Here is a 123,056-nt window from a genome sequence, read left to right on the forward strand (position 1 = left end):
ACACGTGTGTCAAAAGTAATAGCTGGTAAGTCAACTAGATGCATTGTGTACTGAGATCGTTTAGTTGTGGTTATCTTCACAGCCGCTCAGACATTACAGCTTAATTAGAGCACTTTTGAATCTCTCTTCCCTTTGTCAGTTGGTCCGGGTCGAGAACAGGAGGAACTGCGGAGGAAGGTGGAGAACGGAGTGAAAGAGCTGTGGTATTTTATTCGCAGCGAGATACAGAAGCTGAGTCACGGCGACCCGTCAGACAGACAGAAACACAGTGAGGCGCTGCTGCAGGACCTGGGTCATCAACAGAGGTCAGATACGTACATTATAAACACGCCATCACTCACAATGCTCTTTTATTGCTCAGGGGACATGGAGGTGTCATTCAAGACTTGTCTTTAATTCTTTATAGGAGAAATTCAAATAGATACAAATGAGACATGAAGTTTGACATGAGGTATTGAACTCTAAAATTAGACGCATTTGAGAACTAGGAGACTTTATTTGCTTTCATTTAACTGTATTATTGTCAATATTTTGGCAAATAGTTAAATTACATTAAAGTACATTTTGTATAAAGAACATGAAGCCTGTTTTTCAAAGTATTATTGGCAAGAGCACAATTTTAATTATTTGTAATAATTTTGTATATAATAATATATAATTTTATATATAACATTTATAATATAAAATGTATATATAATATAAATTTGTATATAGTAGATAATATATAATTAATTCATCATTTTTATCATGAGTATTTATTGTATTGCCTTTAATTAAAAAAACATGTTATTATTATTACTATTATATATATATATATTATAGATTGATAATGTAAAATAATGCATACTACAAATAATGCAAATAATAATTAAAAAGTAAAAGTAATAAAGTAAAAGAATATTATTTAAAATATTTTTTACATATGTTTTTATATTTTAAACTTTTTATATTTTTATAAATATATTTTAAATGATAAACATTATAACTGTCTTTAATCAACAAGGCTGTTGTTATTTGATTAAAAAATACTGGGAAAAAACATAATATTGCAAAATATTATTACAATTTAAAATAACTGTTTTCTTTTTAAATATTTGTTTCTAGAGTAATGATGCTAAAAATTCAGCTTTGATCACAGGAATAATTTTTGTAGCTGCCTTTATTTGATTAAAAATACAGTAAAAATAGTAATATTGTGAAATATTTTTACCATTTCATATAACTGTTTTCTATGTTAATATATTTTAAAATATAATTTATTTCTGTGATCAAAGCAGAATTTTCAGCAACATTACTCCAGGCTTTAGTGTCACATGATCCTTCAGAAATCATTCTAATATGCTGATTTGCTGCTCAGTAAACATTTCTGATTATTATCAATGTTGAAAACAGTTGTGCTGCTTCATATTTTTGAGAAAAGATATATAATTAATTGTCAAATGCAAAAAAAATCTTAATGTTCCTACAGCACTTTATTTTTGCATTCTTCTGAAATATGAGTTGAGCATGTCTTCAACGACTTTAATAACATTCAGGATTGTTTTGTCGAGTTGAGGATGATGAAGAATTGACGTGCGTCTCTAGTTTCATCATTATGAAGCAGCTCCAGACACTAATAGCGTCATAATAGAAATATAGCAGCACTTAATTTTAAGTTATCACCCGCTAGACTAATTACGGACGGAGACGCTGTCAATATCTCATTATCTTGGTGTCTGTGAGACGCTCCATCAGCACATTCACACCTGTTTTTCCGTTTCGACAAAGAGAATCGTTCGATACACATTTAACGCGGTGCTGTTTTCCAGCGAAAGGCTCCCTGAGGAGTCTCTCATTGATGAAGCAATAATTAAACTCCTCATAAACTCAGCATATGCTCATCTGTTTGAGTTAGCAAATGACGGTTTAACAGAACTCATTACTGGTCTCTAAAACTCAATTGTGCTTTGGCCTTTTTGAGATTTTACTGGATTTATTAAAGGAATAGTAAAAATGAAGTCATCAATTACTCATTCCAAGTCTGTATTACTTTACTTCTTGAGTGAAACACTAAGGGAGAAGTTGGGCTGAATGTTCACGCTGCTCTTTTCCTCATTTCACATTAAAATGCTGCAAAAGGCTGAATGGAAGGATGCAGAACTTTCTCTTCCTTTTTCTCTCTCTGGCGGTGAATATAGTGTAATTGTAAACAACTGGTAATTACAGCCAAATCAGAGCAATAATCAGATTTCAGAGGTGCCTATTCAATCCCACAATCCTCACTGGAGGCTGAAGAGCACACAAATCAATTTTGGATGATATTATGATTTATTATGGTATTTATTCAGTTTGGTTTGAATGAATTGAATTGTTAACTCGTTTCAAAATGATGCCTCAAGCTGCTTAATATTTTCATGGACTTATTTATGTTTTTATTGATTTTACTGATTCCGAGAAATCCACACCATGCTGGAGGTACTTAAAATAAATATACTTCAAATAAATATATTAGGTGAAAAGTTTGGTTACTATAAAACAGTAAAATATGTTAATATAAAAAGTAACCAGTTCCTAGCCAGCGCTGGTAATCGGTGTATTGTCAGCTGATAAAGGAGGATGTTTGACTTGTTTCCTGTGTGTTTCTGTCAGAACCATCATGACAGATCTGCACGATCTTAGTCAGGCGGACGGAGCAGGAGACTGGAGAGAGAAGGAGGCCAGAGATCTTTCCAACCTGGTGCAGAACAGGATCTCCTTCCTGCAGGTACAGAAAAACCTTTCGTCCTGCTCTGTAAAAAACAATTAGTCAACTTATAATAATTTGTTACCTGGCTGCCTTAAAATTTTAAGTTCAGTCAACTTTAAATGTGAAGTTGTACTAAGTGATGTTTGAGTTGATTCAACTTAAAATTTTAAGGCAGCTAGGTAACTTACCTAGCATTTAAGTTTAACAAACCAAATTTGTTGTTTAATCAACTCAAATATCTAAGTTGTCGCTTAGTACAACTTAACATTTCAAGTTGACTGAACTTCAAATTTTAAGGCAGCTGGGTAACAAATTATTTTAAGTTGACTCAACAAATTGTTTTTTGTTTGTTTTTTTACAGTGTGCTGTTACTGCTTTGAAAATACAGTAAATACTGTAAAATTGTGAAATATTATTACAATTCAAAATAACTGTTTTCTATTTAAATATATGTCAAAATATAATTTATTCCTGTGATGCAAAGCTGAATTTTCAGCATCCTTATTCCAGTCTGTAGTTTTACATGATCTTCGTTGATTTGGTGCTTAATTATTAATAATGATTCTTCTTATTATCAATGTTGAAAATCGTTTTTGCTGCTTAATATTTAATGGAAACATTCATTAATGATACGTTTTTCCTCTCTCACTTTGTGCTTCAGAAATGAATTAAGTAATCAAATCATATGGTTTGTTGAGAGGAAATCTTTTGTCTAACTATAAAAAAATCAACAAATCTTAATTGTCTAATAAAAAAATACTGTGAACTATTTCATTCAGTACTGAAAACAGTCAATAAAAAGTTTTTTTTCCCCCCAATACACTCATAAAAATAAAAGTGCTTTTTTACAGCGATGCCATAGAAGAACCATTTTTGGTTCCACAAACAACCAATCAGTCAAGGATTCTTTAAAGAACCATCTCTTTCTTACCTTTTTATAATCTGAAGAACCTTCTTTTGCCACAAATGACCTTTTGTGAAACGGAAAGGTTCTTCAGATGTTAAAGGTTCTTTATGAAACCATTTAAACAAAAAAGGTTCTTCTATGGCATCATGAAGCACCTTTATTTTTAAGAGTGTACCAGTACTGTTACTGTTAATATGGGTTGATTCAAAAGAAAATCTGTGAGAAAAAAAATTGTAGAAAAACAACTGTCTTTTTTTTTTTTTTTTGCCAGTGAATTATTCGTTAAGTTTTTGGACATTTACTTTAAATATAAAATATGGGTAAAACACTTCTTTTCAAAAATTTTTAACTTTTTTTTTTTTTTTTTTTTTTTTTTTTTCAATTTTACATAAATATCTATGTACATTTTATATCTTCTGATTTAATAGTGCATGTGATCACTTAATAAAGTACCAGCACTCTCCTCTACAAGACTTGTTGATTTGGGAAATTGTACATACCTGGAGCACAAACTAATCAAGTTATTGGCTTTAGAGTTGAATTTTGAATACTTAACCCAAATTATGAGCAAGAGCAATAAAGATGTTTGTCTCTGCAAACAGCACTAATGAAATATCTTTTCTGGTATGTTTCCCTCTGTACAACCGTCCCTCTCCAGGACTGTTTCTTTCTTCCCTCCTTTCTCTTTATACTGAGATCTATGACTTTATGCCAGTCTAATCACACTAAAAGCCTGGTAAAAGGAAATATTGATGCCGTTTGTGAGTTTGCTTTTCTTTACAAACTGCCACTAATGAAAATCACAGCGCAAGATCAAGTGAAGTCAGTCTTTTGTTGATTTATTTAACCATTTTCATCTATAAATTTAAAGTTATGTCGCAAAAACTTTTGGGATATTTTGAATCTCAACTCAAATGCCTTGATCGTGCATAATTTGTTTTCTGCAATGAAGTTGCTTGTCAAATAAATCCAAAAGGATCCCACTTTGTTTAACAAAACAACATATAGCTGCTCATTACAGATGGTACCTGTGGTGTAATTAGCCAGTTTAAGCTGGTTTAACTGGTCTCGCAGTTTGTTCAAACTGGTTTTCAGTTGGTTTAGATGGTAATTCATGAGTTAGCCTCACTAAATTAATTTAGCAATTTATTTGACATAGAAGACTTCTGTAACACAATACATGTTTTTGCTGGGTTTTTTTTTTTAGTAATTTAATTTAATTATTTTATTTTGTTTTGTTTTTATTTTATCATAATTTCTTATTAAATATCTTACTGAATTTATTTAATGTTATTTTAATTAGTCTGGTTATCATTCAGTACCATGGTATATATCAAATTCTATCTTATCACAGATTTTCATGCCATCACTATGCCAGAGTACTTTATTTTTATTTTATTTTTGAATTTATTTATTTATTTTTGAATTTTATTTTATTGAATCTGAATTTATTAAATATTTAATTGAATTTATTTAAAATTAATTAGTGGATCTGGCTGTCATTCAATCTCTTATCACTGATTTCCATATTATTACTATATTGTAGAACCACCAAATTTTTATTCAATTTTTTTTTATGCTCAGGCAGCACTTTGAGGGCTTTTTGAGATGAGAGTGCTTCATCTGCTGCCATAGCAAACTCTCTGCCAACACTATTGAATTTGGATTAAGAGTAAAATCTATATAGCCTTCAAAAATCCCCCAGACAAATACACCGACGTGAAAGAGCCGCCAGACAATTCGATTATCGTAACTCATTTCCTCTAATGGCACAATAAAAATGAAAAAGTCTTTCTGAGAGGAAATATAGACCGGTAAATTCTTCCCATGCTGGACTCACTGAATCACTTTATTTCTCACAAATATCTATCTTGAAAACCATAATTAATGCCTAAATAACTGCAGTTATTGTTAGTACTATATTTGCGACCTTGATTGATTGATTGATTTCTTACTGACCCCTAACTTTTTGTTGTTGTTGTTTAAAAAAAAAAGTTATTTTGTTTTATTTTATTTTATTTTGGTTTTGTTTTGATAATGCTGAGTGTATAATGTTTTGTTTTATTTTATTTTATTTTTCTAAATAAAATTTCTTATTAAATATCTTATTGAATTAATTTAATGTTATTTTAATCAGTTATCTTTAGTACCATGATATATATCAAATACTATCTTATCACAGATTTCCATACCATTTGTGTACCATGTGTACAATGGTAATGGTACATTTTTTTTATTTTATTTTTTATAGTTGAAGCACCTTTTTTGTTTTGTTTTCATAATGCTAAATGTGTATTTCATTTTATTTTATTTTATTGTTAAAGCACCTTTTTTGGATTTGTTTTGTTTTGATAATGCTGAGTGTATAATGTTTTATTTTACTTTATCTTATTTTATTTTATTTTTATTGTTGAAGCACCCTTTTTTGTTGTTGTTGTTTTTTTTGATAATGCTGAATGTATAATGTTTATTTTATTTTATTTATAGTTGAAGCACCTTATTTTTTGTTTTGTTTTGTATGATATTGCTGAGTGTATTTTATTTTATTTTATTGTTGAAGCACCTTATTTTTTGTTTTGTTTTGATAATGCTGAGTGTATAATGTTTTATTTTATTTTATCTTATTTTATTTTATTTTATTTTTATTGTTGAAGCACCTTTTTTCTTTTCTTTTTTGATAATCCTGAGTGTATAATGTTTATTATTTTATTTTATTTTATTGTTGAAGCACCTTATTCACCCTATAGATAAACCACTAACTAAAATAACTGATCTAATACATCCAGTCAGCATCTCATAGAGGTCTTTAAATCTCACCATGTGAATCTCCAAACGGCTACCTGTGTTTCTCTGTCTCTGTTTCTTTGAGCTTACATGCAGTGAATGTGATTTCACAATGAAGTCAGACAGCTCTCACTAGGGACAATGAACTTGAATGAGATTGTTGCATAAAACCTGAATGCTTTCGCTGGAAACATGCATTGCATCCTGGTAAAGGGACTGTAGGAAAACAGCCTTGTGAAGTTCAGCATTCGTTTTAGAGTATTTCAGTTCAGTGTGCACTACTATATTGCTATATTGGTACAAATTCATTTAATCTAAAATGCAGTCCTAATTGTAATTGCATATGTCATTTGTGCATCAGAACCCGCAGGACTGCAGTAAAGCCCGTAAACTGGTGTGTAACATCAATAAGGGCTGTGGATACGGCTGTCAGCTTCATCACGTGGTTTACTGCTTCATGATCGCTTACGGCACACAGAGAGTCCTGATCCTTGAGTCCCACAACTGGCGTTATGCTCCGAAAGGCTGGGAGACGGTCTTCCGGCCCGTCAGCGACACCTGTACGGATCGATCCGGAGCCACAACCGGACACTGGTCAGGTGAGCATCAATCCTACTGTAGATGTTCAGTGTGAGCGGATCTTAACCTAAAAATGCAATGCTCTGAATATTTCTTTCTGTCTTATACCAATTGTAATATGTAATTTTTATTTATTTATTTATTTACTTATAGTTTAGTTTAGTTTTAGTCAACTGTAATAACTCTGGTAGGTCAAATTGACTAAATTTAAAGTTAAATTATAGTTACATTTATAGTGTTTTACTGTTGGTTCTACAGTTTGAATTGAATAAATATATTATTTAAATGAGTTGAAATATAAACTACCGTTCAAAAGTCTCTTTTGCTCACTAAGGCTCTATTTATTTGATTAAATATACAAAAGGGTAATATTGTGAAAAATTATTACCAATTACATAAAGTTTTTTTCTACTTGAAAATTTATAAAAATGTAATTTATTCTTGTGATGCAAAGCTGAATTTTCAGCAGCATTACTCCAGTCTTCAATGTTGAAAACAGTTGAGCTTCATATTTTTTGTGGAAAGCAATTTTTCTCAAAAGTGCAAAAGAACAGGATTTATTCGTTTATATTAAAATAAACATTTCGTTACATTATAAATGGCACTTTTGGTTAATTTAATGCATCCTTGTTCAATAAAAGTATTAATTTCTTTAAAAATCCTTTGAAAGGTAAGTCATTGTATTAATTTGCTTAATTTACTACATAATCTAAATAGTAATTGTTTAATCTAGAAACCATTTTTCATGAATTTCCAGCAAAACAAACATGACTGTTTTTTGCTTTCTTTATAATTAATTTCAATGCATTTTTAAAATTACTTGTGATCTGCACTCTTAAAAATAAAGGTGCTTTATGCCATAGAAGAACCTTTTTTGTGGTTCCGTAAAGAACCTTTACCATCTGAAGAACCTTTCTGTTTCACAAAAGGTTCTTTGTGGCAGAAGAAGGTTCTTCAGATTATAAAATGGTAAGAAAGAGATGGTTCTTTAAAGAACGTTTCACTGAATGGATCTTTGTGGAACCAAAAATGGTTCTTCTATGGCATCGCTGTGAAGAACCTTTTAAAGCACCTTTATTTTTTAAGTGTAATTGTAGTTTTTATTCTTATTTTGTGCCACTTAAGCACCACTATGTATGAAATATGCTATATTATAAGTTACTCCAGGCTTGTATTTTTAATTTGTGCATCAGCATTTTCTTCTGTAAAACTTAGTTCTGTGAACTGGAGTCCACTTCTCTAAAGCTCTTAATGCTAAATGGACAAAGTGTGAAGCTCTAGTACAAGACGGATATTTAAGTGTAATGAGGACATGTGAAAATTTCCTCTCTTCTTTGTGTCCTAATTATTACAGGCGAGGATCTGTTGAGGGAATAGATTATCTGAGGATTCTCCTCAAAACCCATTCCAGCCGCCAGAAAAAAAGGCGTAAAGAAGAGCTGTGAGTGCTCTTACATAAGCCTGGGAACGGCTTGGGAGTTTTTTTTTTTTTTTCTTAAATATTTCATGCTTTAGCTAATTAAAATTTCAAGCATACTCCGATCACATGTGCACTTGCTGGTGGAAAGGCCGTAGAGCAGCCGCCGCCGGGCCGCTGTTGTTGTGTGCTAATTGTTAGGGAGAGTATTAATGAGCTGCTTGTCAGTTGGTTTGCGGTCGGGAACGTCAAAGCTGTGTTCTGCTGCTGTAACGCTCGTAATTAGGAGACCCGCTGTAACTTGTTTTTTAACAAACGATTAAAACAAAGCCGCTGTTTCTATGCAACACGTACAGGCTCGGTTAATTTGTGGTTTGTGTGTTTCTAAACTCGGTTCAAGTTCTCGTGGGTTAATTTAGAACCATTTCATTCCTCTAATAAAGGTGTGACAGAAGAAAGTGTGAGAGGAAAGTTCTGCCAAAAACGAACATAGTGTCATGTTGTTTTAAACTTTATTTGTTCTGCATAACACAATAAGAAATGTTTAACAATATTCACACTGATATTTCCTGAAAAATTAAAGTGAATATGAAAAGATTCGGTACAAAAAAGCACCATAAAAGAGTCATAGAAGTGCCTAGAAGTGGTCCATATGATTTTTGAGCTCATATTTTAAATTTATATGAGGAACATACTATAATTTGTACGTTATAAACAAACTTGAATAATCTTTGAAAGCTGAAAATAATGAATTTTGGGTTTGTTTGTCATACAAAGCTATCTGGCTTTAAAAGACTGTATTAAAACTAATGGTTTAAAGCTTATGGACTAAAATTAAAATATATTTGCAATCTTTAATGCACTTTTGGAGGCTTCCATCCCTATTCACTTTCATTGTTTGAAAAATGGCAGCATTAACAAGTCTTTCAAACCTATTTCTGCTATTTTCTGTAAAATTGCAAGTTGTGCAAAAAACTTAAGTCATATTTGAGAAATGAAAATAATGACTTTTAGGTGTGTTTGTTGCACAAAAGCTGTGTAGAAACAATTTTCACAAATAATTCTGAAAAATTGGCAAACAATGTTTTGCCAATTAAATGTAGAACTGAATTAAATGTGAATGTGAATTAAATGTGAAATGAATGTGAATTAAATGTGAAATTTTAAAGTAGAAAGAAATAATAGCAAAAAAAGATGTGTAATTTTTGCATTTTGCATTTTTTGCATTTTTTTGTAATTTTTTGCATTTTTTTGTAAAATATACTGTAAATTTTTTGTAAAATATACTGTAAAAGTAATCAAATAGATTTTAAAATAAGTAAATAAAATATAACATTTTTTTATGTACAACTTTGATAAATCATATTTTATAGTGTATAGACAACAAATATTGTACAAGCTTATTGACTGAAATTTTTAATGCATTTTGACTATATAAAATTCTTAACTGCATTAAATTCTTCAACATTTCTTTTGAGTTTCATGATAAAAACATCAAACAGGTTTGGTACAACATGACAGAAAAATTTAATTAAAGCCATTAATAAATAAATAAAAATGTTACCTAAAATAATATGAACACTGAAAAAAATTAAACAAAAGAAACTGAAATAAAATATAAAATATAAAAACCTTTATTTCAGCTTTTATTTCTCATTTTCAAACTTTTATTTCTCATTTTAATTTTGTTAACTTGCTTAACTTGCTGAACTAAATTGACTAAAACTTAAACTAAAATAAAAATGAATAAATATTACATAGACATATTTAAAAAAAACTTAAAGTGGCAAGCACACAGGAAATTTACTAAAAATTTAACTAAAATAAAAACTTAAAGCACAAAATATAAAATATATATGTATATATTTTGTATATATATATAAACATATTCAAACTATTAATAAAAACTATAATGATACTAAAATAACACTGCAGCCTGAGGGTGAATAAATGTGAGCTCTCCCTTTAAAAACTGTTTATCTGCTAAATAAACATCCACAGCTCCTGCTGCTCCAGCTCTTTCTCTTGGCCTGTGTCTTTTTGTCTCTCTGTGTTTCTCTGGAGGGTGTTTGTGAAAGGACTGCGGGTAAGTGACCTGTTTAATCTGACGTGTCCAGACTTCTGCCCCGAGACCAGAGCCAGTCATTCCGGCACCAGGGAGAGGTGGTTTGTTTGCGTGCGAGCGCTGAAACGGGTCACCTTGGCACTCGAAAACCCGGCGACTTTTGAAGAAACTCGCCTGCGGAACGCTTTGGGAATATTTCTGCAGATCAAAGTCTCTCTGGTTTCCTCTCGCCGTCGTCCTCTCGCGCTCTCGTCCTTCCTCTGCCCCGCACAACGCAAACGGCACCATTAAATCTAATCAGACTTTATTTCTCAGGGGTGACTTTGTATCGTCACACATAAAGATTGCAACGCTTTAATGCAGTTAAACGCTACAGGAGACATATGCATCAAACATTTATGAGAAACCTGTGACAGGTTGAACGTTTATTTACAGTTGGTGCATGAAAATACATTGAGATTCAGTAAACTCAAGCTGGAAGTGTAGTATTTTTTTTTTATCTAAGATACATTTACTTGAGAAGCAAAATGACAATATTTAGTCTTGTTTTCTGAAAGATGAAGTTATGTGAGTTTATGATTAAAACAAGAAAGAAATCTGGCAGTGAGGTCAAAAAATAAACTTAATACAAAGGGGAAACAAGATTATTTTTCTGACCCCTTTGGCAGATACTTTTTCTTGTTTTAATCAAAAATGTATATTTTTGTCTTGATTTTTCAGTAAAAATATCTTATGTTCCTATGTCATATACACTAACTTAAGACTTAAAATTACTGTTGTCTATTAGATATTAAATGTTGTTTTTTGAAAAATCTACCATAATTACATGAGCTTAAAACAAGAAAAAAAATGTCTCTTAGTGTGGTAAAATAAAATAAAATCAGTCGTAAAACTGGATTTTGCTGACTAACAAATATTTTTCCTGCTTAGTTTAGACATATTTGAAAGAAAATATGAAGTAATATCTTAAGTCATTTTGCTTAAGTAAATTTATCTTCATTTAAGGATATTTATATATTTGTACAAAATATATATCTTAACAATATTGAATCAAGATATTTTTACTTTTTTATATTTTTACTTTACAGAAATAAAATGACTGTTATGTTTCTTAGTTTTTATGTCATGTCAAATCTTACCAAAATTAAATGACTTTTTGCTTAAAACATGAAAAAATATCTCTCAGTGTGGTTAAAAAAATAATGAATTAAACAAAAAACTGAATTTAATGGTAAAACCAGATCATCACTTAATTTTGACAGAAGATATTAAGTCTTGTTCCTGAAAAATCTATCAAAATTAAGTGAGTTTATGGTTTAAACAAGAAAAAATATCTTTCATTAAAATAAATAGTTTTCATGTTTTATACAAAACTTGCTTAGTTTTGATAAATGCATGTTGATTTAAGAATATTTTGATATTTGTACTGGAAAACAAGACTTTTTTTTTTGTTGTTTAAAATTCTTATAAAATGCTATAAACTATAAACAGCCTACAGTTACTGGCTAATAAACTATATCACATGGCAGAAGAATTGAGTACAAAAGCATGTTTGTGACTCTATATTTCATCATTTAGCAGCAGTAGTGGTGTTGTTTTCAGCACACAGGTGCACGCAGACAGATCCTGATAAGAGTGAGCAATTGTCTTCAGGTGCGGCTGCTGCCGCCTTGTTAAAAAACATGAGTTTTCTCATGCAAATTGGACATTTTCTTTGTTTTCACCTCGGCTAGATGCATTGCGAATTGGTTGTGCTTTAAAAGGTGGTTTGTTGTTTGTATTAGACATTTGCATGCATCTTGAAATGGTGATAAATGGGTTGAGTGAGCAGTGCCAGGTTGAGCTACTTGATGCTAATGCTGCGGCTCTCGTCCAAGTTCTGTTGAGCTTTCTACCTTGAAAGCATCATTGGCGATGCAGCGTTCCACATAGTAGGCAGCTAAATGCTTTGTTTTGGCCATTTTGGCAGCGCTGCATGTATCTGCAATCCCGGGATGAATTGTGATCAGCTCAGTATATTATTCAACAAAGGTTTGATGCACAAAAAAAAGTGTCATCCGATTAAAAATAAACCGTTTCACAAAGTATGTATCATTTCACCCAGTGTTCTTTCACCCTGCTGGCAAAATGAACATGTCATCATTTACTCGCCCATGTATGAAAGCCTGTTTCTGCCATGGAATAAAAAAATACAAAGGTAATTGACTTTTGTCTTGTCTCACAATTCTGACCTTTATTTCACAATTCTGAGCTGGTTTTCTCAGTACTGTGAGAGATAAAGTCAAAATTTAGAGTTATGAGAATAATGAGATAAGAAGTCGGTTATCTTTTTTTCTGTGGTGGATTGGGGGAGAAAATGCAAAACTGTTTTATTTTGAAAAACTGAATTCTTAATTTATATCTCACAGTTCTTAATTTTTGGTCAGAATTGCAAGATATAAACTGAAATGAAAGTAAATGTTGACAGATTCTGTCCCAAAATGACAAAAAACACCATGAAAGTGTCATAGAAGTGCATAAAAGTGGTCTATATGATTTGTGTGCTGCTTTCCAAATGTTTACATGTCTATTTTACATCTGATAGGAAAAGTCCTATAGACTTTCAAGATGTAAATGCAGATTCATTCAGTTTGTTTGCTGGGTTATACAAGGTGCTTGAATTTGACTTTTTTTTTAAAGGCCTGGAAAACCCTTGAAAATAGCAGTATTCACGAAGAGGTACTTGAAAAGTGCTTGAATTATTTAAAGACAATGTAGCTATGAAATAAAGTGTTTAATTTTTTATTCACGCAAAATTCAACAGTTTAAAAAACATTATACTTTTTCCTTGTCTCAGTTAATGTCATAAAACTAGCAAGCCAAGCCAGCAGTAGTACTGACATGTAAGCATGGTTGAAGAGGAACAGATGAACCGAATGAATTGAGTGAGTCATTTATGCTGGAACCACTCCGCTTGATTTAAACTCGTGACTTCAATCTTTTATTTCATAAAAAGATGTATAGTGATGGGTGAAAAGGATCTTTTCGAAACTCTGAATCAGTCGGACCAATGTGTCGCAAAATGATTCACTGTTTCGAAGTGCTCCAATCGGATCGCGTTTCGCGAATCACTTGATTCAGATCTAAACTTCGAATCGCGCATCGCAAATCATTTGATTAATATCGGGACTTTGGAGTAGGTTCGTGAATCATTTGACTTGGATCAGATTCACTGTTTCGAAGTTCTCCAATCAGATCACCTTTTGCGAATCATTTGATTCAGATCCGAACTTTGAATCGTGCATCGCAAATCATATGATTTAGATCAGGGCTTAGAAGTACGTTCGCAAATCATTTGACTTTGATAGGAACTTTGCGTATCTTGAAGCATACAATGAAATTTAATTTTGTACATATTAGACTGTGTTTTATAGATGTCTACACCTACCCCTTACAATAATGCGAAAATAGTAATTATTGTTACACAGTGTGACAAAATTTATGCTATGTTGTGCGCATTCCCAGTATCCAGCTGTCTTCCTTCTAGCCTATCATTTCACATTTTGAATCGCGACCCACGTTCCAAGTCTGCACCTGAAATAAGGGTTCGCGAATCATTATTCTGATGGCGACTTTGGTGCATGGAGTGCGATTCATTTGATTCAGATCGGAAATTCAAAGTAGGTTTGTGAATCTTTTGGTTCAGATCAGAACTTCGGAGCATTGATTGTAAATAATTTGATTCAGATCTGGGGCCTCATTTATAAAGACTTGCGTAGAAACCATCCTTGATTTTATCTAAGAACTTTTCTGATTTGATCGTAAGAGCGATTCAGAGAAAACGAATGTACCACGAAATCCATGCGTACGCCAGTCATTCGGTTATAAATCACAAATGATCGTGGAATTGTGTGCAGCTGAATGTTCCGCCGTCGAAACGCCCCTGCTTAATTAATTAACATATAAAATGAGCTCATTCCTAAAGCAAAAACTCTGTGACAATGGCAAGTAAAAAGGAGCGCAAGAAATCAAATTATAGTGAGGCTGAACTATCTGCAATACCAGGCATTACCACAAGGAAACGGTCGTACGCCAAGCTGGAATCTGACGTGGAGATAAGTACTTTTCCACGTCAAAGACGGTTTTTATAAAACTGTACTTTGACGTGGATTTGATCGTACGAACACTCTAAGATCAAATCAGTGCGTAAGAAAGTTTTATAAATGAGGCCCCTGGACTTCGCGTGCGTATGGTGAATAATTACTTTCAGATCAGGATTTCGGAGTGGGGTCACAAATGAAAGTTGAAAGTTTATTTGCACATTTAACATTTAAAATACAACTTTACAAATCCAATAAAAGAAGAAGATGAAAATACTGTGCAGGAGAGAGTGAGAAGACCCTAAAGTCTTATAAAACCACCTCCCCAAAATCCCATTAAATAGACATAAAGTTGCATGATCAAACAAGACAATACAATCACACATCAATCATTTAAATATAACAAATTAACAAGATAAACTTATTTACATGTTAACATTATTTTCAGCTCTCTTTTGAAAGAGTTTAGAGTGGTTTTAGTCTTTAAAGCGGGGTCTAAATGATTCCAGAGTGAAGGCCGTCTGTATTTCAGTGTAGATTGATTGGCCGTAGTTCTACAAAAGGGAAGATAAAAGTCTTTGCAGCGCCTTGTGGAGTAAGCATGAACATCTGAAGAATACATGAAAAAGTTATTAAAAGCTCTGGGCATAGTATTTGTCATATTCACATACTTGTACATAAAGATATTTATGCAATAGATGTTAACATTAAATATAGTCAAAATGTTATATTTTATGAAAAGCGGAGCAGATGATGACAATCTATTTGATTTACTCATAATTCTTAAGAATTTCTTTTGTAATAATAAAATCTTATTTAGATATGTTTGGCATGTTGCACCCCAAACAATATTACAGTACAGAATGTGGGGATGGATTAAACTATAATATAATGTTTTCATACATGAAATATCAATTAAAGAGCGAACTCTACTCAATATACCAACAGATTTCATTATTTTTCTACAAACATGTTGAATATGATATTTCCAGGCAAAGGTTTAAAACATGTTGCATAATTGAATTAACAGTTATAATGTTGCTATATTGTGCTTCTCTACAGGTGAGGCTCACGACCGGGACGTTCAGGTGGTGGAGTTGCCCATTGTGGACAGTCTTCACCCCAGACCTCCATACCTCCCGCTCGCTATCCCAGAAGACCTTGCACCCCGACTGCAGCGCCTCCACGGCGACCCGTCCGTCTGGTGGGTGTCTCAGTTCGTCAAGTACCTGGTCCGTCCTCAGGCCTGGCTGGAGAAGGAGATCCAGGACACCTGTGTCAAACTAGGCTTTAAACACCCCATCATTGGGTGGGTATATCTCTCGTCTTATTTGGCTTCTCACATTTCTTTCTTTCCATCTGTCTCCGTGTGTGTGTGTGTGTGTGTGTGTGTGTGTGTGTGTGTGTGTGTGTTTTTATCTTTGCCTGTGGCGGATGCGTCTCGGTGGGTGTTACGCTGATAAAACACTGCGAGATAAAGATGACACACGATAACGAGAATGAACATGACTCACAATCACGATGAAATTAATGAGAATAAATGAGAATGAAATGATTGCAGCCCCATAGGAAGCACCATTGTCTCTTGACAGCACTGTGAAATGTAATAACCCAAATAATATAATAGAGTAAATCTATAGTGAAGCATAGAGATCAGCTGAAGAGAGAGATAGACACATATTAATGTGTTTGGTGAGTAAGTACTTGATTTCTGCTGCTTTTAGCTCCTGCTTCTAAAACGTTTCATTTTGGTGCTAAGCTCTGAGACCACCAAATATGTAATATAGATAAGTAAAAATGACTTTAATTTACATATTTTCATGGTTAAGACTACATAAGTATGGCGCTAGCAAGACCAAGGTCATGGGTTTGTTTCCCAGGGAATGCATGAACTGATACAATTCCCAACTTGAATGCAATTTATTTTTGGGTTTGATAAATGCATAAATGCTGTATGTATAATGCATTTAGCAAACCAAAAAATAAATGCATAATGTGCATAAATAATTTTTATCACTTTATTTAAGTGCATAAATGTTTTTTATGCATTTAAGTGCATTTAGCAGATGCTTTTATCATTTCATCAGTTTATGCATTCCCTGGGAATCGAACCCATGACCTTGGCGTTGCTAGAATTGTGCTATAATGTTTGAACTACAGGTTAATATAGGATTTCCACTGAGGCAACAAATAGAGCATGCAAAGCATGTTGAGCTGTTCACACTTAACTAAAATACAAATGAGAAAAATCGACATGGCTACTACAAAGTGCATTGAAGAAAAATGAAATAACCTCTCAGATAACAAATGAGGGGGTAATCCCAATTGTTTCTATAGATTGAAGCAGATAAATCCAGTTTGTGTCTCTGTCTCACAGCGTCCATGTCAGACGGACAGATAAAGTCGGGACAGAGGCTGCGTTTCACCCCATAGAGGAGTACATGGTCCATGTGGAGGAACAGTTCCAGTACATGGCTCAACGGGGCCATGTGGATAAAAAACGAGTGTATTTGGCCACCGATGACCCCTCGCTGTTACAGGAGGCAAAAACCAAGTGAGTTATGAGTCCTTGAAAGGTCATGAAAAAAGTTGGTTTTGAAAAAGTTCAGGATGGGAGACAAACAACAAAACAACGGCTACTGATCCAGTAGGCTTTATTTCGCTCTCTTGGAGTGAAAAGTATGGAAGGTTTCCACAGATGCCCTCTGCAGTTCATCACTGCATGCAGCAAAATGAAACATTTTGCATGAATTTATACGCTTACATTACATTACAAATACACATATATATATCTAATGCACAAGGTTTAAAATCTCATTGCCAAGGTCAAAGTGGAAAATTAAAATAGTTGGGCAAAAAACTTTTTTCCTATAATTAAAATGATGAATGTTTACTTTGTCTTCCATTATGTGCTTGTAAAAAAATATGGTTTCATGTTTCAAACCCCTTTAGAGTTCACGGCCTCTTCTAATATTTAAATGTATTTTGCGTGTGTTTTTCAGGTACACAGACTATGAGTTCATCAGTGATAACTCCATCTCCTGGTCAGCGAGTTTACATAACCGATACACAGAGAATTCACTCAGAGGCGTCATCCTGGACATCCACTTCCTGTCTCAGACTGACTTCCTGGTTTGCACCTTCTCCTCACAGGTACATCAATAATTGTTTATTTTATCAGTAACATTTTACACAATAAGGTTTCATTTGTTAACATTAAGTACACTAGTAAACATGAACAAACAAACAATATTTCTACAGCATTGTTACTCTAGATGTTACTTTCAACATTAACTAATACATTTTTTGAATTATAAGCTGTTTCTAATAACATCAGTTCAGCTAACATGAACAAACAATGAAGAATTGTATTTGCATTAACTAACATTAAGAAAAATAGTAAATGTTTTGAGTTTAGCAATAAAACATTAAAGTGATTATATTAAGTTGTTAAACATTGATACTGTGTTATTTCAGTATCCTTGAGATATTATTGTAGTTTTTATAAAAATTTTAAGTCATAATTTTTATATATATTCTTATAATGTTTTCTTAATTTGTGTTCAAGTTTTAGTAATGTTGTTTTCTTTTTAGTTTTAGTAGATTTTGTGTGTGTGTATATAAAACTGAAATTAAAAAAAATGATGCAAAATGATGCAAAATGTTATATGTAACTATAAAGAGTTTATATGTATATAGAATTAAATATAACTATAAATATAAATATGTATAGACAACTATTATTATAATATATACATGTACGTGTATGTATTTATATATACATTATTAATATACTCAGTACTCACACATATATTATGTAAAAACAAACTTTTATTTTGGATGTGATTAATCACGATTAATCATTTGACAGCCCTAATTTTTTTTTTTTTTTTTCAGTTTTAGTTTATTTCAGTACATCAAGTTAAAAATAAGATAAAATAAGAAATGTTGCCTTGTTTAATGGATTTTAATGTAATTTTTTGTTTTATTTAACCATAATAACCCTGCATTGAGGCACATTAGAGTAATGCACATTGCAGATAAAATATGCTTTATTATTATTAAAATAATGTCAAAATGCAAAAAGAGTTAATGGTCTTGAAACAGGCCTCATGTCCATTTATAAAGATTATAAAGATAAAAGAACATTTTGTCATTTTAAATCATTGTTTTGTAATTGCAGCAATGGTAGACCATTAATTACTAACACAGCAATATAATTAATAAATGCTGTAAAAATGACATGACATGCATACAAAAATAAAATTGCGTTTAAAAATGAATCAGTTGTTCCCTCATTGTAGCAAATCATGGCCACAAATTTAATTAAAAACCAAGGGAATGAAATAAAAAAAAATGGCCATGATTAACTAAAATGAGAGAGAGAATTGTTTTATACCTTTTCTTTTATTCTTATATACTATACTTTATAACTTTAGATATACTTTTTTATATCTTCTTATATTTTTTGTTCCTCCAACAAATGGGCCTTCATACATATTAGCTAATGCATTAACTTAATTTTGTGACTTGTTCTTGTGTTTTTATCAGGTGTGTCGTGTTGCGTATGAAATCATGCAGACTCTTCATCCGGACGCCTCGGCTTTCTTTCGCTCTTTGGATGACATCTACTACTTTGGTGGACAGAACGCGCACAACCAAATCGCCATCTACCCACATCAGGCGCACACAGCAGAGGACATCCCGCTAGAGCCCGGAGACGTCATCGGAGTGGCCGGAAACCACTGGGACGGCTACTCAAAAGGGGTCAACCGCAAACTGGGACGCACCGGCCTCTATCCGTCCTATAAAGTCAAAGAGAAGATTGAGACGGTGAAGTATCCCACTTACCCCGAAGCAGACAAGCTGCTGAGCTTATAGAACAAACACACATTAATAATTAACGCACGGACGGCTGAACTTGCCATGCACTGGGTAACAAACACTCTAAGACGTGTGTATCTGTGTGAGAGTATTTATAGGATGGACGCACCTTTTAGGTTTGTATAAATTGCATAAGGATCTCATAAACTGCTGTGGACATCAAGAGCCATTCAAACGGCACTCAGATCAGCAGAAGCTAATGATTTGAAAAAAAAAAAAAAAACATTTTTTTAATTGTTTTAATGTTTTTTTAAATATTCTCTTGCCTTTTTTGTCACTTTCTCTGTCCTCGAACTGGAGTGAGTCTCACAGAGGCTGTCAAGCATAATTTTAGGTCACATTTCACCCATAGAATCAACAGGAAAAGTAAGAAATTATATTGTGCATTAAGAAAATGAAGCCTATTTGAATATTTTGCATTGACATTTATTTTCATAAAGTACAAAAAAAGGTCTGCACTCAAAAATTGTTTTTATTTATTTAAAGCAGGGGATAAAACCTAATACAGTTTCAGAATATTTTCGTAAAAGTGCATGTGTTATTTTTAACATATTTATTTTATTTATTTATTTATTTAATGTTAGGTTTATATGATTATATTAAGAAAAAAGGTTTTTTGATTTTTTTATACTGCCTTTTTCTTATATTTATTTATTTAGAATTTATTTTTTATAATTTTCTATACATTAAAATGTGTAATTATGTAAATTGCTGAGATAATTTGCTTAATTATTATTAAATTAATGTCAAAATACAAAAAAGGTCCTAAAACAGGCTTAATGCGCTTCATGCAAAATGTAATTTCTTATTTCTTTCTTTTGATTAAGTGGTGAAATCTGATTCTTGCCTGTCAGACTTCAGTCATCACGCTGTGCTCTTAAGTTCTTTATCTGTCTTCAGTCTGTATGTGTGTGTTAATGTGTGTTCGCAAAGATTGTTTGTGCGATTATTTATTGTGCATCCAAAGTGGTGCCTCAAATGAAAGGAAAAAGCATTGCAGAACTTTAATATATATAAAAAAGGAATTATTAAATAGGTGGAACTTCACAGTTTACCATCATGATAAATTACTCATTGTTAGTGAGCCCTGAAGCATTTGAACATTTTACAAATTAACTTAAATTTTAAAGAATAATTTAAAGCATTAGATTTATAGTCTAATATTAGATGTTATTATTCATAAACATGATCTCAGAGATTCATAAGTATTGTTATGTAAAGTGCTCTAGTACAAATTTTTACGATTGCAGATAACATATATTACAACATTAACGTAAATGTTTTCATGCATGAGCTGATAAAATGTAACATTGAATGCAATGCAAGTTGCTTTGGATAAAAATGCATTAATTTAACATAACTTTAGTTAAAAGGTACACATTTCAAATGTACTTCACATACAAATACCTATGAAAACTAATGAGATCACTCTAGATTTAAAAGGTTACAAAGTGGAATTAATTGAATCATTTTTGGTTTAATGTTCATTAAGCATCTTTTCTTTGATAGTGAGACTATAAACCCCAGGACTTAATTGTGTTTTTGAATCATATGGAGAAATGGATGTGATTGAAATTTCACAGTAGGTTTAAGGCGTTTGTTGTTGTGTTTGAAAATGACAAGATGCTCTTTAGAAATGGTTTCCAAATGAAGCTGAATGCAAATCCAACAACACTTCTTTCAGCTTTCATTGTTTCTTTTATTGAGATGATTTGTATGTTTATTTGCTGCTTTCGACTCTGACATGAACTCGGAGTTTAACTTTCTTTTGTGATGAAGACAAATAATGTTTGTGATCTGCGAGACATTTTTCGGTAACGCTTTATAATAACGTTCAGTTGTAAGTCATTTATAAGTGGTTAGTTAATGATAAACTAATGATTGGCAAAACATTCATAAATGTTTAATAAGTGATATGCTAACAATTTGTGTAATTGTTGTTAATTCATTTACAAGTTATTTACAAGTAATTAGTTAATGAGTAACTACTCATTTACAAAACATCACTATGCATTCATAAATGATTAATAAGTGATATGTTAGTATTTTTATCTATGTTTTGTAGATTAAGTTATAAATCATTTACAAGTGATTAGGTAATGATGAACTAATAATTTACAAAACATGATTATACGTTCACAAATGATGATTAAGTAATATGCTGACAATTTACAAATCTGTCGTAATTTATCTTAAAAAAATAGCATATCATGAAATAATCAAACAGATCCTTAGTAAGTGGCTAATACGTTACTAGTTAATATATTATTTGTCACGTAAAAATAATTAAAATATCAATCATTTACATTTTTATCCTTCACTGAAGATGGCATCATGAATAAATCATTTACAAATCTTTCTGCATCCCCTAATCTAAAGTGTAAACAATTCATCAGTTGTAAATGTTTTACTCATTTTTCAAAGGTCTTTCACCCAGTGTGTATACCCACCTGATACCCACACAATCTGGAACCGGCAGGTTTGTAAAACATTTACAACTGATGAGTAGTTTACACTTTAGATTAGGGGATGCAGAAAGTGTTGTAAATGATTTATTCATTATTTATTCATCAACAGCTTTTGAATACTTTGAAGTTCGTACTGCAATGTAAGGGCTGCCTGGTGAGGGTTTCTCTGGCAAACATGAGCTGTGTCCCAAATGACACACTATACACTCTGCACTTATTCACTATGTACTTATGCACTAATGCACTTTGCACCATGTAGTGTATGAATTATATAAGGTTATTTAGTATTTTATAACGCCCTAAACAAACTTTCACAAGAATCTCGTTTTTTTTTTCATATCAACTTCAAACTTATTTAGATGTAAGACTTCAAATTGATATCAAATTTAGGATAAAACCTGTTATGTACAATATGTATTTAAAAATTGTACAGTGTATTCTCTTTACAGTAAAGTTTTCTTTAAAAAGAGACTTACCTTAGCTCCAAAGTGTTCATGAATTACAATTTAAGTTTGGATAAACTTAAAAAATGGGGGTGACAGTTAAGGGGTTAACTAGTAATTTTTAACCATTTAAGGATCTGTTTGATTATTTCGTGATATGCCATTTTTCAGATAATTTATGACAGATGGGTAAATTGTTAGCATAGTACTTACAATAAAATGAACATATTACTTATTCATAATTTATAAACACATAGTCATGTTTTGTAAATAATTAGTTCATCATTAACTAATTACTTGTAAATTAATTTGTAAATGACTTGTTAATGAATTAACAAAACATACACAAATTGTTAGCATATCACTTAATAATCATTTGTGAATGCTTTGTAAATGATTATTTCATCATTAACTGATCACTTATAAAAGACTTACAACTGAACGTTATTATAAAGTGTTACCCATTTTTCACTTGTTTTGTTTTAGGGTTTTGTCTTATATAAACCCACTGATCAATTAAAGTGGAGAAATCTGAATGGCTGTTGTGTTCCTTCAGACGGTTGTGCGTCTGCAGGCTTTTACACTGCATTCATCAACGGTTCATTTCATCAAAGTTCAGGTTTAATGCGCCTGCATGACATGAATCCCTCAGAACGGTGCTTCGTGACCGATCTTTAGAAGGTAACTCTTTTCTAACCTGTTTGTTTCATTTAATTGTGCAACTTCTATGCATTTTCTATATATCCTGTGCTCGGGCCATTCAATATGTACAAGAGTTTGTTTCTTCATCAGATTTGGAGAAATGTAGCATTCCATCACTTGCTCACCACTGGAATCCTCTGCAGTGAATGGGTGCCGTCAGAATGAGTGTCCAAACAGCTGATAAAAATATCACAATAATCCACAAATATAATATAAACAGTGCTTGATATGTGCATATTTCTCTCCAAATTTAGACAAGACCACTTTATAATTGTAGAATGTAATATTATGGACTATGGACTTGTGTTTTAGCCGATAAATTTGTTTCTTACAAACACACAGCTTTCGGCTTTACAAGATGTTATTTGATGGACTGGAGTGGTGTGGATTACTTGTGGATTATTGTGATGTTTTTATCAGCTGTTTAGACTTTCATTCTGACGGCACCCATTGAGGGTGCAGAGGATCCATTGCTGAGCAAGTGATGCAATGCTACATTTCTCCAAATCTGATGAAGAAACAAACGCATCTACATCTTAGATGACCTGAGGGTGAGTAAAGTTTCAGCAAATGTACATTTTTGGGTGAACTATTCCACTAATACATTTTTTCATTTCCAGTGCCTTGTTTCCAGGTTCCATTGTCTTATAATTCATCCTAGGTTTACTTGCTCATGGTGTTTTTATTGGATTATGACTTTGCACAGAGTTGGTAACTGATTCTGTCACGGCAGTCTCATGTTATGTTTTCAAACAGTTCTATGGACTTCACTGCATTTATTTTACTGTAAACATGTTATTATTCGATTTTACGCTCATCACAGATGCTTTCCACAGAGCTTAGCCTGAATTGAACTTGGAAAAATCCTTGAAAAAGCACTCATGCAGTGATTAAACGAGCGATAAACCCTCACGTTTCTCTCTGTTATCTGAGGGCACTTCGATTATAAGCCACTTAATGTGAGTGTGCTGCCCTGTGACCTTTTTGTTCTGAACAGACCTTAGTTCGGTTAATTATTCTGTTAATTGGCCACCAGTCCCTAGAGTCTAGTGTTCAGATTTATTTTTGTCTATGTCGCTCCTTCCGTTTTTTTTTTTTAGAGCCTGAGCTGTTTCAGCATTATGAGAGACAGTCTAAAGAATCCGAGCTGATCAGAGAGTTTAGAGCTGACAGATGCTCTTTACAGTATTACAGGAAAAGTTCATGCAACAATTCTGTCATCATTTACTAATCCTCATATTGCAAATCCATATGATTTTCCTTCTTACATCGAGCACAAAAGAAGATGTAAGGCAGAATATTCACGCAGCTGTTTTCCATTCAGTAAAAGTGTATCAATTTATTTTATCGATCTGTTGACAATATGCATTCATATACACAGTTGAAGTCAAAGGTTTATTTAGACCTTGCAGAATTTGCAAAATCTGTTAAATGTTTACTCAAATAAGAGGGATCATACAAAATGCTATTATTTTTAATGTATTACTAACCTTTAAGCAAGATATTTCACAAGATAAGATAAAAAAAAAAATAGCTGAATTTATAAAAATGACCCTGCTCAAAAGTTTACATACACCTGAATGATCCACAGCTGTTTTTTTGTTGTTGTTTAGTGATAGTTATTCTTGTGTCCCTTGTTTGTCCTGAACAGTTAAACTGCCTGCTGTTCTTCAGAAAAGTCCCTTAGGTCACACAAATTCTTTGGTTTTACAGCATTTTGTTTTCATTTAGTACTGCCCTTTAAAAGCTACTGAAGAAAAAAGAAGTTTTTCCTTCTGACACATAAGTGAGCGTTCAGCTGTGAATCATTCAGGGAACAACATGGTATTAAAGGAGTAGTTCACTTTCAGAACAAAAATTTACAGCTAATGTACTCCCCCCCCCCCTTGTCATCCAAAATGTTCATGTCTTTCTTTCTTCAGTCGTATAAGGAAATTATGTTTTTTGAGGAAAACATTTAAGGATTTCTCTCCATATAATGGACTTCTATGGTGCCCCCGAGTTTGAACTTCCAAAATGCAGTTTAAATGCAGCTTCAAAGGGCTCTAAATGATCCCAGCCGAGGAAGAAGGGTCTTATCTAGCGAAACAATCGGTTATTTTCTAAAAACATTTACAATTTAAATACTTTTTAATCTCTACACAGAGTACACACAGAGCTAGACAAGACGAGCATTTGAGGTTAAAAAGTATATCAATTGTAATTTTTTTTTAGAAAATAACAGATTGTTTTGCTGGATAAGACCCTTCTTTCCTCGGCTGTGATCGTTTAGAGCCATTTGAAGTTGCATTTTGGAAGTTCAAACTCAGGGGCACCATAGAAGTCCATTATATGGAGGCAAATCCTGAAATGTTTTCCTCAAAAAACACCATTTCTTTATGACTGACGAAAGAAAGACATGAAAATCTTGCATCACAAGGGGGTGAGTACATTATTTTTAAATTCTTGTTCTGAAAGTGAACTACTCCTTTAATAATTAACTGTATGTAAACTTTTGAACAGGCTCATTTTTAGTAATTAAACTGTTATTTTCTCTTGTGGACTATATGTAAACGTCTTTTATGTGAAATATCTTATTCAGGTCAGTACTAAATAAAAAATAACATGCATTTTGTATGATCACTTTTCTTTTTTTATTTTGGTTTATTTGGAACCATAATTTTAACCAAACTAAAATGTAATAAATAAAAAAAAAAACATTTTTATCAGCTTTCATTAAAGGAGTACAATGAAGTCACATATTCATTTATTTTTCATGTATATGTGTCAGCATTAAACTACATTATTAAACAGCAATATTAAGGTCATTTTAACATATAAACAATACCACACAGTAAACATTTATTTTATTATTAATAGTGAATTAGACAAGTTATGCATTAAATAAGAGTTTAGAATTGATTCAGTTCAATTTTATTCACATAATGAATCAACTGATTAATGTACAAGAGATCTGAGAGAAAAATTAACTTTTGTGGTCAATAGAAGAAAATTCAGGCATGTTTGTAATGACACGAAGGTGAATAAAAATGACACTTCATTTTTTGGTCAACTGTAAACACAAATAACTGTTGTGTGTCTTTGACTAAACAGTACATTTGAAATGACGCTAGAACTCAGATGTTTAATTGATACGCTGGTTAAGCACCCTGTGATTTGCCAGTAATTGCTAGATTACATAAACCTAAACTGTTAGAATGGATTTGTGAAATCTAGGTTCTCTGGCCGTTTCCTCTCCCTGGAGTGTGTTTGAGCACTGCTAAAGGTTTGCTGTCAGCTCGCCGTGAGCGCGCTGTGATGACCATTAGCACGCAGCTGCGGTCCGCGCGAGATAACCGCTGATTTAGAGCTCCCGTCTTATCTGCGGCGCGCGCGCGCACGCGTCCCGCTCAAAGCCATCTGTCTGCGTCCACAGCCTTTGATAAAACTGCAGGCGTGTGCATGTTGCCGCAGCATATTTATGCGCTTTCCAGATGTCTGTGTTTACTGAAAACCCGTTTGGAATCCCATTAGATTGTTTCACGGCACGTTTAACAGATCAAAATCAGGTGTTAAGTGAGTTTAATGTTCTAGATCAGGATTAAAGGACTAAAAATTAGCATTTACTCCATCATGTCACTTGTTTCTGTCATGGGATAAAAATACATTTAAAAAAGGTAAATGCGACCTTTTATCTCCTAGTTGTGACTTTTTTTTAGCAGTTTTGAGTTTGTATCTCACAATTCTGACTTTGTTGGATACAACTCTAGTGACAAATAAATATACTAAAATGTATTTAAAATACATTCATTTCATGCCACTTATACTACAAATATATTTCCATACTACGTACTTAATAAAAATACCATGCAATTGTACTTTTAGTTTACTAAACTGGTATATTAAGGCTGCTAAATTGGAACAATTAATTGCGTACTTAAAGGGATAGTTCACCCAAAAATGAAAATTTGATGTTTATCTGCTTACCCCCAAGATGTAGGTTACTTTGTTTCCTCAGAAAAACCGGTGCAGTCTGCCAGCCTTATCATGGACATGGATGGGCACCAACCCTTTAAAAGTAAACAAAAACATGCAGGAACCGTATCTGGGTTGTGGCCAAAACTGGTACTGCAATCACTTTCAAAATACTGTAGAAGTTACAATTTTGTAACAATTACCTTTTGTATGTTTATTCCATTGCAGAAACAGGCTTCCATACAAACCCATATGACTTCAAGCTAGTTGTAGCAAATGTAGAAAACTATTTTGAAGTACTTGACAGAATCTGTCAGACAGTAAACTTGAGCTTTAACATCTTTCCAAAAATGCTGCAACAGCAAACTTGAAAGTGTGTGGAGTTCTTCAAACTTTAAAAAGTATGTTCTTTACACACACACACACACACACACACACACACATACACGGAAAGTGTGGATGTCAAACAGCAGACGGTCCCCAGACGACCCAGAGTGCTTCAGGCTCCGGCTTTGTTTTCATCAGCAGGTAATCACACTGTTGTTGTTTGACAGCTTAATGGCTTTGAGAAGAGTTAAAGGGCTGCAGACGTCCACTGCACAACTACAAAAATCATTCCAGCGACAATCTGACTTTCACTGATACACTTTGAAAAATAAAGGTTCTTTATTGGCATCAATGGATCCATAAAGAACATCCATGGAAACTTTCCATTCTACGAAAGGTTCTATAAATTTGAAAAATGTTCTTCAAAAAATAATAACCGAATTCTTTCCCAAGATGCTTCATCTATTAAAAAAAACTGTTTGGAACTTTTTTCAGCCTATTATTTTTATTGTTATCATTTTATTATTGTAGGTTTAGACACATGAATGCTGTTTATTTTACTATTTTCCACATTTATAATAGTATTTTATTTTATTGTTAGGAGTCATGGAAACTTAGTATTTTTGACCAGCACATGTTGTTTTTTTTTTTGATGATTCCAGTTCAGCTCAATCTAAACTTTCACCAAACAGCTTCAAAAGGTGCATCATGCTTTTTACTTAGCACTGAATGAGAAAAATAAAAAGCACCTCAGATCAAGCCGAATGATCAGATAATTGTGAAAATGGCACTACTGAAAGCAGTGTATGTTCAGAATAAATCCAAAGCACTGCTGTCTCTTTAGACTTTATTATTTTCTCTGCCTTTTAGGTTCATTTCGATTATTTTGTATCTAGCACAAACTCTTTGTGGGGTAAATTTTAAATGTGACTTAATTTGACTGAGCTTTAAAACTCCTTTCATGTCCTTAATGTGCGAACCAACAAAACTGAGACAACAAAGCCAAGAACTGGAAGTGTGAATAGAAAGGCCTGACATTAACTAGCAAAACTGGAGGCCTGTAAAACTTTCCATCTAGTAGCAATGACATAGCCTATTGTCTGCTAGTTAAAAAAAAAAAAAAAAGCATTGTGCAATTTACAGAGAGCTCAGCTAAAACAGCAAAGCATTTTGGGCTCATTATGAGATAATGAGAAGAGAAAAAGGTTGTGTTTGGTTCTCATTAGCATTCGGTTGATTATTAGATGTTTTTATTTATATTCGTTTGCTTCATATGAAATGGCCTGTCAGTTTCAGCTCATTCTAGGTAATGGCTAAAATGCTTTATTATGAGTCAAAATGTGATTGATTTGCTTCAGCAGTGTTCTCGCAATTGGATACTAATAGAAAAATCCAATTTTCCAATGAAACTTAGATTTCACAGCTCATTTTAAAGGTCACGTTATTGCTAAATTGGAAATTGTGAAACTGTACAGTCAGAAATAAAGCCTTGTGTTTAATAAATGCATGCATTTATTAAATGACAAATGGACAGCAGTAAGTGACTGTGTTAAGTTATATAGATAGTTATTGTGTGTGTGTGTGTGTGTGTGTGTGTGTGTGTGTGTGTGTGTGTGTGTGTGTGTGTGTGTGTGTGTGTGTGTGTGTGTGTGTGTGTGTGTGTGTGTGTGTGTGTGTGTGTGTGTGTGTGTGTGTGTGTGTGTGTGTGTGTGTGTGTACCTGGTATTCATCACGTTATGGGGACCAAATGGACTACTATCCCCACAAGGATAGTAATACCAGTAAAATTTGACCTTGTGGGGACATTTCTTAGGTCCCCATGAGGAAACAGGCTTATAAATCATGCACAATTAGTTTTTTTTTTGAGGAAGTAAAGGTGTGCACAATCTCCTGTGAGGGCTAGGTTTAGGTGTAGGGTAGGTGTAGGGCCATAGAAAATACGGTTTGTACGGTATATGAAAACCATTACGCCTATGGAATGTCCCCATAAAACATGTAAACCCAACATGTGTGTGTGTGTGTGTGTGTGTGTGTGTGTGTGTGTGTGTGTGTGTGTGTGTGTGTGTGTGTGTGTGTGTGTGTGTGTGTGTGTGTGTGTGTGTGTACATATATTAGTAAACTGTTTATAATGTATTTTTGTTTTTGTAGTTTATTGTCAGTTTTAGATATTTTAGTATTTCAAGTTTCAAGAAAATAAGAAATACCCCAATTTATTTTTACATTTTCATTTTCTGTGCAAAATAAAAACATTTATAGCTTTTTTTAGATCAGGGTTTTGAAATATGACCTGGACATGTTTCTTGAGATTCAGCCTAACAGGGTCTCTTGGTACCAGTCATTAGATTTGATGTACCGTCTGGTTGTTCTTCGCAACCTGTTCAAGGTAAAAAATGTCATAACAACGTGTTTCCCGAGCCCCGCGAGGATCCCAGGGGTCTGCGGTCCAGATGCAGAGAGACACGTGGGCTGATGGGGACCGTCTTGATTAATATTCCTCTGAAGACTCAATGAACCTTTAAAGAGATGCAACAAAGACAGATTATCTACATGGGCATCTGTGTGTGAGAGAGAGACGCAAGCAGGAATAGAGATGTTCCCCAGGAGATAAACGCATGGATGCACCTTGAATTATTTAGTGTCCTAAAAGAGACTTGAGAAATGTTTCACTGTTGAGTTGCATTAGATGCAGCGCCACTCCAAAAAGGGTTTTCTAATAATGTGGGGGAAATCTTTTTGAGTTGTTATGTAAAGTGTGTAGTCTGGGTGGAATACTGTTGCGGTTTGTGAGTTTTTGATATAAAGTGATTTTCTGTGATATAAAGTGATATTCCTTCATTTATGAGACTGTAAATAATTTTTTTAAGTGGTAAATAAAGATTATTAGAGTATGTTTTACAAGAAAATATTATTTTACCAAATATTTTCCTTGCTGTTTTCTTGCAATTCAGAGATTACTTCTTGCAATTCTGTTTTTTTTTTTGTTTTTTTGTTTTTTTTGGTTTCTGTAACAGAATAAATAAAGAAAAAAGATAAATTGTGACTTTTTTTCTCACAATTCTATCTTTTTTATATACCTTCCAATTTTGAGTTTATATCTTTCAATTCAGAATAAAATAAGAGTCAGATTTGTGAGATATAAAACTGAGGGGAAAAAAAGCATGAATTTTGATTTCAAATATAAGATAAAATAAGATAAAAAGGCTTTTTTTCTGGAAATTCCGAGTTTACATCTTACTATTCTGTTTTTTGGTTTCCAGAACAAACTAAATAAAAAAATTCCAAATGTAATTATAACTAACAATTGCGAGTTTATAGCTCTTAATTTTTTGAGTTAATATCTCACAATTCAGAATCATGAAAAAAAAAGTCAGAAATGTGAGATAAAAGGTCAGTATTGTAAAATAAAAAGTCACAATTATCATTTTTGTGTTCTGTGGTGGAAACAGGCTTTCATAGAAATGTACAAATTTGAATTTACAACTTTGAAAAACTTTGACATTGAGTTTGGCATACAATAAAGTACGCGAGTAGACATATTTGGATGAAGAGTCTGTTAAATGTGCTCAGCTCCTTCCTTCTGTATATTTTCTCGCTCGTTTTATTGTTTGCCAGGTGAAGATGATTAGGGTTCGTTGTTTGTTCAAATAATGACTCAACTGCTCCGTGCACTCACGATTCAACAAGTTTCTCTTTTCAACATATGTGGCTCCATCTGTCACTTTACAAAATCTACTGTAGCTGTCAGAATATATCTTGGTGTTTGTTCCTCTCTCTCCCTATATATGTCTGTGCTCACTCGCCCGGTCTCTATCGCATTCTTTAGCTCTTTTATTTTATCAGGTTTTTACTGTCGTGTTGATATCTGCTGAGCTGGCGGAGTGTCTCTAAGTGCTGATACAGGCCTTCCTCTTATGTAAACTGCTGACTTTACTGAGTTTCCTCAGTCCCAGTGGTGTCTGATGTGAGTGTGTGTGTGTGTGTGTGTGTGTGTGTGTGTGTGTGTGTGTGTGTGTGTGTGTGTGTGTGTGTGTGTGTGTGTGTGAGATCGAGCCGTATGTGTGTCTCAAACAGACTTGACTATCAAATGAGCCAATGCACATGAAAGAAAGTACAATGATAGAGGTCTTCTGGCTGAAGGAAAAGCACATGTTGAACATATGCTGGCCTTAATGAAGGTAAAATAATAGACTTTTGAGCCAAGTCACATAGAGTCCTGCCAGGATTATATCATTTGTAGGCCAAAACCTATAAATGAGTTGAATTGTAGCATTTTTGGTTCCATTGTGCAAAAGTCAAATGACTTTTTGGTTTATTCTATCTCATAAAATACATCAGTAATATCTCCTTGTGATTTTTAACAGTTTTTACTTGCTAACAGGTGTCTAAATGGGACTATAAAGGTTGTCTGGGACATTAAACATAATCACTCACAAGAGGTAAACTCACTAGTGCGCTTTTATACTTTATAATTGCACTCTTGCAACTCTAACCATAACTCAAACTTTTAGGGAATTTTTTTTTTAAATAAACTGTGACCATCCAGAGTTTTTGTTTTCATGCACCAAGTACCTTGAAAATCCAGAATTTAATTCAGTGACTAATTCTGCTTTCAGAAATGACTAGTTTATTATTTTCTCTTGTAGTATAGTCCACAAGAGAAAATAATAGTTGAATTTATAAAAATGAACCCGTTCAAAAATTTACATCCCCTTCATTCTTAATACTTTGTTCTTATCTGAATGATCCACAGCTGTGTTTTTTTTGTTTAGTGACAGTTGTTCATGAGTCTCTTGTTTGTCCTGAACAGGTAAACTGCCAGCTGTTCTTCAGAAAAATCCTTTAGGTCCCACAAATTCTTTGGTTTTTCAGCATTTTTGTGTATTTGAACCCTTTCCAACAATGACTGTATGATTTTGAAATCCATCTGAAGGACTTACATGCAACTATTACAGAAGTTTCAAATGCTCACTGATGCTCCAGAAGGAAAAGCCATGCATTAGAAAACTTTTGAACAGAATGGAGATGTGTACATTTTTCTTATTTTGCCTATTTTGTCATATGTTTCCATTTAGTACTGCCCTTCATAGGCTACAGAAGATACTTAAATGTTTCCCTGAAGACAAAATAAGTTACATTTACCCTGATCTTCAAATTTTAAAAAAGTTATCCCCCCCCCCCCCCTCCAGCTCTTAATGCATGTTTTTTTTCCTTCTGGAGCATCAGTGAGCATTTGAACCTTCTGTAATAGTTGCACATGAGTCCTTCAGTTGTCCTCAGTGTGAAAAGTTGGATCTCAAAATCATACAATAATCAACATTTTGCAGATTGTGAAAGGGGGGTGTAAACTTTTGACCTCAACTGTAAATATACTGTACAATTCTGAAAGGAAAAGTCAAAACTCTGAAAAGTTTCAGCTGAGAAGAATATAGTCAGAATTGAGAGAAGTTGCAATTACCTTTTTTTATTCCATGGTGGAAAAAAAACAACTGCAAGGTATAAACTCAAAATTCAGGAAAAAAAAAATCAACTGAAAGATATAAAATTAGAATTTCGAAATGGGAAATCTGAATTGTGAGGAAAAAAGTCAGAATTCTCAGTTTATATCTCTATATTCTAAGGAGAAGTCAGAATTACTTTTTAATGTATTTATTTTTTATTCTATGGCAGAAGCAGCTTACAGCGGGTTTCAGCTTTTTAGTTGTACAGAAATTGTGAAAAATATGAAGCTGCATGGTCTTACAAGTTAAATATCACAGCCCTGCATCATGAAAATATAATAATATTACCTAAATTGATTATGCAATAACTTTACATCATCTACAGTTTTTTTTTTTCTTAATTAAACTAAACTTTTGACGTTTGACTTCATTAAAGCTGATATATATATTGAACAAATAACCTGAATCATAGGAAGACAGGAATCATATCTTTGTGGCGGTTTAAGTGAGTCACCTTCCAAATGGTTGTCAAAAGCAGAAACGCATCATATCTTGGGAAAAAGTGTGACATGCTTAAGCAAAACAGACAACTAAAATTAGTAAGAAACAAGTATTTAGCAAATATGATGGATGGCGGTGTTATCGAGACAATCTCAAAAGTATAACTTTTTCCAGTGAAGTACATACATCAAGGGAATAGAAGTATGCAAACTGGGAGACAGACATAGTTTTGACATTCAGCTCAGAAGAACCATCACTCGACAGTACGCTGCTGTCTTCTTGTCTAAAACAGACCACCAGAAAGAAAAGATGTGAATTTTTGATCCAAGCTCAGAATGTTTCGCACATAATCTTCAAGTTCCTCGTGAAGGGATTTGGGATGGAGCTGCATTACTTTCAGACAGGATTGTCATTCATGAGTTGGACTTTGATGTTCTGATGAGGTCTACTGAAAATGAGAAGCATTTGAGGACGGATAAAGTCTAATCTCCAGCTCAAAACTGAGTGCAAATAAACCGCTCTGGCCACTCACTGTTTACAGAGGAAGTACATCATAGATCGCATTATTATTTCTCCTTACCTCTGACATTAAAGGACAGATGCAGGTGGACATGAAGATCAAAGCTTCACCGCTCCAGATCCGATTGAGTCAGAATGACTTGCTATTGGAGCTCAAAGTGAGGCCATGTGAAAGCATCAATGTGAGAGAGACAGAAAAAACAAGGGCTGTACTCTGGTCAATAGTATTTGTTGTGTAAAATGACATTTTATTGTATTGTTGTTCATTTATGCTTTTTAAAATGTTTAAATCTTGAAACACTAATAAATATGAACAATCTGCATGTTGTATCTAAAGTCAGAAAAGTTTTTGTGATTGGTAATTTATTAAAATGCACACCTTTTGGGGTAAATACCACTTTATCTATTTACTTTTTAAAGAAATTAATAGTTTTATTAGTTTAGGAACGACACATTAATTTGATCAAAAGTGGCTGTAAAGACATTTATAATGTTGCAAAAGATTTATTTATTTATTTATTTTTTACTTTCTATTTATTAAGAATCCCTAAAAATAAAATGTCACTCTTTCCACAAAAATATTAGGCAGCACAACTGTTTCCAACATTGATAATAATCAGAAAAAATATTGAGCAGCAAATCAGCATATTAGAATGATTTCTGAAGGATCATGTGACACTGAAATCTGGAGTAATGATGCTGAATATTCAGCTTTAATCAAAGGAATACATTAAATTTTAAAATAATAGTTATTTTAAATGGTAATAATATTTCACAATTTTTAATGTATTTTTAACAAAATAAAAATAAAAATGAAAATACTTTCAAAAACATTTTAAAAATCTTATCGGCCCCAAACATTTGAATGGTAGAGTCAGTGTATATAAAACTTAATCAAGCATTTTGTCAATGTAAATAAACATTTGCCTTTTTAAAAGATCAAAGACGTTGAAAAAAACCTTAAAAGGAATCAAAGTAACATAGGCCTATTTGTTTACTTAGCAACATGTCAAGAAAATGCAGATGAAGGTTATATAAAATCATACAACTGATATGAAAGATGGTAAGCAAGTAAATACATCAATAAAAAACGTCATAATTTTTCTTTTATGTTGTTTTTGGACTAACTACCAAAGTCCAAATTTATAAATGTACGCAATTATAAAGAATCCTGCAAGGAATCTTCAGTGCTTCTCCCAGCCTTAATGATGTCACGTAAGAGGCATTAGAGCGCAGAGCTTCAGGTCAGAGCGATCGGACACCTTTGAGTGCCTGTTCCGATCCATCCATCAGCCGGCACACGCGCTCTGATCCATCACTCACTGCGGACGGGAAAATCAGAGCTGCGAGAGATTGCTGGGAGACTTCCCATCTCCTATTCGAAATGATTTCTGGTTTATGTCTAATAAATCTCAATTACTAGCACCGCCTCCTCGCACCGCGCGCGCTACAGAGGCCCAGAGAACGGAGGAGCGGCCGCGAGCGCGGGGAAACGGCAGGAAGCGGCAAACGATCTCCAATCACAGATGGAGGATTGATAGCGCGCTGGGAGCCTCTGGAAGGGCGACAGCATTGATTATGACTCCGAGCGCGGCGCGGCACAAGAACAATGTAATCACAGCACAACCTCGAACCGAGAGACTGTCACACACGATAGATGATGCCAAACTCGGCCAAACCCAAAGACTTGTGTGCGTAAAGGAGCATATCTGCATGAGTGACACGTCTACTGGCTAACAATTAGAGATGTCGATTGTAAAAGTAAGTAGTTCTGCTCTAGCCAGTGCGTTACTCCAATGATGAAGTGACGAATTCAATAAATTTTCAATTCAAATATAGTCAAAGTAGGTAATGCATTCTGGGAAATGAAGTCCACAAAAGTCTAATATAAAAGGCCTATCCACCTTATTTGTGACCCTGGACCACAAAACCAGTCATAAGAGTCATTTTTTTAAAATTGAGATTTATACATAATCTAAAAGCTGAATAAATAGTCTAAGCTTTCCATTTTATGGTTGTTTGGTTTTTTAGGATAGAGGACAACATTTGAAAATCAGGAATCTGAGGGTGCAAAAAATATTTTTTTTGAGGAAATCCCTTTTAAAGTTCTTTACAAAATGTCTTCATGGAACATGATCTTTACTATACTATACTATATCCTAATGATTTTTGGTATTAAAATCGATAATTTCGACCCATACACTGTATTAATAACTATTGCTACAAATATACATGTGCTACTTACGACTGGTTTTGTGGTCCAGGGTCACATTTATCCCCTATATGTAAATTTGATGGGTTTGGTTTCTGGTCTCATAGGCATCAAGCTATTTTTAGATACAAAACAGCTGGTTTTGCTGCTTGATATTGCAAATTCATTCATCTTAACTTATTGTTTTAATATATTATTTTATTATAAACACACTGATTTGTAGTGAAAACAGTTTTGGTTCTGGTTATTTCCCTATAGAGAGTTTCCACTCATGATTTGGTCAGTTAAACCAATATTCGGATGTAAACAACAGCATGGCTTGCAGGGTTAATGTACTACTGAATACTTTGTTCTGCTTATTTTTACTGTCTAAACCACAGAAAAAACATGTGGAAGCTACTAAATCAGATAGAGAAGGACTTAGTAAGCTGAAAAGGGCACAATATTTTCACAAACTAAATTTAATAGGTGGTAAAGATACATACAAGTAGTATTATTCAAGATTATTAGCCGAATATTTCACCTACCTGACCGGAAATGATTAGAACAAACATGAATGTTGTCAAGACAATCCTGGTTCAAATTGGCCAACTACAAATGCCTTTTGTTCCTCAGACAGTTTTTTCCGCTCGTCTTTTGGCAGTCTAAAAGACTCCAAATGTTTTTCCTGTTCCAACCGATTAATACAGCCCAAAACATGACAATAACTGACATTTTCAGCAACAATAATCAGCAAAAAAAATGCGAGTTTCATTCGGTTCAGTGGCATTGTTTACGTTCAGAGCCACCATTATGGCTGATTGATGAGACATCGTGAAAACACTCTATAGAGGCTAATGAACCGGAAGTCTCGTCCATAGGCTTACTTCAGTGTTGAAAAATAAGGTGGATATATCTTTAAACTTAAGGGCTTTTGTAATGTTTTCTCATGTATTTTTGGCTACACACACAAATGAATAAAATAAAAATATTAATAAAATATTCATATTTAATATTTTAAGTTTTACTTACATTTCATCATGTATTTTATATTATTTTCTGTCAGCAACATTTTATATTTTTACCATTTGGGTTTTAAGAATTTTAAACAAGAGATTGCATTGACTGTTCTAGTTTAAATTTACAGTCATATTTAATTGAATTTCAGTTCATTGGAATTCTACTTTCTTGCATTCCATTCCTATTCAAATTGTAATTTTGCTTCCTGTTTGTTACCTCAAGTCAGTTCTGAATGATGCACAACCTGCTGAGTAAATGATGAAATACTGTAATTTTTATCTTAGTTTTGGGGAGAGTACTGGAATCCTCTAAAATAGATTAAATATGACACAAGACTGATGATTTAGGTCATGACATTTTGGTAGTGTAGTGTAGGTTGGCGATAGCGGTGTTTCCTTAGGAGCGTGTGGTAGGATGTTGCGGTACATGCAGTCAGAGGTCTGAAATGATGAACACACTGCAAAATGAAAACTAACACTGTAGCTCCTGGCCTCCAGTGGCTTATTGCTTTATTTTTAACACAAATGCATTGGGGGGTGAATCTTCCGACCACAAAGAGAGGAGAAAATTCACTATCAATTTTTTTCACTATCAAAAACTAGTATGACCATCCATCTTGAGGAATGATGCTGGATGCTCTGGAGACGGTGCAGTTAAAATAGGAGAAAAGTTGGCTATAGCTTACATTTAACTGATGCATCTGCAAATAATTCTCCTGTCATAAGACATCGTTCATTGGGCGTTAAACAATTTTTTTTCTCTTTTCCTGGTGGCTGAGAAAAATCCCACAGACTTGAAGGAGGGTCCCGAGCCATTTCTAGAGATGTGATGTGAGTCTAAAAGACTCTTTCAACTTCTAACTAACACTTCATTTGCTTCTGATCGTACCAGCGCGTGTAAAATATTCAACATGCCGCAGCTCTTCAGATCACTAGGAACATCATAATTTGTCCATCTTCACTTGCCAGCTGTGTATATTTCTACAGTAAATGTGATTTCCCTTGCACACACTGTTAGAATGATACACTTCCATCTTTCCATGTCAATCCTTGGATTTTTATTTTAAAGATGTTCTGCTTGCAGACGGTCAGAAGAAGGGTGTCATGGGATTTGCATTTTCGTCCCCTGATGCTTTCCAGAAAGGCTTCTTATTTTATTATGCAAGCTCAAGTCTTGTAATAAATAAAACAAAACTCCCATCAGGGAGTTTATGATCATGGGAATATACAAAGCAGAGAGCTTCAGCTCACATTCAGCTCATTTGAATAAAGGTAAAAAGTGCAAAGAATGTCAGAATGTCTCTGTTAATTGGGCAAGAAGCCGTTTCTGTTTGCCTGAGCTCTGCTACAAACACTTTCACTGCCACAGGATGAAGAATAGTGTTTAAATAAGTTATTTTGGGTGCTTTGCAAAGAAGTAGAAAAACATTGTTTGTTTCTTTATGTGATTCACCAGCATGAGCAACAGCAGGAACTGAAACATACTGTACTGAATTCACTATTTAAAAATGAAGTGAATATCTTTAATCATGTCAATTCCAACTCTGTTCCTAAATAAATTTAAAAAAATTAGTAAAATAGAATCAATCAAATTCAAACTTAATTCCTTATATTTTAAATAAATGTGACAAACAGGATGCAGAATAGTAATTCAAACTTGAATTTAAAGAAGCAGAAGTAATGATTTAAGAAAGTAGAGGTAAGAATGTCATTTAAATAAAGTATAATTTTTAATGAAGTAATTAATTTCATTTTACAGCATTAATAAACGATGTCATCTCAATTGTATACATAGCTATAGAAGTCATTTTGAATAAATAACTTAATATTTGAGATATATTCTTGGCTGAAAAACATATCTTTATTTGAGATTAGAATTTAAATTAATTCTTAATTTAAATTAAACAAGGGCTTGCATTGGCATTTCTAGTTGAAATTTAAGGTCATTCAATTAATTTAAATTCTGCTTCCTTGCATTAAGGGACTAATTCTGCTTCCTGTTTGCTACCTGATTTAATTCAAGAAAATACATTTAATTTTATAGTATAAATTAAAGGTGTTATATAAAGTTTTACATATCAGCAAAGAACTATTAGCTGTGTAAATTTACTGTATAGTGTAATGACATTTTAGGATTTTTTTTTTTTTTTTTTTTTGGCAGCCAGGATGGCTGGGGCGTGTTTGTTAATGTCTGTGAGCCCCGCCCTTTAAAACTGTTGCTCCTCCTCGTATTTATATTGAGACCACGCCCATATCACTCTGTAAAAACAAGATGGCGGAGCGCAGTACAGAGCGAACTTCCACATGCCATATTTGTATATTAGCATAATACTTACCTTCTCAATTGACATTGTTTAAAAAACAAAGGTGTCTCAGTTTAGTTATACTGTATATCCCGTTTTCCTAATCTGTTGCACGAAGGGGCGTGGGCGAACGGTGGGCGGAGCGGAGGTGTGGCCGAAACGCACGTTTGTTTTTGTCTGAGATGCGACATCCAGTGGTTGAAAAAAAGTATATAGCACCTTTAACCATAAACACAAACGTTTACAACTCGGCATATTCTTCTTCTATGGTTATTTTTTAATCTTTTAACTTAATACTGTAATGGAAGTGTTTGCACAGAATCTTGCTCAGCATGTAGTTGGTCAAACGCCATGATTTTAGCTATCTGTATAACATCACTTCTTGTTCAAAGGCACGGACTTTTAAAGAAAACTTCAGCGCCCCCCTGCGTGTCTGAGGTGTGTTACCTATTACCGCCACAGCAGTGCGTGACTACAAGTTGCAGGTATGTGAAATGCAACCTTGTGCTTACGATGATATATAGGCCTAGGTAAACATTCACATGTGTTTTTGGAAACTTAAACGGACACGTGTCAAAACAGATTAATGTGATTTTACTGAGCGCTTGACAAATGCTGTAAAAAGGCAGAGCTGGAGAGAAAGTCTGAAAGAACGATATCTGTGAGTCAGAAGGAGAGATGAAGATGACGCTTAAGGAGGTCAGAAAATGAAAATGACATCAGAATAGAGAACAAGAGCTCTCAGAGTGGTGCAAACAACGGAGAGTGGGTCAAAGAAGTCATTTCTCTTGAAGAAAGCCCAGAGGAACATGTAATTGCTCAGAGATTGCTCTACACAGTTCTATGTATGATGCATTCAGTATAAAAGCATGAGGTGTTTCTCCTAAAATTCCCTAGTAGAATTAAAAATAGACTGAAATGTTAAAATGGCATATATTATTAAGAGTATGGAGCTATAAAATGAATATAGAATGAAAATACAACATAGAATTAGAGAATTTGATTTCATATTGAGATCTCTGACTTTTCATCTTGGCTTAAGATCTTTTCTGAAAGTCTAGAGAAGAAATGTGAGACTACTGGAGTCTTTTTCTCAGGGCAAACATCTAAATCAGAAGTCTCCATTATGCCTTATTTGTTGCCATATGAAATTGTATGTGCTTTAACTGTTGCTTTACATCGTTTCTTATTAAAACCTAACAATAGCATGAGACGAGGGTCGACAGATTTTGTTTTTGTCTTGTGTAATTTGACTTGATGCAGATCAAAATCTCCTTCCAGTCCCCTGCAGCACTACAGATAATGACCGAACTCATATCCTCATCCTCCATCTATCTGCACATCTGTCCATTGTCATTAATGTCATGATGAGGCGCGTGTGTTTGTCTTTGTCTTTGTTTGGCAGGATTTCCCCTGTATGAGTGCATTCAGATGGAAGACGAGTGCTTCGTCTCGGTCTCAGCTGGCTTGTGTTCTTCTGTAAATTGGATTAATTGAAGAAATGAGATGTTGTCTCATCCTGCACTGCTGCCCTTTCATCTTATTGGCCATTAATGGAGTTCTCCTCCTCGCACACACTCGCGGCGTGCGCTTCATTTGAGGAAAGCTTTATCGGGTTCGCTGTCAAAAACAACACAGCATGAACAAATATAAAGAGATTACGGCGTGTTTAATGCATCTGAAAACAGCATTTGGTCTGAATGAATTCAGCAAAGTCAGAGGGTGTGTTAGGATTCTGGTCGAGGTTGAATGGCTCTACTTTAAGGTGTAATTAAAATATTCACAACAAAATGAAATGATATGTGACCCTGGACCACAAAACCAGCCACAAGTAGCATAGGTATATTTGTAGCAATAGCCAAAAATACATTGTATATGTCAAAATTATAAAAAATTGTATACATTTTTTATACATTTTTCTTTTATGCCATAATGCCAAAAATCATTAGGGTATAAATTAAAGAGCATGTTCCATTAGGACATTTTGTAAATTTCCTACTATTAATATGTTAAAACGTAAGTTTTGATTAGTAATATGCATTGCTAAGAACTTCATTTGCACAACTTTAAAGGCGATTTTCTCAATATTTAGATTTTTTCATATATCAATGGAAAGCTTATTCATCAGTTAAATCTCAGTTTCTCAGTTTGTGGTCCAGGGTCACATATGAAGTCTGTTGTCAGTTAAAGGACCGTTTGTCCAAAAATGAAAATCTGTCTTCATACTTAACCTCATGTCATTCCAAACCTGCAGTTTTTGCCTTGGTTTGTATATGCTTACTGTAAAAATATGTTCAAAACCTCTGCTTTTATTATTCACAAAATAAAGAAATGCAGATTGAAGGACATGAAGGTAAATGGACTAAAGAGTAAATAATGGCATCTTTATATTTCTGGGTGAGCTATCACTTGAAGGCTCCAAAAGATCAAATCAAGCTTATTTTAAAACCTAAACCTAGTTTATTGGATACCTGACAAACCAGGACAGACAATAACAATGTTAAAGTGATCATTTAAAATAAATCTTTGAAGGGTTGGTTTACCCAAAAAATGAAAACTGTGTCATCATTTATTAACCCTGCACTTGTTCCAAACCTGTATGAGTTTCTTTCTTCTACTGAATGCAAAAGAAGTTATTTTAAAGAATGTTGGTAACCAAACAGTTGACGGTAGCCATCGACTTCCACAGTATTTTATTCCACACTATGGCACTCAATGGCTACCGTCAACTGTTTAGTGAACATCGGTGAAAGAAGAAACTCATATTTGAGGATGAGTAAATAATGACAGAATTTTCATTTTTGGTTAAACTATTCCTTTAATCAAAACTAACAGATTTGCAAATTCAACATGTCAAGTGACTAAATAAACAGCGGAAATATCACAGATGAAAAATAGTAGAAACAGTTTTCACATGCTAAAACAGCCACCATAACCCGCTTCAAACTGACCTGTGTGAGTTCTGCTTTTGGCCCTGCTGCTGTTTTATTAACAGGTCTGAATGGTTTTTCACACATATGTGTCTCCTCTTGTCTTTTGAATTATGTTCATGGCTCAGGGGATGTTTTTACAGCAAGGACGCACCACTTTTTGCTGCTTAGCTGGAATAAATTATAACACTTTGTCTGAATCCTCCGGCTGAAAGCCCATTAATCTTAGCCGGGGTGACGTGTGAAGCCACGGGCCCTTCCAGCAGATTATTTGCAATTACCAGCAGGTCATGATGCACTTCTGCTTCCAGCAGTGACTGATAATAAAACATCAGGCATATGCTGACACCTGCTGGACGATATAGAGAATACAGCCAATACAGCCTGGAGAAATGCCTATTTTACAGTATCTATCTATCTATCTATCTATCTATCTATCTATCTATCTATCTATCTGTCTATCTGTCTATCTGTCTATCTAGTCTGTCTGTCTGTCTGTCTGTCTGTCTGTCTATCTATCTTGCACTAGACACCTGCTCAATGTATAGTATGTCTACAGATGGAGATAAATATATGCATTCTATAAAATTTATTCTATTATGTCATACCACCCAGCAGATTTCCATGATTTCATTGCCTGGTAAATCTAACCAGGACAGTTTTCATATTGACACATTGTCACATGGAACCACATGCTGATGATGTTCTCTGTGTGTGTGTGTGTGTGTGTGTGTGTGTGTGTGTGTGTGTGTGTGTGTGTGTGTGTGTGTGTGTGTGTGTGTGTGTGTGTGTGTGTGTGTGTGTGTGTGTGTTGGGATGTTCTGCATCACTATCACTCACACAAGTGTTTATTAATTATTGATCTGAGCGTGCTGTGCTCTTGTGATGGCACGCTTCCCTCTAAAGCGCATTGCAGCAGCGCAGTAGAGGACAGGACAGACCAGAGAGGTGTTTTACTGGAGAAACGGGTTAGAAACTGGGGCAGAAAAATAGAAATGTCCTCCAGAGAGCAGAGCGGCCTGAGCACGGCTAGCTCACTTCTACTTCAGCTTACACTATTACAGTAAAAAAGGATAGATATATATTTTGCACAAAAGACTTTCTTCCAAGAGAGTAATAATGTGTCCGTTTCTATTTTCTGGTTTATTGCTGTTCGTCCTTATCCGCTCCAATCCAGATTTTATCATGTGCTTTGTAAAACTGGGTGATACGGATCCTCTGTTTTTTGTACTTAATCTGAAGATAAAAAGCAGTTATGTCATGAAAAAGTCACTGTTTGAAGGCCATTCACTTTATTTTAAATTAATTTTATTTCATATAAAATAAAATAAAGGTCTACTTTTTTTATATGAAACTTCATATATGCATGACTAATATAGCAGTCTTAAGAAACATTTGAACACTTTTGTCACCTGACTGTCTTGATATGCATGAGATATATCTACATTTTTTATTTAGCAGGTGTTTTTAAGTAGATGTCAGTTCCTTCAAGAATCACACTGGTGCTAGGCAAATATTTTAGTTGATGCACATGACATTTAAACATTTTTAAGTGTCTTAACTATCCAAAAACTTTTTGGGCTCATTATGTTATGTAAAGAAGATGGAAACAGTCAGATTTGTCCCTGTTTAGTGCCATTGCAGGTTTTGGTGTTTGATAAATGTGTAAAAGCTCAACCTTGGATCTTCTCAAGGATTTCAACTCATCTGATCTGAGAAGCAGGCACAAAAGCAGTGGAGGAGAAAGCAGAAGAGGAAAAAGGACATGAAGAAAGGCTTTTAGGAAGAGGAGAGCAGAGTGTGCAGAAATGCACTGGCGCAGCAGGGACGCTCAGGGGCCTCAGGGGGCCCCACTGAAGGGCTCTTAACATGCAGCAGGCATATTTCTGAATGCAGAACAACCTTATCATGGCACACAGGTCATGTGAAGTGTGTGTGTGCATATTTATGTGTTGTATATGTGTTCTTGCCGGCTTTCTTTAAGTAAAAGGGTTGAATGTCATTCATGATAAAAATTCTAATTCAGTTCAAGGTAGCAAAAACATAAAGAGCTGTAATTAAAGTTATATAAATATCATATATATATATATATATATATATATATATATATATATATATATATAACTTTGTTTTTATATTTTTATATTTATTTAATAAAATGCACTTCATAATTTGTTTGTATTATATGTATTTTGTTCAGAAATATTTCAAAAAAATCTGAAATATATTTTTATATATATTTGTATATTCATTAAATGAAATGTATGATTTTTTTCTAAAGGCCTAGTGTGTGTATTCTGTTATTTGGTTAGAAATATTATAAAACAAATCACAAATGCTTTTAATATACACATATAAAACTTATTATTTTTAATAATATATTTCATTCTATTTAACATATTTCATTCTTTTTAAATTGGACCATGGTGTAACAGCACTTAATTTCCCAGAATGCTCTGTTTTCTCCTTAGAGTCAAACAGCATAGTCTAAAATCAAAGTGATGCCATATGATTAAATCTGATGCTGGTTAGTTGTTTTGACTGTACAGAAATGAACTTAGATAAAATGTTTAGTAAGTTAGGCAATGTATCAGATGTAATCAGTCAAAACTTTCTAATGTAATTATTTATGTTTATGTATGTGTGTTGGAATAAAGTAACTGTGACTGTGTTCAATGTCTTTTAATTGCAATTCAGTAATTTTCTCTTCCGGTCATTCCAGCTTCCTACGTTGTGGTCAGTTTAATTCAAACTAATGAACTGAAAGGAGACAGTTCTTAAATTAGAATTTTGCCCAACCCTAATAAGTAATTCTATTCTCTCTCTTTCCTTGTGCATCAAGCAGAATCCCATCATTTGTCTCTGTAAGACACTTTCTCATTAGTCATCTCACTGTCTCTCTCTGTATCTCTGCTCTCATTGCAGTAAGTCTGTCATCAAAGTGCAGCACACATCTCACAGCAGCAACAACAGCTCTGTCTGCTGCACACACTAACCACTGCAACACAAAATTCTTCAAGAAGAGATATGTATGATAGCTGTGTGACGAACACAGTGACATTTGTCAGTATTCACTGATAATCTTGCCTTTGCGGTATGGTAGCTTCCGCATATTACATGCAACAGACAGAGGTGTCATTGACATTAAAGGAATAGTTCACCCAGAAATAAGAGTTTGCTGAAAATGTACTCCCCCTCAGGCCATCCAACATGTAGATGAGTTTGTTTCTTTATCAAATTTGCAGAAATGTAGCATCACTTGCTCACAAATGGATCCTCGGCAGTGAATGGGTGCCGTCAGAGTGAGAGTCCAAACAGCTGATCAAAACATCACAATAATCCACACCACTTCAGTTTATCAATTAACATCTTGCCAACCCCAAAGCTGAGCGTTTGTAAGAAACAAATCCATCATTAAGACGTTTTTAATTTCAAACCGTTGCTTTTGAACAAAATCCATAATCCAAGAGTCCATAATCCATAATAACTAATCAAAATCCACACAGATATTTGTTTAGATTTGATTAAGCTTTTGAAAGACATTAATTCATATGGATTACTTGTGGATTGTGATGTTTTTATTAGCTGTTTGAACTCTCATTCTGACGGCACCCATTCACTGCAGAGGATTCGTTGGTGAGCAAATGAAGTGGTTTCTCAAATTTGTTCCTATTAAGAAACAAACTCGTCTACATCTTGGATGGCCTGATGGTGAGTACATTTTAAGCAAGTTTCAATTTTTGGGTGAAATATTCCTTGGAATAACTGGAATATAGCAGTCAATACATATGGACTAATTCATGACATTTTTTTGCTCAGCTTCATATTCTTTAAATAAAAAGAGCTGTGTGAATTCTTCCTGACACATCTTTCAAATCTTTGAAACTGGGTTGGGGATTTCTAGTTCCCAGCATGCTTTGCATGGAATTGAATGAAGAGAGTAAATATGGAGATTAAGTGGGATTTTATGTGTTTTTGAGAAAACAGAGACATATTAGTGTTTGTGTTCTGATATAGTATTTGATATATTATTTATATAGATTTAAAAGTGTTTCTGTTGTGTTATTAGTTTTAAGGGTTACCATTATGGTGAAGAGTGGAGCGTTTGTTTAGGGTTCAGGAACGATGGCTGAAAAGATCTTATTATTGAACTCCAGAACGATTTACAATTAAAATTACAGCTGAAATCTTATTTTTAGTTTTGTACGTTTGTGTCAGCACTTTCAGATTACTTGTTGTTAAATATGGTTACATGTGCTCTTGCCCACTAATAGTTAGCTCAGCTGCTGGGCCACTTTGATATGTGGTGGCTTTAATATGTTTTAGGATACTCATACACAAAGTTTTTCATTTAATGCTATAAAACCCATTTTCCAGTGCATGGAACCACTATTCACAGTCAAATGAGCCAAAGGATTATGTTTTTGTGTTCAGCGAAAGAAGGAAAGTCACACGAGTTTGGAGCGGCATGAGGGTAAGTAAACGATTTTTTTGGACTTGAATGGTTTGCCGCGGCTCAGATTCTCTGGCCGTGAGCGTTTGAACAGCAGAGCTGCTGTAATTCTGCTGAAGTTACACTTTTACTGCTGAGTAGAAACTTCACCTCATCTAAAGCTCTGATCCTCTCTCATGACCTTATTAGAACTGCAGAAGGGATTCACTGACTGTGTGCGTGTTGTGATGCTCGTCATCAATGCATCGCATTAAAATTTGATGCTAATACATCCTGCGCATGGGAGTGAATGTGAAAGAGATGATGAGTTTGCTGACGTTAATTGAACTCTGTGTGTGAGATTCTCCTCCAGCTAGCTTCTCCTGCTTGTTACACTATTGCCAAGAAGTTCTGTGTTGATTCTAGGTGGTTGGCGAACATTGTCTGAACAAGTCTGATCATTTAGAAAAGCATAATTTGAGGTAGCGTTCATGTTCAGCATGCTGAAGTGGTTTGTTCAAATCACTTTTGCAATGATTTATCAACAGTAAGAAATCAATTCCTCAGGGGGATTGAATTTGTCAACAGCACCACCTTCTGATAAAAAGGTACATTTTTAATTAAATTTTAAAATGTTTAAATTAAATTTAATTAAATGCTCTGTAACGCTTAATCCCATATTTATTTCTACAAAAAGGGTAAATTTTTTCAATAATTCAGCACAAGGCTTCTTAATTTGGGTTTATAATGGTTCTACATAGGTGTTTGTTTGGTTTTGCAATTGCTCATGCTTTAAATACAAATATGTAGGTGCATCAGAAAGCTTTTAATAACTTTTGATAATCATTTTCTCGAGACTTATCCAACTTATCAAGTCATGTAGGCCTACCTGATAAACATCCTCTGTTTAAACATCAGTAGTTGATCACATCTATAAATGTCTTTATATATCTCAAAGTAAGTATTTGCACTTCAAGTTATCAATTTTGATGGACAAAAATATTCAAGCAGACTGAATTTATCCTATGAAAGTTATAGGAAGACATTCAAAATTGTATGTTTTTGACATTATTTAACATGGCAAAACATATAGTAGTACTTGAAACCACTAATGCAGTGAATTTAAAAAAACATTCAAAAAATCTACTGAGATGCCAGTTTTTCTATTGTGAATTGAGTTACTATAGATACCGCATGCTTTAAATGTAATGTTTAACCCTATAAAGGCCACTATACCAATTTTGATAGGCCTCTAAATGATTAACACGATCAAAAACTTGCTGAAAAGCATGTTGCATGCAATCTACTACATGTCTTCTGTCATCTGAATGGTAGTTTATACTATTTTAGCAATTAAAATCTTAAAATTTCTGAAACAGCTTAGCTTTAAAATAATTGTATCGCATTACATTATACGTTTTGATAATCAAACTAAGCTTTTAAACCTCACCTAATATTAATGAGAAAGTGATGTATCTGCTCCATTACAAGCATCAGAATGTCATCACTTTTTGTCCATATAAATATCTTCATCTTTTTTTCTGAATGAGTCTCTAGTATTGCGTGACTGTCTCTATTAGTCATCTCTTCCACTCTGCTGGATTCTCTCTCCGACAGCGCCGTACCTCAGTCTGATCCCCCGCGGCGGCTCCACATGATGAAGACAGCCACGCAAAGGGTCATCGTGAGGCACCCAAAAATAAACCGGAAAAGTCAAATGTAGACTGACCAGTGCGGCATCTGCAACTGGGTTTTTAGAAATGATACAAGCATGAGGTTGTTTTTTCTATCGTAAGGGCCATCAGTATATCATACTAGATCATATTAACTCTATAAATTCTACAGTGTCATATTTGATATGTTAATTTCTAAGGCACAATCTACTACATTCCTTTTGAGGAATGTTTATTTGTTCATCTCTCACTCAGCATTATATTGCATTGCATTATATATTTTGATCATCAAACTAAGCTTTTAAATCTTAACGTTTTAAGACATATTATCTGAGATAAAGAGTGAAGACTAATATTTATATCAATTTATGTAAGTATCTACTATATGTTAAACATTCTGATTGACTTACATCACAGCTATGAGAATTTCACCACTTTTTGTTCATATAAATGTCAGCATTTGCATCAAATTGCATATTTTTGCTCAGTTTGAGTCTCTCAACAATATTGAGCTATTTTTCTTCGACATTTTCACTATATGAGCCAGTCTGGGAAAAAAAAGGGAAGTTCCAGAACAAAATTTAAAAAATGTACTCACCCCCTTTTCTTTCAAGATGTTAATGTCTGTCTTTTTTTTTCAGTCTTTAAGAAACTATGCTTTTTGAGGAAAACATTTCAGGATTTTTCTCCATATAGTGGACTTCCAAAATGCAGTTTAAATGCGGCTTCAAACGATCCCAAATACGGTTCTAAACGATCCCAGCTGAGAAAGAAGGGTCTTATCGTCAAAAATGATCGGTTATTATTTTTTAAAATTACAATATATATACTTTTTAACCTCAAATGCTCATCTTGTCTCGCTCTGTCTGAACTCAGTTTTTTCAGTTAGAGTATGTCGAAAAACTCCCATCTAATTTTCTCCCTCAACTTCAAAATCGCCCTACATCGCTGTTTTACCTTTTTTGTTAAGTGAGTTTAATCTTCTTTACATGTTCACTTTGCAAACACTGGGTTGGTACTTCTACAGCGATGTAGGATGATTTTGAAATTATTTTTGAAGTTGAGGTAGAAAATAAGATTCTTAAGTTTTTTTTGCGAATGGAGTTGCGCAGAAGTTGATTTCTCGGGAGTTTGATCAAATCACTAACCCTAGTATTGGATTCAAATACAATTTAAAACATAATCAACATTATAAAAGAAAAAGATTTTGCAGTGATTTTGAGATGTATTTCTCAAAGTAGTATGCATTAGACCAAACATAATTGAAGCACGCTAAAGATCCTCAGGCGGTTTGCAGGAGATCATTCGGTGAGCTGTACGTGACTCATGATTGGAGCATCAATGTTGGGCCGCTTGTTTAATGAACTGATGCCTAATGTGCTCTTCTCTTGTCTTTTTGTTTCCTGGCATCGCTGCATAACCTTTCATGTGTTCATTTTGGGGTTATGTGATCTAATGTTGTTTAGATTTACTCTAGGATGGAGGCTAGATCTCTACTTATATTCTCCTAATAAGAATATAAGTAACTTTCATGTAAAAATGTAAGTAATTCAACTACCAATTGGTTATTTCCAATTTGTAGTAGGCCTTTAATATCCAAATTTCCTTTTAGTTTTGATAACACATTCTTAAAGTACTTTTTTATTTCATAAAATATCCTACAATTTATTAATCAAGTCAAAGTTTATTAATAGAGCTTTTTTTTACACAAAGTTGATTTAAAGTTATTATATATTATATATTTTTAAATAAAAATTCACATGTAATTCAATACATCTGCATAATGCATTTATCTGTATGTTACCTATTCGTGAGAAATGTGTTGTTTAGTCTTCCATATAATTTATTCTCTTTTGTTTCTACTAATTTAAATAGTTTTTTTATATATATTGTATTATTGTCTGCCTTTACTATCTGTATCCCAAGTCTTTTGCAAGTGTTGCTTTTAATTAATGATTTACTTCCCAGTGGGAATTTCTATTTTGTCATTATGTTTCAAAGGTTTTTTATTTATTTATTTTTTTTGCTTTCTTGCCTCTCTGGTCTCGCCTGGTTTCTTCTGATCTGGTCTGGTTTATACTTCGTCCCGTTTCGTTCCGTCAGCATGTGAATAAATATGAGCGATTGTATTATTAGCAGCAGTTCTACCGTATCTGAGTATAAAATCTGTAGGTTTAACGCGCCTTAAATCAATTACACGGCTGAACAAAATGGCCTGTGGTGATTTGACGTTGCACGTCATTCCTTCCTGTTTGCTCAGCGAATGCAAATAACGCTGCTGTACAGTACATAGTATGAATTTGCAACTTAAAACCGGTCTGAGCGGGAAAGTTTAACTAAACGCTCGTCCTCCCGCAGACTCGTCCTGCAGATGTAATGCGACACCGCTGACCAGCGCGCGGCCCGGCGCGAGTCGGATTAATTCGGAACAGAACGCGCGAGAGAATCAGATGTAATGGATTTGATTCTCTCTTCCTCCAGGCCATTTTCTGTGCTGGTGGAAAATGAGAACGAAATGGATCTTTCTCAACTCAGTATGCTGGATCGTCTTTGACGCTAGTGACTAATATAACCAGAGAGTCTCTGTTGATGTCCATCAAAATCTCATCAGCCTCCTTTGCATAACTTATATTTCATATTGCAAATATTTACTTAATATTAGATATGTCATATCCTTTGAACATTCCCACACACAGCATGCAGTGTCTATATTAAATCTAAAGCATTCTAAATTGTTTTTTTTTAATGCCGCGAAACTATACAGTTTTCAATTTCAATTTAATAGGGGTTTAATAATTTTATCGTGCTTAATTTTAGTCAAAAGCATGCTTTTGAGTGTTTTCCTACAACTTTAATTGGAAAATTATGTTCAGAAGTATTTATGGTGGATTGTGTTTAACGCTGGTTATTAATATAATCAGAGTTTGCGTTTATGTTAACTGTTTATGTCCATCAATTCACGATCAGTTAGAAACACAGAAGAATGGTTCATCTTTTTGCAATGATTGGATCTGTCATAACAAATCAATTCAGTGTATTAAAGATCCCATATTGTACACATTTCTGGAGGTTTATTTTAGTTGTTGATGTCCTTAAGAATATATATTTGCGGTATAAGTGCCAAAATCCATCTCAATATATTTTTACAGCTCCTTTTTTAGGAGCTCTGTCAAAAACAGGTCGATTTTGGCCCATCTAATTAATATTCATGAGTCTCTCTTCTGATTGGCCTGTTGTTTTCTGAGTGACGCACAGCCAGGCCAATCACAGGTAACTACGGTCATGTATCGTTGTAGCCGAACCCAGAGCCATAGAGAAAGAGAATTGCGACACGCTCCGCCGCGCGGTCACGTGGTTCGTGGAGCGCCCAATAGTTCCAAACAACTCCGCGCTGTCAATGTGTTTGAATGGGTTTAAGTAGGATAGACAGCAGTTTTACTATATTTGCAGCAATTTCGAGTAATTATTAACACATAATGTGCATTGATTGTGTATTGATAACTTCTCTGAATACGCTTTACAATCGCATTTTATTCTGGGCAGTGATAAAGATACATAATTAATATGTTCTCATACTTTTTGGCAGTCAAATGTGACCAAACACCTTAAGTGTAACTTTTATTCAATTAAATAATTGTAATATATAGTTTTTGTACTAAATAATATGTGCAATAATGATCCTGAACATTTAAAAGATAACATTTTCTAATATAGTATTTATATTACAGTTAGTGTGATATTTAAGGTAAAATACATTTGAATGTGTATTTGGACATGATCAAACACTCTCTTTTTTATATGTTTTGATTTAACGATTTAATGTTAAATAAGAAAAAAAGTAATTTATTCGTGTTATTTTATGATATTCAAATATACAACATAACTGAATATTATAAAAGGCAAGCAAAAATGGCATTTGACATAATAGAAAAGATGAAAATAGTGTTTAAAAAACACTAGGCAACGAATTGCATTCAGTATACATTTTTTTTATCGTATTTCTTGAATGCAGTCTTTACTGAAACTCATTCAATCTCCCACAATGAGAGAAAGATTGCAGAAAGACTAAAAACGTAAAAATATGACAATTAGTATCTGGTTATGGTCGCTATTATGGTGTTTCTCACGTTATCTAACTGCATTTACAGTATAACTGTTTATTTTTTAACGATAAACATTAACTACAACACACTTTATAAAATACCACTACTGGCCAATTTTCCGAGAGGTCAACTGATGCGTTAAAATGTAAAAAAAAAAATGCAGTAATTTCTTCAATTTACCAGCGACAGTGCTTGAGAAACGCTGAAATGAATGGGCTTCAATGGAGGAGCTATTGGTTGTTTGGAACTATTGGCCGCTCCATGACACGCTTTACTTCCGCATTCCTCAGTTCCTATGGAAGCCTATGGGAGTGTCGTAACTCTGTTTCTCTATGGCTCTGGCCGAACCCAGAGCCATAGAGAGAGCCTAGCCTGCTGATACTCAAGATATTTCAGAATGATCATTAATGTTTTTTTCTTTTTCAAACACCAAATGCAGTAAGCTACATAACTGTTGCTTTAGTAAAGCCCATTTCATAATGCGCGCTGATTCTGGAAAATTAAGGGAATGAGCACTGTGTGAACAAAAGCCAGAGCCATAAAGGCAGTTTTGTAGTGATGATGCGCGTTACCCTGCGACTCTTCACGACAAAAAAATATGTGCAAAGTGGAATGAAGCGGCGATCAGGCAGAGCCAGCTCCTCACTATCAGCGCTGAAGCACAGTTTGTTCAGGTTAGTTTCAGTTTAGTGAAACGTACGCGTTGCATTACATCTCACATCCAAACGTCACATCTTTATGGGTTGTGTGTAAAGCACGCACAGATTCCGGAAAACAACTGTGAATGAACCAAATCAAACAACTCCGGAACAAATCATGGGACACATTATCCGTGGACCGTGTATTTACCGGAATCGCTGTGTGAAAGAGGCTGAAGTTGACGTGCCAGTGGTCTCTTATATTCACGTTGTTCTGAAGCCTGTGCAATGATGTAGTTTCGACATCTATAGAGGGTTTTCTAGATTAGTTTCCGTGTTGTTGTTGCTTAGCAATGTTATGGACACGATATTGTCTGGGTTTGACAAAAGGAGGGTGGGACGTGATTGGTGTTCAGGGTGGTGACTGAAGGCGGTGACTGAGTAGATCGGACGTCACATCTTTACGGAAGTCACAGCAGCTCGTGAAAATGATCAGCTACTTTAAGCAGGCTGTGTGCAGTTTACTGTGGATTGACTGTTTTGAAACTCATATGGTAGTTACATAGCCCCTAGACCTCAGTTATCATGAAAAAAGCCAGGAAATTTCGATTTTGACAAAATGGGACCTTTAAATCTACCTGCTAGAGCCCCCTGCTGGTAATACTTAACACTGCAGGAACACAACATTATGTGCAAATGATGTTCAGTCAAGAGAGAAATACAGGTGTTTTTGTCGCCTGGAATTGATGTGTCTTTTTTATATATATTGTGTGTGTGTGTGTGTGTGTGTGTGTGTGTGTGTGTGTGTGTGTGTGTGTGTGTGTGTGTGTGTGTGTGTGTGTGTGTGTGTGTGTGTGTAAAAGTGTGTGTAAAAGTGTGTGTAAAAGTGTGTGTAAAAGTGTGTGTAAAAGTGTGTGTAACGCAAACTAGTTTGTGTGGAAAGATTATGCTCCAAACTGGATTGTAATGAAAAGCCAGAGGTTTTGTGAGTGGGACGTTGCTGTTTCATTAAGTCTGTGATAAACCCATGTTTTTGTGAGGGGAATATATCCGATAACGTTTATTCCTTTAGGAGATCAACACTGAATACACTAGATTAGATAAAAAATATTCAGACAAATATCACCATGCTATATGCTTACTACTTTGAATCAATTTTCGATTACTTTTAATTCTGACATTTATCAAAAATACAGTAAAAACAGTAAGAATAACAAATATTATTACAAATAAAAATAGTTGTTTTCAGCAACATTATTCCAGTCTTAAGTGTCACATGATCCTTCAGAAATCATTCTAATATGCTGATTTGCTGCTCAAGAAACATTATTTAATTATTTATTCATTAAGCTGCATATTATCATTTTGTAAACCATGATACACTACTAAGTAAGCAAGCATATGGCAAGTAAGATTTTTAATAAGATGCTGTTTTTTTAACTTTCTGTTTATCAAAGAACCTATAAAAAATTGTATCATGATTTCCACAAAAATATGAAGCAGAACAACTGTTTTTAGCATATTTTATATATTATATATGCATACGCAGTCACTAAGGAGTTTCTGTGAATTCTTTGCGTTCATGCAAGTTCTCCATAAAATTGTCAGCATTTTAGGTGCAGCCTCCAGTCTGTATGCCTGATGTACTTGATTTGCTTTATGATCAGACAGAAGTGTTATGCAAGAGAAGGTTCAGAGATGCAGAACTGAAATAATGAGGCTGGTGCTCGTCTTCCCACTTTGAATGCTCCACATACATGCTACCTATGAATGACTGCTGAAAAAATCCCACTGAATGATGGACCTGAACCATTTAGAACACCTTAGAAATACCAATGCAATGTGTTAATAGCTTAGAAAATGTGTATTTTCTCACAGTTTCTCAATAGAGTGTTGCATTGATACATATCTTTGTCTTCATACTTTACACTTTCCCAATGCTTAAATGTGCTCATAAATAATGAGTCTTGACACAGGAAGAAGAGATTTGCTCTCTTTCTTTCCATGAGAATAAACAAGAAGAATTACACACCACAGAAGCGTGATGTGGCGCTATAAATAGAAACGTGGCTTCTGCTTCAGGCTGTGATTGTATTTGCACAGGTCAGGGCTGCTATCATCTGCAGAAGGAAGGTTCAAAATCGGAGACTTCCTGTGTTTCAAAGCAAATAAATCAAAAAAATGCCAGACATAAGAAAGGTTGCGACCCGAGCGGTGATTGACACGTCATTGTTCTGAGATGTTCTGTGAGTCCAGGAAAGGAATCGATGGAGCTCTTCATGAGTTAATGTAGAAAAGCCCACACATGCATTAGTGTGGCATCCAGCCAGACTACAGGTGTGTGTGTGTGTGTGTGTGTGTGTGTGTGTGTGTGTGTGTGTGTGTGTGTGTGTGTGTGTGTGTGTGTGTGTGTGTGTGTGTGTGTGTGTGTGTGCGGCCCCCGCATTATGATCCAGTGATGGCGTCCATGCGCTCATGAGAGCCAGTGATTCATTTCTACTGTAATAGACATGAGTTTCTTGTTAATATCTCTGAGATCATTTAAACTGTATTAGGTCTGTGTGTCTTAAAGAGGGTTCTCTGAGATAACAAATGTTTTGAGATATGGTGAATAGAATTGATCAGAACTTTTATTGATCTCTGGGTGGGGAAATTGGTTAGCAAAATGGTTAACATTAGAGCAATAAGACACTTATTGTATTGTAAAGTCAGCATTTTCGTTTCGGTCATCTTAAAAGTATAAAGACTCATTGAGATCAGAGATTTACTTGTTTTCTTGTTGATGATCTGATTGGTCAGGTTTCAAGAGCCAATGATAAGCATACAACACAAACAAGCTCAAGAGTTTTATATAGAGAAAGGAAACCAAAAGGAATAACTTTGTGAATCTGATACAGATTATCATTGTGGTATGCATTATATTATCATTATAATATGAGTTAAGTCTGGAATAAAAGAAATACAAGTCTGGTTTGGGGTTGAGTAATATAATATAATATAATATAATATAATATAATATAATATAATATAATATAAAAACTTACAAATAAATACAAATAAAAATACAGTAAAAATAATAATATTGTGAAATATTATTACAGTTTTAAACAACTGACTTCTATTTGAATATATTGTAATTTATCATTTATTTTTGTGATGCAAAGCTAAATCATCTTTACTACAGTCTTCAGTGTCACATGATCTTTCGGAAATCTCGTTAATATGCTGATTTGTTGCTCAGGAAACATTTTTGATTATTATTGTCAATGTTGAGAATAGTTGTGCTCCTTTTTATTATTTGATTATCAAAGTTGAAAATCACAGGATTTATTTGAAATACAAATCTTTCGTAACATTATAAATGTCTTTACTGTCACTTTTGATTAATTTAATACTTATTTGCTGAATTTATACGACGACAGTTTATATATAATATATTTAAAAATAAATTGTATTTCACATAATTACACGGTTTCTTACATAAACTTTGTAAAAAATATAAACCTAAAATCTAAAGACCTTTGTTTGTTCGCAGATTTCCTAGTGAGATATTATGAGCGCTGAATCTTCGCTCTGCTGCTCTCGCCTGCGCGCTTCCCTCATTCCCCTCCAGAGTTCGATGCGCTCGGCTCTCGGCTCTGCCTGGAGTTCTCAGTGCGGCGACAGCGGTGCTGAATATGGCGACAGACGGGATGATTTTAACAAACCACGACCACCAAATCCGGGTCGGCGTCTTGACAGGTAAAGGCCAGAATCCTTAAAGTCATCCTGGGGTTTATTTTGGGGTTAAGCGGCTGCGTATTTCCAGCTGTTTGCCAGCGGTGCCTCTCCTCCCCAAGTGTGTGTGTGTGTGTGTATGTGTGTGTGTGTGTGTGCGTGCATGTGTGCGTTTGTGTGTTTCTCTGCTGGCCAGCGGTGATTTAAAGCCTTTTTCCCTCTTTGCCAGGGATTAATTTACCTGCCAAATCTCTTGCACGAAAAAATAGCCCAGCTTCGGCTAATGTGTATCTGTTGTATTATAATGACATTTCACCGAAAGGTATAGTTTTATTCTGCGGAATTATACATTTTCGTTTGTTAAACCTTTAAAAATAGCTAAACGTTTACGCCGTAGCGTTTCGTGAGCACATTTAATCCAGTAAGTGTTGTATTATTTGAGAAGCACCCGGCCATAAAGACATCGGTGATAGAGATGAGATTTACTGTCAGAGACAGTGGATGCAGTGGGCTCATATTAGTGAGGATGGCTGTGAATCGTGGGCAGAATGCTGGTTTCCTCTCTGCATGACAGTCTTGTTAATGCAAACATGCCTTCGCCGGTCATTTCCATTCGTGCTTCATGTTTTTCAGCGATGCTGGTTTATAACGAATTAAATGTTCGAGCAAAGGTTGTATAATATGCGATTAATTCCCATCCTCTTTCAAAAATGGAAGAAAATCAAATGCAGAATCGAGTTACTGAACGATGGTATTTTGTGCTTGAAATCATCTAAATTGGCAGGATAATACAGCTTTATGCAGAGGGAAAAAAAACTGAAGGCCATGGATTTTCGTGTGATGTGATTGGTGATAACCCTCTCATGGAAATCCGCTGGTGAAGGTGGTAATGTGCAAAGATGGAGAGAGAGAGGAGCTCCATCCAGCTCTGAGGGAAACCCCGCTTCACCTCCCCCCTCCTCACTGCTGTAGAGCGGGGAAACCAGCAGCAGCGGCGGCGGCGCTGTCCATGGTTCTGAATTACAGCGGCCGCTCGGTGAGCGCTGTCCGCGGTGCTGATTTGCTGCGGCCACTCGAAGACCGCTGTCCGCGGTGCTGAATTGCTGCGGCCGCTCGATGAGCGCTATCCGCGGTTCTGTAATGTTGCGGCCGCTCCGTAATCGCTGTCTTCGGAGCTGAATTGCGTTTAGCGCTATACATTGTGCTGAAATATAAGCGACAGTCGCTTCACAATGGGGTATTTGCGTATATGTTCTGGTTTATCATTTAATAGATGTTTTAGTTAGGGCAGGAAACACAGAAGGGGGACACATACCCCCAGTATTAGATCAACGGCTTGGGATTGATTCATAAATTATTTGATTTGGTCCCCAAATTTGATGAAAGCTTTGTTTTTAACAGTACATTAATGACAGGGGATGTCCCATGGGAGTAACCTGAGGATATGTAGTCTGCTCAGTTGCACAATGCATCAAACCTTGTTGGGCTTGAACCTACAACCTATTGGTTAACCAAGCCAGATGTTTAATCAGTTGTCTAGAGAAAATGTACAGAGTAGTATAAGGGCTACTGGGGTATTTGTCTTACATGTTATGCTCTGTCATTTATTAGACTCTTTAATTCAGCATAACCAGACATTAAAGAGGACATTGCCCAAGTATACAGATTAGTGGCCTTTTCAGTAGCTGATTCCAAAAAATATTACATTCAGTCCCTATATGTGTTTTATTCTAAGTAACTATAGCAATAAAAGGTAACTATAAGAAAGCCCCTATTAAGTATATAGAGGAAACAATTTCAGTAGCAAAATGAATTATACCTTGCTGGGTTTAAACATTTAACCATTTAGTAAATAAGAATTTATTTTGTATGGGAACAGGCCTGCTTTTGTACTGACCTGCATTGTTCAGATTTATCAGATACATCAGTACATTTATTACAGATTCAGTCACTATGGTGTGACGTGAGTCCTGCACAAGGGCACAATAGTGACAGTTCATAGATCACTTCTTGTGGGGCTTGGACATACAGCCTTTTGGTTACCAAGCCAGATGATCAACTACTGGATTGCAGGGCAAACAGTGATACTGGGGTATTGCCCTGCATTGTTCTATACAGCTTGGCAATTTATCAGATGCTTTTATCAGTGCACTTTACTAGGACAGTCCCCCTGGAGTAACCTCAGGTTAAATTATCCTGCTCAGTGGCTCAATGGTGATAGTTCATGACTTGCTCCTTTAACCACTAGGCTACAGCACCGCTGGTGTGTTGGCCTGCATTATTTTGTCATATGCTTTAATGTGATTACCATGTCAGCATCGATATCCAACACCCTCGAAACCTCTAGTGTATGTCACCACACATTGTCAGTTAAGCAAATACAAGCCAGCAGATACATACACGAACACGCAGTTGCCACGCTTGTCATGCATCAGATTACTTTTGTGACCTCCTCTATTCAGGGATGACATTTGAACAGGAAGCTCGCCAATATTTGTCTTGGTAGCAAATCTACCATTTCCACTTCTACTAGTGACCCTCTCTCTCTTCCTCTGTATCACTGAAGGCCTGTGTGTTGAGGGAAATGAAGACAGGAAGGTAAAAAGAAAGAGGAGAGAGATATCACAGTCTGTGTGTGTCATCTGACCTTTCAGAAATCTCTCTCTCCTTGCTGTTGCTCTTCCCCGTGTGCAGGTGTGGGATTTTACGTTGTTGAAAAGTGATTTCCTTCCGTATCTCTATCTTGCCAGTCACCTCTGAGACTCTCACTTACAAGCCGTTGAAGTATCTGTATTATCAACCACGTAAAGATAAATGTGTTCAGTGATCAGAGCTGATAGTGTTGACCTTTGACATCAGTCCATGTTGTTACTTCAGTCTTGTGTGCCTGTGCTTGACTAATCATCCAATGACGGAAGGCCCTGTCCACATCTGCTCCATCTTCTCCGATGACAGCAGGGTCATGTGACCAGACCTGTCCCCTTCTCTGGGGTTGAGAGGAGCTTTGGTTGGCATAGCAACACTGTGGAGGTTTTAGGAACATGACAAGCATACAGCGACTCCAAGATGTAGGGTGGGGTCATAGTGTGACACCCGGACACGATACAGATATGATACAGTCGGAACCGTTCAACTTTCTTTCACTTGGATTGCCTATTTAAGTTTCTGTTCAGTGTTTTTAACAACACCGGTTCCATAAAGAGTTTGATTTGTTGAAATCATGTAACACATGAAAAACTAATTTACTGGAGACAAACAGAAACTAGCATGTCATTGGTTAAGAGATTTGTCATGCTGCAATTACAGATCACATGATTTACAGATCCAACCGAAAAAGGTTCTAGTTTCTTATGTGTAGTTTAGGTTCATGTTTTAGTAACTGTTGGGTTTTGAAATATTTAGTTCCACCCCCTTTTCAGCACTATGTCTTCGAATGGCTTCTGTTTTAGCATCCTCACCTTGGTGAGTACTGACCTAAAAATAAACCCGATCTGACCTTGAGAAGGACCGCCATCTTCCTGTCACTTCTACAAAACATGAGTTACTATTAAGGCGACCACGGAAAGTAGTTCAGCTCAGACAACCTTTTAACTGATCAGTGGTTCACACTGGTTTTGTCTGTAAATGCTCATTGAAATATTTTTGAGGGAACTCATATTTACTTGATTTCATCTTCTTTTCCAATCATTAATGGTGATTGATAGTCAATGGTAATGTAGAATGAATTTGAACTGAGGTAGCAAACAGGATGCAGAAGTACTGTTTGAATTTGAATGTAAAGAAGTAGAATTAAAGTTCATTTAAATTAATTTAATGTAATTTTAGTATCTTTTAAATGCTATTGTAGTTTTTATTATTTTTAATTAGTTTTTATATTTTCTGTTGTCATTTTAATGTGAAAGTTTTAGTAATTTCATTGTTTTTATTTTTAATATTAGCGTGCGCGTGCGTGTGCGTGTGTGTGGCCAATAAAGTTTTTTAATTTTAGTTTCAGTTTTAGGTAACAACTATACACCTGGTCATTTTTAACAGTTTAACTCTGACAGCTTTGAATGTTTTTGCTAAAAGTCTTGTTTGAAAGATTTAAACAAAGTTTAAAAAGCCTTGAAGTTTGATGGTTTATACGAACGATAGATAGATAGATAGATAGATAGATAGATAGATAGATAGATAGATAGATAGATAGATAGATAGATAGATAGATAGATAGATAGATAGATAGATAGATAGATAGATAGATAGATAGATAGATAGATAGATAGATGACATCTATGGAAATTTGTACTTGGTTTATGTATTTCATCATATTTAATAACTTAATTGTTGTGCATCAAGGTCAAAGAACACATTTTTTCCTAGAATTAATCACTCACATTACATTTCTTCGAATTGTAGTTGAGTAAAGTCCAATCCAAACATACACTCATAAATTAAAAGTGAACAGATTCTTCAATTCTACATTTTTCACAATCCTGTAAAGCAATTGGACTTATCATTTTCACCCGCCGGACGCTAAAATGGGTGATAAATCCTTGTGACAGTGACAGAGCACTTCTGCTTTAGTTTGACACAGCGCTGTCATTATAGTCATTATATAAAATGCATTACTTTTAACTTGTCACGCTGTTTGTACGCCTCATTAGTAAAGTGCAGCGTATTGTTGCCTAATTGTTGTTATCCGTTAAAGCACAACTAAAACTCTGTGTGCGTGTAAATTGACCTGGTAGTGATCAGAGATTGCAAGCCAGACGTTTCAACGGCATTGCAGTGGTCAGTGTTATTGACACAAATGGAAACGAGAAGCTTTATGTCTTCACCCTGGCATCTCTTGTAAAGGATTTTATTTTACAGCTGTGATTTTACACACCTTTCTGCATGTCACTGAGCTGGATTCTGTCTGAACTTGTGTCCTTCCACAGCAGGACCATTGAAATTCAGTCACTGAACTGAACTGCCAATGAGGAAACTCTCTGCGGCAGACAGCACACATCTCTCTCTCTCTTTCTCTTTCGTGCTTCTTAGCTCTAGCAAATCTGGATGGCACAGGATTGTGTGGGCGGCATTCCAATCTCACATGTGTATCAAAGAGACATGCATCGACCACATTTACACGAGCTGCTAAATTTAGATGCCTGACAAAGTCATAAATAGTTATAAGATACAATCCCCACTGGTTATTTAGCATGACCAATTGAATGTGTGTGTGTTTAACTCTTTTCCTTCCTTGTCTTTTTCACTTTTAATCTCGGTTCTTCTGCCAGGTTTTTGAGTTAGTCACTTGAACGTAAATGCCATGTGACTAATGACTCTATTTTAAAGAACTGTTACATTAATCCCATTTATGGCTGAAAAATAGTAGCATGCCTGATCGCAGGTGCTATTTTTAATTAATACACGTGAATAACGTAACAGTGTGCAGCTCTTTTTAATGCATTTTTATGCTTTTACACTTTCATCTGATGCCTATTCATAAACTACTGAATGTGTGCACATTTTTATCTTATAGATAGATCAAACAATAGATAAACTAGTGGATGGATGGATAAAACAGTGGATAAATGGATAAAATTATGTATGGATAGATAAAAGGATAGTAGTTAGTAAAATGATGCATGGATGGATGGATGGATGGATAAAACGATGAATGGATGGATAAATAAAATGATAAATAGATGGGTAGATAAAATGATGGATGATGAAACGATAAATGGTTGGATGGACTGATAAAACGATGGATGGACCTTTGGATAAAACAGTGAATAAATGTATAAAATGATGGATGGATGGACAGATTAAACAATGGATGGGTGATCAAACAATAGATGGATGGATGGATTTGATGGATGTTAGATAAAACGATAAATGAATGGATAAAACTGAATGAATGGATAAAATGATGGATGGATAGACATAAAACGATAGATGAATAGATGGATGGATGGATGGATGGATAGATGGATGATAAAACAATAAATGGATGGATGGAATGATGGCTGGATGGATAAAACAGTGAATGAATTAATAAAATGATGGATGGATGGATAGACAGATAAACAATAGATTAAAGAATGGATGGACAAAATGATAAATGGATAGATAAAAGATGGATGAATGATAAAACATAAATTGATGGATGAATGGATGGATAGATAAAAGGATGGATGGACTGATGGGTGGATGGATGAATAGATAAAACGAAACAATAAATGGACGGATGGATTGGATGGACTAATAAAACGATGGATGGATGGATGGATGGATGGATAGACAGATTAAACAATGGATGGATGGATAAAACCATGGATAGATATGGATAGATAAAACAGTGGATGGATGGATGGATGGATGGATAGACAGATTAAACAATGGATGGATGATAAACCAATAATGGATGGATGGATGATAAAACAATAAATGGATGAATGAATGGATAGATAGATAAATAAAACACTGGATGGATGATAAATAAAGCGATGGATGGATGGATGGATGGATGGATGGATGGATGGATGATAAAACAATAAATGGATGGATAAAACAATGGATGAATAGATTAAAGGATTGATGGATAGACAAAACAATGGATGATAGATTAAAGGATGGATAAAATGATGGATGGGTAGATAAAAGGATGGATGGATGGATGGATGGATGGATAATAAAACAATAAATGGATGAATGGATAGATAGATAGATAGATAGATAGATAGATAGATAGATAGATAGATAGATAGATAGATAGATAGATAGATAGATAGATAGATAGATAGATAGATAGATAGATAGATAAAATGGTGGATGGATGGATAGATGGATAAAACAATGGATGATTGGATAGATAGTCTGAAGAGTTTAGTTGGCTGTATATGTTTGTTGTTGTTGTCATCTTGCATGCCATGATCTCCATTTGGACAGACTGTATTGTCAGTTACTGCAACACAGCCAAACTAAACAAAGAGTGAGTCTCATCTGGACAAAATGCATCTTTACACTTTAGTGCTTCATTTAAACACGTGTACGAGTGAGTGTGAATGTAAAATGGCTTAATGCATTTAAAAAAAAATGAAAATTTTTGGACTGACCTCAAATCCTCAAATGCCATAATCTAACAGATAAACACACAAATGAATCAACCACGTGCTCCAAATACTCTGACATACTGACCTTTCAAATGGAATTAGGAATGAGTTCATCTTTTCACACACAGGAAATGATTGTGTTTGAGCAGAAAAACACTGACAGGTTGCGTTGAGTCTAGATGTAATGCAAAATGGAGCTTTCTGCAATGTTAAAGTGATCATGAAATCAAAAGTGACCCTGTTTACTTAATATCAGTTCTTGTGCTTATTTTGAATTATTAATTGCAGTGAATGTAAAAGTAAAAAGAAAAAAGTTTTGTCTTTGTAATAATTCCACCGCAAACACATTCTGATATGTAACACCCACTTTACACCAACACATCAATTTCTGATGGATAAGATCAATTTTTAGACTGTTTAATGTTGTTTTACTAATAATGTAAAATGAGTTGTGAGTGTTTGGTGTTGAATTTAAACATGTGGCGAAGAGGTTTTATCTGCACTGGACTCATTAAGTGCCGCTGTAACACACGTGTAATCACCAGTAAAAAGGAATTGTTGTCAAGGGGATGGTGAACATGAGTTTTTGTGTGTTAAGATTAATAGTTTGTGACATTACATGTCATGATACTTTGTAAGAGAACTGTTTCTGTGTGTAGCCATGCTGGAAATTTGTTTTAAGCTTGACATGCTCATAAAAAAACTATTTGGTAATCGGACTTATAAGTGTATGAATGTCATTGCATTATATATAAAAAATATCAAATTTCAATTAGTAAAACCAGTTTTTAATAATCTTCATTTTAATTTTAGTTAGCACACAACACATAAAGCACGCAAGCGTTATATTCTAATTCAGTTCATTGTAAATTTATAAAACGTTTTAATAAATTAACAATTCTCATGTAAGTTTTTCTTATTTTATTTTATTATTGGAAAAATAGGTCTTTGTCTGTTTGTAATGCTAAAACAATAGAAATAGTGTTAAAACCAGTCAACTTGACTTCAATCAAAAATTACCAAAACACCAGCTCATATAAGAACACTGAGACTTCAAATGATGAAGAAAAATGAAGTTGGTGAAGAGAAAAGATCCTGCAGCACTTGAGACACTTAATTTGATATTTTGTACCTAATGCAATGACATTCAGACACTTTTAAGTGTCCAAATATTTTCTGGGGTCACTGTAACTCTGTATAAACACGTTAATGTATCTCTACATATCAAACCTGCAGAATTTGAAGCTGAAAGAGAAACTTTCCCACAGTATTTGTGTTGGGTCTTGTGTATAGTGTGTGTTTGTTTATGCAGCCGTGTGTATGTGTGTGTGTGTGTGTGTGTGTGTGTGTGTGTGTGTGTGTGTGTTCTGATGAGTCACCTCATGCTTCATTGCCGTCCATTGAACGCTTCTCTTTAATTAAGGAAGTGGGGATTAATAAAGTCGTCAGTGACCTGCCCACTCACAAACTCTCATTCTCCCACATGGGTTTCACCACATCACGATTTGTAAAGTTGTGGGAGAAACAGCATTCGTGTCCATGGCTGCCAGAGCAGTGAGGATACCTTTATTTCAGTGTTATTTTAGTAGTGTTTATATACTATTATGGTATTATTCATCTTTTTATTTAGCTTTTAATTTTAAATTTTCACTTTTCATTTTCATTTCATTGATTTTATGTGCATTTTTTTTACTTTATTTTTCATTTTAGTTTTATTAATTTTAGTAGCTCAACTTCTTTTCTTCTCTGTTAGCTACCAATGTCACATTTACAATTTTATAATTTTTGCTTTATATTCAATTTCTTTGCATGAAATATTTAGTATTTAAATGTTTATGGATAGATGGATGGATGGATGGATAGAACAATAGATGGATGATTGGATGGAGTGACGGATAATTGAAATTACAGATATTATGTTGGATGGATAGATGGATGAAATTATAGATAACTAAAAGGATAGAAAAATGATGGATGGATGGATGGATGGATGGATGGATGGATGGATGGACAGACAGATAAAATGATGGATGATGGATAGAGAGACAAAATGATGGATGGATGGATTAATGGATTGATGGGTAGATAAAATGATGGATGCATGGATGATGGATAGACATAAAATGATGGATGATGGATAGATCAAAACATGGATGGATGGATGATGGATAGACAGATAAAATCATGGATGGATGGATGGATGGATAGATAAAATCATAGATGAATGGATGAAATAATAGATAATGGATGATGGATGGATAGACAAAATGATGGATGGATGGATTAATGGATTGATGGGTAGATAAAATGATGGATGGATGGATGGATGGATGGATGGATGGATGGATGGATGCATGGATGATGGATAGACAGATAAAATGATGGATGATGGATAGATCAAAACATGGATGGATGGATGGATGGATGATGGATAGACAGATAAAATGGATGGATGGATGCATGGATGGATGGATGGATAGATAAAGTCATGGATGAATAATAGATTTAATGATTGATGGGCGGATGGATGGATGGCTGAAATGATAGATAACTAAAAGGATAAATAAAATGATTAATGGATGATGGATAGACAGATAAAATCATGGATGGATGGATATACAGATAAAATCATGGATAGATGCATGAATGGATGGTTGATAGACAGATAAAATCATGGATGGATGGATGGATGAAATGATAGATAACTAAAAGGATAGATAAAATGATTGATGGATGATAGACAGATTAAATAATAGGTGTTGGATGATAGACAAAATGATGGATGGATGGATGGATGGATGGATTGATGGATAAACAGATTAAATTATGAATGATGGATAAATAGACTAAGTGATGGATGGATGGATGGATGGATGGATGGATGGATGGATGGATGGATGGATGGATGGATAAATGGATTAATAGGTAGATAAAATGGATGGATAATGGATAGGCAGATTTGTATGATGTACGATGGATGAAATGTATGATGGATGATAGATAAAAGGATGGATAGACAGACTGATAAAATGATGGATGGACAGACTGATAAAATGATTGATGGATGGATGGATAGATGGACAGATAAAATGATGGCTGACAGATATATAAAATGACAAATGAATGGATGGATAGACATAAATTGATGGATGGAAGGATGGATGGATTAAATGATAGATAACTGAAATGACAGATAAAACTTTGGATGATGGATAGATGAAATGATAGATAAATAAAATGGATGGATCTAAAGAATCAAAAGGAAACAGTTTTAATAAAGAAAATGAAACCATTTTACTCTTGTGTGGCAGTCCTAATGTCCAGTGCGTGCTGAACGTGTGCAGACTCAGCTCAGTAAGCATTCAGCTTCTCCTTAAACACCACAGATGTGTTTTATCCTTGTTGACTGACGTGGGAAAAGAGTAAATTAGGTTTTGGAGGCTTCAATCCTCTTCCCTGCCTAAATTTAACCTCTTTCTCTGATGGCTTGTCGGTTCCTCACTAACACCCACTCCAGTGCGCTGGATTCTTCTGCACGAGCTGTAAAAGCCACTGCTTTACTTGCCGGCTTTAAATAATGGAGCAAGGTGCTTTTGCGGGGCAGAATGTGTGTAATGGCAGGGGTGAATAATTCAGCCTCTTCTACTCTCTGTCCTGTTCACTACCACCATTATAAGAGAAGACACTCAGATCATGCAGTCACACATAAAATCTTAACATCGGTCTCTGGCCCCGTGCACCGGGTCCGGCTCGCGTGGTCCCTCGGAGGGGCCGGCCTGAGGTCAGGGCTTTCGGGACGCTGATGCTGATGGACAGGGAGGGAGTGGGGCTGAACTCAGGTCTGCTGAGAGGAGCAGATATCTTCTGGTGAGCTGACGCAAAGGGTTTGGTTTGCCCTTATGAGTTATAGTGTGTAATATTGGAAAATCCTGCTTAGATGTTCAAATGTGCTGGAGGGTCAGGGATTTAAAGGGACAGTTCAGCTAAAAAATGTTCACTATGCTGTTCCGCCTAGTATTTTAACAGCGGTTATTTCCCACACAATATAAGCACTTCCCTTTCAATAAAGTGGTCCATGACTATGATCTAAGGGTCAGTTTAGGGTCAGTACGATTTTTTTTGTTTTGATTTTTAATGAAGTCTCTTCTGCTCACCAAGGCCGCATTTATTTGCCCAAACATACAATAAAACATTAATATTGTAAGATATCGTATGATTTCATCAAATTAATTTTCTATTGTAATATATTGTAAATTGTAATTTATTTTTATGATGTAAAGCTGAATTTCCTGCATCATTACCCCAGTCTTCAGTGTCACATGATCCTTCAGAAATCATTCTAATATGCTGATTTGCTGCTCAAGAAACATTTCTGATTATTATAAATTTTGAAAACAGTTGTGCTGCTTCATGTTTTTGTGGAAACATTATAAATGTCTTTACTGTCACTTTTGATCAATTTATTGCATCCTTGCCAAATAAAACTTTTATTATCTTCAAAAATATTATCTTCAAAAAGGTTATTATTGGTACTATTAGTAATATAAATATTTCTATGGACTCTATGAAATCTATAGGCTTCATTTATACTGTTTTGCTGCTTTTTGGAACTTAAAATGCGTCCGTCTGCATTTTCTTTCATTTTGTAGAGTAGAGCAGCGAGAACAGTTTCTCCTTTTGTGTTTATACTGGTTAAAAGACAAATGTAACCAAAATTATCAAGCAACAACAAAAGAATAGAAAGTGATAAACAACTTTATAGAAATAGAACAGGAAAATGCAAGTGATGCTTTTCTATGCAAAACTCACTATTTTTATTTCTGTGATCCTTTTTCCTAGGTTTTCTTCCCAGTTCAAAATCATGCACTCAAAAAATACTATTCTAGGTTTTTCTACTTCAAAATTTTAATGTTTCATTTACTTTGTTTTATGCTGTTTCCTTGTAACTATGAGAATGCTATGAGCCAATTTCAGGGTTATACTTTATTTTGATAGTCCATTTTAGACATTCTACTAACTAAAAGTGACTTTGCAGCTAAATGTCAATTTACTCCCATTAATTTGCGACTACATGTCAATTAACTCTCATTTGATTATTAGTATACTGTAGGTTAGGGTTAGTAAAATAGTCAAATAAGTTGACATATTTGCAAAGTTACCTATGGTCAGTAGGGTTGAGGGACAATCAAAATAAAGTGTTAGCACATATTTAGCAGACAGTCTACTAATACTCTGATGACTGCTAGTTGACATGTAGTTGAAAAGTTACTTATAGTTGGTATAATATTTAAAGTGAACTGTCAAAATAAAGACTTACCAATATGTGAAAATTGTAAAATGTACATCCAATTTTGTTTTCAGTTCAGGTCCAAACTGTAAGTTGCATTAAGGATGTAGACAGAAAATGCAGTTGTTAATGAAAGTGACACTTATGTGACCAAAAGCTAAGAAAATGTACCAATGCACCAATGTGGGCATCCGTTGACCAATTAGAATATATTGTAGCAAGAGTAAGAAACAGATGATACGTGCCTTAAAAACAAAAACATCATGTTGTAAATGTCACAGCAAGATGAAATACAGAGAAGATCTTAGAAAAGGGAGGCCTTAAAAGAAGGCAGGATGAAAAACGAGCGAGAGAGGATGAAATGGGCAGCAAAGGATCTGCAGTGTTGTAGTGGTAACAGTGAAGCTGTGCTGTAATTGCTGATGTCGTCCGGAGAATTGAATGCGATGAAGGCAGCTGCTTACAGCCAGATTCATTAGGACAGCTGTGCTCAGAGCAGAGAGACAGACACAACCGGAAAGATTGTTGTGTCTTGGGAAATAAGCAGATTCCAAAATCTGAGCGCGAGAGAGAGAGACAGACAGCTGGAGTGGAAGCGAGAGAGACAGGGTTAAGAGGAGTCTCTCTGTCAGGGGAAATAAGTGCACTGCAGAGTCAGGAAACTCCAGCCATGAGCAGGAGGTTTGAAATCGCAGATGCTGTAAAGCAGCAGCAGCAGCAGCAGCGATGCAGCAGAGAGAGAGAGCCGAGGGTCTTCCCTTACTGCAGTGTGCTGAACGCAGCCCACCACTGCATACTAAACAACACCACACGTGACCACAGCAATACTGCACTTCATACAGCATACTAAACGACTGCAAATTAAGACCTTAATACAGCAGGGATGCATTAAACTGATTAAAAGTGACAATAAAGATATGTTGCAACGATTTGAATTTCAAATAAATGCTGTTCTTTTGAACTTTCTATCATCAAGGAATCCTGGGAAAATAAAACGTATCACAGTTTCAACAGAAATATGAAGCAGTGCAACTGTTTCAACATAGATATTAATCAGAAATTTTTCTTGTGCAGCAAATCAGCATATTAGAATGATTTCTGAAGGATCATGTGACACTGAAGACTGAATGATGACTGTAATGATGCTGAATGCTTATTTGCAATTGAGTTTTTACTGTATTTTTGGTCAAATAAATTACAGTTACATCACGTTATATATTTAGATAGAAAACTGTTATATTAAAATAACATAATATTTCACAATATTACAATTTTTATTGTATTCTAATCAAATAAATTAGTTATATCATCATAAGAATTAATAGCATTTTAAATTGTATAAATAGCGTTATTTTAAATTGTAGTAATGTTTCATAATATTACTGTTTTTGCTGTATTTTGGATCAAAGAGAAACCTGGTATTTTTAAATTGCCATTTTTACTGTATTTTTTATCAAATGAGTTTGATACATCATTGGAATAAATTACATTTGAAAGTATATTCAAATAGAAAACATAATAAGTTTCACAATATTGCAGTTTTTACTACATTTTTAATCAAATAAATGCAGCCTTGATAAGCAGTACAGACTTTATTCAGAAACATTAAAAAGTGTTACTGACCTCAAACATTTGTACAGTAATATATGCACAACTACACTAAACAGCAGCACTAGGGATGGATTGTAGGATTTTAATTTTGTTCTGATTATTATGTGAAGGTAAAAGAAAACTTGGGCTGTTAGACTGCAAAGTAACCAAAAGCATCGTAAAAGTATCATAAATGTGCACGGTATCTCTTTTGGTGCTATTTATCAAGTCTTCTGTGAGTCATACGGTTTAAGAATGACATTTATGTAAAAAAAAAAAATGATGACAGGATGGTTATTTTCAGGTGATGTTGATGGTGAAGCCTCCATATGTCTAGCTGATCTTAGCCCCCATCCTTTGTAAATCTACAACCTTTGACCCTGATCCAAACCACATCATCCCAACAGCAGTATGTCAAACATCTGGGCTCCTCATATTTAGTGTTTGGATGCATGATAATCTACTCATAGCGTCTACAGTGGCGTCCTCCATTAACGTCTCTCATTGAAATCTGATGAAATCTGAGATTCATAAGGATGCGTGATGGAAAACTGCCCTGAAGAGGGCCGTTGGGTAGATTTTAATTTTCATACGCCTGTGCGGGGGTGGACGCTTATGCCAGCAGTGTGTGTCAATGTAATGTGGTTTAAATACGCAAGAGGCTGGCAACACTATTACTGCTGCTCATAGTTAGTGTTTGTGATCTGACATTAGTGCTCCACACCATGGATGTACTATTATTATTATTATTTTGATTTTTTTATATTTTGATTTTATTTTTAATTTCGTTACAAAATTTGTGTAATTTTGTTGTGTATTTTGTTAGGTTTTTCATTTTTATTAAATTATTTTGCAACATGAACGGAACAATATGAACTGGTTGAAAATAAAATGCAAAATACACAAAGGGATTAAAGGGTTTCTTGGTTTTTCCATTTCTGAAATTTGGACGTTTTTGGAGATTATTTTTTCCAAGTGTTACATTAGTTATTGTTCCTTCCATATTCACAGGGGAGTTGATGAATTATCAATAAGACAGGCCTTCATACAGATCTGAGAGCAGAGAAACAATGATTTCTGTGAGAAATGAGTAAGAATGACAGTCAACTCTCAGTTTTGATCTCTTACATTGTCACAGGTTTGATTCCCAGCAAACACACAAACTCCCCGGATGTACTGATAAAATTGGGACATTGCTGATTTTACAAGCCATGATGATCAGGATTTATGGATTATGGAAATAATAAACCAAATACTTACTTCCTGTTGCAGTTTTATTTTTATTTGGGCAAATGACATAACATGTCCACAGTTTTTTATTTATTTATTTATTTATTTATTTATTTATTTATTTATTTTTAATAGTATTTATTTTAAAATTATTTTTACATTTTTTAAATTATATACATTATAAAATATAAAAATAATATTAAGGTAATGTGTATATACTGTAGATCATTATTTGTAATCATCTTTTATGTTCACTTATATTTTAAATGTTTTAAAAAGTACAAATATGCAATGTTGTCCCATATGCAGTAGTTTTCTTTATTTTATTAAAATAAATTTGAATTAAAATTATAAAATAATGTGTAGCTGAAAAGTATGTAATTTAGGTCCTGTTTTTAAATTATTAAATTTTTTAATACATTTTAATAAACTTTTTATATTCACTACTTCACTGTGATTAGTCTTATATGTATGAATATATTATATTAAATGCAGATTTTTTTCCCCCAAAAATTCAAAATTCAAGATTACTGTGTAGAGAAAGTTTTACAATTAAATTAAATTTTCAGCACTTAAGTTTTTTTTTAAGTAGATTTAATTAATCTTAACTTTTGTTTATTCAGTTAAAATTCAAGAATAGTGTGTTAGGGGAAAGTATGTATTTTCATTTTATAATTTTACATCAGTTTTTGTCTACACTAACACTAGTTCACTTAAATGGTCTTGCAAAGTGACATATATATTTTTCAAGTTCAAATATTCCAGTTAGTCTCTATTAATATGAGGTCATAAGGTGTAGCTGAAAATTATGTATATTAGGTCCTGTTTTATTTTTTATAATTTTTAATAAACTTTATATTCACTAGTTCACTTATATAATTCTGTTATTAGGCTTATATGTATGCAGATTTAATAAAAAAAAAAATCTGTTAAAATTCAAGATTACAGTGTAGAGAAAGTATGAATTTTAGGTCCTGTAACTGGTCACAATTTAATTACATTTTCATAATTTTTTATCAAATTTTGTCATGTTTTTAAATTATTATTATTATTATTATTATTATTTTTTTTTTTTTTTTTTTTTTTTTTTTTTTATATTCACTAGTTGACTTAAGTGATTATGTGATTATGTATGCAGATTTATTTATTTATTTTTATTTTCAGTTAAAATTCAAGATTACTATGTAGAGAGTATTATTTTAGGTCCTGTTACTGGTCACAATTTAATAAAACTTTCGTCATTTTTAATACTTTTAAGTAGATTCAATTTTTTTTCAACTTTCTTATTCAATTAAAATTCAAAAATAATGTGTATTTTATTTTTCATTTTAAATCAATTTTTGTCTTCACTAGTTCACTTAAACGATCTCCAATGTGGTGTATATATTTTCTAAAAGTACAAATATGATTTCATTTTTAGGTCACAAAAGCTTCATACACAATTATCAATAAAAATGCATATTGTCACACAGCATTTTCACATCAACGACCCATTTGCGCTATATTTCATACAAAGTCCTAAAAAAATACACACAGCCCAGTGCATAACTTTCAACATAAAGTTGTTGGTTGGTAGAAGATTTTAATGGCATTTTATATTCTCAATAAGTGTGTGAACACATCAGTATAGTTTCATCTGCATGCCGCTTATTACGGTGTGTTTAATAAGAATGTTTTTGGGTGCGTGTTTGATAGCTGCTGCGATCCCACTGCGGACCCCGTCGCTGCTGCTCTCACAATGAACAAGGTTGCTAAGAAACGCTGGGCTTATATTAGATTATCTTATCTGCTGTTACTATATTTTCCCCAGCACCGTGAAACCTTTATTAATTTGGAAATTTACCCAGCTGCGGAATTAAGAAGCTGCTATGTGTACAGCAACTCTCTCTCTCTCCCTCTCTCTCTCTCTCTCTCTCTCTCTCTCTCTCTCTCTTTCTCTCTCTCTCTCTCTCTCTCTCTCTCTCTCTCTCTCTCTCTCTCAGCTGGACTGCTGGGTGCAGCATCCAGAACTCCCTCAGGTTTAATGTCGGCCCCTCCTTTGTACAAAGCCTGGCTTGATAAACAGCAGTAAGCCGCTGTAATCTACATCCCAGGGGCCTCTGGCTCCATTTGATACCCCACTAACCAATAAGACATGTGAGCGAATGAAGTAATGATGTCATCTCCTGCTGAAGCCATTGGTGGAGCACTAGTATGGAAGGCCGATGGGGCCAAAAGTCATTAACGGAATGCCTAAAATTTGACCATTTTAACAAGGCAATTTTAAACATGTTTCTGTATGTGTAGACATTCATCTTCTGGCTGTGTTAAAGAATAATTTTTATTGTGTTCCTCTAGTATGTCTAAAGATGCACAGTTTTACCGCATAAAGATTTAAACGTGTCTCTCAATGCATGCACATTCCTGCTGTGTTCGAATGTGTTATACTTGTTGAAGCAGATTTACCTCTAGATTTACCCACATATTAAACCTATTAATTCTTTAGTTTATTGCAACATTGCTTTACTGATATCTACTGTGCTAGAGTAAATTAATTAATGTTACAAAGTAAAGTAAGACCTGGTAAGGACATTAAACTAAAAAGGACATGACAAATCATGACATAAGACTGACATCACTCACAACACACCGATCCATTATCCTTCATGAACAAATATAACAAATATAATGTTTGGTTACATGCACAACAGTATACCATTATGAAATCCTTCATGAATAAACATGACTTCACTGGAAAAAAAAATTCTTACTTAGATTTTTTGTCTTGTTTCCAGCCAAAATATCTAAAAAATCTTAAATCAAGAAGGATTTTCTAGACGAGTAAAAATAATTTTTTTGTTTTTAAAAAAAAAAAGTCAAAATTAAGTGTGTTTTTGCTTAAAACAAGCAAAATAATCTGCCAATGGGTTAAGAGTAAGATTTTAATACAGTTATACAATAAGTTTTCAATAAAGCAATTAACTCAACGTTCGTTCGCTACTTGTTCTAAAGTGATGTTTTGGAATTAGTAATGGAGGCTTGTGTTCAGCTGTTCAGCTGTTAAACTGAGACTTGAATCTGTGGCGGAAGGAAGTAGTAGGGGTTTAAAGACACTCTGCTGTTGTTTCTTATGTATTTACACACTCGTGCCGCCGAACCGTTGTATAAACGCAATATCACACTCGTAGCATGAGATATGGCTGTATGTGATATTGCTCATATATGCAAACATACAATTGCATTACATATTCAACTATAGAAACAATTACAGAAATTTCATTGGCTGCTGTGCTTGTTGTCATGTTAAAGTGAACAAGTGTTTTTGGACAAAAGACTTTTGGCCCTGTCGGCCTTCCATACTTCGCATTCGTTATGTGTAGTATGGGGCAGTTGTTTGTGTTTATTAAAAATAAGGTGAGAAAAACCTTGGAAAATGGTCGTGGAGGAATACATATTTTTTCATAATTAATACACAAGAGGCCACGTTAATGTATTTTATCTGTAAACAGACTGTATTGTTAGAATTGCCTCTTTATTTTATGGCACTATGCGTAGAGCTTTTGCAATGTGAGTGGAAATTAATCTGCTAGACTGCTAAAATATTATTCAGATGACTGTTTTAAAGTTAATTCACTAAATGTAATATAGGTAATGTAATACCTGAGTGTTTTTGTGCTGCTGGGAAGAAATATACTGCTTACTGCATATACTGTAAACTGCTTGATTGCTTGTATTGTCGCAAAATGTAACTATATTATCCATCCAGCTATAGTACAGATAAGATAATGAGATATCCTAAACGTTTTATGAACATATGCATTGTGAAAAGTGCTATACAAATAATTTTGACTTGACTTGGTTTTATTACTATTAAAATTATGAAAAAAGATTAATGTGAAACAGCAGTATGCAACTTTGAATATTTCAGCAAGTAGTTTGCTACGATGTTGTCACATGGCCCCATTATTTTGTAATCAGTTATCATTTAGTATTTATCATTTTTAATCCAATGTCGGTTTTAAGTTTTGATAACAAATTATCAGATCACAGTATTTCATATTTTATATATATTTTATTACATTTTATTTATTAATTTTTGTTTGTTTGTTTGTTTTTAGTTATTTTAGGACTTTTTTCTTTTTTTTTCACTTTTTTCAGTTGCATTTTTTTAACAAAAATGTTTTTATGGATTTTATAATTCAGTTTTTGTAATTTTTAATATTATTTTTAAATGTTTTTATGTCTATATAGTTTTTTATTTCTATTCATTAGTTTTGGTAACGTTTAGTAATTTAGTAATTTTTATTATTTTTTGAAAAGCAATTTTTATTTATTATTTTTTATTTATTTAGTTTTAGTTATTGTAGTACAAAACAAAATGTGACCCTGAACCACAAAATCAGTTGTAAGTATCACAGGTATATTTGTAGCAATAGCCCAAAATACATTGTATGGGTCAAAATTATTGATTTTTCTTTTATACCAAAAATCATTAGGATATTAAGTAAAGATGTTCCATGAAGATATTTTGTAAATTTTCTACCATAAATATATCAAAACTTAATTTTTGATTAGTAATATGCATTGCTAAGAACTTCATTTGGACAACTTTAAAGGCGATTTTGTTAATATTTAGATTTTTTTGCACCCTCAGATTCCAGATTTTTAAATAGTTGTTTCTCCACCAAATATTATCATATCCTAACATACTATACATCCATTGAAAGCTTATTTATTTAGCTTTCATATGAAATATAAATCTCAATTTCCCAAAAATTACACTTATGACTGGTTTTGTGTTCCATGTTCACAAATGAGAAATGTTGCCTTGAAGTTTTTTAAATTGTTTTTATAAATTTAATTGAATTAACAAATTAAGATTTAGTTATAAGTAATGCATTTTTTATTGTTTTAGTTTTATTTAATGATAAAAAAACCTTGTTACACATTAAAAATGTATATAGTGTGATTAGTGTGCATAAGGAAGAAATAGTATAACTATGCTGAATATAGCCAATATCATGGTAACCTTTTCCATCGTCTTGACACTACTATGAAATATCACGATTATCCTGTGGATTTTTCGGTGCATTGGTCGGAAACAAACGGATGTAAGAAGCTCATTTAGGATTCTGTCACTTTGTAACTGCAGTCAGAAGCAGCGCAGAGAAAGCCATTGTTCGTCCATTTTCTCTCAGACGCCGCCGTTTCCTGTTCTCCCGCAGGATTACCTGTCACTGGGCTCTTTTGTGGCGGCATTCGTATAATATGCTTTCTTGCTCTGGGTTCAGCATTGATTAATTAATCCATTCCTAATTATCTCATTGAGAGCTTCGATCGGCTCATTTCCTGTTGCTTTCGTCCTGTTTGCTGATCATGTTTCCCTCACCTGAGCGCGTACGTCAACCCCGCCGCTGCTCTGTTTGAAAGCTGCGACTCTTGAAGGAAACATGAGAAGTAATGAGGCGTGACCTCGTGAAATTAGCATAATGCAATTAACGGCAGTCTGACATAATACATGCGGACAAACATTTGCTTATTTTTGGTTTAGCAGACACTCTTTCAATGCTCAAGGTGTTTGCCTGTGCAAAACTTGCTTGTCATAATGCTACATAATGATTGTTTGGTGTGACAGGTGTGGAAATAATTTTTCGTCAAAAATTAGGGGTAAATTTCAATGAAAGCTCTAGCATTAAGTTCTGCCAGGAAGACTTAATTGTTACGTCACTCAATTTTTTATCTATCCAATCACATTCCAACACTTGTGGTATAAAAGATCGGTACTTACTCATGTTTGAGTTCGCAGATGCTGACGCTTCAATTCAACACCATCCTCCCCACCTCCTCCAAATTGAATCCTTCCCTCCATCCTCCTCACCACCACCACCAGGATGGTCCCTTCCATACCTCACGGGGGTCGGCTGCGCCCCTGCCTTGATCTTCAGGCAGGATATGCAGAGTCCGGACCCTCAGATTGCGAGCTACGGACGGGGCCTACGCCAAAGAACTTTATTGCTCGCTGGGTTGCTAATAAATGGATAATTGTCACAGTATTCATTCTCCTGAGTCTTTCTGGTAGAACTGTTTTTATGAAGAAACTGCAGGTAACACAATGAATTAAACATGAAATTTTGAAGTAGTAAGACTTAAAAAAAAAGTTCTTGTAAAACGTACTCTAATAATATTTGTTTTATTTACGATTCTGAAAAAAAAAAAATTAAACTGCATGAAATTAAATTTTTTTATTTCATATTTTTCTGGAGTCATTTTTAATGGTTAAATTAAATTTTAGTAATCAAAATGCATGTGTAATTAATTAAATTCATGAAACTTATAGAATTTAACAACAATGTATTAGAATACATGTATTAGAATTAGAATACAAAAATAAAATTTTTAGGGCCTTATTAAAAGCATTTTATCTTTTCCCAAAATCAGTTTTGTTTTTCTATTTCAATTCTAATGGCTTCTGTTTTAATTTATATTTTAATAATCAAAAAAAATTAATTAATAAAACTAAAAAATAAAGCAATTTAATAATTTTATTACAAATTTCACAATAATAGGTTATTGTGAAATGTTTAATTTTTTAACTAATTCTTTGAGGTTTATGATTTAATACTTTTATTAATTTTTATTTATAATCAAAAACAGTGGAAATCAAATTAAGGCATAAAACAATGTAATTATTTTTTTTATAAAATATAATGAAATGAAAATTAAACAATTCCATTGATTGTTGGCAAATGAAAGGTTTACTGTTAAAAACTAAAACATAGAAGATTTTTTTTTTTTTTTTTGCTAAAAAATATTTAGCTTTTTTTTATTATTACTACTACTACTACTTGAGAAGCACATTCTCCTTTACACTGATATATTTCTGTCACAATTTCTTCAAGTTAAACCAAACTTTTTAGACAGGTTGTAGTAAAGACCTTTGTGTTTCTGTGTCCATATCATATTTTGAATAATTGTACAGCCCTACTTTTAATTTATTAATCCAAAATTTGTCAGATTTAATGAGATTATACTTTAGATTTAATTTTTATGGCCAGAATTTGTGATTCTGTCTGTGTTTTCTATATTGCAGCAATCACCTGGGCCTAATTAATATATTTCTTCTGCTAAAATGCTAGAGACAATAACTAGCTTTTGTAACTGCATGCTGGCATAGATAATACTCATACTATTTCTGTATTATATAGTAAGCGTATTGTGTGAAATGGCACTTTTCAGGCTTCAGCTGTGATACCAGAGTGCATGTGTCTGTCAAGTGTGCTTACTATGAAGTGGCGCTCTCTGTCCTCATTCAGACTGATAACAGCAGCTCTCCCCGATCAGGGCAGATGAGGGTCAGGTCAAAGGTCAGCCGCTCCATCTTGTCCCTGTTGCAGTACAGATGGAGGAGCAGCAGGACTGCATTCACTGCAGCATTCGCATTGGGCCTCTGGACCTGTTCCCGGTCCTGAAGCCATACAGCACGGCCTTAACTAAAGCCCAAAACAGCGTGCTCTGATTACTAATTTGACATTTAGCTGATGCTTTTTATCTGGACAGACTTACACCCTGTCCCAACAAATCCAGGCATGATTTGTCAGTTCACACTGAAAGCAGAAAAGCTGTGTCGTGGTCAGAGATTCTCACGTCTGGTTTAGAGAGTTTTCTACACTTCCATTAAAAAGTTTAAAATACAGTAAAATTGTGAAATATTATTACAATCTAAAATAGTTTTTTGTTGTTGTATTATATTGCAAAATGTAATTTATTTTTGTGAACAAAACTGAATTTTCAGCATCATTACTCTAGTCTTCAGTGCCACACGATCCTTCAGAAATCATTCTAATATGCTGATTTGCTGCTCAAGAAACATTTCTGATTATTAGCCATGTTGAAAACAGTTTTTCAACCATGAATCATTTAATTGTTTTTTTTTTGTTTAAAAAAAATATGTATATACATATATATTATATATTATTATATTTATATCCCTGAATCCGTTTTCTCTGAATTTACATGTAATTTTAACATTTCATCTTACAGTTGATTTTCTTTACAGTCCTGACTTTTTTTTCTCAGATTTGTGAGGAAAAACGTCAGAATAAAAAAGATAACAATATATTAAAAAATCACAGTTACCTTTCTTTGTTTTATTTTTATTGCTGTTCTTTTTTTTCAAGCTTCAAGCTTCCATAATTGAATGAAAAATAAAATAAATTAAATTAAATTAAATTAAATTAAATTATGAATGCCCTGAAAACAGTTTTTCTTTCTTGTGTTGCCATATTTCCCTATTTCCCACATTTCCATATCATATTACCGTATTTTACATATTGGGCCTTTGCCGTTCATGGCAATATTAATAAATAGAAATGCTTGGTAACACTTTAAGCCTTTAAGTACAATGCATTATACTGTAAAGGTATTCATAATGTACAATGTGTTCTGTCTTCTCATAAATAACTGTAAAGTTAAAATGTATTATAAAATTTGCAGATTCTTTGATGCATCTAAAATTGGTTGTTTGTTATGTGTTTTAATGCATTATAGTTTTTAAAGGTGGAAAAATAAATGAGCATTATGATGTATTATAACTGTGCTCACAATTATTCATGAGATGCATTACAAAGTTTATCACAAAGCAAAATTAATGCATTAAAATACTTTTATAATGCATTATGTATAAAGGCTATTGTAAGAATACTTTGTTAGTTTTAAACAATTTTGGTGTTGAAAAATGGCCTTAAAGTTATCAGACATTACTAAACTTTAATTTCTGCTTCATGGAGTCTCAGCTATGGTTGAGATAGAAAGCATGACTGTGCAAAGCATGTCCTGACCTGAGGAAATAGTAAATCAGATATCATGGGCTTCCTTGAGCTCCGCACGCAGGAAACATGTTCTCTCGTTCTCGCTCTCTCTTCTTCAGTATCTTGTGTGTTTCTCTGTCTTGCACTGGCTGCATTAACATTCCTTTGAAGCCTGATTCCAGTGCAGATCATCATCTTCCTCACCATCTTTATCTGTCTCTCCTGATCTGCTGTTTGAACTCTCTCTGTAGCTCAGAGTCGTGATGAAGGCTGCCTGTGTAATCCATTGCATTCTTTAAACCCAACATGAAATCAAAATTGACTTCCTAATGCATATTTCTGGTGTTATTGTGAAGTATTCAGCACATTTTAAGCCAGAAATAAACATCATGTTGCCTGTATGTTTCCTGAAGTGGGTTAACTGAATGAAACTGACCTCAGCACAGATCATGTGTGTTTGAGCTATACACCAAAGCCAGCTTTTCCCTCTTTTTTCACTTTGTGTGTGTGTTTTTTTTTTTTCTTTCTCTTGATCTTTTCTTTCATCATGTGTTGGTGCATTACCTCTCTAGGGACCGGCCTGATTTGAAGAGCTCTTTGACTCTCTCGCTCTTTTCCTTTTGCTTGTGTCATATTGACAGTGAGCACAATGATGACTCACAGACGATTGCTAAACTCTCATTGGATGCAGCAGTTGTGTGTGTGTATTTTATTTTATGCAAATTTATCTAAAATTACTTTTGTGTTCTGCTGATGCAGCCAAGAATGCACGGACAAGAAAAAAGTTTCTCTGTGTGTATAGAGATGTAGATTTTTTAATTTACTTTAGAGCTGCCAAACGATTAGTCGTGATTAATCGATTCAAAATAAAATATTTTTTTTTACATGCTATATGTGTACTGTGTATATTTATTATATATATATATATATATATATATATATATATATATAAATACACACACATATATGTTGTTTTTATTTTATTTTTATATTTGTATGTAACACTTGTATATAATTCCTATTATATATAAATATAAATATTTTACATATAAATCCAACATATTTTTTCTTAATATGTGACCCTGAACCAGTCATAAGGGTATTTTTTTTGTGTTTTTTTTTTTTTCTAAAATTCTATTGATGTATGGTTTATTAGGATAGGACAATATTTGGCTGATATACAGGGTGAAAAAAAATCTAAATATTGAGAAAATTGCCTTTAAAGTTGTCCAAATAAAGTTTTTAGCAATGCATATTGCTAATAAAAAATTAAGTTTTGATATACTTACAGTAGAAAATTTACTAAATATTTTCATGGAACGTGATCTTTATTTATAATCCTAATGATTTTTGGCATAAAAGAAAAATGTATAATTTTGATCCATACAATGTATTTTTGGCTACAAAATGCCAGTGCTACTTAAGACTGGTTTTGTGATCCAGGGTCATTTGAAGTGGATCAAAAAAAGTTAATCAAAGTTGTCCTAAGACAAGAACGGGTGTTGTTTTTGTTTTAAGGACACCCTTGATGAAAGGTTTTGATCCACTTCAAATGTTGACTACTGTATACATCACATATATACATGTATGTGTGTGTATTCATACATGCATAATAAATATAAACACACACATATAATATGTAAACATGAACTTTTATTTTGAATCGATTAATCGTGACTCATTTATTTATTTATTATATACAAATGTAAATCTGATGTAAAATGTTCTTAATCTAAAAAATAACCTACACATTAATTTAAATTTTAAAATGTTTTTATTTCATTTCATTTTTATCCTAAAAATTGTTTACTATTTTTGCTATTTATCATTTAATTATATTAGTTTAACCAATCTTAGGAAATCAGTAAAATGATTAAATTCCAAAAAGTTATGAAACTTTTTAATTTAATTTAATTTAATTTAATTAGGTTTTCTATTTATGACTAGCTTCAAAATATTTTGTTTAGTTGAATTTTTTTAAGTGTGATTTAACTACAGAATAACTTTTAGAATTGAAAACAAACAAAAGTGTATTTTAAGCTTTTACATTTGCTAAATTATTATGACATTGACATATTTGATTCATTTCAGTCACTTTAATGCAAGGTGTATTAATGATTGTGAAAGTCTCTTCCTGCTCATCAAGGCTATATTTGTTAAAATCAAAAATACTGTGAAGTATTGTAAAATATTATTACAGTTTAAAATATCTGTCGTCTGTGTGAATATCTGTTAAAATGCAATTTATTCCTGTGATGCAAAGCTGTCCTAACAAATCCAGGCATGATTTGTCAGTTCACACCGAAAGCAGAAAAGCTGTGTCGTGGTTTAGAGTGTTTTCTAAACTACCATTAAAAAAATTTAAAATTGTGAACTATTATTACAATTTAAAATAACATTTTTTTGTTGTATTATATTGCAAAATGTAATTTATTTCTGTGATCAAAACTGAATTTTTTAGCATCATTACTCTAGTCTCCAGTGTCACATGATCCTTCAGAAATCATTGTAATATGCTGATTTGCTGCTTATTAATCAATTATCAATGTTGAAAACAGTTGTGCTGCTTCATATTTTTGTGGAAACTGTGATAAGTTTTATTTTTCAGGATTCATGGATAAATAGAAAGTTCAAAAGAACAGCATTTATTTGAAATTTAAAACAATATAAATGTCTTTACTGTCACTTTATTGATTTAAAAAAAAAAAACCTGAGCACTGAATGAACATTTAATGTTTATCTGTATTTGTACCTATTTATAATCATCCTGTGTCCATTTCTAAGCCTGTATCTCGTCTCTCTGTTTGCATTGCAGTAAGTGACAGCTGCTTTCACAATCACACTGAGGACCGCAGCGGGATCAACCTCAAAGATCTCGTGCACGACCCTTCCTTGTGAGTGACCGTCACAAAACGCACACACATTTTACACTTAACAGATGTCCCTTGATGCATTTCAAGCTATTTAAATCCTGTTATTTAAAGATTTGTTGCACTGTACCATGCTGCATGACTTCTGTGGCCTGTTAGCTTCAGCGCTCATGTAATGAGATGTTCACGTCATGCTAATCACTGAACGCTCGTCAGGAGTTCAGGCTGTTTAACAGCAGCCCGCAGTTTTACATGCAATACATTTGGTTGCATTGAAGCCTTGATGCATATTAATGTCAGAAGGACTTATTGTCACGGTCACACTGCGCTCTAATGAAGTGTCATCGCTCATGTCGTTCTACATGAATGAAATGTGTGTGAAGCATATCAAACAGTTTAACCACGTTCATGTCTACACACTAATGCATACAGAAAATAACTTACATTTTTATACTTTGCGTGTACTTTTGCATGTATTTTTTTTAACTTGTCATGTGCATTTGTTTTACTTTATATAACCATATTTTTTATTAAATTCAGCATTAAATGCTATTAACTTGCAGTTGCATCACAATTTGCTTGGATTGTGAAATGTGGGCTACAATATTATTGGTTAATATTATTTAAACATAACATATAACATGATAGTTTACATAATTTTAGCTACACTTCCTCATCAAGTATTATCAAGCATTTATTTAATTTTCTATAATCCTAGTATGTTATTTTAATTAAATACAGCATTAAGCATTTTAATTAAATGTTAAATATTAAGTTATTAATATTATTTAGACATAATATTATTATATTAGACATGATTTTACACACATGATATTCCACATAATTTTAACTACACTTCCTCATCAAGTATTATCAAGCATTTATTTAATTTTCTATAATCCTAGTATCTTTTTTTATTAATTTTAATTAAATACAGCATTAAGCATTTTAATTAAATGTTAAATATTAACTTATTAATATTATTTAGACATAATATCATAATATTAGACATGATTTTCTGCACATGATATTCCACATAATTTTAACTACACTTCCTCGTCAAGTATTATCAAGCATTTATTTAATTTTTTATATTAGACATGATTTTCCACACATGATAGTCCACATAATTTGATAAATGATAAATATTAAATTATTAATATTATTTAGACACAATATTATTATATTAGACATGCTTTTCCACACAATATTCCACATAATTTTAACTACTCTTCCTCGTCAAGCATTATCAAGCATTTATTTAATTTTCTATAATCCTAGTATGTATTTTTTTAATTAAATAGTGCATTAAGCATTTTAATTAAATGTTCAATATTAAATTATTAATATTATTTAGACATAATATTATTATATTAGACATGATTTTCCACACGATATTCCACATAATTTTAACTACTCTTCCTCGTCAAGTATTATCAAGCATTTATTTAATTTTCTATAATCCTAGTATGTTTTTTTATTTCAATTAAATAGAGCATTAAGCATTTTAATTAAATGTTAAATATTAACTTATTAATATTATTTAGACATAATATTATTATATTAGACATGATTTTTCCACACGATATTCCACATAATTTTAACTACACTTCACTTCAAGTGTTATCAATTAATTAATTATTTATTTATTTATTTTAATTGAAACCTGGTTTATTTTGATTTAAATTTAATGCACTGTGAAAAGATTTTTTTTTTGTAAATAAAACAAATATTATTGGACTATATTTTGCAAGAAAATAATATTTAAGTCTTCCTACTTCAAAATTTAATTCCATGTGTTTTTTGTCACTTATTTGTAATTATTTGTGCAATTTACTAGCAATTTCGGAGTAAAAATTGTTTTTAAATAAATCCTACATCATTTTTTTTTTCAAGTGTGCAACATTAAACACTTTAAAATTGTGAAAGATGCAGAATATTGACTTAATTTTATCCATCACAGTTTAAATGGATTGTAAAAAATGGTCTATGATATTATTCGTGAATATAATTTTTTTATTTCCTATTGCATCAGCAGAAAACAAAGTCATTTTTAGACAGAGAGTTATTGTTTTTATGATAAAAGATGATTTTTTTTAGAATTTTGTATGCCGATAATGCACAATAGGACCAGAGACATTTATTAAAGCCCCAAAAATAGGATTTGTGTTGTTTTAAACCTATATGGCTTTATTATATGGCATTCTTTTGAGTACCAAAGCTCATTTTCCCCCCAAAATGTTAAAAAAGAATTTATATTTATCATAATGGAAATTAATTTTTATGACATTTCAAGACCAATCATTACATTTAAGCAAATTTGCTTTTATTAACTTCTCAAAATAATAAAATGTTTTGCTTATTTATGAAGTTGCTCAAACATGCACAAGACCAGACACATTTATTAAAGAAATATATTAGCCAAAAATGAGGATTCATGTTGTTTTAAACCTGCATGACTTTCTTCTCTGGGAAAAAAAAGTAGTACATATTCCATGTCTTCTGATCAGTCATTTGATACCTTTTGTTTGATGAACAGACTGAAATGTAAGTCATTATACATTGAATAAATTGCATAGGGACTACCTTTATTATAGTTTTGGTGCATTTAGCGATTTTTATTAGGTATTTTTGTAGACAGACTACCTTAAAACATAATTTTGAGTGTGAAAAAGAAGGTCATACTGATTCAGAATGACACGAAGGTAGGTAAATGATGACAGAATATACATTTTTTGGCTAACTGTCACTTTAAGAGCGCCAGCATGCTGAAAGACTGTAATGAATGCAGGAGGAAGTGTTTGGACGAGCTGTCAGCTGAAATAGAAAGCCAGGTGGTTTTTGGGAGAGCGAGCTGACAGACGCGGAGGGACGACACAGATGAAGGCGATGTGTGTTAAGTGTGAACGCTGCGGGACAGACAGCTATCAGACGGGGACGGGCTTGTTGTCCTCACGCGACTGCAGTCGTAACATCCGCTGTCAGTCGTGCTAATTGGTGGCGCTAAAAATAGGCAGTGAATAAATCAGATCGGTGACACGCGGCTCGTCTTGCGCTGACCCTTGTTGGAAAGCCAGACAGAGGGAGTTCAGCTGACCTTGGGCATGCTGGGATAGTCTGCCGTGAGAATTAAATCCCAGCCTATTTGGTTGCATTTTATTGCATTTTTCACCTCAAAATCTGAAGGGAAAAATGAGAATTTATATTTTGGTTAATGGAAATTAATTTTTAAGGACATATGGATTTTTTGCAGTCATTACAATTAAGCACTTTTTAAATTAAATTAATATTTATGTTTGTTAATCAAATGTTAAATTGCTCAAACATGGTTTGCACCAGGCGCATAGCCAGTAATGGGCCAGGGCGGCACTGGCCCGCCCACATTACTCCCTGGCCCACCCAGGCAAGTTTGATCAAAATACATTTTTAGTTTATTTTTATTATTCAAATGTATTAAAAAATATATATTCATATAAACCTGATTTATTTATTCATTGCCGAATAAAATCAGGTTTATATGAATATATTTTCTTTAGGCCTAATTGGTTGTTATGGTTGCTAGGGCGACAGGAAGACTCTCTGAGCGGCGGGTTCTGGCGGCATTCAGTGTATTAACATCGCCACAATAATGGCTAAACAAGCTTCTTTAATGTTTATTTATTTCAAACCGTTCTCTGCTGAGAGTTTATTATTTTAATTTCTTTTACTTTTAGCCTACTTTATTTTCGGGTGAACTGTCTGCTCTGCACTGCTGACTAACCTGAATAAAATAAACAGGTTATTGTCTATGCTGGTGGTTTGTCCAGCCTTTATTGAGCACTGTTGAACATGATGGTTAGACGGTGTTTTGTTATTGCCTTTGCGAATATTGCAAAATAAAGGTGTGTTTTTGCAGTTTGTTTGTCTATTATTTTTTCTACTCTCTAAGGTTTAATTATTATTTAAGTAATATTTTTTCTAGGAAAAAATATAGGCCCGCTCACTTTTTCAATGGCCCGCCCAAAATACAATTTCTGCCTACGCCACTGGTTTGCACTTTATAATTAACCACTTTTGCACAAATATTTTTAAAAAGTTTGCACTAATTGTATAATTAAGCAATTTTTTCTTAAATTAAGCAAATTTTAAAATTAAATTCTCAAAGTAATTATGTTTTGGTTTATTAATAAAGTGTTGAATTAGTCAAATATAGTTTGCAGTTACTGTGTAATTAAGCACATTTTTATGAGATTAAGCACATTTTTTTGATTAAATTACCCAAGTAATAATTTTTTGTTTATTGTTTGTTAATGAAATGTTCATTTGCTGAAACATGGTTTGCACTTAATATATAATTAAGCACGTATTTTGTTAAATACAATTCTCAAAATTGTATTTACTTTTGATTATTGAAATGTTGAATTGCTAAAATATTTTTAAGATATAAAAAATACAAGTTTGCACTTATTGTATAATTAAGCACTTTTTTATTGAATTAAGCAAATTTTAAAAATAAATTCTCAAAGTAATCATATTTGTTTATTAATGAAATGTTGAATTGCTCAAATATAGTTTGCACTTATTGCATAATTAAGCACATTTTGAAATTAAATTCTCAAAGTAATAATATTTTTATTAATGAAATGTTAAATTGCTCAAACATGGTTTGCACTGATCGTACAATTAAGTACATATTTTATCAAATTAATTAAGCACTTTTTAAAATAAATTCTCAAAATAATATTTTTGTTTATTAATATAAAAAATGTTTTTGGTTTGCATTTATCGTACAATTAAGCACATTTTTATTAATTTCATAATATAAAAATATTTGTATTAATGACATGTTAAATTGCTCAAACATGGTTTGCACATCTTTATTATTAAGATTTTTTAATAAATTCTCAAAACAGTATTTTTTAAATATTATTTTATTAATTATATGTTAAATCATTTCAACATGGTTTGCAATAATCATATAATTAACTACATTTTCTCAAAAAATATTTTTGTTTATTAATCAAACATTTTTTATTACATTTTAAAAATATGAATATTTTTGTTCATTAATAAAGTATGACATTTTGTCAACATGGTTTGCATTTATAATTAACTTTTTCTTAAATTAAATTCTCAAACTAGCGTTTTTTTATTTATGAAATGTTAAATTGCTTAAACATTGTTTGCACTTTTTGTAAAATTAAGCAATTTTTTAAAATTAAATTCTCAAACTAGCAATATTTGTTTATTAATGGAATGTTTAATTGTTCAAATATGCTTTGCATTTATAATTAAGCACTTTTTCTTAAATTAAATTCTCAAACTAGCAATATTTTTGTTCATTCGTGAAATGTTAAATTGCTCAATCATGGTTTGCACATATGAAATTGAGATTTGTTTTTTTAAAGATTCTTTAGGATTAGATTTTTTTATTACATTACATTATGTTTAATATTGTATAACATTTTTCCAACATGATTTTAAATTGCTTCATTAAATTCTTAAACTAGCAATATTTTTGTTTATTAATAAAATGTTGAATTGTTCAAACATTGTTTGCACTAGTGTTATTAGGCACATTTTTTGTTTAAATAAGTTCTCAAACTAGTAATAATTTAGTTTATTAATGAAATGTTAAATTGCTCAACCATGATTGGCACTACTGACAGCCCATCCATACTTCAGATGTTTTGTGAGTGTTTTCAGGTAACGTCCCAGCAAGGGTCCCTGCGTCCTCCAGCAGTGTTTTAAAATGCGCCCGAAGCCGTCATTCAGCACAAAGGCGCTCCATTATTAATTAAATCACAGCAGCAGATGGCCTTCGTTTGGGAGCCCATCCAGAATTGAAGTAGGCCTGTAAAGCTGGGTCACAGATGTGTGCAGCGGGATGCATTCTCCTCCTCTGGCGCTCACTCTCTGTCTTTCTTTATTCATATCCCGAGGAACGCAGCGAGGCCAGGAATGATGGTTTTAAGTGAGGCAGGGTCCGTATGACAGCAGGGTTCGATTAAACACTCATAACTCTTCCATTAGACAGAGAAAGACTCGGCCAGTGATTCTGGCACAGCGAAGGGAAAAATGCAACTCTTAAACCGTGCCAGAAATATCACTGGAGTCCAAGGGAGGATGTCAGTCCCGCTGAATGTTTTACAGCTTTTGTTTTTTTCATTATAGGCAGCACTGTTTTCTAGACATTTCTATAAAAGCACTTATGAACATGAAGCAAGTTGCAATTTAACTGGAAAGCATTCTGGTTTTCACAATATCGTACTATCATGATACTTTAAGGCTCCCAGGCAATTTTAAAAAGGCATTTTTAGGTCTGTAAATTCTTTAAAAGTAATGGAAATTTTATTTTATTTATTTATTTTTCCTACATTTGCCAAAATGCACACAGTAAAAAAAAAGTTGTTTCAACTTAAAGAAGTGTTCGTGCTGACTTAAAATTTTAAGTTTAGACAACATGAAATGTTAAGTTGTACTACATGAAAACATGGATATTTGAGTTGAGTGAACTTAAAATTTTAAGTCAGCACAAACACTTTATTTTTTAAATTGAAAAAACTTTTTTTAAGTTGTTTTTTTAACAGTATACAGCAGTATACAGTATACTGTTCAAAAGTTAAGGGTCTAAGATATTTTAATGTCTTTGAAAGTCTCTTATGCTCACCAATGCTACATTTACTTGATTAAAAGTACAGTGAAAGCTATAAAAATTGTAAAATATTATTACTATTTAAAATGCAAATTTTCTATGTGAATATATTATAAAATTTAATTTATTCCTGTGATCAAATCTGAATTTTCAGCATCATTACTCCAGTCTTCAGTGTCACATGATCCTTCAGAAATCATTCTAATATGTTGATTTGCTGCTCAAGAAACATTTCTGATTATTATCAATTTTAGAAAGTTCATAGAAATAGAAAGTTCAGAAGAACATTTATTAATTAGTTTATTAAATCTTTTGCAACATTAAATGTCTTTCTGTCACTTTTGATCAATTTAATGCATCCTTTTTGACTCATTTTTGTTGGGAATGCCAAATTTTAGGACATTTTTACATAAATTGGACTAAAGATACAAAACAGTGTGAGAAAATGTAGCACACTACATGCTCCAACCCTCTTTCTTGTTCTCTGTTTAGTTTCCACCTCACTTGCTGTAAGCTCGCCTCTAGAACCTCTGGAAATGATTTTAGTCCCATAATATTTCATTTTTAGACCAGCACACCCCAGGACTAATGATTTTCTCACTCTGACACTTAATAATCTCCAGTTGGAGTCTCACAAAACAATTTAACTCGTAAGCATTTTTCCACAGGGCCAAAATGTAATATCATTTGAATTGCATCTAGACCTCGGATTCTTTTGCACAATGATTATGAGTTCCCAATCCTAAAACAATGAACACTGAACTGAAAATGGTTTAGGGATTACTTTGAAACCGTTTTCATTTAAAAACTGCTACTGAATTTCGCAAATCATTACAAAGAAATGGCAAGTAACAGAATGAATTACAAATGAAATATCGATGGAGAAGGATTGAAATAGTATTTTATTAAATAGTCTTCATTTACAACTTCAAAAAGTGATTTTTTTTTTACTGTTTACTTAGTTGTTAAAAACGTTGTTTTTTTATGTTTATTTTTTTAAAGGAACATTCCATTTCATGATTCTGCAAACATTATAAGAATGTTTATTTTGAATGTTCTCTGAAATGTAACGTTCAAAGAAAAAGTTACTTTTTTTAAAAATATACACTATTAGAAACTAAACTCTAAATGAAGTAAGGAATAATTGACGATGGGCCATTGAATTCTACGAAAATAATGCATTATTTTCGTAGAATTCAATGGACCGAAGTCAATTATTCCGCTTATACTTTACCACAAATCAAGACATCGAGAGATAATATATTTCAAGACATTCGTCTGGTTTTTGTCCTTAAACCGTTATTGTGAGTAATTAATTTCTTACGCAGCTCATCCAATGCCTTTGTTGCTAATTCCAAAACGTCATTTTAGACCTAGTAACGACACTTGAGCCGTTGATAGCAAACTAAAGTTGTTAATCGTCAGAACAGCGCTAACAAAATTATCGCGTATGCTAACATGTGTGCTAACTGTATGTGTGCGTCTGTGAGGGAGAGAGAGTGGGAGAAATAGAGTATGTGGTTTTCGTACATAATAAAACATAATATTGTCGTAAAACATGAAAATAAACAGTTGTTTTTATCCTACTGTTTACTGTAATTGTTTAGCCAGTGTCGTTGTGGGTTTTGGTTATTTTACTCTTTTGGGCTGTAAGGACTTTTGAAATAACTGAAATCGTGTGACGAAGTGATATAGACATGTAATGCGGTCAAGTGCTGCCTGAAACTACGTTCGCCATGCGTTTCCCTGAAAATAATGGACACCATTAGAACGTTCGTCAGCCAATCAGATTCATATTAAAGGTCCACTGAAGTGCCTTGAAACACGCAGCGTTATTCTATGTGGTGATGTAATTTTAACTGAAACAGGAATATATTGCGCAGCCCTGCCCATCTCTTTTAAATAGCCAATAGCGTTCCATTTATATCTGCTCGGGCCAGAGCCATTGAGCTCGGTAAAGCCGCATTTGTAAGCTTATGACCGCCACAGTCTAATAAATTACCCCATAGATTAAATATAAAAATCTTACTAAAACAAAATAGTGATCATAATCATGCTGAGGCTGTGTAGTTTAATAAATGTCAACTGGCGCATATGATCTGCTCCGTGCTATCGCGTCTCTGGACCGGAGCCAAAGTCCGGAGTAGACTGTGCGCGCTGCCACGGTTCGCGTGTACAACATGAAACCAGACCTCATTTGCCCCAATGGAAAGCATTTACACTGTCTGAATCGTTCTCTATCGCCTACATTGCGCACTACATGCCATTCACCATACAGAAAACACTAACACTGTGAACAAGTGACCGATCTCAGCCGCAGCTTCAGCGTCTATTTATAGTGTAGGGGGCGGGATGCTACGGACTCCAGAGAGCATTTGATTGGACAGAACGTTTGATAAGTGTTGAAGTGCAGCGTGATGTCATCAAAATTGTTGATTCATATTGGCAGAAGTGAGAGACTGTAAGTTTTGAATGCTCATATCTAGTAAACACAAAGTTTGTCGTTGTTTTGAAGCACGCTAGCTTATAGATAACCTTAAGGCTAATATATTCATACTAAAAGCCAAAAAACTTTCATTTTGAATTCATGGGGACTTTAAGTATATTCAGTATAACATTCTATTAATGTTACTGCCAGAAAGTTTGTTCATAACGTTGGGAGAACCTTGTGAGAACGTTCTGGGAACATTCCATGTTAGCTGGGTTTATATTTCTTCGTGTTTCACCATAATTTGAATATGGCATGTCAAGATGTGTTTTGTCTTTTTTGGAGCTTAAAAGGCAAAAATGCGGTAAATAGATGACAACGGAATATTATTTTAGGTTAAAGGGTTACTCCACCCCATGAACATTTTGTCATTAATCACTTACCCACGGGTTCAACCATAATTTTACGAAGCTACGAGAATAATTTTTGTACGCAAAGAAAATAAAAATAATGACTTTATTTGATCATTCGTCTCCTCTGCGTCACCCTAGCGCCATTTTGGAGCGCATCCAGTGAACGCAAACAGTATACGCTGTTCTGTTTCAGCTGCGTCTCGCGTGTACAATGTTTACGTCGTTTACGCTTTGATTTGAATGAAAACAGCGTATCCGCGTGACGCAGCTGACACAAAACCAAAGTCCCTTTAAGGCAAGTCATGTCACTCGGCAGCCATCTTTGAAACGCCTCTGGCCAGGCAAGTGCAGCTCCTATCTCTTTGAATGGGGAAACATCAAATTCTCCAAAACTGTTAACCAAGCTTACGATTAAATTTCATATTTTAAATCACCAAAGAAATCTGACAAGAACTGCCTCATAAATATGATTCCTTGTGCTCCAATAGCGTTAAAAAATGCTTATTTTTAAGGCAAGATGAGCCAGTGCGCATGCGCAGTATTGAGTGCACGTCTTAGGCACCGATCACACGAACGCGTCTTTTAGTTCTAAAAACGCGAGGCGCACAGCACTGCCTTTTTTTGGTGACTTTTAAAAAAAGAGCATTGTGCTGCCGTTTTTTTGTGTTGCTAGGCAACGACCAAAACAGCTGTCCTGTCAGTCAAATCAAAGGATTATAGCGCCAGCGCTCTAAAATCTTTGGTTTTTGCTGTTAATTAAAATGTCATATTAGCAGAAACCCTAAGAAATACAGCTCCGGGTTACCCACGACAGACACCAAAAGTTTCTCCTCCATTTCTTGCAGTCTCCGGACTTTTTAAGCAACGGTAAACTTTCGTCACCACAACAGAAGGCCCGCCTCTCCATTCATTCGATTGGACAATGGAAAAAACGCGAATGACGTCGGGCTTTTTTCCGCTCAGAGTTGCTTTTTTTTCAACTTCAGGCGCTCAGAGCGCTTCTGCAAAAACGCAAGGCGCAGCAGGCGGCGAAAATGGGAGGCGCCCGGGGCGCATAAGCAGCGCGCAGAACGCTCACTGCCAACAGAAAACCATTCAAAAAAGGCGCCTCTCACTGCAAAAACGTGTTCGGTGTGATCGGGCCCTTAGAGCGCAGACTGTTTCTATAGCAACTGGGATTTCTAACGGCAGCTACAGTGACGCGCTGACTTTACTAATCAACTATTGGCTCTTTCATTAAGAAGGCGGGGCTTCGCGGCCATAATGAACGTTGCATTTTTCCCCATTCAAAACTATATGAATGACAAGTCTTGGGTATTCTTTGCACAAAACAGCATTGTTTGCCTTTACTGGATACGCTCCAAAATGGCGCTAGGGTGACGCGGAAGAAACAAATTGTTGATTAAAGTAGTTATTTTTGTTTTCTTTGCATACAAAACGTATTCTTGTAGCATTGTAAAAATTACGGTTGAACCCCTGTTGTCAAATGGATTATTTTACCGATCTCCTTGCTACATTTCTGGACGCTGATTGTGTTAATTACATTGCTGTCTATGGGAGAGTCAGAGAGCTGTCAGAATGCATCAGAATATCTTAATTTGTGAAGTTCCGAAGTCAAACAAAGCTTTTATGGGTTTGGAACGATGTGGGGGGTAAGTGATTAATGATAAAATTTTCATTTTGGGGTTGGGTAACTCTTTAAGCTAAAGATGGAGATGGTGAAATGTAAGCACAGGTATTTCACAGCACTGGCTCCTAATGAAACACATTAAGCAGAATTATCCTCAGGCATGTTCTGTTGTTAATTAAACACTATGAGTTTTCCACACGTTCAGGACAAGGGACACTGACTCTGGGCCCAAACCGCGTGTCTACCTATGTCAGAGTCACAAAACGAACTGTCTAGCATCTTATGCTCTGAGAGAAAGAGGCACTGCCACCAGAGGCTGTAGTCTGAAGTGGTTTCCTTGGAAACGGAAGAAAAGATCCTAAGTTATTTGCTATCAGTATAATGTTATTTTTGCAAAGAGTGAACCCAATATCACTCAGGGGTTACTGTGTTTTACCTGACAGGTGGGACTGTTGCTCTGGATATTGAAGAGTAATGTATCTCTTATAGAATAAACCATATATTTAAATCGCAATAAAAGTTATTGCAATGAAAGAAAAATTTAAATGTAATATAAAATAATTTTATAATAAAGGGGCAGCTAAAGAATGAACAAACTGATATAGTAGTATACTTACTTCTAATTATAACTTACATTTAAAATTTTCATTTTACCAGTCTAGGCTTTTGTATTTCACAATTTTCATTATTTATTTATAATTAAAGTGCTTTTTTGCATTTATATAATTACATATACTTTTGTATTTTATGATTTTTAATTTTTGTTTATAATTAAAGGTATTATTTATAATTACATATAGTTTATAATGTGCTGACTAAAATTGAGTTGCAATGGTTGCATTTTCATCACATTTATTTAGATGCAAATCTATTAGCATGCTTTTTCTTTGCAAAGCTTGAAGTAATAAATTTAATTAATCTGTTTTATATATTTTTGATGAAAGTGTGTGTAGGTCATTTTGCAGCAGTCGTGTGTGTGTGGGGGGGGGTGAGTGGATTAGATATACCCTGTGTTATGGGGACAAAATGTCCCCACGTGTGTGTGCTTTCTTGGGGATTTGAGCTGTGTGTGTATGTGTGTGAGAGCGAGCGAGGGAGAGTCTGCTGTCACAAGGAAACATGATGCTATAGTTTCCTAAAAATAACACACACGCAAAAAGGGGAAAAAAAGAGCGAGAAGGAAAAAGAGACCTTACATAAGACCTGTCTGCTGCTCTACACCTCCTGCCTCAAGTGCTTTTCTCCTCCTCTCTCTCTCTCACACACACACACACTGTCTCTCTCTGTTTGTCCTAATTCTTGATGTGGCCACAGGATGGCACCATGCAATAGAAATAAAAGCTTGATTTCTACAAACATCTTTATGGTCCTTACGATTTTCTTCTAATACTGATGTGATCTTGTTTTTCAGGCTTGGAGGAACCATCTCAGCTTACAAAATCGTTCCCGATGAAATTGATGAGATCAAGGTATGTTTCAAAATTCAGGTAGCGGGAAAATAGTTTTATCAACATAATCTCACTTCACCTAAAGCTTTAAACTATCTGTATGATATAATAATGATATATCACAGATATATCACTGTTTAAAAGTTCGGCATCTATAATATTTTTTAAAAGAAATAAATACTTTTATTCAGTGAGGATGCATTAAATTGATCAAAAGTGACAGTAAAGACATTTATAATGTAACAAAAGATTTCAATTTCAAATAAATGCTGTTCTTTTCAACTTCCCATTTAGTTTTCAACATTGAACAGCAAGTCAGCATATTGAATGATTTCTGAAGGATCATGTGATGCTGAAGACTGCAGTAATGATGCTAAAAATTCAGCTTTGCATCACAGGAATAAATTACATTTTTAGAAAACAGTGAAAACAGTGATTTTAAATGGTAATAATATTTCACGATTTTTGCTGTAATCTATTTTGAATCAAATAAATACAGCCTTAATAAGCAAAAGAGACTTGGCAAAAACATGTAACTTTTAAATGTGTGTGTTTACCGACGTTTGTTTCTTTTGTCTGGTTCAGGAGACTCTGATCGACTGGTGTGATGAGAAAGAGTTAAACCTGATTTTGACCACTGGTGGTACTGGCTTCGCTCCACGAGATGTTACACCTGAGGTTGGTCCTGTACCGTGTGTGTGTGTGTGTGTGTGCCTAAAATATTCTCTTACAGTCCTCAATTACACACTCCAAAACTCTGAACATAAGCCAAAATGAATTATCTACTATCACAAGAGCACTTCTAGCAGTCATACCGGTCCAGATCAGATCTCAGTCTGTCAACAGCTCTGAGATCTCGTCTCATCTCGGCTTTACATGTGTGCCATATTCTCATCAGAGATGCTGCCAAATGTCCTGAGATGATCTCAGATGTCAAACCAGTTATTTATGGATGGATGGAAGGATGGGTGGATGGACGGACGGATGGATGGACGGACGGACGGACGGACGGACGGACGGATGGATGGATGGATGGATGGATGGATGGACAGACACTGATGGATGGATGGATGATGGATGGATGGATGGATGGATGGATGGATGGACAGACACTGATGGATGAATGGATGGATATATGGAAGGATGGATGGATAGATGGATGAAATGTCTCGGCTTTATTGGTGTGCCATATTCTCATCAGAGATGCTGCCAAATGTCCTGAGATGATCTCTGATGTCAAACCAGTTATTTATGGATTGATGGAAGGATGGGTGGATAGACTGATGGACGGATTGATGGATGAATGGAAAAATGGATGAATGGAAAAATGGAAGAATGTATGGATGGATGCATGGATGGATGGATGGATGGATGCATGAATGGATGGATAGACGGTGGACAGACGGACAGACAAACAGACGGATGGATTGATGGATGGGCAGACAGACAGACGCACAGATGGACAGCTGGACACTGATGAATGGATGGACGGACGACTGATGGATGGTTAAATGGATGGATGGATAGATGGACGAACAGATAGATGGATGACTGATGGATGGAAGGACGGCCGGACACCGATGGATGGATGGACGGATAGACTGATGGATAGATGGATGAATGAATGGACGGACAGACTGATGGATGAATGGATGAATGGATGGATAGATGGATAGATGGATGGACAGACGAATGCTGATGGATAGATGGATGGATGGATAGACTGATAGATGGATGGATGGATGGACAGACAGACAGATAGATGGATGGGTGGATGGATAGAAAGATGATGGATGGATGGATGGATGGATGGATGGATGGATGGATGGATGGATGGATAGACGACTGATGGATGGATTGATAGATGGATGGATGCATGGACAGACTGATGGATGGATGGATGGATGGATGGATGGATGGACAGACTGATGGATGGATGGATAGATAGATGATAGATGACTGATAGATGGATGGATGGATAGACGACTGATGTAAAATAGAGGCATTTTTACTAGTGGTCTCAGATTTTGGACTCCACTGTATTTCTCAGCAAAAGGAGACTCAGGGACTCTCCCTCTTCCACACACACATTCTCTCTCTCATCCCATGAGTCTCATCAATACTCCTCCTTTGATGTTTTCCCTCGTTCTTCTCCCTCTATCTCTCTAATGATGTTTGAAGTGTCACTCAAGGACAAAGAACACACACAGAGATGATTATTTTGTGCAGTGTGAGATACAGCAGGATTACCCAGGGTTTTAATGTGACCAGTCCCTGTTGATCTGTCACATTCCTGTGAAGCTTTTCTCCCAGAGGAATGTGATATTGCTCAGAGGTTGTTCTTCAATAGCTCAGAAGGCATAATGGAGTTCGATTAAATGTTTCATGAAATATAGTAATGATTAACTTTGTCTTGAGAATTAAAACTGACACAAATAAGACACATGTTGACATACAATAAGTAATGCTCTAAAAATAAGTGTGGATAGCATCAAAAAATGTTTTTGATGACTTTTAATCAAAATTTTTGAGCATGGTTTAAAACGCCTTCATTTAATTTCAGCAGGTCTAGACAAATATGAAATATTTAAAGAGACATAATTTTTGCTTTTTCTTACTTTCTGTCATTCTGTCTGTCTGTCCAGGCCACTAAAGAGGTGATCGAGCGGGAAGCTCCAGGGATGTCTCTGGCCATGCTGGTGGGCTCTCTGAATGTCACTCCTCTAGGAATGCTCTCCAGGTCTTGCTTCAACACATCCTCAACATGCTTGTCTCAGTGTAGAAGATCTTTTGTTCATAATTATACTCAAGGGCGTAGAATTTAGTAGGGAAACTAGGGATTGTCCCTAACAAATAACTATATGTGACCATTGTTCTTGTACCGGCAGAGATGCAGTTTTCACTGCTTTAGGATTAACAGAACTTCGGATAGTTTCATTATAGTTGTCTAGATCAACTTTGAATAAAGAAAAGATAGGTTAGAGCCAGATTTTTGTTTATGCATGTGAATTTTACTTATGTAATTATATATGTGAATTATTTTCCTATATTCTCTCTCGAGTAGTAAAATAATCCAAAGAAAATGTCTTTAGAACACAAAGAAAATTATCATTTCTGATTATTATCAATGTTGGAATCGTTCTCTTTCGACTTGTGTGTGTACAGACCCGTGTGTGGTATCCGAGGCAAAACTCTCATCATAAATTTGCCAGGCAGTAAAAAAGGTTCACAGGTAAGAATCCTTTTTTTCTTTCATTAAGTGTGCGGTTAGTCATATATCTCAGTAGTGGTCTAGCAGTATGTACTCCGTTAGCCAAAACTTTCAATATAGCACCTCTGTTTTAAACATAATGTGCATGTTTAGTTCTGTTTGTGGACTTGCTTGTGGTCTCAATAAAATATACATTAATGAGTGCTGGAAATAGAGATAAACATGAATAATTATAAAGCCTACTTTGGATCAGTCCAGAATAGGTTACTTAAGGGCCATCATTTTTTCATTGCTTGGCCAATTTATGAGAAACACCATGGACATAGAAAATGTTTGTACATCTTTTAAATAAGATTTGCACTTTGTAATCAATTCCAGTAAATCTCCTATAGTAGTGGATTATCCCAGTGTTATTTTAGTATCATTGAGATACTATTATATTGTATTAATATTTCTTATATTAATTTTTTATATTAATTTATTTAAATTTTTATTAATTTTGTGGATTTTAAAAATGTCTATATAGTTTTTAACCATTTTTGTTTCAGTTTTAGTTACTTTAGTACATCTAATTAAACTAAATAAAATTATGTATGATAGGACAATAATTGTCCGAGATACAGCTATTTAAATATCTGGAATCTGAGGGTGCAAAAAAATCTGAATACTGAGAAAATCACCTTTAAAGTTGTCCAAATGAAGTTCTTAACAATGCATATAACTAATCAAAAATTAAGTTTGGATTTATTTACAGTAGGAAATGTACAAAATATATTCATGCCACATGATCTTTACTTAATATCCTAATGGTTTTTGGCATAAAAGAAAAATCGATAATTTTGACCCATGCAATGTATTATAAATATATATGTGCTACTTAAGATTTTTTTTGGTCCAGGGTCACATATTGTGTTAAAAAATAAATGACACAGCAGATAAAAACAACTCTAAGGCTTGTATTCAAGCTCCATTAGATTACCGTGTTAACCATTGCTGTTAATTCATATCTCAAGCTCTATGATTTATTCCTCCTTGTGTTTGTGTCCTGCAGGAATGCTTCCAGTTTATCCTGCCCGCTCTCCCGCATGCCATCGACCTGCTCCGAGAAGCTGTGGTCAAAGTGAAGGAGGTGCCCAACGAGCTGGAGGACCTGCCGTCGCCTCCGCCACCTCCGTCCCCGCTGCCCACTAGCAGCCCGCACCGCCAAACTGAGGACAAGGGCGTGCAGTGTGAGGAAGAGGAGGAGGAGAAGAAGGACAGTGGTGTGGCCTCCACAGAGGACAGCTCCTCCTCGCACATCACCGCCGCCTCCATCGCTGCCAAGGTAAGCCTGTAGTTACATATAAATCAGTTATGCTATACAGTATGTATAGTATTTCTCACAAATCTCTGTTGGACATTTGCAGGTGCTCCATTGCCTTCATTCCCCTCATGATATTGTGTGTCATCTTCATGTGTGCTGCAGCATCCGCTGGTGTGAGTGAATACCATGACATCATCTTCACATCATTTGTGTGGTGGTTGTGTTTATGTCCATTCATCATTTATATGCTATTATAGTTTGTCAACATTTCAATGAGCTTTTATTTATATATTTTTAGTTTTCAATTTAATTTCATTTTGTGTGCTTTTGTCATTTTTGTCATTTTTATTACTTTTTATTAATATTTAGGTTTAATTTTTTTTTAGTCTGCTGAAAACTGGAAAAGTTAATATTGAACTGCCACAATTTTCTCCTATTTTACATAGCAAGAGGTTGTGGGTCATATTAGGCCATATTAGGTCATAAAATCATTAGGATCTTAGGTAAAGATCATGTTCCATGAAGATTTTCTACCATAAATATGTGACCCTGGACCACAAAACCATTCATAAGGTTAAATTTTACAAAACTGAGATTTATACATCACATGAAAGCTCAATAAATAAGCTTTCGATTGATATATGGTTTGTTATGATAGGGCAATATTTGACCGAGATACATCTATTTGAAAATCAGGAATCTGAGGGTGCAAAAAAATATAAATACTGAGAAAATCACCTTTAAAGTTGTCCAAATTAGGTTCTTAACAATGCATTTTACAAATTAAAAATTGCATTTTGATATATTTACAGTAGGAATTTTACAAAAAATCTTCATGGAACATGATCTTTACTTAATTTCCTAATGATTTTTGGCATAAAAGAAAAATCTAAAATGACCCATGATATGTATTTTTGGCTATTGCTACAAATATACCCCAGCGACTTAAGACTGGTTTTGTGGTCCAGGGTCACATATATCAAAACTTAATTTCTGATTAGTAATAAGCATTGTAAGAACATTACGTTTTAAAACGATTTTCTCAATATTTAGATTTTTTTGCACCCTCAGATTCCAGTTGTATCTTGGCCAAATATTGTTAAAAACAAGAATGCACACTCAAAAATCTAAAAATACTGTACAATCTGTGCACTTTTCGCATACTATTTTCAGTGTACTACAACCTTGAACACTCCAAAGAGTAAGCAGATTGGGACGTATGCAAAATATATGATTATAAACGTCACAGGAACATGTTTCACCACAAGTTAAAAATGTGCAAACTTTGACTTTTAACAGTATTTGGCCAAGATACAACTGGAATCTGAGGGTGCAACAAAATCTAAATATTGAGAAAATCTTCTTAAAAGTTGTTCAAATGAAGTTCTTTGCAATGCATATTACTAATCAAAAAAATTAAGTTTTGATATATTTACAGTACACTGTAAAAAACTACTTAAAGTATTTTCAACTTAAAAAATTAAGTGTTCATGCTGCCTTAAAATGTTAAGTTTACTCAACTCAAATATTCATGTTTTCATGTAGTACAACTTAACATTTCATGTTGTCTAAACGTAAAATTTTAAGGCAGCACTAAAACTTTTTTTACTGTCTAGGAAATGTACAAAATATCTTCATGGAACATGATCTTTACTTAATATCCTAATAATTTTTTGCGTTAAAGAAAGAACAATCATTTTGACCCATACAATGTATTTTTAGGTATTGCTACAAATATACCCATTCTACGTAAGACTGGTTTTGTGGTCCAGGGTTACATATAATGCAGAAATAGTAAGAGTGCCGATGTTTGGAGGTTTTCGATTATGATGAACATCCTTCTTTCGTGTCTCAGATTCCTGACTCCATCATCTCACGGGGCGTCCAGGTCCTTCCCCGTGACACGGCGTCTCTGAGCACCACGCCGTCCGAGTCGCCACGCGCCCAGGCTACCTCCCGCCTGTCCACCGCTTCCTGTCCCACCCCCAAGGTGAGAGCAACCTCTCTTTCTGTATCCTGTCCCCGCACTGTTCGCTTCCTGTCTGCCGTTCCTCTGCCTCCCCACCTCGCTCACCCTGCTGCCGATCTCCACGCTCACCTCACCCCAAAACTCCTGTCAGAGTCCCATCTGTGTGTGGATTTCACAGGTTTCTGTTTCATATTTAGGATATCGAAGAATTCTGTTTAAATTTCAGTGCAAATATCTAAACATTCTTAAATCAAAATACATTTACTTAAGAATATGTATATGTAATAAGTTATGCATTAAAAAAAATCTCCCTATAGGGTCAGAAAATAGACTTAATTGAAAGAGAAAACAACATTAACTTTCTGATCCCATTTGCAGATTTTTTCCTTGTTTACAAAACCTAATTTTGATAATTTTTCAGAAAACAGCGCTTACTAACGTAGTGATTTTACTTCTCCAATAAATGCATCTTGATTTAAGAAGGTTTAGGCATTTGTACTGGAAGCAAATCAAAAATACTGAGGAAAAATATTTTTTTTGCAGTGATAATTTCATCTTTCACAGCACAGACTGTCTTCTGGCATCTCTATAGCAGTTTTAGTTTAGTAAAATACTGTGTTTAAAGAAAAAAATTGAACAAATGAAGTTGCACAAGGTCTAAACTGCTCTTTTGCAAACTGGAAATGAGCACCATCGAGCTGATAAAAAAAAAAAGTATTTAGAAGTCATTTTTAAGCCATACAATATTTTGTGTGATTCGCAGATTGAATGTGTTACAGACGACTTTTATTAAATGATCATTATTTTAATGCTAAAAGACTAAAAACACTAGGTTAAAAACTTGTTCATTTGTTAACAGCAGGTTTCCTTACTATATATGGTGAAAAGCTGTAATAAATCCAATGAGATGTTTTACGTTTAGAGCTTTCGGAAGTGAAAAAGAACAAATCATCTTATTTACAGTACAAAAGCATAAATTTAGAGTCCCGGGAATTTCCTGTCCCTATATCTCACATTGTATTGCTTTTCAGTGAAGTATTTATATACATTAGGGGTTTATGTTGCATTTTATGTTGCTAAATTAATGTTTATTGCATTGTTTTAGCATTGCTACAATAGTGTTGGTGTGTATGCTGCCTTTAGTGTTTACCTTAGCTGGTGGAAGAAGTGATGAAAATTATGCTTTTCTTATTGTTTTATGATGGTTGTCAGTGTACTGTGTTTTATAGTTTAAAAATCTTGGCACCATATATTTTTTTAGGTTCTGGCAACCTAAGCTACTAGTTTTTGTTGTTGCTGTTGTTTTATTTATTTTATTATTATGGATAAATGTTGAAATAAAGTTACTGACATCTGTTTATAAACATCTATTCGACTGAAGATGGACATTTTTTTTCTCATTTATGCATTTGGCATTTAACTTTTATACAATGTGACTTGCATTGCATTTACTCTCTTTTTTTGGTACATGGGAATCGAACCCATGACCTTGGTGTTGCTAGTGCAATGATCTACTGTTTGAGCTGCAGGAATATGACTAATTTGTTATTTTTCTATATATGGTGAAAAACTGTAATAAATCCAACCGGATGTTTCAAACGTACTACTTTTTTTTGGGAAGTGAAAAAGAACAAATCATCTCTGTGAACATTGAGAGTCCCAGAATTTCCTGCCTGATATCTCACATTGTATCGTTTTTCAGTGAAATAACTGTTTGTTCTTAGTTTCTCATCATAAGGGGTTTGTTTTGAATTTTATGTTGCTAAATGTATTTGAGTTTGTTGCATTGTTTAAGCGTTACCACAATAGTGTTTGCGTGTATGTTGCCTTCGTGTTTACCACAGCTTGTGGAAAAAATAGTTCTGATGAAAACGTGTTGCTTTTTTATTACCAACAGTGTTTTATGGTGGTTGTTAGTGTACTATAAAAGTACAAAACTAATTTTAGTCCTTCTGTAGTTTTGTACATTAACATTAGCTATAAATGTTATAGTAAAAAAGTCTTGGCAGTTCTGGCAACCTCAGCTGACAGTTTTGTTTTGTTTTTTTACAGTATGTTTTATTTAGTCTCTTACACTCATCAAGACTGCATTAATTTGATCAAAAATACAGAAAATGAATTTTGAATTTTCATCAGCCACTGATATGCTGATTTATTATTTTTATAATAATATTTATATAATTATCTATGTTGGCTACAGTTGTGCTACCAAATATTTTTTGATGAATAAAATGTTAAAAAGAACAGCATTTATTCAAAATATGAATCTTTTCTAACAAGTCTTTGCTATCACTTTTTTTTTAATCAATTTAACACATTCTTGCTGAATAAAATTATTAATTTCTAAATTTATATTATACATTTACTGATAAATATTTTTTTTACTTTTTATTCATCAAAGAATCCTGAAAAAGAGTATCATAGGTTTCAAAAAAAATATTAAGCAACACAACTGTTTCCAGCACTGATAATAAATCAGCATATATTAGAATGATTTCTGAAGGATCGTGTGACATTGAACATATAGTAATGATGCTGAAAAATTCAGCTTTGATCACAGAAATAAATTCGATTTGTAATGTATATTAAACTAAAGAACGTTATTTTACATCATAATAATATTTCACAATATTTCATTTCTTTCTGTACTGTTGATCAAATAAACGCAGCCTTGATGAGCATTAGAAACTTATTTAAAATACATGAAAAATCTTACTCATCCCAAACGTTATTTCTAGTTATATTGAGTATTTCTAGTCATTATTAGCTAAAATTAGTCCCTTTTACCGTTGCTCTAAATTTTTTTAACATCTAGACTGCATTGTTATTTTAGTATCATTGAAATACTATTATTATTTTTATTAATAATACAGTTTGGTGCCTTTTTGAGCAATCTCGTGACAAACTTTGGATAAATAATCAAAGAGAAAATGTATTGGCATCTGTTTATAAACATCTATTTGACTGAAGATGAACATATGCACTTTTTCTCATTTGTGACCCTGGACCACAAAACCCAGTCATAAGGGTCAATTTTTTTAAATTAAGATTTATACATCATCTAAAAGCAGAAAGGGTGCAAAAAAATCTAAATATTCAAAAAGTTGTCCAAATGAAGTTCTTGGCAATGCATATTACTAATCCAAAAATAATTTTTGATATATTTACGGTAAGAAATTTACAGAATATCTTCATGGAACATGATCTTTACTTAATATCCTAATGATTTGTGGCATAAAAGAAAAATGTATCATTTTGACCCATAGAGTGTATTTATGGCTATTGCTACAAATATACACGTGCTACTTAGGACTTATGGTCCAGGGTCACATTTATGCATTCGGCATATAGTTTTTATCCAATGTGACTTGCATTCCATTTAGACTTTTTTTGTACCATTTGGGGATCGAACCCATGACCTTGGGGTTGCTCGTGTGATGCTCTACTGTTTGAGCTGCAGTAATGTGGCTAACTTGTAGCTTTGACCCATGTGGCTCAGGACTCTCACCCGAGCCAGGCGAGCAGCTTTCGTTCGTCAGCTCATGTGTCACAATCATTTCTCGCCCCGCTGTGTGGATGCAGATGGTTGTCATGGGAGCGGGGGTTGCTGTGGAGACTGTGCTGCGCTCATATGAGTGAGAGAGTTTCAACAGGTATCAGTTTGACAGAGATGCAAAATTCTGTCATCATTTACTCGCCCTCTTGTCATTGCAAACCCGTGTGACTTAGTTTTTTGGTGTACATGCGCTTTTTCTTATAAAGCGTTTAGTGACCAAAACAACAGCATAAAAGCAGTAGTTTAATAACTTGTGTACATGCTATATTTTAAGTCATTCAAGTCATAATTTTTATCAAATGACATGTTTTATTATTACTAGCTAATAAAAATATATATAATGCCTTGCACATCTGAATCATTTATAGGTGTGTAGGATGGAAGTACATTATAAAGTAAAAAAACTACTTTAACTTGCATCATCACAAAAAAATATTTATTAATGAGCAAAATTTCTGTCTTTCAACATTCCTCAGGCTTACAACAAATTATCAACGAATTTAAATGCATATGTTTTTTATTTTTAATGTATTTACTAAATACATTTCTTATCGTTATTAGCTAAAATGATTCCCCTTTGGCCTATTCATTTTTGCATTGCATTTTTAACATCTAGACTCCAGTGACATTTTAGTAGAAGTGAGCTACTAATATAGTTTTATTATTATTATTTAAAAAAATTGACTTTACATTTGAATTTTAATTATTATTATTAATTATATCTGTGTTTGTGTAGTTTTTATTCGTTTTATTTCATTTTAAATTCCAATATATTTTTTATATTTTATAAATATTTAATAAATTTTAAAAGACAAATTTTGAAACATGAGATTTTCCCTTTAAAAAAATGTAACCAATATTTTTATTTGAAAAAAATTTTTTTAGACTTGTTTTAATTTAAATTAATATTATTATTAATTGTGTGTGTGTGTGTGTGTGTGTGTGTGTGTGTGTGTGTGTGTGTGTGTGTGTGTGTGTGTGTGTGTGTGTGTGTGTGTGTGTGTGTGTGTGTGTGTGTGTGTGTGTGTGTGTGTGTACTTTTTATTTACTTTATTTAATTTGAATTGCAATATATTTTTATTATTTATTTTATTTTATACTGCAGGACTCATCTATTTTTAACATTTAGATTTTTAAACTGCATTTCTTTGCGTTTTTTTTCTGAAACACAAAAGAAGATACTTGAAAACACAGTTTAAACATTTATTATTCATACAATAAAAGTAAATAGGGTCCAATGTCAAAATATCATCTTTTTGTGTTCTGCGAAACGAAAGAAAGTCATGCAGATTTGAAACAACATGAGATTGAATGAATGTTGACAGATTCAGATTTTCCCTTTTTAAAAAATGTAATCAATATTGATGATGTCACCATAATATTTGCATATTAAATGCATATATTTGCATATATTTAAACAGATTTATACAGATGCTTTGACTACACTGACTAAACCGTCAGAAACAGAGATGTGCAATAGTGTCATGATAATGACAAAGCAAAACTCAAGCATCACAGCTGTTTTACCAGAAACGTCAGCTGATTTATAGCCGTCCTGATCCCAAGCATACTCAGACTCTCTCTATGTCACTTCCTGTCTTCTGTTCTCTCACAGTCGCACACACACAGATGATGATATGGCTGTGGCAGTCCTCCACACAGTTACATAACACGGTTGCATAACAGTGAGCCACTAACACATATACCAGTTCCTGTGATTATCTGCAAATGCAATTCTGCATCTAATTTTAATGCACAAGTAATTGGACAGAATAGTGGCGACTCGTTCTTTAAGCATATATTGATTAAAACCCCCTGCATTCTGTCTTAGATGGGGACTTAATGGAATATTTTGAGTTCAGCTTTTATTTAAATTATTTTTGCATGTGCAACCTGCTGCTGATTAATACAGAAAATAATTTAGACTTAATGTACTCGTTTTTGTTTTTTGAAAGAAATAACTTTTATTTAACAAGGATGCATTAAATTTATCAAAAGTGACTGAAGACATTTATGATAATGTTGCAAAGGTTTCTATTTTTTTTTTTAAAAATGCTCAAAAATGTGAATCAGCACAACTGTAATCAGAAATGTTACTTGAGGAGAATGATTTCTAAAGGATCATGTGACACTGAAGACTGGAGTAATGATGCTGAAAATTCAGCTTTGATCACAGGAATAAATTACATTTTAAAATATAGTCAAATAGAAAATAATTATTTTAAATTGTAATAATATTTCACAATTTAAAATTTTTTACTGTATTTTTTAACAAATACATGCAGCCTTGGTGAGCATAAAAGACTCAAAACCAAAGTTACTTTTAAAAGTAGTGCATTACAATATTGAGTTACTCCCTAAAAAGTAACTAATTATGTTACTTAGTTACTTTTTATGGAAAGTAATGCGTTGCCTTACTGTTGCGTTACTTTTTAAATCTGGGCGGGGCTTGCTTGTTTGTTTTTAATAGAAAAAGTTCTATTTTTTGCAAATGTCAAAGCCTTTTCACACCAAAAGCTTCGGGCTTAGAGAAAAATAAATTGACGTCTGTACAGTAGACCGCAGAACTACTAACTAAATAATGTCAACTCTTCAGCAATAAAGGAGTAAAAGGAGTAATTTTTGGTTATTAGTATGGATGAATTGGATCATCGAAGGTCGGCAGCAAAGACATTGGTTAATAAAATGGGATTAAATACATAAAGGATATTTGTATTATTTAACATATTTAATTATTGCAGGTTTGCATTGAATTTCACTGTTTTTATTCATTTTGAGGAATACTATATCTGTTTTTTAATGAGTGAGATAATTTAATTGAGAGCTTTTAATCAATAAATGGGGGAAAAAAGTAACTAGCGTTACTTATTTGAAAAAGTAACTCAGATGTTTTCTTGTCAATTAAAAAGTAATGCGTTACTTTACTAGTTACTTGGAAAAAGTAATATTATTACGTAACTTGCGTTACTTGTAATGCGTTACCCCCAGCACTGCTCAAAACATTAAAAAACATACTGACCTCAAACCTTTGAACTATAGTGTGAATAAACTTTAGGATATGCAACAATTGTGCTGTTTTTAAAGTATTAGGACACTAGGGCTATCAAATTAATGCACTAACGTAGTTTAATTCATTTTTCTCTATGCTGGACTGTGTTTACAACTTGTGTTTTGGATGCTTTCAATGTCAAAACCTCAATGTGAAATACTCTGACAGCTGCAGATGAGTGTTAGATGAAGAATAAATCCACTTCGCGCGTGTGTGTGTGTGTGTGTGTGTGTGTGTGTGTGAGAGAGAGAGAGAGAGAGAGAGAGAGAGAGAGAGAGAGAGAAACTCAGACGGATCTCTGACAGTTTTATAGTGATTAATCTATGAGTGTTTATCTGTCAATCTTATTTACACCTCTTCCATCACATTTCCTTCCCACTTCCTTTTCTCCTCTATTTCACCTCTGTGTTTCACTCTGTTCATTTTCAGTGCGTTTAGGATGATGTCTCAAACTACAGTCTCACTGGATCAGAGTTATATAGAAATATACAAGTGCATACATACCCGTATATGTGTGCTTGTGTGGTTATTTGGCATGTGTGCTGATAACATTCCTCCTCTAAACAGAGCAGCTTGTAAAACTGACTGGCTTCTTGCTGTCGCAGAGGTGAGACCATTGAATTTAATGCTTAGAGAAGATCAGATAGTAATGGCCAAGGAGAAATGAAAAAGAACACAATAAACAAACGCTCAGCAGCGCAGATCCTCAGCTCAGTGTCTCAGAGTGTGGCTGACTATCACTTCATCAGCATTATTTGCACACAGAATTACTTCTGTCAGTGATTCCATGTTTATTCAGGTTGTTGTGAAATGTTTGTTTGTTCATTTCGAATGTGAAGCACTTGATGCAGATGATCTGCTGTACGCAACATGGACTTGTGTTTTTGTTTAGTAGTAGTTTATGAGCTTTGCATGACTGTGTACTGGAGTAAAGCTGGTTTAGATGATGCCTGCTTGGTTTGTGTCTGATTTAGTATCTCTGCTGCACTTCAGTCTTGTAAGATTCAGTTAAAGACTTCTAAAGTTGCTTTAAAAGAGGCTCCAGATTTGAATTGCACATACAATTTCCATCCAGTTTTGACATGAACTAATAAACCTAATATGATGCATATTTGTCAGTCATACATAAATAAAACAGGTCAGATTTCTGCACTCAAAAAAGAAAGAAAAAATGTAATAAATGCATTTTGAAAATATGATTCTTTAAATAAAGTCAAAAATCAAATATATGCAAATAGTTATTAATAAACTATGCCTTTATATATATATATATATATATATATATATATATATATATATATATATATATATATATGTATGTATCAAGGCATAGTTTATTAATAACTATTTGCATATATTTGATTTTATGTAAAGAATCATATTTTCAAAATGCATTTATTCAACTTGTTTAGAATCAACATTCCGAAAACAATTACTTGTATTGATTTAAAAAGTATAAAAAAAAGTGGAACAAGCAACATTCATTTAGTTAAAATGAATAAGATTGAAACTAGTTGGATTTATGGATGGTAGTGTGTTTGAAACGTAGTCAATTTATTAGTACTATTGCAGAAATCTGACCATTTTATTTATGTATGACAAATATGCAAGAGATAAGGTTTATTTCTTTGTGCAATCCAAATGAATGGAAATTGTATATATGCAATACAAATACATCAATCTTACATTTATGGGTGCATGTTTCAATTTTACCTTTCATGCATAGGCATATCTGACAACCACTTTTTGAAGATGTCCTCATAAAGAAAAATATTAATATATAAGGTTTTCTTTTTGTAATTTTCATCATTTTCATCAGTCAGATGCATAATGCACAAAAGCACTTGTGAAACTTGCAAAGTTGCCAGATTTTGCAAGGTTGGTCAGTGACTTTCAGGTGTTTGAAATATATTTAAAGATTTAATTTGCACTCATTACTTCTGTGATTTATGCACAGCTGTTAAAGTATCATATATTGAGTTTGTTGCTCATTATGAGTCGTTTATCAGTTAATATAATCCATTTTAGATTGACTGAAATGACACACAAACACAAGTCAAACTGGTTTATATGGTGTCTTTTTGTCCTAATAAATACCATACAGTACATTTTCAGTTATTGTGCATTAACGTAAACTACAAGTTTGTAAGTTATACACCTGGATGTGTGTTTGTGTGAGTGTTCATTCTCCATTTGTCTGTTTCTTTTTCCTCCTCTTTCTCTCTAATGTTTTTTTTCGGATCATAATTCCTGCCTGCTCTTTCTCTGTGGGCTTCTCTCTCTCTCTCTTTCTCTCTCTCTCTCTCTCTCTCTCTCTACTCCTCCTCCTCTTCTGTCTCCATCCATATGTGTGTGTTCACTTCCTCTCTGTGTCAGAGTCTGTATGTGTGTGTGAGATCTCAGTCTTCATGTAGATGATGGTAAGTCCTAACTCTTTCTCTGGCATTTGATGTTTCTTGAGTCAGAAGATACTTGTGTTTATATTATAATCCATTTGATAGTTTAATAATCAATCAGATTGTGTATAAAGTGAATTTTGTGCCTTTTTTTTTTTTTTTTTTTTTGGAGTGTATGTGTATTTGATTGTGATGTGTAAAGAGAGAATGATAATAGATGGTAGAGTTGTGGTGATAGAAAAAATACTGAATGCATAAAACAAACTTGTTGCTGTGAGGTTTGCATTCATCAGTTCATCCATCTGTCCATCCGTCGTCTTGTGTGTGTTCTTTGTCTATAAATCTGTAACTAAAGATTTTTGCATAATAATTAGTCTCTTGGCAATTTGTCCAATGTGATACTGTCCATTTGCATCTAAATGTATATATATTTTGTCTCGTACATTTGATATTCATCACAAAGGATGAGATGTAGAAGATCAGATTGCATTCGTTCAGATGTTTGGCTGAATTATGAGTATGTTAGATAACTCCCTAAAGCTGCTTTCATGAATTTAGGAATGGTTTTCAAATGCCGTCTGCCAAAAATCTTGAGTAAAATAATCACTTTAGGTATGAGACGCTTTTGAACAAAAGTGTAAAATTATCACTTGATGTTTTGAGACTCTTGACTTAACGTTCAATTAGTAAATGCTTACGTTGTGTTGGCTAAAATAAACTATAGATTTTCAGTTTTAAGTTTATATTGTGTTAAAATATTTATTTATTGATTAATTGATTTATTTCAGTGTTTGATTATTTTGTTATTTTAATAAAATAATATTAAATATTCCTATATTATATTAATATATTTTGTTTTTTATTTAGTTGTTTATGTTGATTTTTATTATAATACTATGATTTTTATTTTAATTATTACTATTATGAATGATTATACTGAACACAGAGTGTTCAAATCAATTGGAAATTGTTACAAAACAGTTTTATCACAGTTTTAGTTTGAAGATACCAGCATTATCGCCTTTTAGCAGTAGACAGATATAAATGTGTAAAATGACTCAACTCAGCTGATAATGACAGGCCACTGCTTATTTCATCCAATTATGATATAATATGTTTACTTTTTATGAAAATTAAGGGGAGACACTGCAGGCAAAAACGCTGTTTTCTCATGCACCTGTCAAGTTTGAGATTTTGGGCTTTTTTTTTATAAAGTGTTTTTTCAGACTAGTAAAAAGAAAACATCAAAAATACACTATTAAGTGTTTCTTTTATAGCACTTTATCTATTTGTGTCAATAGATTTCAATTACAATACATATTTTTAAAGGCCATTTCCTTTTTTTCTCCTACACTTAGCCATAAATCTCCACTTCAGTAGCACTTCCACACACTAAACTTGACATTTTTATTCCTGTCTATATCCTGAAGGCTTTTACAGAGGGATTTGTTCATATATAATTTGCTTTATTATATACAACATTTTATTTCCCAAAAATTGCGAAAATATAATGTTTTCTGTCTGAGTATTTTCTGAATTATGGAGTGACAAAATGACATACCTAAAATTCCTTCTGTAAAAACATTTGACTTTAATATGTCAAAAATATTAAACAAGAGCTTTGAAACTGACTTCATCCAGTGTTTCGATTTTTGTACTAGAAATGTATGCAAATTAGCGCATATTTCAATAAATAATAATCATTTGCATATTTAAATCTAACATTTTAGAAAACTTGTAATACAAAAAATGTTTGCAATATCAGTGTAATCAATCAACTAGGTACGTTAGGCGATAACTATTAGTTATTTTTTTTACCCTATTCACTTGCAGTGTCTCACGGAAATGGACAAAGCACTGAGGAATTATTATTAGCAGACATTGATGCTGTGAAGTTGCACTCACAGATTATGTTATCTGAGGTGTAGTTTCTCATCCTGATAGCTGCAGTACAGAAGCACCTACTACAGCATTATTAAACACAGCGCGGCAGAAATCGCTTGGCTATGCATTAGCAGTCTTGAGCAGATTTTGTGTGTCCTGTTAGCCACCCTCGCTCCCTTCAAAGGGGTCAAATCTGATGCCCGGGAACCGAGCCAGACATGATATGAGCTTTTAAAGAGAGAGTTCATCTAAAATATAAATCAAGTTTGATTTACTCATTCTCATGTTGTTCAAACTTGTATTTATGCATTTTAATTGCATATAAAATTTCTGTGTATTTGGATTAAACAGTTTAAACATAAACAGAGTGGTAAATTGTGATGCATTTTTGCCAGTCATACATAAATGAATCAAGCAGTAGATTTCTGTAATAAACTTGATGTGTTTTAAAAACACAATGAATAGGCAGGTTTATATATTTATCATTAATAAATCCCATTTGTTTCAGTCTCATACATAAAATCAAGCAAGATTAACTAATTTAATCTTGCTTTTTTTTTGCAGATTTTTGCATATTTAAATCCATGTTCATACTTTTTAACTGATTAAAATCAATTGTTTTAAATATAAATCTAATTATAATTCAGTTGCAAATACACACTATGACATGATTATTTATTTATGAACTTTAATTTTTTTCTGTGCAAAAATTTTAAAGTTGCATATAAGTTTGTAACTACATTTTTTTCCATATTTGAGTGAATTATTTCTTTAAGTATTCATATGTGATAGCGCTCACAGCAGCTCAGCTGCCATCACCGCCTACTTAAAAAGTGTCTTATGAAATAGATACGCTTTATTACTTTCTCTTAGAGTAGCTCAGTGTTTTTAGCTCATCCTAGTATGTAGTTCAAGTGTCTCAGTTCAGGACCAACAAAGCTAAGGTCCTCCAGATCAAGAATACTAAATGCTGCAAATTTAGCTACACTGTTAAAAATAAAGATTCTAAAAACAGGTTTTGGTAGCAATGCCACAAAAGAACCATTTTTGGTTGCCTAAGAACATTTCATTGAGCAGTTTCTAAAACCTAGAACCATTTTTTTATACAGTGAAGAACATTTAAAAAAATCTAAATGATCTCTTTTGTGGAATGGAAAGATTACATGGATGTTAAAGGCTTCATGGAACCATCAATGCCAATACAGAACCGTTAAGTTGATACAATGTCAAATGGCAAATTTACCCTGCAAAGGTGTGCTTCTGAAGTGGCATTTAGATGTCTTTACACAGACTTAAGACTTGCCAGATACAGCATAAATGCATTTGCATAGCAATTACAACTGTACTACACTCTTAAAAATAAACATGCTTCAAAAGGTTTGTCACAGCGATGCCATAGAAGAACCATTTTTGGTTCCACAAAGAACCATTTGACAGAGCAATGGCGTAATCCTTTAAGCAGGCAGAAAGTCAAAAACCAGGGAGAGCAATCCAAAGTATCAAATAAACAAGGCTATGAAACAGGGCAAAAACAATGGCAAGGAACGGGGCAAAACTATGACGGAAAACAAAGACTAAACTATGACAAAAGAACAAAAACCGTAGCAATAACAATCCAAAATAAACAACAGTGGAGAAACGCTTGGTAGAGTCTGCTAGGCAAAACAATACTTCGCGAGGGCCTGTTTGGCATGGCCCTGCTTAAATGGCTGACAAACAGGAAGTAACCATAGAGGCAGCAGAGGGAGCAGCAACAGTCAGTGTGAGTAAGGGCTCCCTCTGCTGGCCTGGCGTTACAATTCTTTAATCTAAACTGAAAGCAGTTTCAAAACATTCCAAGACCACTCATTTTGTCCAAAATGGCAGAATTGCTTTTATCTCAAATAAACACTTAAGTTGTGCAAACACAACATCAGAGAAATAATAATTAAATGCCACTGTTTAGGTCAATGATTTTGGCTTCCAAAACTGTTCCAAAACCAGAAATTGCTGTTTTGTCCGAAAATTTACGTTTGCTGAAATCATAGTAACTTTTTATATTTACACTTAGTACTAAAAAATATCCGTAAAAGTACTTCAATCTGTTAGAAATTATTTATTAGCCCAACATTTCTGTGTAATTTTATGTTTATTATATCCAACCTGATCTTATTAGGAAATGTAAGGTGGCCATTTCATATGAAATCCTACTGCAGTATGTGATTCATACTAAAATGTAAGATTTTTAGGAAAAAAGTAAGCATGGTGGCCACCTATCAAACCAAACCATCACTGGGACATAAGCAGATTGTTTGAAAACCTACAAATGAGAGGAATGAATTAGCCAGCAATTTGGCAAGATGTAAAATAGTTAGGAACTGTCTTGAGATTTTGTTGGATTATCACACTGTTAGCAACAATTGAAGATTATTGGAGTGTATTGAATCACCCTTGAGAAAAACACTTTTTTGAGGACATTGCACATGTGAAGCAGTGTGCCGTACGCTGCAGTAACAGTGGCGTGTTTGTGTGTGTGTGGCGATAAATAACGCTTCTAAAGATTATATCTGTAGTACTTGAGTTTCACTTGAACATTAAACTCGGGTGGGCTGCCGCCTGCAAGATATATTACTCCCGTCCTGGACCACAAGGACACCTTGCATGCAGGAACGTGAGACGCAGTGCTGATTTTATGTGCAAAGTAGCAAATGATTCCTGTCAGATGCTGTGAGCATTTCAAGTTAATATGAAATCAAAACTGATGGTGTATACTTCAATATATGTTTTGGCTCTTGTTGTATGTGGTTCATCAGGGCATGTTAAACTAAAGAAAAAAATGTTTGCAATTAAAGCAATTTTCTTTTTTTTCTGCAAATGAGTTGAATTGATAAAATACAATGGCATAAACATGGTATTGTAGCATGCATGGATGTTTTATTTACCATTCAAAAGTTTGGAGTTGGAAAGATTTTTAATGTTTTTAAAAGTCTCTGCTGCTCATCAAAGCTGCATTTATTTGATAAAAAAAAACTGTAAAAACGGTAATGTTGTGAAGTATTATTACAGTTTAAAATAAATGTTTTCTTTGTGAATGTATTGCAAAATGTAATTTATTGATGTGATCAAAGCTGAATTTTCAGCATCATTACTCCAGTCTTCAGTGTAGAATTCTTTTGTAACTTTTAAAAATGTCTTCAATGTCACTTTTGATCGATTTATTGCATCTTTGCTAAATAAAAGTATTAGTTTAAAAAAAAAAAACTTTCTGACCCCAAACTTTTGAATGGGAGTGTATACTAAGTATATATCTGAATTAATTTCTGAATATTTCCATAAATATTTATTATGTTGACATCAGTATTGTTGTTTTGAGAAATATCATCTTCAGTAATGTAGTTAGTTGCATTGTGGTCGTTTAGGGATTCTTGAAGGGAGGGAGTTGAAGTTGGTGTGTTTCAGTTGCAATTTGTTAAACGATTCACCCATCTTTCCATTTTTTGCTGTGTTTTCGTCTGTATGTGTTGTAAATCCAATATAAATTGGATTTAATGTGACAATATTTTTACATTTTTATCCCCAAGCTAAAATCAAACTGGGATCTATGGAACCCTATGTCTGCCACATAAGAAAAAAATCATGCTTTAGTAAGTCATAATTTTGGCGTAAGCCATAATATGAGATAAAAAGTCGAAATTATGACTTTAAAAATCAAAATACATAAAAAGTCATAATTTTGACATACTAAATTAAAACAATGACATGCTAAATCAAATGTATGACCTAAATTGTAGCAATATTACACTTGGAGAATTATATCTTTTACTAATTCACAATTATTTCTCATAATTATGAATTTTTATGTTATAATTTCAACCTTTTATGTCATAATTTAAAGTAATAATTTGACCTTTTGTCAATTTCAGCTATTTTTTAAATAATTTTAACTTGTCATAATGTTTAACTTTCAAAGTCATTATTTGTACTTTTTCTCTCATATTTTAAACTTTTTATGCCATTATTTTGATTTAATATGTCATAATTTTGACCTTTTGACTTTTAAAATCATAATTATCAGATAAAAAGTCAAAACTTTGACATACCAAATCAAAATTATGACATACTAAATCATATTTATGACTTAAATTTCCACTAGGAGAATGATGTCATAATTTTAAAGTTTTATGTCATAATTAAAAATTTTAAATGAATAATGTCATAAATTTGACTTAAAATCATAATGTTTAACTTTCAAAGCCATAATTTGTACCTTTTCTCTCATAATTTCAACTTAATTTAGCCATAATTTAGATTTAGTATGCCATAATTTAGAATTTTTGTTATAACTTTTGACTTTTAAAGTCATTTCGACTTTTTTTTAAGCTAATAATTTACTTTTTATGTCATAATTTCAATTTAGCATGTCATATTTTCTACTTTATCTCTTAATATTTACCTTTTTGTCATAATTTTAACTTTTAAAGTCATAAATTTGATTTTCATTTAATAATTATGACTTACTAAAGCATTATTTTTCTTATGTGGTGGAATTAGGCTTCCACAGGAATCAGAAATGATTGTCCACTAAGTAAAAGAGCTCAGGTTGATATTCAGAAAAACACATGAACTTGCATTGAAAATGTCAAGCACAAATCCCAGATAAGAAGCAAATACATGAGTGTAAGCGATGTATTTGCGTAGTTTCTGGGTTTTTTTTTTTTTTTTTTTTTGTCTTCTGTTCCCAGCTGCTTTGGCTTGCGGTGCTCCAGCAGCCCTCCGGGCCAGCAGGGGGCGGCAATGTGTGTGTTTCAGCTTGGCTTTGCTGGCTCTTATATTTAATTGTCTTCTCTTCTCCCCCCTTCTCGTGGCACCCAGGCGCGGCTCCCCTCCTCTTCATCCACCCTAAGCATTGCTGAGGTATTCCTGCATGCGTCTCGGGCCGCATCGCCATGGCAACAGCTCTCCTCCACCTCGACGTGTTGCCATGCGACATGTTTCTTCCTGCCTGCGATGATTGTTGCTTCCTGCTCTGCCTGAAACCCTTCCTGTCTTGTCATGCATGCTTTTCTCAAGTGCAACTGAGCAAAAAATGACTGACAGTCATTTTTGTGACAATTTTAGATGTTTCACTGGTTTATCCATCAGAATAATCATATCAGTTTTTTTCTTTAAAATGTTTTAATGCATTTCCAACATTTTTTTTTTTTTTTGTGCATTCATCAAACACTTTTATGTATGTATGGCCAGAGGAGTTATTCTTACTAGTGATGGACTGATACAATATATTGACCAGGCCAGTTAATTAATAATATTTGAAGATGATATTTGACTATTTTGAGATTCTTTAACATTAAATTGTATTATTTATATGTTTGTAATAAATGAGCTTTGTTCTCTAGATTTTCCATATCAGTCAGTGATAAACCTGTATCAGTCGACCACTAGTTATTTCTGTAAAACATACATAACATCTAAAAGTGCAGTTATATGAGCTAAACATACTCACTTTTCATTTCTCACTCGCTGCATTTTTCACATCTTGGGAACCACTTTGATCTTTGAAAAGACTTTTCGAAAAAGTTTTTAAAATATGTTTTAATCAGTAATCCATACCAGAAATTGATAAATTTCAACTTGATCAATTATCAAAAATAATAATAATGATAATAAAGTAACAAATGGATAATATGAAAAAACAAATAAATAAATTGGATTGCAAAAAAAGTCAAATTGTATTGTTGATACATAAAATAGATAAAAGAGTAGCTTTTTTTTTTTTTAATGAATATTCCAGCCATGTACCATAAATTAAAAGCTTATACATAACGCTTGATCACAAAACTAGTTGTAAGTAGCACGGGTATATTTGTAGCAATAGCCAACAATACATTGTATGGGTCAAAATGGTCAATTTTTCTTTTATGCCAAAAATCATTAAGTCAAGATCATGTTCCATAAAGATATTTTGTACATTTCCTACTAAAATCAAAACTTAATTTTTGATTAGTAATATGCATAGCTAAGAACTTCATTTGGACAACTTTAAAGGCAATTTTCTCAATTTTTTTGCACCCTCAGATTCCAGATTTTCAAAAAGTTGTATCTCGTCCGAATATTGTCCTATCCTAACAAACCATACATCAATGGAAAGCTTATTTATTCATTTGTATAAATCTCAACCCTTATGACTGTTTTTTTGGTCCAGGGTCACATAAATTATACTGAATGACTTACATCTTATAAACTGGATTGAGATGTTTTTATTTAGTATTCCGTTATTTGATAATGTGTAAGAAAAAAATAAATACATAAAAAGTATTTATACATGTTTATAATTTTTTATTAGCATGATAGCTTGATTAAATTTTTTTAAATTGTGGTGTTTTTATAATTTTTTTTAGTTTTTAATTAAAAAATATATATATATATATAATTATTATTATTATTATTATTATTTTATTTTTTTATTAAATACTAAAAAAAAATTATGGGCAACCAAATTTTTTTCAGATTTTATTGCAGACGTTATGAAAAAAAATTAAAAGTAGCTATTTTTGTTCTTAGTATGACCGTAAAATGGTTTAAATGTTGTCTTTTTCCAGTAACAATTAATTCATTTATTTTAAATGAATTGTTAAAACCTTTTTTGTCATATTGTATTGCTTTGAAGTGTTTTTAGAGAAAAATAGTTCAGACTTTCTTTACATTTATAATGATTTTACTCTGTTGTATAGCTTAAATTCAGTTACTGTCTACTTTTTGTTATCTGCTTGTATTGTAGCTTGACTAAGTTGTCCGAGATTCAATCTGAATAGCTTTAAGCTTGCCAAACTATAGTAGCCCTAATATGTCAAAGCACTTAAGTGTCACTCAAGATATTTCTCCAGCTCCATGATTTATTTTCTCTTGGTTTGTTTCGAGTCACTCACGATTTACAGCATTAGATTAGTTGGGTTGCTTTTAACGCGGGTGAGTTTTCATTTTGCTCAGCTGCTCATGTTTTCATTGTTCCGGTGCACATCACAGCAGTGTTATATTACTGTGTGTTGTTGAAGAGAGTTAGTGTATTTGTGTGTTTGTGTTAGTGTTTGTGGCAGCGCATGCTCATACACGTGTTTGACCAAATGCGGATAGATTTTGTATCTGTGCCTGTTGGGTATGGAGACGTTTGTGAATGGTAGTGTGTGTGAGCTTGTGTTTCGGGGAGTGACTATCCTGTGGCTTCCTCCAGGCGTCGCGGCGAGAGTTCAGAGCACACCTGGATGAGGTCATCACACTCAAGTCAAGGTACTCTACCTTGGACCAGGTAAAGAGCCCATCTTCAATCATAGTTTGAGACATATGCAGCTTGTAAACATGATTTTAGCACTGGCAGCTAATAAAGCAGCTCAAATACAGGAAAGATTAGTTAGTTTTGAACACAAACCAACCTCTGCCAACCATAATGCCACTACAGCACAGGTATCAGTGGGTTTAAGTGTTTAAATCAAGCTAAAACACCGTATGGTTAGCATTATTTCTTTAGGAATATAAACTCATCAACATTTGCCATCATTTACATCGTAACCGCAGTATCCACCCTAAAATCTAAGTTTCTACAGTTAGTAGCCTATTGGGCAAAAAAATGTGGTGTGGAAATGTTTAAGTTTCACAAACATTTACGAAGAAACGACACGTAATACATGCAATTAAATGTCAAATTTTAAAGCAGAAAAACTCAAATAGTTTTTTCTTATAAAATATACTACAATAATGTTTGTTTGCAACAATGAAATAATACAAAAACAAAAGATTATGAAAGCTTATAACAGTGCAATGCAGTGCACATTTCCCATGACATTTTGTCAAGTAAAAATGTTTGTAAAAAAATAAATTACAAGTAAAAATGATTTTGTCATTTTATCACCCGATACAGTAAAACAAAATATTTTCAAATATATTTTAGAATATACAAAAAAATGACCAAAATTATATTTGGTCTAATATGTTTTAAAATATAGTATATAGTAATATAATACATATATTGATCATTTTAAATATACTTTTAAAGTATATAAAAAATATTATATATATATATATATATATATATATATATATATATATATATATTTAATTATTACAAATTTGCACTCCATTATTACCATGTTAATTGTTAAATATAATACATTTTGGTGTGTGTGTGTGTGTATATATATATACATATATATATATATATATATATATATATATATATGCAGATTCATCCATGTTGCCACCTGATAGCTGTATGCTATATAATACATTTTATGTTCTTTTTTCTGGCATTTTAATCTAAAACACTTTACAACCAAAATAATTTTGCTTACCATCACCACCATTTTTTTTAATGTGTGATGTTGTTCGTATTAAGGATTTATTGGTGTGTTAGCAGTATGTTTGGTGTATGTGTGTTGGAGTTTTTAATATTTATATAGGTGATTTTATTATTTTTTTAATTTTTATTATTTTTTGATTTTGTGTTTTCACTTTGTTTAGTTACAATTTCAGTAATTTTGTGCTTTTGTCAGTTTTATACAGCAGTATGTCTACACTGTAAAAAAAAACAATTTGTTGAGTCAACTTAAAATAATGTGTTGCCCTGCTGTCTTAAATATTTGAGTTGATTCAACTTAAAATTTTAAGTTGTCACTTTGTACAACTTAACATTTCAAGTTGACTAAAATTCTTTGAGTTCACTAAACCTATTATTTTAAGTTGACTCAACAAATTGTTTTTTTCAGTGTAGAAACCCACACCCCAGTTTTATTACATATACTCTTAAAAATAAAGGGTGTTTTCACAGCAATTCCGTAGAAGAACCATTTCGGGTTCCCAAAAGAACCTTTTGTGGAATGAAATGGTTCCATGAATGTTAAAGGTTCTTAATGGAACTGTCAATGTCAATAAAGAACCTTTGTTTTTAAGAGTAATTAACGGTAATTAGAGATTTGTTGTGTCATTTTGTGAATATCTGTATTCATTCCACTTTCATTTTTTTTTTCTTTTTTTTTCTTCGCTTAGTATCACAATTACTGAACGTTCAAAAACAACATGAGCTGAAAGATGATTTATTAGCTATCATGTGACATCACAAAAAAATAATCATCTTGGCAATTTCTGGTACACCTATTGCAAATTAGGTCAGCGCTTGTATTAATTAATCCACATCTAGGATATTTAATGAGGGAATTGTTTGATGAACTGATATCCCAGTGCTTTTACAGTTGTTGTAATGAAAGCCTTACTTAGTGTGATTTAATTACTAGTTAAAACTGTCATTATTGCAACATATGGCAGGTGTGTGTGTGTGTGTGTGTGTGTGTGTGTGTCTGCTTAAAATGTCTGTCAGTTGATCTCTGATTTGGTTGTTTTGATGCTTCAGTTTCTCTGTTCTTATCTTCTTCTGAGTTCACTTTAAGGTCAGCATGAAATTAAAATGGACTTTATTTACTACTTAAAGGATTAGTTCACTTCCAGAACAAAAAAGTACAGATAATGTAC

At 33.5% G+C, this 123,056-nt stretch overlaps 2 protein-coding genes across 2 annotated transcripts in view; both read left to right on the plus strand.

Moving 5' to 3' along the window:
• Positions 1–19,921, plus strand: part of LOC141283390 (alpha-(1,6)-fucosyltransferase-like) — an 88,783-nt gene extending 68,862 nt beyond the window's left edge. Inside the window, exons 4-10 of the mRNA XM_073816676.1 lie at positions 140–305; positions 2,629–2,743; positions 6,778–7,015; positions 15,619–15,865; positions 16,934–17,110; positions 17,559–17,709; positions 19,108–19,921. Coding sequence (XP_073672777.1) covers positions 140–305; positions 2,629–2,743; positions 6,778–7,015; positions 15,619–15,865; positions 16,934–17,110; positions 17,559–17,709; positions 19,108–19,437 — 1,424 coding nt within the window. The 3' untranslated portion in view covers positions 19,438–19,921. The remainder of the gene's footprint in view (positions 1–139; positions 306–2,628; positions 2,744–6,777; positions 7,016–15,618; positions 15,866–16,933; positions 17,111–17,558; positions 17,710–19,107) is intronic.
• A 36,787-nt stretch (positions 19,922–56,708) lies between these two features.
• Positions 56,709–121,256, plus strand: LOC141283827 (gephyrin-like). Its single transcript, XM_073817146.1, has 10 exons — positions 56,709–56,822; positions 83,586–83,664; positions 96,157–96,214; positions 96,779–96,871; positions 98,839–98,933; positions 99,359–99,425; positions 100,456–100,728; positions 102,563–102,697; positions 118,413–118,454; positions 120,769–121,256. The coding sequence occupies exons 1-10, from the start codon at positions 56,759–56,761 to the stop codon at positions 120,871–120,873; spliced, it is 1,011 nt and encodes a 336-aa protein (XP_073673247.1). The 5' UTR covers positions 56,709–56,758; the 3' UTR covers positions 120,874–121,256.
• The last annotated feature ends 1,800 nt before the right edge of the window (positions 121,257–123,056 follow it).

This window comes from Garra rufa, chromosome 13 (assembly GCF_049309525.1).
Source record: "Garra rufa chromosome 13, GarRuf1.0, whole genome shotgun sequence".
Taxonomy (NCBI): domain Eukaryota; kingdom Metazoa; phylum Chordata; class Actinopteri; order Cypriniformes; family Cyprinidae; genus Garra; species Garra rufa.

Excerpts from the sequence above, each read along its gene's own strand:
- LOC141283827 (XM_073817146.1), top strand. The coding sequence starts at position 56,759 with ATGGCGACAGACGGGATGATTTTAACAAACCACGACCACCAAATCCGG. Across the intron at positions 99,426-100,455 it reads GCAGTAAAAAAGGTTCACAG|GAATGCTTCCAGTTTATCCT; the intron begins GTAAGAATCCTT and ends TGTGTCCTGCAG. Across the intron at positions 100,729-102,562 it reads CCGCCTCCATCGCTGCCAAG|ATTCCTGACTCCATCATCTC; the intron begins GTAAGCCTGTAG and ends TTCGTGTCTCAG.